This window comes from Polyodon spathula, chromosome 18, assembly GCF_017654505.1.
Source record: "Polyodon spathula isolate WHYD16114869_AA chromosome 18, ASM1765450v1, whole genome shotgun sequence".
Classification (NCBI taxonomy): Eukaryota; Metazoa; Chordata; class Actinopteri; order Acipenseriformes; family Polyodontidae; genus Polyodon; species Polyodon spathula.
In genome coordinates, this window is record NC_054551.1 from 5956670 (window position 1) to 6093928 (window position 137259).

Sequence of the window (137259 nt, forward strand, 5' to 3'; positions counted from 1 at the left end):
CAAGTATCATCAAATTTGGATGAGAAGTTCTTCATATTAAACTAACATACAGTCATACATATTAAAATCAACAGGAGTTAAATAAGGCAGGTAGATTGGAAGGAAGGTATGCATTAACTTTTCCCATGGTTACACTATGCATTTACCACAGTTTACCATGTTTTTTTTAATATGCCTTACCATATCTTACTGTACTTTACAAATCCTGCCTATGATTTACCACATTTCACTGGGCTTTATTTACACTTTGCTGTGATTTTACAGTAGGACAGTTTTATAAGGGTTGTATTATCAAATGAAAAGAAGCCCTCCTGGAAATGAACAGATGACATTGCCGTTATTATTATTATTATTATAATTATAATATTATATTGAGCAGTTAACGTTTCAGTTCAGAGTTTCCAACCACCCTCTGTCTTACAGGGGCGCTGCGCACTATCTTGGTGCACCTAAGTTTTCATTTCGACTCTTATGCTACGCAGGCGAGAACCAAGATCATCTAGGATCCTCCTCCCTATCAATAGTATGTCTCTGTTCATCTCGTTTTTGATTTGGTAGCGTTCTGGGGGTTACCACATCACTTAACATAATGTGTTTTGTTTCGGTCGCATGGTGTAATAATGGATGTCATCGTTATGTTCTCGGTCAGTGATTGGTGGGATCATATGTATTTTGGTGGTTTGTTTGTGGTTTTGGTTATTGGGTGTTTGTGTTTGTGGTTTTTGTTATATAGTTGGTATGGGTTGTTTGTTAGGTGTTAGCGTGCTCAGTATGATTTTTTGGCCGATCTTCTATTACCATCCACCACCCGTATTATTATTATTATTATTATTATTATTATTATTATTATTATTATTATTATTATTTTAACAGAGACAAAAAAATCACAAGCAACAAAAAGTATGATAGAGCGAGGTCAATGCAGTCGTGTCAAAAGGTGGTGGCGACAGATACCCAGTGATGACCCACAGTGGTAGTCTGAGAGAGCTGCTGTTCATTGTCTGGTGTCTCCACCTCACGTCTCATTTCTCTGGGGTGTTTCTACAGGAGCAGTGCAAAACTAGAATCTGCAGCCACCCTGGTGTAGTGAATATAGGTAGTACAGGCAGGTACCTTATTAAACATGTATCAATAAGGTCAAGTGCTTAGGGAGCTAAAAACAAACAAACCAGTTACCTACACAATCTTTAGATCATATAAAAATGTGTGTGTGTGTGTGTGTATGTATATATATATATATATATATATATAGAGAGAGAGAGAGAGAGAGAGAGAGAGAGAGAGAGAGAGATAGATAGATATCTTAACAACCAAACAACCAACAAACAAAAGAGCAATTACAATATTCCAAAGAGCATTTCAAATTGATAATAAAAAGTAGCACCCTCCAGGTCAAATTAGCCCCTTGAGGTGACTTCTTTGATGCCAAGGTTATCAAAATCAGCCTGCCTCTTGGTCCTTAGTGCTCCTGCACAGCCTGGACCTTAAGTCTCAATGTATTTTGCATCAACCGTGTGGCTTTCCCTGATTGAGTATGGAGTCCAGGCTAAAATTTGTAGCACTGCAACGCATACTGGCACCAGGCACACCAAATAAAACATGACATCATGAAGCTCCTGCAAAGAACTGAAAGACAAGAATAGAATAGAAAATAGTCACATTTTCAGTTTTTTTTACAATGATAGTGAGATATCATTTCAAAGAGTTTTCTGCAGTCTTTATTTTGTATTGCTGATAATGTGCAAATTACTGTACAGCAATGACAGTACAGTTGAAGAAATATGATGCAGTATACCTGATATGCCACTAGAGGGCAGAGTCAACCACTTTTTAACACAGGATGCTCTTAGACATTTGTTTTGTCTCAGTGACACGTTGTCAGATTGACTGTGGAGGTCAGACTTATCTCTCAAGCCAAGATTGGTGTAAACAAGCCTATTGTTCAAGATTGTAAAATGAATAACTGGTGAGTAGAGCATCCCTGAAAGTCATTGCATTAGAGGCCCTGTAATGAATAACTAAAGGGTCTAACATAGCTGCTCATGACTGTATTAGTGGGGTCTATGGGCCAAGCAGATAATTGCCTATAACAATCTTCTGTACTAAGATAGACCCCTGACATCAGATGTCATCGTCACACATTGAACACTTGCAAGATCTGAGAGGTGACATCAACATTCACCCTTTGACTGAGATATGTCTCTTCAAAGATAAAAAATAAATAATAACAATTGCTTTTGTAATTAAAAATATACACTCTACAACAGTGACAGATGTTGTTCCATTAATTTGTGTTTGAGAGACACAGCTGGGTGCTGAATTATACAGGAGGCTGTGACACTGCACAGGATGTGATATCACAGGCACAGATGCAACTCTCTAGGATGTCTGCCATGGTCTGTCAGCTTGGAGTCAAACAATGTTTTGGAAAATCATTCATCAACTTGCAATTTATGTACACAAGAACCAGCTTAATGGGGTAAACCAGAATATGGTGAAAAAAAAAAAAAAAAACGAACAAAAAAAGACGATAGCTTCATTTGAGTGACTTGTTCATAAAGTTTCTGCACAGACTATATTAAGACCTGCAGTTTGAAAACCCTCCATATTAGTACGTCTCCTTTATCAGCCCAGGGCTAATTAGCAAACATTAAAAACGTTCAAAGGTAACATCATTGCATCATTTTATTGCTCTAAAGGCTCCACATCTAGGCAAAGAGGACTGTCTCTGCTGACGGAAACATTCTAATTCAGGACAAAAGTCTTACCCTTGATCAGAAACGACAGCAATGTCCTCCAGTTTCTCATAGCCAACCTGGTTCAGTATACTGACCACGAGCATAGGAGCCAGGGACTGGGCAGGCTTGGTGAAGAGGGCATTGGTGCCAAACACCATTGAGGACAGCGGGGTGCTGCAGAATAAAAAAAAAGAAAGAACTTGATAAAAGGCTGTGGGCTCTAACGATAGCTGGTCCAAATTAAGATGGGTTTCTGGTGTTGAAGTCGCACTGTTTCTGTAATGAACCCACACTGGCTTTGGAGGGTGTTCTGTGAGAGGGAAAGGGTAGAGTAATAGACAAAGAACAAGAACACTTACCTGCGTTTGTGCTTGTAAAGGTCAGCATCAATTATGTCAGCCAAAGGCAAATTAAACAGGCTAAATGAAGCCTGGATCAGCACCCTAAAAGAAAAATCACACAACATACGATGAGTCCCAGCTACAAATGAGCTGCTGTGGACCAGCACTCGAGATTCATAATGTTTTAGTTTTTTTTTATCACAGTAATAAACAAAATGATTATGCAGTGTTTAGTGCTGTTCCTTTACAATAATAACTATCCTGTCTTACATACAAGTATAGTGACGTCACTCACATGTTTCCAGTGAGAAATAATGCCAGGATGTAGTAGTGGTGAGGCCCCAGAAAGAACATGATGGCTGCAGCCCCAGCTTCCACGTAGAAGGTGAGCATGATGACTCTGTAGTATCCCAGAGTCCTCAGCAGGTTCTGGCTGCTCAGAACCAGGAGCTGGAACAGATAAAGAAGAACATTGGGCTCTATCTACTATTCCTAATGGAAAGGTATGGGTTTCCCAAAGCTCCACTCAATGTCAATGGGATTTAAGCCCCTCTAATTCTGTTTAATTCACAGGGCAATGAAATAACCAACTGAGAGTTAACATTTTGTACAAGAAATTATAAGAGTTCACTATAAGAAATCATTTGAGTGGTTTGTGTTTCAATTTTACTATACTCATCTGTTATTTACCATGCTGTTCTGACTGAACAAAGACCTGTTACATTATATGGTACCTGCGGGCAGATGAATCCAGCTCCATACATGATGCTCTTGACAAGGGAAGGAAGGACGTTCTGGGGGATGAGATGCTCTGCAAAGATCATGGTGAAGTTGTTGCAGAAGGTCAGGAGGAAGACCTGGAAGAAGTTCATGGTGACAAAGATCATAAAGTCCTTCTGGGTCAAGATCTGCTTGGTCATGCAGAGCACCGAAGACAATGACAGGGCTGCCCCGTCTCCCTGTCCCGCCTCGTCTCTCTGTCCCGCCTCGTCTCCCTGTCCCTCCTCGCTGTTGCCCTTTGACCCCAGGCGGTCGTACGGGCTCATGCTATGGAACCCCGTGTAGAGCATGCAGGCACAAGCCAGCAGAGCCACTAGCACTGTGAAGCTCTGGAAGTAGACGAAATTCTCCATGTTTTCTGACACCAGTCCGCAGAACAAGACACTGGAGGAGCCGATCATAGAGGCCACCTGGCTGTACTTGATGAGTTTCAGTCTGGTCTCATGATGGGTAGAGATTTCCGCAAAGAGAGAGCACTGGGCCAGCAAAACGAAGGTCAGCATGCCATCGAAGGCACACAGGGCCACGATGAGGTGCACTCCGCTCAGCCAGTCACCTGCCTCGTACGATCTCCACGGAAACCAAGCAAGCAGGAAGGTCAGTGCATAAAACGGAGCCCCATAAAGAATAGACAGCCTCCGTTTGGAACAGCAGGGGACTCTGGAGTTGTCCTGAATATATCCAAATAAGGGATCGTTCACTGCATTCCAGATCATGTAGACAACCTAGCAATAGGAAGAGCATGGAGAGAGATGTGCTCCAATTACTAGGAAAGCTGAACATTCTCTTGTAATATTATTTTGCATTCAGTGTGTTTGTTGGTGGTAAAATGTTGCTATGGCAATTTCTTTGATCTGGATTTGACAGTAGGTCAGCTGATTTTCTAATTACTGTATGTCAAGGAACTTAACTGGGAAAAGAAAAAGTAATTATAAACTTACTCTATTGAGAACTACTGAAAAAATAAAGTGGAATTGTATTGGTTTCCTAGGCATGCATTAACCAGCTACTAACAATCAGTGAATAATCAGTCTGCAACCGTATTCTTTGTTTGCTGCAGCTTCTTAGCCTTCACCTTGCACATTCAAATGGGACTCCAGGCCTCGTCATGTGAAGACAAGATGCTACCCTTAGCGAGCTTCTCACATCCCATGGGGGAAACAAACGAACATCATCGGTTGCAGTAAAATTCAAAACAATTATATTTAATAATCCAGAATATTATATCTGAGAGCATTATATCTGTTCTTTAGATTCACTTAAATTGGGAGTTATCGTTTCTGTACTACTAGAGTGGTGTGAAGTTTTGAGTGGACTGTATTTTTCCTAGAGCTGAATAGATAGGTGCAGTGAACTAGCACTCTTTATCTGGGTGCAATTTATTTGCAGTATCTAGTATTTCACCATGCAACATCACCAAACTTTAACACGTGTAATGTAAAAACAAAACAAAAACAAAAAATAAACAAACATGCATACTTGTGATTGGTGAAAAGCTCCCTCGGAGATCTTGTACTTGTTCAAAAACAGCTTGACATAGTAAAAGCTGAAAATGCTGTTCATCATCCCAGCGCCCAGCGTGGTCATGGCATAGGCCAGGGCATTGTGGTGGATTCCGAACATGCTGTCAGCAGCAGGACTGGGGCTTTATGCAGTCTATTCTCAAGTCTGGATCTCATGGACTGCAGAAATCTGTCTTCCAGAGCCACACAAATGGAGGGAAGAGAAAGTGTTAAAAAAAATATTCTGAGATCACTCATAAAGATTTTTTTATACCATTTTGCTTTTGGAAGAAAAAAAAGCATCTATCTAACTATGACTGTAAAATATTCTAACTGTGAATATTTATGGATGAAGCCTTTACAAAGATATTGTATGATTTAGAGCAATGAAGCTAGTGTTACTGAACGGGCTGTGAGGTTTTAAGACATTTTTTCCCAAGCTTTCTGATTAGTAGTAGCTTTCTGTGTAGTCCAGTGATTAAAGAAAATAACTTGTAATCAGGAGGTGCATGGTTCAAATCCCTACTCACTCACTGACTCGCTGTGTGACTTTGAGCAATTCACTTAAAGGGTACATAAGGACCTTTTTATTTTATTATGTTACATGTTCCCTGCTCACTGGTAAATCAGTCTCTGTTACATATTTGAGCAGGAGGGTGATGGGAAATGTAGTTCTGAAAGGTCCATGTGGGTACATGGGAGGCCATCTTGAGGTAGGGAATGCAATTTAAAAGTTTAAAAAAAATTAAAAAATCATTCATAGGTCACAGCATGCCCTAATGTATACGTTTGCATCATAACAGAGACATCTGTGGAGTCAAATCAAAGAAACAAAAACATTACATTAAATACTATAAATATATTAGCATTTCCACCCCCATTTCTTCTACTCAGTATGGTTCCACCCTACTATCACACACCTTCAACACACGTCCTGGTAAGAGGAGGGGAAACGCACCCAAATCTACAACGTTCTATAGTGCGTCACATTTAAGCATTTTACAGACTGTCTTAACCTAGTTCTTTGTTTGTGGCATTCTATTTTCACACCGTGACTATACTCCTCCACACATTTTGATTAGACACCTGCTAACTTTGGCTCTCTGCCCAGACACCAAGATACGAGAGCCTGCAAATGTCTAGTTTTTTTTTAGAGAGACAGGAAAATTGCAGAATCTTGCTTAGCTAGTTACATGTGCTTTCAAAATATGAAAATATAAAAAAAAAACATACAAACAGGAACATTTTTACATAGAAGTAAAGAAACTTATAACCAAATACGTAATTAATGCTTTAAGAAGAATGCCATCTCCTACAGTACCCTTAAGCCTCTTTGTACTCCGTCTTTCAGGTGAGACGTTGCTGTAAGTGACTCTGCAGCTGATGCATAGTTCACACACACACACACACACTAGTGTCTGTAAGTCATCTTGGATAAAGGCATCTTCTAAATAAACAAATAATAATAAAAAAGCAGGAAACTAGGGAAAGTAATGTGTTTCAAACCCTACAGTCTGTTCAGTAACACTTTTTAGAGTACTGATGAAATGACCTACCAGTTAATTTCTCCTGAACCAGCAGCTTTTTCAAAGTCCGGTGTTTGGGTTCTTATGTTGCGCACTGAGAGAGTGACCACAAAGCCAGTAAAGTTGAATTCCAGGAGCCAGGATGCAGAAGTTCCTTGTTGTGAACGAGCTAGCACATCTCAATGGATCCTCTCCTGCTAAAATACACAAATAAATACATACATTAATTTAGCAAAAAGAAATGCCATTCCTTGTAATGCAATCAAGAAGACCAGGATGTCCATTTCTATACAGCACAAAAAAAGCTCTTGCAGTCGGAAGCTGCAAAGCCTCATTCTGCGAGTAAGACTCTTTTCCTTGCCTGTTTTGCAATGTTCAGAATAAACTTGGTGATCTGTGCAATCGAAATAACCTCAAGTAGTGGTGTGAAATACAGTATCATAAATGCAATTGAGCTGTATCATTTCTTGTTGTCGTTTATGAGCTGGAACAAGGAAGAGCTGTGTTGGTTCTCAAACAAGATCTACCAGTTTGTAATTTCCATTGTTGTAAAAACACACCTACAGCCGACATATGTGCCATATGCTGAAGACGCAACCACTTGCCTTATCAAATCTTAGCAATGGTTATGCCAAAGCAGTGTTTAGATAGGGTGCTCTGCAAAGACAATTTATTTCTGCAGGAAGTGACAATGGTGGCTCAGTCCTTAATTACAACAAAAGTGGTTGAAAATACAAGAATGAAGGACAAATAAATGCGTAACTGAACTGGAGTCAACCAATCATAATTACAATGACGATTACTCAGGGGTGCCAATGTTCAACTAAAATTACAATTAGAATGATGAATTGACCCCAGGTCTGTTCAGCAGACAGAGCCCAAGAAGCGCAGGGGTGTTAACCCCATCGTGAAGGGCAAGTCCCAGCCATGGCCAATAATACTGCCCTGGGTAAATCCTTTCTAACAGCCCCTAGCTCACCAGTGCGAATGAGAACATGTTCAAAGTTGATCCTAACGGTTAAATTATTGCAACTTCTAGATCAATTATCTGAATTGTTCATATGAATGGAAGAATATTAACATGCTGGATATTGATCGCCCATGTGAAATGTAAAAATGAACAAGGAAAGACTTGAAGAAGCACATTTCACTGGCTTTTTTAAATCATACCTGTACAAAAAAAAACCATCTCACGTGTAACATTAGTTTAGACTAATGCAAGTCAGTATTACATCTTCAAATGAAGCAATGCAACTCTTTGAACATGACCAGTTAAAAGCTGGTACTGTAACTTAACAGAAATGACACATTATGCTTTGTTTTTCAAATACAACCCTATTGTATTTATGAACTTGGATCCTACAAAAAATACATAGTTTATTGCATTTTTGTAAAAGATTGTACAATATTGACTAAAAGTCATCAATAGCAAAATAAACGTGAAATAATGCATTGCTACCTATTCAAACGCTCTTACATTACGATTCCTGTTTTAAAATGACAACAATTCAGCACTACGGATTTGAGACAAACCAGCTTTTTTTTTATAACAATATGCCTCCTTGTTTTTGTCTCATATATCTGCAAAGCTCCTCCCGCTCGATAATGGGTGTAGGTGAACGATAGACTCCTCCCATGACCTGCGAGGATTGGATAAAGGGGCAGAGTTCAGCGCCTTCGTTAAAACCGTCGAGAGACCGATTAGCTGTCAATCTAAATACGTCACAAACCGGTTGACACATTAGCGCTCAGATTCGCCTTGTAAAGAAATTTACATAATGCTGTGAGTGCCACGTTGCTGCAGCCTGTGCGTTCGCATTATTAGGATTTCACGCCCAGTTTCTCACTGGGGCCAGTGCATGATTGTCTGAGCAGAGGGGTGGCGAGGGAGGAGAAGATAGGAGAACCAAAGGGACTCTATTAACAGCTTAAAAACAAATCATCATGCCTCAGGCCAGTAGAATATAACATTAGCCTCATTTCGCCAAGACCCAGAGAGGGGGAAAAAATGCTCACCGATATGATGGTAGAAGAGGAATTTGAAATAAGAGAGGACGAACCGTGGTATGATCATCAGGACCTGGAGCATGGTAAGCGGTTTAAAGTGATGCTGGTGGTGTGTGAATGAATGCTGCTCGGGTGTCGCCCATGGCTACTGACTGGAGAGCATCTCACATTACTTGCACGAAACAGCTCAGCAGCCCGTTACATAGAAAGACAGTGATATTAAATGTTTTAGTTGTAATACTATATAATATTATTACAGGTAAATTACATTTCTAGATTTGTTTAGCATGTTCTAGTATTATTTTTTAATGACATTAGTGTAAATTATTGTGCCGCACACAGCTATTGAAGTTAATAGTACAGAGAAACAAAACTCCCTTCAAATAAATAATAATTGGTAAACCTTAGTAAGCGGATCGAAGGCGTATTTTGGTGCCGTCTTCGTTGTTTTAGGAGTTTGCAAGTCATAAATGATCAACATACTATTTAGGACAAACGTGAAAATGTTAATTCTGTTAATTGTCGAAATTACCCTTGATTGAATCGAATCGTGTGCTTAGTATTGATGCCTTTTTTTGTTGAGTAACTTTGGCCAAATTTGTTGCTTCGATGGATTGTTTTTGCACTTTTTTTTCCCTATTTCCCTATAAAAGGTTTCAAAACTAGACAACTCCTAGTGTTACTGCACTTTAAATAGAGAGTATACATTTTTAGTAAACTTTGCACTGGAACGAAAGCTTGGCAAAACGATCCTGTTGCTTTGTGTTCCCGCTACTGTTCACTATTAAGGCTGATGTTGACTAGTCCGCATATTCAAAATTCACATTGACGCAAATGTCTTGCACTATGGGTTTTATTAAATGGTGTTGTTTGTGGTATTGCTATGGTTCATGGTATTTGTCTAAAATAAGTTTTCTCTCGAAAGGATGTGTGGCAATCCTCAGCTAAAAGGATGTGGCATTCAGGCTATGGGGTTTGCAGACAGACGCGCTAGTAGTTTTCTTTTTTTTGTAAATTGCAGTGAAGCAGGAGTTGTTTTTATACCCTGTCGGGATAAGCCGGTGCAGTTTATATTATTATTATTATTATTATTATTATTTTTAAAGAGCATTTTACAATACTATGGATTCCACCTGGATAGCATACAGCAAGCACACACTTTTACTATATATGCATTATTGTATTAATTTTGCTTCAAAATTATAAGGCTGGTGCAAATGATCAAACAGCAATCTCTTAAAATGAGAAAGTGATACTGTGCAAAACACTGCTACTGCAGGACAGCTGATCTGAGTTCTGTGGGTACTTGTATTCCAGTCTGAGGGGGCAGCACAAGCTTTCCTTACAATAGTACCTCTCACTGTTAGTATTATGAAATATTAAGGAATAAACACAATTAAACTGGAGCTGACTATTTAGGTACAGGCAGTTTATTGTTGACCTTTTAAAAAGGATCTGGTTCCAGTGAAAACTCTAGGGACCAGTCAGTTATAAACCACAAAGACCAAATCCATTGCTGCAGAAATGTTTGATGTTGTGAAATATCTCCCATCTCAATCTAAGACTAGACTTTGCTTGTCATTCTTTTTGCATCCCATCTCAGACAGGAAGCCAGCAACACGGCGTGGTTCCATGGTTGTTGGAGGTAATTTCTTCAGGCTATAGGTCAAATCTCGTGTAAAACCTTTGAGCTTTAGTGAGTCTGCTGGATTGAAAGGATCTAAGTCCTCTCTGGCAGTAGACTGCTCTTATCAGTAATTAAAGACAGTTAACTGTTAAGCAGGATAAAAGAATACAGTACAGTTTTGGTCAAGTCTGTAGATATTGGGCTAATATAGTGGTCCTCTTTATAAGGCAGCTTTTTATACTGTGGAACAGGTTATATTTGACACTAACACTTGTTATAAGGTGGAACACAAACAGCACAGTCATTTAATTATGGCACTCAACTACAGCTTTATAAAGGGGAGCACTGTATAGTAGCAGTGGTGTTCTGATGATAGGAGCAAGAGAGCTCTATTCAATTCTGTCACTTGCAATTAATTAGTTTCAGCTTGAGACTATAAATATAATTGCAAATTGAAATCCACATTAGTATTTGTGATGTAGATTTCCTTTTACATTCCAGTAGTAGAGGTTCTGGAGCAGCTGTGATTTCAGGTAAGCAAGCAGCCACTGGAAGGTCTCCTAAAATAAACAGTATTAAGAGTCACAGTAGGGTTCTATTGGTTTAGATGGTTGACACCTGGATGTTTTGGGTGACCTAAAGCAGCTCGGTAGAGCTCCCAGCTGCTTCTGCAATGTAAACAGTGTTGTGATGGGATCCCCTGTCAAGGCTGGCCTGAGGCGGAGGCAGGTTCTCATCAAAAATTTGTTTTGGGAATTTGGAATGCACCGATTCCTCTTGTGATCGTACAGGTACTTTACTACCATCAAGCCCATGATCATGTGCATGGGCACGCTTTGAACTTGTCTGCTGCTGTCATGTTTGTCTCAGTTTTTGATGTGTATTTCGGTATTCTCTGATTATGAATGCGTAGCACAGCAGTGGTATATTGTGTTGTGTGAACAATCAGCAGTTGTGTTTCCGACTCGTGCAACTACATTTTGTGTATTTTTAGTTGGCTTGTTTCCTTTTTGATGAAGCGTTTTCACATTCTAATCATTGTAAAAGATTATAGATATGAACTGCCTTTAAGGCTGTCGCTACCTTTTTAAGCATATTTACAATAACTTGAATTAGTTTAACTTTACTGAAGAATGCTGGCAACTTGCTTACAGAGCAACAGATACTGTACTAGGCACCACCCTATTATAATTGTTTAATGCCAAGATCATGGATCAATTAAGATAGTCTGGCTTACATTCTGTTTCACGTGGTGTGGCATAAGCTGGCTCACCATAATAAAGGTAAAAGCTTCTATAAGCCATTTGCTTTTGCCAAGACCTGCTAAAGTCCAATTAAAGGAGGTGAACAGCATTCATTAGAAAAATATGTTGAAGAATAAAGACTAGCTCGACCTACCTTAGCAGTGCTTTGCAAGGCTGCCTCCGTTGTTTTACTTCCATATTCTTGTAAATGTTATAGGATTATTTTATGATGGGGTCAGCAAAATGCATATATACAGAATATGTCAAACTTTAATTTGTAATAATTTATTCAGAAATGGTCACCCAGTGGTGCTGGGACTTGGAATGAACATTAGTATGCTGTCCAAATAAATCATGAAGTTTACAAACCTGTCCCAGGAAGCTGTGGTGAGTGGGGGTTACAAGGAAGTTGTCTACCTGTAAATAAACTCCCTCAAGTGTATTTTTCATTAATCCTGTATTTTCACTGAAAGCTCTGGGGATTGTAGTTTCATGTTAATTCAGCTGACAGGGCAAATCCCTGATTAACAAGTTGGTGGTGTTTTTACCACAGTGCTCATGCACGTTGCTGGGCTGTTCTGAATGGAACAGTGTTTTCCACAGCAAGCCCCTTCACATGTTCAGCAGTAGGAAGAGGCAAGGCTTCAATGGCATGAATACTGTGGGCTTCTTTCATGACTTCTTGAAACTGTACAACAATTATTCTAACATTCTCCACTCAAACAGCCTTTGATATCTGAGTGATCCATTTCACCCCCCAGATATATTACATTTCTTAACATGAGAGGGCAAGTCTTCTAGTAGGACAAAAAGCCGTGCTGCCTTGGAAAACTCTGGATTAGTTGCATATTAGTGCAGTAACCAGTAAAAAGCAAGACAGGCGGTGATCAGAAACTGTATATTTTGCATGACAGTGTATTGTTTTTAATGTGAGATATAAAGGCTAGCCTTTTTAATGAGAAACATATCTTGGATAATGTTCAGCATAGAATGTTTTTAACATAAATGGTCCACCGATTATTGCATTTTTTGGGGGGGTGTGTCCTAGGTGAAATACTGCTGATTCAGAGGGAAAGGGAATGGTATCTCTGGTGCTTCATTTGTTTTTCATTGATTTTGAAAACAGCCTTCTGTACCTCCTGCTACAGTACACCTCTCCTGCCACGTCAATAGTTCTGAAACAAAGTGAATTCTTCTCAAGTGGCATCCCTTTGGCAATGTTTGATAATATTGTATTGTTTGTTGTAGATTTGCATCTGGCTGCCGAGCTCGGAAAAACTCTGTTGGACCGAAACAGAGAGTTGGAGGAGGGGCTTCAGCAAATGTACTCAACCAATCAGGAGCAGCTGCAGGAAATCGAGGTAACGAATGGTTCAGTTCTATGTCGATTTTAATTATACATACTATAATATCAGGCTATGTATATAATTATACATGCTGTAATGTAAAGCTATGTGTTTAATTATACATACTGTAATGCATGGCTATGTGTTAATGCACATGTAAATTTATTTCTTGGCTACTTTGACACACCATGACAAAGGGAATATAATCTTCTTAAACTGGAGTTCATGACTCCAGTCTTGCTTTTGACTTTCCTTATATCTTTGTTAATACAGTCATGCCCTTACAGCCTGTCACCTGCAGCTCCTTGTGTCAGGCCATAGCTGCTATATTCAGTCTTAATCTTCTTAGTCTGTGTGTGCTGCAGATTGAGGTCTTGTTTTGATGCCTACACTGTACACTGCTGCAGTGTATTGTGCACTGTAATCAGCACTCTTGTCCACAGCTATAACTACTCTGGGGTTGAGCTAAAAATGCCGGCTGTCCCTTTTATAGTCACTTTCGTCACCCGTCACAGGAAATCTGGTTAAGAAAGCACTGACTGTGCCTTTCAGCGTGATGGAGAATCTGAACCCAGGAAGTCATCGATTTGCTCTTTTTCGTTAAGCTCCACAGGTCTGCAACTGAACTAGGAAATCTCTACCTATTGCACCTTGCAGATGAGCATCCTCTTTGAATGCTAACTTTTTAAATAACCCACGAGGTCAGATTTTCTGCAATTCACAAAGCAGATGTTTCTATTGGCCTGTTGAGGCTGGGTGCTTGGCAGGTCTCATTATTCCTGATGCAGCACTCAGAAGCTAATATGTGCTGTATTCATGAAGGTAATTTATGCACAATACTGCTGAGATGCAACGTCTTATTCATGGAAATGCCCTTGGATAGTGAAGGCTTTGTATTGGAATAAATCCGGAGGGAATTTATCCAGGCTTGAATATTTTTTTGACCTGCTGTTAAGATCTCATTAAAACTCGCTTCAGAGAATAAAAATAAAATGTCAGAAGATGAAACGCAATTGCAAACTATGTGGGGCACTTTTGAATTCGTGATTCTGAAGCCACTATTTCAACAGTTTACAAGCAGAATCATGTGGTTGTAAAAAAAAAAAAAAAAAAAAAAAACAAAAAAAAGCACCTCCTTATTAAGCCCGCAGCACTACTTGTTTTGTACAGTATTGTGGTCTTTTTCTGGGATTAAAGAGAATTGAGCATGTATACCAGTGTTACCAGTAACACACGCATGCTAGCAAACAGTAATTTCATACTCCCACCTGTTCTCCTTACTGTTTGACAGTGTTAATGACTGTAATCCACATTACAGGAATGCGGTGCTGCTTTTGCAGTGGTTTTGTGGCTCAGGGTTCCGTTGTGCTAATTTGATTGACTGTCTGAGGATAAATCTAAACCCTTAATTCAGTGATTTCATTTGATCATCCCTTGAACTGGTGGGATCGTTGGATTTAATGTGCTTCCTTCCTTCTGAATGTAGCATCAACGTGAACAGTGATTGGCACAGTCTGAGTGAGCATCCAATTCATTCTTATTTGTTCTGCCGTTGTTGTCAATACGTTAATAATGTGTTCGTTTATTAGAGGCAAAAATAAAACTCTTGCTTTATGTATTCGATTTTAGCATTGGAATTGGGAATTGATTTTAAAAAGGAATTGGAATTGACCCCAACCCTGGACCTAAGGCCTCTGTACAGTGTTTGGACAAACACTTTGCTTGAAATGTTTTAAAATTCGATTTGAACCCTTCTTGGCATTAGTACAGGGCTACTGAATGGGAGCACACAGCAATTAAACAGGCCAGACCACATGATGTTTGATAGACTCTGCACGTTCCCAGGTGTTTCAATAGAAATAATTATTTTGATGTGTATTTGTATAAAAACCTACAGTACTTGTCAGTGTACTAGTGTCAGGTGTTCTGGTACAGTGTGCACACAAATATAACTCTAGTCACCCAAGCCTGTCTCTTGCATAACAAGATATATTTGTACAGAAACATAACTGTGTTGTTGAATGTTTAGCATTGCTGAAGTTCATTGAATCAAAGCATTATTATCATTTTACTGCTGATAATACAGCAGCAATGGTGAATGCCCGGTTTTGCTTTGTTTGATAAACAGGATCATTTGTGGAGCAAGCATGAAGCCATTTGAGCTTACTATAGAAGCATTGCAGCTTGTAGAAATCTTGATGGATTGTGGTATTGTTCCAGTTTTTGCAGTTTGCATTCTACGGCAGTAATGCAGCAGAAATTCCTCAGTTAATAGATTACGTTGATGTTCATAGCTATCTTGACTATTTTTCCACACTGATGCTTGATAAGGTGCTGTAACTGCATGACCTCTGTACTTGTGCACTCTGAGATGGAGATAACCAGCCTGAAAGATTAGCAAGTTCAGGTGAGCTGTTTAGAGGTGGCCAGCCATGCGCTTGGTTCATGAGCGGGATTTGTAAATAAGTACACACATCGGATCCCAAACTCCCTCTTTCAGTAGCTGTAAAGCACAAGGCAGATGCTGTAGCAGTATATTGGCACTTGAAGCTGCCTGTTCCACTTGACTCCCAGCCTGGGAACGAATCAGGGTCCCAAGAGTGGTCCAGTGTCCTCTTCCTAACTAAAAAACTGATGAACTGCTTCCAGTGTTTGTGGAGCGATCAAATAAAAAGGAAAGGCTACAATGGTGGCAGATTGCTGTTTGAAATGAGAAATGAAAGCATTAGTAAATTGATGTGCTGTTTTTTTTTTTTTTTTTTTTTTTGGGTCAGTTGTCTTAATTGTTTGTCTTTGTGCTGTTTTGAATACATTCCATTTTTTCCTTTTATCCCTGAAATCTCTTCCTCCTGAATGATCTCGGCACTCGGCTTCACAGCAGTTCCTACTGACAGAGAGGACTGTTACTATAACAGTGCTCCTGTTCAGAGTACAGTACACAGAAATTGACTAATGAAGAGTTAACGCTGCTTGCCTCTGAAGAAACAACCGCCAGCATTCTAGCTGTGCTTGAGATAACCTTCAAAATCCCAAGATCTGTCATCTCTCAGCGGGGCTGGGAAACTGCAGGTTCATCAGAACTAGGTCACAGGGAGCTAAATCAGCGCTCCTTCCTTGTCCCTGTGCACCGCAGTGTGAAGCCTGCCTTTGTGTAGCACCTGGCTGGGAGAAGGCTGTAGACATAGAGGAATGTTTAACTGTGGGCCTCTGTAAACAGCTACATGCAGCATTTGTAGGTGCAGTGGATATTTTAATATTCTCTAGACAGTTGACACAAGTGTTGGTTTGCATGCAAAAACTTGAATATGATTTTGCTTGCCTTGAGTTACTTGAACAAACCCATTTAATACAGTGGTTACAGCACTACAGGAATGCAAGAGTGCAAGAAGGGTGATGCTGAGGACATGAACCCAGCTCAAACTCCAGGAGAATGAGCCCTCATTGACAGCAGGATTACTAAATGCTGTGTAAATGACCAAAATATTTGTCATTTTAAATATGAGATGGGTTTTATGTACAATTATATATGGTTTTCTCCATATCAGTATTTGCCATGCTTTAGGTGTCAGAACCATTTGGCTTTATATAGTGAATGCAGCCTTCCTCCCTGGGTCACTCATTTCTCTCTCTCTCTCTCTCTGTGCAGCACCTCACCAAGCAGGTGGATCTTCTGCGGCAGATGAATGAGCAGCATGCCAAGGTCTATGAGCAGCTGGATGTCACGGCAAGAGAGCTGGAGCTGGCCAATCAGAAGCTGGTTCTGGACAACCGGGCATCCCAGCAGAAGACCACCGAGTGAGTGGAGGGGTTAGGGGGCTGTCAGAAACCTGCGGGGTATTTCCTGTTGGACAAAGAATGCTTATCATCATCATCACCGTGACCATTATTATTTAAATTGAATTCATGCATCACAAAGCGCTGATTACCCAAGATGTAATTTAGTTTTGAAGATATTTCAAAAGCCTATGTATAGCTGCTATTTCTGCTCAGTTAATATTTTGACCAGAATTAGATATCACAAAGTAATAAAATATAATAGTCTGGTACACTGGCTAAGCAGACATGATAAGACTGCAACCCAACACGTAAAGTTGGAGGAATCCCAGAGTTTCAAAGTTCCGTATTCCGAAGACGCTGTTTAGAATCCTAGAGACGTGCTTATAGAATACAATGTGCTCTCCTCACTCAGCAATCCGCACAGTAGAGCAGGAGCAGGAGGTGGAGGTCACAAGTAATTCTCTTTCCCAGACTGAGATTCCAGGACAGCCTGTATTCACAATCAGGGCTGGATGAGACCGCAGACTCACAGCTCACGGCTGCATTATCAAACCCATACAGCCCTGTAATCAGGGGAGTGCCCTTGTGTGGAGTCAATAGATGAATCACTTGATCTATTGTAATCAGCACAGCAAATCTACTCAAGCAGAGCGTCTGAGCAGAGCACTGTAACATAGTAGTAGACAACAGCAAATGTGAACAGGCAATTTTGTAGCAAGACATCTGGCAGGTGTAATTCTTCCCCATGTTATTAATGTATGAGAAACATAGTTCACGTTATCTGTCAGATGAAGCGATTTGAGAAAAGCAGTGGTTTGTGCCGTTCAGATCAGGGCCCTTCCCGGCTCTTCAAGAGTGGCTGTGTCACACCTGCTCTCCCCTTCCCTTTCCCAGGCTGCTGGAGACGATCGAGGGGCTGCAGGCCCAGGTGGATGAGCTGCAGCGGCAGGTGCAGGAGATCAAGCGGCCGGGCCGGGGGTGCAGTCTGAAGAAGGACCTGGCTGAGCAGCGGCACTCCAGCACTGCCCAGAGTGTGTCCTGCCTCAAGGAGCTGTATGACCTGCGCAAGTCAGTACAGCCTTTAACACATTCAGTGCCATTGTCCTCATTTGAGGACAAGCTACTTTGTATTTTTTTTTAGCATTTTAACTGACCTGTACCTGTTGTTTAAATGTACTCTTTAAATATATTGTTATGAACATTTGCTGTAATTTTGTTAACCGCAAAGGTTAAGGGTAAGTGTAACTTAATTCAGCAAATCTAGCCCTTCAGATGATTTTATGACACCTTCATATAAAATAAGGAACTGAAGCTCCATTTTCTGTGTGTTGAGCTTCATAGCCGCCTGCATCACGTTTCACTGGCCTGCTTACGGGCACGCCTAACTTGAAACCTCAAATGGGACACAGCAATTTGTAGCCAAAACTGAGTTTTGGCATTTTTTTTCTGAGAAATTGATTTTTTGAATGTATCAAATTACATAAATCCAGTTTGTGTTCTGAAAATGTATTTAGTACTTTGAATGGGTTAACACCTACATCTGCTATACCACTGCTCAGCCCAGTTCAACACTGTGATTGACTCCCTGGAGTAACAACCAAGCCCTTAAAAACATTTACACAACATTATCCTTTCCAAAGTTTTGCACAAGATGTGGTTTCCCTTTTTTAGTTCCATTTCTTTTCGAAATGTACTCCAGTGTAAACTTCCACGCTTTGTAAGTGCCTGCTATGATCTGCTGCAGGAGATTCACCTCCCTGACTATCTACCAGGACGCTGGCATTGTACATTACCCAGAACAGCATAGCTCAGCCCCCAAGCAGAGGACTTGCAGTAGTAACCACTGATCCATGAGCCACTGCAGTGGATTTACCTGTCTGTCTGCCAGCACGATGACCTGTCTCAGCTGTTTTAGTGGAGTTCAAACTGGCTGTACTCCTCCAGGGTCAATGAACACTTGCCTAGGCATCTACCTGTCAACTGATCCACTCAAACATGTTTATATACAGTGTAGAATTTTGTTCAGACTAAATATTCTAGTTACCTGTGAGAAGCTGGGTTTTGGCTATAAACTTGCGTGGATAAAAGCAACAATTTAATGAAAATACAGTATTTCACTTTGTTTTCTTGTATTTTAGTTTTTGCGACTATCCTTAGTGAAAATAGCAATTGCCTTGCAGCTGTAAATAATTGCCTTCACCAGTGTGGGTTGGGTAGCTGTAAGACATGTTTTTACTAGACGAATACGTTTTATAGGCAGAACATTATAATTAGTTAAGTACAGCTTGTAAGTAGTTAATGAACAGATAAGAAAAATGTTTTGTTAAATAGGTTTAGCTTGACTAGTGGTTGTTAAGTACTGTGAAAAACACAATGGCAGGGTCAGGTAGTTGTGGCTTTTTGTCACATCCTGCTTTTTTTGATGTCTGGTTTCTTAAATAGGAAGCACAGTGCATAACCTGTGTAACTGTATTACTTTACGTTCATTACAGAGAATAGTATGTACAAAAATACAAAAAAATGAAGTAGCCAATCAAATGTTTCTATTTTTATTTGGCCTCTTTGTTATTTTAATGTTGTCGATTCTCAAGCTGGGAAGCAGACCAGTAGTGTTCATTTGTCAATTGCTCCTTAAGCATCTTTTGACAAGCTCATTTTAGTGGACCAGGGTTGGGGTCAATTCTTGTTTTTTTTTCAATTAAAATTCCTTTTTAAAACCAATTTTCAGTTCCCATTCCCTTTTTAATCGATTCAAACACCAATTAGCAGTAATTCTGCAAAATGGCAACAAATTACTTCAATTGAAGTCACAGTCTGTTCAGCTGCTTTCATTGAAGCTGATTTAACTGTCACAACAGTGATGCCTGTGAAATAATACTAATTCCTTCGAGGAACTGGATTTGGGAATTCAAAGGGAATTGGAAATGGAACTGGAATTGACCCCAACCCTGTAATGAACTTACACTTCCTTATAGGAAATGAAGAGTAGCAACCCAGAACGAGAAAGGAAGTGTGACTTCTCAGTATTAAGCTGCTGATCCTGTTGTGATGAAGACTGAGGTTGTAATGAGAGGAGGAGCCACAGTACATGTAGTTGTGCTTGTACAGTAATATTTTTAGAATTTTGTAGAGTACACGAGCCATCTTTCACAGTGGTGTTTTGTTTTTTTATTATTATTAATTTCATTTACCAGTGGGAACGGTTTTAACCCTAAGGCTGCTGACTTCCTTTTTCTTTCACCGTTCCTAGGCACTTTGTATATGATCATGTGTTTGCTGAGAAGATCACCTCTGAGTCCAGCGAGCTGAGCCAGGCAGAGGAGGAGAATGCTGCCCTCAAGAGGACGGTGGCGGTTCTGCAGGGCCAGCTGAGCGCGGAGCGGGGGAAGCGGGTGTCCGCGGAGCAGGAGGTGGAGCTAATCTCCCTGGAGAACGGAGACCTGGAGCAGCGCATCGCTGAGCTGTCCTCCTGCCAGGCCCGGGTGCAAGAACTGGAGAGTAATGTGGACGAGCTGCGGCAGATGTGCAAGTCCGACTCTGCCTTTGTGAGCCGGGTGGAGAAGCTGGTGCCCGAGTCCTTCCTGATCTCCTTCCGGGAGTCCCTGCTGGAGCGGGAGATGGGGGAGGAAGGGAAAGAGAACGTGGTCCCGGAAATCGACAAGCGGCCGCTGAAACGCAGCAGCAGCGAGACAAACCTGAAGTGTGCCAGCGAGGAGGAGATCCGCAAAGGGCACGAACAGACCTGCATCCGCCGCTCCGAGTCGGTCAAACAGAGGGGCATCTCCCTCCTGAACGAGGTGGACGCCCAGTACAGCGCCCTTCAGGTGAAGTACGAGGAACTGCTTCGCAAGTGTCAGGTGAACGACAGAGACGGCCACAGCAAGGCCGTGCAGACTTCCCAGCGCTACTCCCGAAGCAGCATCGCCTTTGCCCTGCCCTCGCCCAGCGGCTGCCAGGGGGAATCGCCCAGCGACAGCCTTCCCTGGAGCCAGCCCCTCAGCCCAGACAGCCAGCAGCCTGAATACAAAGCCCTTTTCAGGGAAATCTTCACCTGCATCAAGAAAACGAAAGAGGACATCAGCGAGCACCAGCGAGAGAAGAATAAGCCAGTCTCCTCTTCACAAACCCAGTGAGACTAGATAGACGAGGCAAAAGCCTTAGTTCCCATTGTGGTTGAGCTTCGAGACAGGGTAGCAGTATTGTAGTAGGTTTGTCCATCCGGTATAAAGATGGTCAGGCCAGTTGTGGGATAAAACACAATGTGTTTTGATTTTCGTTTTTGTTCTGAAAACACAATGCAGTTTGTACAGCATCATTGAAGGGGTTCATACAGCTGGATTTCTTCAATCCAAAAAGCTGTATTTGCACCTCCCTCAACCAGCACGGATAGTCAGAAAGCCATACACCCTTTTTGTAAAACTACTTGGCATTCCGTGACTGACTGGTTTTCCTCTTTGCTTAGGTTTTATTTGTGGCGTATTGTATATTTCACTTTCTTTCTACGTACAGATGAGACGAAATTCAGGATACCCCAACATCCTGAACTGATTTATTGTTTTTCCTACTTGTTTACTTTGCTAGTTTGTTATTTAATAACAGAGTTTAATTCTAGTCAATAACATTTTGAGATTGGCAAATGACTACTGATAAGCATATTGTTAAAAAAAAAAAAAAAAAAAAAAATCATACATGGTTGTTTTAATGTATTATTATTATTTTTTGCATTTCATTGCCCGTAGCTGGGATTAGTCTAATAATGGTGCTGCCATCCATAGTGTCATCATAGAAGTACCAAATAGAAAGAAACAAAAGATGAATATAATTGATATTTCATTTTGCAATTTCAGCAAAGCATAATTGCAATTATCTTTCAGTGTTTGTTATTTAGTACTTATTTAAAGCACTTTAAGAGTAGAGGATGGCATAATTAAAACTCATGCCAGCACTGCTGTTAATGCTTTTGTAAATAACTTTCTGGAAGTTGATTAGTCCAACTGTCCAGCCAGACTGTCTTAATCCTTTTGTCTTCTACTCCTTGTAGTGTGTCGTCCTTCTAGAACAGTTCGTTACATAATCTATTTCTACTTAAAACATTTTTCAAAAACTCATTGACACTTGCTGCTCCAGAACATTATACTACAAGGGTTCATTTGTTTTATGTTTTGTTTGCATGCTCTGAACTTCATAGCAGAGCTGGGCATGTTTCATAAACACAGCAGGCTGCTTGAGTTCCAGTACCGCCAGCCTTGTACACATGTCACTTTAGCTGAGATTCAGTATTGATAGCTCCTTGTCCTGTAGTGAGATAATGTTTGTTAGATTTATTTTCAAATACTGTGCTTGAACTCTTTCTTTTTTTTTTTTTTTTTTTTTTTTTTTTTTTTTTTGATGTCTTCATGTTGTGGACTGGATTTACTAAGATGTAAAATGTTCAGCGGACAAAAAAATATATAAGTGGATGAAATGTAACGTTGAGGAAGGATTGTGTGGAGAGGAAACATAGAGTTTGTGAAAGAAAGGATGTTGGGGAGAAAGATACAGTGAAGAGATGAGTTTGGGGTAAAAGTAACTTTGTACTTTGTAACTTTTAAACATTGTATTAAAGTCGGGTGCATGGATTCGCTAGAACATGTTTGTAAGCTGTAGATAATATACATGATGTGTATGGACATGCCTATACTGTAATTGTGTACGTTTTTGTAGCAGGTTATCTGGAAACTGATCTCCACATGCTGGCTGGGTAGAAACTAACATCTAAGTAAGACTGTGCTCTGTCTTCATTACAGCCATGAAATCCTTTTCATGTCTATTGTTGAGAACTAAAAGATCTGTTGCTAAATTAGCCTTACAGTGTTGGTCCCACCTGCATTGCAGTAGTTACATATTTGTATATATGTAGTCAGATGTGTGTGAATGTGGTGTATTAATGTCGCACTTAAAATTGCACCCACACATGACAATTTAAATAGGCAGCTTTTTTCTTTTTTGGTTGCTAATTGAGGTACAGCAGTATTCAGTATTCTCATCGCTAGTGTTTTATGAGGAAAGCTATGTAAATGTCGCTGTGCTGCCTGCCAACGCTTCTTGCGCACATTGCTGTGATGAGCTATGTCTTGGTGTGAATGTGGTCTGTTTACGATTTGCCCAGACAGTGTTGGTGTGGGCAAAACTAGGTGATTACTTAAATTCTCCTGTGTTGTTTTTGAAGTTCATGTATTAACTACAGCCATTACTGTTTGTCTTATTTGGGCAATAGAGTCCGAGTCCTTGGATCAACAGTGTTGGTTGTTGTCTCTGTGTTAATAATACTCCAGTTAATAATAGCCCTCATGTACCCCCCCCTTTGTCCTGATGCAAACTATGTGGGACACTTTTGAATTCATGATTCATGGTTCTATGTATCAGGACAAAGTGCTTCCTGAAGATGCTGCTCACAAAGTCCCTGAGCTCCTGGGTGGGGGCGGCATGGGCGCGCAGTAGGGAAGGACTGAAGGAAAAGGCCCAAGGTGACAAAGGTTAAATAGCCTTTAACAATTCTGCCTCACTCTCCATTGTAGTTTCCGATCTGTTCAGGAAATGTATCAAATTTTATAATCACTCAGGTAACTAAGTCGTCTGCCTGCCTTGTGGCCAGTCCCCCTGGACAGCCCTACTCCTTTGCCTCTTTCCATCCAGTGGTTTCTGTTGAACTGCCAACATGGTCAACTTCTTATAATTTATTCATGATGACGCCATCTTGCTGTGTAACGACAGCATATCAAAGTGCGACTTTGTTCTCCAACGTAGTGCTGTCTGGGTTGTCAATGTCGTCATCCAGTGATAAGATGGGGGTAGTCATATATAAATGGGAATGCCCAGAAGCCCATGGAACACTTGCCAGCATTCCAGCAACTAATGAAGTAATTGTCACCAGTAGTTCAAGCCACAAATTCTTTGACCAATTTGGTTTGTATAAAAATGTCCCCAATAGTGTTGCCTGAAAACTTGCCTTGTGTTACAGTACATGGGCTTGAAGATAGACTGTGGTCAGTAAAACCGCTACTGAACTTGAATAGTCGATTGTATTATTGTGAAATAAAAACATTTTTTTTTTTTTAATAGAGATACACTTTATGGATTAAGGTTTATTAGATATTTGTTTAGTAATTTAAGTACAAGTTATTCAGAAATTTAGTTTTTTTTACTTTGTCTATGTATGTTAACTTTTTTTTAAAGTGGCTTAATGGTGTTTTTATCTGTACAGTTGATTTCTTCAATGACTGTACAAGCATGTGACGAGGACTCCAAAGTAACTACTTCAAGCTTTAAGGTTAATGTATCGACACCAGTATGTTCACAACATCGAACATGTAAAACCAATAAAGTTACTTGTGCAAGTGTTGTGTTCATCTGTTTGTTTCTCAACTGAACTAGAGAAGTGTTGCAACATTACACAATTACAAGATGTCAAGATTAACCGAAATACTAATAAAGCATTAATCTCGGCTTCTTTTAAAAACACTGCAAAAAAAAAAAAAAAAATACCAGGAGATGGCATGCAAATTAGCAGTTGAAAAAAAAAGTTGAATAATCATAACATAGCCATTTAGTCATCAAGTCAACAATGTCACCTTAGCCTCCTTGCTAAAATGAGGTCACCTGGAGTTCCAGTTGTACTGGGAAACTGACAACAATCACTCCCAGTATAAAGCTGTGCAGGAGCCAAGGCTGCCCATTTCTGCTAATTTAACTTGGCTTCTGCTGGACAGTGCTCATCCAGAGGCTTTGATTCAACAGATCTGCGCTGACTGAACTGGACTGCAGTTTGCAGTGGTATTGAAGCATTAACTGAGCAGGGTGTGCAACACAGAACTCTTAGATAAGACTGCAGCAATCTAGACTTCCTCTAGCAAGTGGTAGAGTGTAACACCAACCATTGTAATTGCTTGCTAACCCCTCCAACAAAAATATATACTATATATGGTGGTTGTGTATACACACACACACATACAAAAAAAAAATACTGCTGTTTTGAAAAGGATGGCAACTGGATTGAAAACCACCAAACGTATTTGTAACTGGCGAACTTCCAATCTTCAACCAGCACCTTTCTCTTTACAGAAGAGTGCTCCCACAAAGATGGGACTGAACACTAACAGGTTGAACTGCAGGTTCCATAGTTTTCAATTGTATTCACCTCCTATATTTGTTTAGTTTACTTAACCCTGTAAATTCCCAAGCATTTATTTATTTTTTTTTCAAATGAGAAAAGCTGCTTTATTTATTGTAACTAGATTCTATTTCCTGTACAAAACACTTTTCCTTTTCCTGTCCGGTAACATAATGCTCTGCAGGCAATTCTGGCTTGTGAGGCTGGATTTAAAAAAATAGTAAAGGGGTGGCTAAGCATTGCATCAGATTTGATACAGATGTGATAAATGGGCATTGCATGGTTAAACGTTTGTTTGAAATGACAAGTCAGTCTCCGGGTAAGACCAATTCATGTGTCGTATATATATATATATAATATATATATATATATATATATACAGATGGATATATATGATATAAATTGCATGGTTTAAACATGTTGTGTTTGAAAGGATTGGTACAGTCTCTGGAATAAGTACACAGCATATAACAGCAAGGTTTTCTGAGAAACCTGCATGTCACATTTCTGCCACAATCGAAGCGTTCTATTTAATTAAGTGCTGTCAGTCAGCTAGTGTAAAAACCTCTCTCTCTCTGCTGGATTCACAGGAAGCACATCAGAGAAGATATTACTTGGGGGGGGTAGTTATGCACAACACAACATAGAAAAGGTGACAACCCCACTCTATTGGGACCTCACAACATGCAAACAAATACAGAGATTTTAAAATAAGGGGATAGAATGGGGCGGTATTACTAAAACCAGTATATAATAAAATAACTACAATCTGTCACATTACACCAAGACAAAAAAAAAAAAAAAAAACACAATTCAAAAGTATTCCAAACACAAGAAAATACCAGATTCCAAATCGTCAATTTTTTTTTTTTTATTCATCTTATAGTTAATAGAAACCAAGCATAAGAAAATTCAAATATTACCTTTACTTTCAAAACGCCTGCAACGTCGCTGCACGCAAGGAACCAGTAGATTATCATGAATCCTTTCCAGTTCAAATGGACCTGCTTTACAGTAGCAAGAGAGCCATAGAGAGTATTTTGCAAGCTGCTTATACTGATATATAGTAACTGGGTCAATTCAAAGGTTGTGTGGAAATCTAATAAAGCTTTTCTTCATAGATTAGGACCCCTTAAAGAAGATGGCAGCAGTTCTAATACATAGGGGGTATATTTTATTTACTGTATTTTGTTCCGTTAAAAGGCAACTGTTTTTTCAGCTGGGTATTTATTTCACAGACCTATGATAAAAAGCAAACTTGTTCATATTTCTCATATTTTCTCCAATTGTGTTATTGTCATCACATGCTTGGAAAGACAGCATGCAGTCAACCATTCTTGCTAGTACGTGCACTTAGAGTACGTGAAGTTGTGACAGATTTACATTTTGAAGTGAAAGGATTGAAACTGGGGGCAACGTTGGATTTAAATCACAATTCACTGGAACAGCAAATGGAATTCATGAAGACAACTGATTCAATATGATGGAGGGACTTTTTGCAAAGTGTTACTCACAAAAAAAAAACGTAAGCACCACTGTTTAAACAAGAAACAAACATTTTTTCACTTGCATTGTTTTCGCATATTGACTACAAAATAGTCCCAAAAAGACATTCGTTGAGGTCAAAATATTCAGGCCAGTACAACAATGTTGGCAGCATTTTTGATAACCATTGTGCAACATCTCCTCCCCAAAATTAACCAACTTCTCCTGTTACAAAGCATCTGCATTCTGTTTTTGTTGTATTTTTACAACAATTGTCCAACGTATCAACATCACACAGTATAGTACATCCAAAATTATAATCGTTAACCCAACGATTTGGGGAAATTATCAGAGCTGAAGATATCAGTAGCAGCTCCTAAGAAATATCTATTATGATAAATGCTTAACAGCTAAACTTGTTTGTTTGTTAAAAGTGTAAATTAAAAGGCTAGGATTGTGAGATAGCATCCCGGTTATTCTGTGATTATTTTCAAATGTTTGGATTAATTTGGTCTTCTGCATGGCTATACAATTTTACACTTTTATTAATTTCCACTTTCACTTTTTTTTGTCTCCCTTTGTCTAAAAAACTGTTTCTTCTTTAAAAACAAAAACAAAATATGTTAAGGATACACCCCAAAATCAAGCCAATCTCCGACTACAAACGCTCATCAGCGCACAGTTATTTATATATATTATCTTTATCTTCATTCTTTGCCATGGTTTCCTAAGGATCAAATCCGCACAGCATGCTTGCGGATGGAAGCCTGGTTTCCCGTCTGGCTCCATGTGACCTCAATAAATTAAACAATGGAAAAGGTCTGAACAGATTGATGACTGGCACCATTATCCCCCAATCCTTGCCCTGCTGCTCTGGTCCGAGGGCAACGACTGGTCCAAGTCCTATCGAACCCTCCCACTGTGCTGTGGAGGAGGTGAATGCTGACCCTGCTCTCTGGTCTAGTGTCATGACTGGACTGTGCCTTTGAGATACCACATCCCACCGTGGCTCACACAGCACTCCTGAGAGGAGACACAAAGGACAAGACAATCAGCAAGACATTTAGCTGTCATTAGACTAGACCTGTGGGCACTTCCATACAATGAGAGTCCCACATGAAGCAGACATTACTTCAAAACATAGAAAAACTATATGGTATCTAGCATCACACTAGGTGAAAGAATGTTAAATAACGTAACTTTAGTTGAATCTAGGCAATACAAGTATAACGGACCAAGTCATGCAAATTAAAATATTTCTTTAACCTAGTATGGGAGCAGATATGTTATGTATTGAAAATGTGTCGTTCAAAACTGTACACAGTGAGCAATAGGTGTTATATATCGCTTGCTACTACCCCTTTTAAATCAAAATATATTGTTGAATAAGCAAGTTAAACACTTTTCATAGGAAGATTGTTCAAGCACTCCTTCTCCAGATGCAACACCCTATATTTAATTTGAGCAGTCCAGAGGCCTTTTCTTTTCACATGCAGTTGTCTCATGCTGTGTTTTTACAGTTTTACAGCAAGGTTACCTTGTTAGGTGATTACAAGCCCACAAATCGCACCCTGGCTGCAAGACAGTATAGTGATGTGGGATTGAGCACACCCTGCAATTTAAAATATATCCCATGGAAAGCAATACCTTGCAGTGCAGTGAGGGACCGTACCTTGAGCAACCTGTCTAAATCCGTTTTTGTGACGTTGTCCCCGAACTCCTGGTTGAGTTTCCCCTGGATGAGGTTCTGGCGGACGCAGTAGTTCTTGATGAAGATCTCCAGCAGTATCTGTCGATGCTAAAACAGCGAGCACACAAATCAGACTCTGCTGAACTGAAAACCCAGCTTGGGAAATATGAACGCATCAGAGAGTTACTACTTTTAAATAGGTTATTGATCATTGAGTACTTGACTAGAAACACAGCTTACATTAAAGAAACCTGAGAACTCAGCGCTCCCCCCTGCAGCACACCCGGCAGCTGGAACCCAACAGCAATGCACAGAGAGCTGGTCACCTCTTTCTTACCTGGTCAAACGAGTCTCCCATTTCCCACAAGGCAAAAACCTTCTGTTCATCTGCTGCTGCAGAGCCCTGGGGAGGGAACTGAACAGAGATGAGCTGGGTTAATGGGCTGCTAATAATGACTTACAATTCAGTTACAGACCAAAAAAAAAAAAACACACATTTGTACTGCTCTCACCGCAACGTTTTCAAAATCAGCACAATGGGAAATTGTGACACTTACACTAGTTACTGCTCACAGTTCTACAATCTGTAAAAACTGATTCTAAGGTTCTCTTACACATGCACCACATGTCAGATTCAGAGCTTTAATTATTATTTTTTTAATCAATTTAAAATGCAATCTGAGGAGAGGGGTTTAAAGCTAGTGGAATGTTCAGTCCTTAATTACCTTTTTATCCTAATTAAGTCCGGTTTACGTATGGAGCTCAGATCCATACATACAAACGTACAGTATTCACGATCCCATGCTCTGTGTGAAAACACAGGGGATCAAACTCTATTCAGGCAGCACAGGTCTCTGGGGTCAATGTGCATCTCAGCCTCAGCACACAGAGGAGAGCTGCCATCATCATCAATAATTCACCTGTTCAGAACTCACAGCAAGGAAACCAGCGATGGCGGGAGGGAGAGAGCTAACATTACAGAACACAGCGTGCAGCCAGAGCCATCCATAACTTTACACACACAGCCATCAGATATCAAACAGCGCCACACTAAATAGAATAAAGGGGGAACATGCATGCTCTTTAGACTGACAGCAGTCCACATATAAAAGACATAGAACACAGCACAAAGAGAAGCGGAATAGAATATCCACATACATTAAAAAGGGTGTCACTTTTCATTTAACAATAGACAAAGTTCCCTTGCATTACCTACACCTCCACCAAAGGAAGAGCAAAATGAAGTTTCTGCTCTAACCTCTGGCCCACTCTGCCATTTGCCTTTGTCCTTTTTTTCTAATCAGCCTGGGGAAATTGGCTTTGTGATTCAAGTGAGCAATCTGAGCAGGTAAACAAGGACATAGCACTACAGCTCAGTTACTACAACCTGCAGAGTCCAAAGACAGAGGAGCCTTTGTTCAGAGAATTCATGCAAATGCCCTTCTCATGGAAAACTACTGAAAGCACTCCTGCTTTGGTGACCACAACATTCTGGGATTTCATGGCTGATCAGCAGGGAATCCTTTGGCCCCATCACTAAAGCTCCTGTGTCTGGATCCATCCAGTTATAAGCTGTACCTGGATTTGCAACGATGATGCAGTACTGCAAGTAGTCTGTGTGAGTACACACAGTAACAGAAGTAAAATCCTTTTTGGCTGTGCTGTAGTGATTGAAGACCCTTATAGGGTGTTGCAGCAGCCACAAACATGCTTGTGGATACCTAGGTTAAAAAGGTCAGATTTTACGCCTGCTGAAAATCATGTGGGTCGTCTGTGGCTCTGCAGATTGATCACAAACTGCCCCAAATATAAATGTTTTATAAGAACCGAGCTATCAATTATGCACATTCACGTTTTAATAAGATATTATGAAATATTAAGTGCTGCTACTATTGTGACTGACTCTGCTCCTTCCTTTTGTGCAAGATAAGGAAAGTGCACAATGTATTACCCACAACTATTAAACTCAATCGTGCTAGTTACAGAAATACTAAAAGACACTTGAGAAAGACTGGCCAAAATGCAACTGAATTTTACTTTCTTTTAGCACTGTATACTAAAATTATAAGACTAATAACAAAATGACATGTAAGCAGACAGAAAGGCACAGCTTCCGAGTCAGTATTCCAGCACACGGGTATAACAGGACAGCCTCAACACTGTCATGTTAAAAAAACAAATGAATCCTCCAGGATTGAAGGAGCCAGCCCCTTAACAAGCAGCTGCTGGCTCATTTAATATCAATGTGAAGAATGAATTCACTGCCCAGCAGCAAGCTTCCTGATCGAACGATTGAGGGGGAGGGGGGGAGAGAGAGAGAGAGAGTGAGAGAGAGAGAGAGAGAGAGAGAGAGACATGCACAATACAGAACAAAGAGCAGGCAGGCCAGGGGAAGGGAGGGTCAAAGGGATGGGAAGAAAAAATAGAGAAGCAGCAGCAAGAGGAATACAGTGAAGGTGAATAAGAGTGTTTCTATACCATGGAGTAAATTACAAAGGTACATTAAAATGTGATTATCTTGCAGATTCACACATACATTATGTTAGTATTTTATGATGTATAACCAAGAGTACACAAAAGGTGGTACTAGCTGAAGTGTCTGTCTATTTGACTTGGTTTCTTATAGTTCTACCTTAGAATTCTGATGGAGCGATTTTACAAAATAAATAAATAAAAACATAAAAAATGTTAAAAACAAAAATAACCTATTGTCCTTCTGCCTAGGTAAATACACTCATAAACCATATAACTGCAACCCTTCAATCATGAAAAGCTGCTTTGATTAAAGGAGCACTCACAGGCACCAGGATCTGTTTGCACTTGGAGTCGAGGACGGCCTCTTGCAGCAGCCGGTCTGAGATGCCGCTGAAGAGGCTGTGTCCGGGGGGCAAGCTGGCCAGGTGCAGGTTGAAGAGCCTCTTGAGTTCGCTGAGCGTCAGGACAAAGTGCTTCCTGAAGATGCTGCTCACAAAGTCCCTGAGCTCCTGGGTGGGGGCGGCATTGGCGCGCAGGGGGCAGTGCCCGTTCACAGAGTCCCACGAGCTGTCGTTCGAGTGCAGGCTGTTGACAGCCCCTTTGTGCCCTGTGGACAAGGGCTCCTCCCCATCACTCAGGGGCTCCTGTTTGACCCGCACTGCCCCCAGGTCCTGGCTCTGTGCCCTGTGCCTCTGCTGCAGCTGCCTCTCCAGCACGCTGTAGTTCTCACGCACCTTCTCCCTCGCCGTGGTCACAAGCTGCTCTCCGCTCACCACCAAGCCTGCGCCAGCACAACAAGTCAGTTAGCCAGGCATTTACAACAGCAACTGTTAACTCGCAGAGACAGACATGCTTTTAAAATGGAGGAGGCTGCAGAGTTATATGAAGAATAAAGAGTATTACTAATGTGGCAAACTGCAAGATCTTAACTGATGTCATTATCTAATATTCAGGATTTGTGAAAAACAACCCTGGTGGGTTCAGGCCTCTAGTCGGTAGAAGGATCTGCAGTGCAGTCAATTCTCTCACCAAACTACACACACACACAATTCAAAAAGCTTTGGGGCCAAACATTCTCTACATGCATGTTAAAAGGTTAATGAGCACACTGTGTTGGGCTCTTATTTTCTTACCTGGTTGAGGATTCTGTTTCTTTGGCATCATGTCCTCTTTGGAGAGCTTGAAAACGTTCTCTAACCTTCAAAACAAGAAAGGAAAGTGCTGCAGCCAGTGGCAAACGTGCAAATCCATCATAAAGGGATGTATTGACAATCTCATCGATAATATTAACCCTTAGCAGTCCATTTATTCAGCGTTTGTCAGGCGCGTCAGGACCAATTTATTTTCACACACTCTGTTTATTTTACACACGCTGTTAAAAAAAAAATAAAATAAAAATTCAGAGTAAAACAGGTTTAACCATTTGCGGTCTTATGTTGGACCAGGTCCAAAATTAAAATTTTACCTTTCCAGTCTGATGTCGGACCCTGTCTGACATCATCAAAAAGACATAAAGCACAGGTCTCTAGTCGTGTTTTCTCCGGAAAAAGCAGAGAAAATCTTTCAATGGCCGAGTGAGACCGATAGGAGCCAACCCTTGTTCGCTGTAATTTTCACATACCTGTTTATAGATGGGCATACTGCATGTGGAAGCAGCTATCTCCTTTGTTTGTGTCTGTGTTATCTCTGTGCTCAGATAGCCACCCCTTTTTTTTGGCTTCATTTGGCTCCTATTGGTCATATTCGGCCATTGAAAGGTTTTTCTTGGCTTTTTCTACAAAAAAAGACTACTAGAGACCTGTGCTTTACGTCTTTTTGATGATGTCGGACAGACTGGGAAGGAAAAATTTAAATTTTGGACCTGGTCCGACATAGGACTGCAAAGGGTTAAATCAGCATAGTCTGCCACTGCACAAATACAACACGGTTCATGTTTGAACCCTTAAACACCAGGGCTGGAACAAAACGGGTTATTGATTACAAAAGCAATTACAGCACAGTTATACTCATTTATAATAAACTAATATTCAGTGCACAACCAACTGGCATAAGCTCTGCAATTCCAGGCTGGCATGTGTCTCGTTTCACCCAGCGGTTGAGGGTTGGTGTCCGTGCCTCAGCAGTGCTGCACTCACTTGGCCTGGATCCCCATCCAGAGCATGTGCTGCCGCTGGGCCACGTCGGGGTGCCTCTTGATAAACTCGCCATCATGGGGCAGAAGGAACTCCCAGCCGCGGTTAACACGGGTCACAGCCATCTGCTCCATGAAGTCCTTCACGTCCTCGGGGGGCAGCTGGGCAAGCAGAACAGCAGCAATCAGGTGATGCAAGTAAAACATGAGGAGAGTTTAAAAAGGAGGCCAAGCCCAGTTACAAAGGATTATGCAACAGCCTGCTTAAGCCAATCAGACTTAAGGTATTTAATTCTACTATACGCGTTGCTTTCACATACTGCGTACATGATCGTAAAATGCTCATGAATTATTAGCTGATTCCATTCAGGCCAATAATATTGGAAGCTGAAAGATTACTTTACGCAAATAAGACATATTTCAAAGCACATGACCGATGAGGAAACGTCATTCTTGTAATACCTGCTCACATGTGCCACAGTAATCCACCTAATCTGTCTCTATGCCAGTGCAATTCCATATGATTACCTATCACAAATAGTAGTGCTGTTCGCATCCTGTACCCAAAGGTTAATTATCCAGACCCGGTCAGACTGCATTACACAAGCCCACTGGCTCGGTACCACTCTTGCAACCGCCTGCAATTTATGTTGCTTGCAGCTGTGGCATACATCAGTGGTGTTTTAAAGATATTTTCAGCCACATACCTTAACAACGGCAGCCACAGCTTTCCTCTCCACCCATCGTTCCTGCGTGAACTTCCACATCTGAGCAGACAGTACATTAGGGGTGTTACTAGGTCTGACAACATACTTCTCAAAATACTTTTCATCATTTACAAATCTAGAAAAGGTGCGATTACATTGTGAAAATGTAACATACACGGGGTGGAAATAAGACTCCTATTGCACAGCAGTTTCACACAGGTCTTACTACGAGCTTGATCAGCCCCAGTGTATAGGTAACAAGCTCAGGCGTGTCAAACCGCTATACAATGGGAGTCCCATTTCTAACCCTACATACACTCACACATTATCTACCCACCCTCCCCTCCCCCAACATAAAAGCAGTAGGACAAGGCTTCTATAAATAGTCAAAAAGTAGGTTAAGCTTGAAGCGTTCAGTTATAGGTGAAAATAACACATAGAAATGAGTGAAATCCTTCCATTTCCACCAGATAGTGTCCTTGGAAGAGCGCCTTCTTATTCTCACTCTCACACTCACCACATAGTCCCTCCCCCGGCACAGAACTTCGGCTGGCACGCCGCTGTGGGGACTGCAGCTGTCTTTTGGGTACAGGACATCGCTGTGGAAAAAACACAGGCTGGGATTGGGAGGTGCAAACCACAAGAGAATATACCCTGCAAAAACTGTGAGGATGCATGAGCACAAGACATGTGGCACATGCATGCAAAAAAGAATATTATACACCTGGCAGAAAAAAATATTTTGTGATTATTTTCTTTTGGGGGAAAAAAATAATTTGGTTGCCTAAAAACCAGGTAAAGGCAGCATAGAAAATTAAGCTAACTGTTGCAACAACAGGAGGGATATTATGCTGCATATGTAAAAAAAATAAAAATAAATGCACTTTGCAAATAAGAATAGCCTTTTTAAATATACACTAATATTTGAAAAGGTGTTACTCTTTGCTAAACACTACTGTTTCAGACCAACAATGCAAGTTTGTAGATTTACCTAAAGCTTCATTTAGAACAGTCAAATCTGTTTATTCAGTTTTATTTCACCCCTCGATTTCCTCCCAATTTGGAATGCCCAATTATTCAACCTAGTTCACCACTGCAACCCCCACTAGCCAGCCGCGTTTTTTTTGTACTTCTGTACTACTGCAAGCCAGCCATGAAGCCAATACAGAACTACAGCGACAGAGCTACAGCGACAGAGGAACACACAGTTCTGAACTGCACACAGGCAGGACTGCAGATGCCCAGCCAGGCACAGGGTTCGCAGGTGTGCGGTAAGCCAAGGGCACCCCAGCCGATCTAAACCCCCCACACCTGGGCAATGCTTCGCCAATTGCGCGCCGCCCCCTGGGAACTCCCGGCCATGGTCGGCAGTGGCACAGGCTGGATTTGAACTGCTGATCTCTAGCTATAAGCTATAAGGCGCATTTCTTGCACTCCAGGCGGAGCGCCTTTACTGGATGCACCACTTGGGAGCTTCATGCATACTTTATGAGTCAGGTAGTTGGCTCTTTATACAGTGATGTGTGTTTCCTCTTCCTTCAGTATCAGTCACTTTGAGGCTTACCTCTTAATGACCCAATTTCCCTGGACCAGCATCGCCACCTGCTGTATGCAGCGCAGCACTGCAGTGGAGTCTGTCCCAGGACTCAGGAAACCCATAAGGTTAGCAAATGGCATCACTTTCACTAACAGGGAGAAACAAAACACTTTTTCAGCATTTCAGCCAAGCTACAGTTTAGTTTGTCTGGGAATTAGGCTTTCACACTGGGTCTGCACTTGGTACGGTAAGTTTGGTGTGAATTGTGAACACGTACAAAACTGTATCAGCGTGCTTAGCAAGTTAAAAGCAGAGTAACGTATCAGGTTATGTGTTAGTACCATTCAAAAATAAAATAAACAATATTATGGATTATTTGTTTAATCATCCTGATTATGTGTATGCCATATGTTTAAATGGTAACAGCTGAGCTATTTTTTTTTTAAATCAAGCTTTTGTACTTAACATTTTTGACTAGATGAAAATAATGAGTTATCATCTGCACTAAATTCACCTGATGCTTAATTTTTTGTGTTATTTTACGTACAGTTACTTTTGGCTTCAGAGTTGCTCTGCGTCAGTAAATTAAAGCAAAAACATAAATAAAAAAAACTCCCCCTTTATTTACTCTGTGTAAATCTGATAATCCTAAACTATATGGACAGTGAGAGAAATTGAAGCTCTGGTAGAAAACCCCCAAATCTTACTGAACTGAACAAAACACCAAAATAATAAAATATATCCAGTCTTCTCTCAAACTACTTTGTTTAATGCCAACATTAGGAGAACCGTGCAGAATTGCGTAAACCGCACTCCCCTACTATAGGGATTCAACAAATATATTAATTAAATTAGCAAAGTGCTCCCCCAGTGCTTTCTTCCACAGCAATATGTAAGAATCAAGCATGCTATATTAACCGGAGCAACACATCAATAGCTTCCATCTTTCAATATGCCTTGCAGGACACTGTAAACATCCAGTTCACACGCCATAGAAATGAACCGAGTTCACTCGAAAACAGCACTGTGAGCACAAACAAACAAACTCCTGAAATAAACAGAAAGGGACCAAAAAAAATTATTTTTTTTTTTAGCTTGCATCCAAACAAACTCGGAAAAGCGAGAACAAAGATCACACACATTTATTCAAGCTCCTTGCAGGTTATATACAAAATAAACACTTTAACCATAATGTTGTACAAGAGAGACACTGCAGCTGCCCTACCGTTCTTCATAAGTGTCCTCACTTGGTCCCCGAGCGGCAAGTTCCTGAGCTGAGCCATGGACAGAACGTTGCTGGGACACTCTGGCTTTGCACTGAAACACAATGGGAGGGCGGGACAGATATATAGTCATACATGAACTAGATACCTTTATTCAATGCACAGCTACGTACGCTTAACTGTACAAGCAGTAATTACAATATTTCACATTATGTTATACTCTTGTAAGTTATCAATATTGATAGTACGCATAGTAAGGCATGCGGTTGCTTCTGAAGCGAGGATAATGAAATTCCTAAACTGGACACTTACACTTCACCTTCAACAGGCGGAGGCATTAGCATGGCCAGGTACTCACTGCAATAGAGATGCAATTCAGATCAGTTTATAAGACCACTTTTCATTCTCAAAGCAAGCTGCAATATTTTGCCATTGTTTTATTGTTATAAATCTCAGCACGGTTCCTCCCTGCCCAAACTGTTCCTAGTAGAGAGGTCACTATCTCACAGGTGCACTCCAATGCTAACATTATTGTAATTTTAAACAGCTACTTAAATGTCAAGCTACCTAGTACAAAATATAATCTAAAAAACACACTGATTTATAATAGCATTACTATTCTCCTTAGCTATTATTACCTGCTGACATTTCCCTTGTCTTTTGTTGAATGCCCTTGCTGTTGTCGGTTATCTGGCAGTTAAGGGATGCTACCTCGGACATCGAAGCTCAGTGAATTGAAAGGTATAAGGTTATTGAGATTAGCGAGCCTCTTCATGCTAACATTAGCTCTCTGGGTATGTACCAACCTGGGTGACTTGACAAGCTCAGTGTTCTCAGCCATGCCTGTGAACTGGCAGAACAGATACTGGCGCTCATGTTCCGAGCGGCTGTCCTGTAGAAGGGGGGGTGGGTGATGGGCAAACATTAGGGTCTGGCAGCTATCTACAGAGCTATATACAAAGAAAAACAAACACACATGTCTGAAAGTGCTGAGAATTTGGTGTGCACAAGTTTACAAAACCTCTACTGTGAGACATAAAACTCATTTATATACTGTAACGTGAACTCCATCTTCGGTTAGACAACCCAAAACAAAACAAGCTTCTAGACTAACTTTGTAGCGGGTTATAAAATGCAACCTGTTTTCTTCCCTGCTGGAGTACAATGCTCTTTCTGCACAAAAGTACACCACCGTTTGTGAACAGCAGCCAGTATGCATGAAAATAAGACTCCTATTGCATAGCAGTTTCTCCCAATCCAGGTTTTACTACGGAATTGATTAGCCAAATGTGTACAGGTAACAAGCTCAAGTGTGTCTTATTACACGTAGTAAAACCAGGAATGGATCAAACTGCTATCCAATGGGAGTCTTATTTCCGCCCCTGAGCATTCTTACCTTGAGTCCGTAGTAGTGTAGATGAACCCAGGGCTCCTCCGCATGCTTTTTCTGTAGGAACTCGTAGGACTGGATTCGCCGCTGCCGCGCCTGCTCCGACTCTGGACGAGAGAAACGAACCTGCAAAAAAACAGCCAAGACTGCCAACACACACCACAGAGCTCCTGATCCAAATCAATGTAATCACAATTACAGCAGAATACTGAACCAAAAGATTTACAGTGGCTTGCAAAAGCAATGACCCCCCCCCACCCCTTGGCATTTTTACTATTTTGTTGCCTTACAACCTGGAATTAAAATGGATTTTTATTTGGATGTCATGTAATGGACATACACAAAATAGTCCAAATTGGTGAAGTGAAATGAAAAAAATAACTTGTTTCAAAAAATTCTAAAAAATAAATAACGGAAAAGTGATGCGTGCATATGTATTCAACCCCTTTGCTATTAAGCCTCAAAATAAGATCTGGTGCAACCAATTATCTTCAGAAGTCACATAATTAGTTAAATAAAGTCCACCTGTGTGCACTCTAAGTGTCACATGATCTGTCACATGATCTCAGTATATATACACCTGTTCTGAAAGGCCCCAGAGTCTGCAACACCACTAAACAAGGGGCACCAACAAGCAAGCGGCACCATGAAGACCAAGGAGCTCTCCAAACAGGTCAGGGACAAAGTTGTGGAGAAGTACAGATCAGGGTTGGGTTATAAAAAAATATCAGAAACTTTGAACATCCCACGGAGCAGCATTAAAGCCATTATTAAAAAATGGAAAGAATATTGCACCACAACAAACCTGGCAAGAGAGGGCCACCCACCAAAACTCATGGACCAGGCAAGGAGGGCATTAATCAGAGAGGCAACAAAGAGACCAAAGGTAACCCTGAAGGAGCTGCAAAGCTCCACAGCGGAGATTGGAATATCTGTCCATAGGACCACTTTAAGCCGTACACTCCACAGAGCTGGGCTTTACGGAAGAGTGGCCAGAAAAAAGCCATTGCTTAAAGAAAAAAATAAGCAAACACGTTTGGTGTTCACCAAAAGGCACGTGGGAGACTCCTCAAACATATGGAAGAAGGTACTCTGGTCAGATGAGACTAAAATTGAGCTTTTTGGCCATCAAGGAAAACGTATGTCTGGCGCAAATCCAACACCTCTCATCACCCCGAGAACACCATCCCCACAGTGAAGCATGGTGGTGGCAGCATCATGCTGTGGGGATGTTTTTCATCGGCAGGGACTGGGAAACTGGTCAGAATTGAAGGAATGATGGATGGCACTAAATACAGGGAAATTCTTGAGGGAAACCTGTTTCAGTCTTCCAGAGATTTGAGACTGGGACGGAGGTCCACCTTCCAGCAGGACAATGACCCTAAGAATACTGCTAAAGCAACACTCGACTGATTTAAGGGGAAGCATTTAAATGTCTTGGAATGGCCTAGTCAAAGCCCAGACCTCAATCCAATTGAGAATCTGTGGTATGACTTAAAGATTGCTGTACACCAGCGGAACCCATCCAACTTGAAGGGGCTGGAGCAGTTTTGCCCTGAAGAATGGGCAAAAATCCCAGTGGCTAGATGTGCCAAGCTTATAGATACATACCCCAAGAGACTTGCAGCTGTAATTGCTGCAAAAGGTGGCTCTACAAAGTATTGACGTTGGGGGGGTGAATACTTATGCACGCTCAAGTTTTCTGTTTCTCTGTCTTATTTCTTGTTTGTTTCACAATAAAAAATATTTTGAATCTTCAAAGTGGTAGGCATGTTGTGTAAATCAAATGATACAAACCCCCAAAAAATCCATTTTAATTCCAGGTTGTAAGGCAACAAAATAGGAAAAATGCCAAGGGGGGGGCAATACTTTCGCAAGCCACTGTATGTCGTTCTATGTATTATTTTAAATAGTAGTTCCAATTAAAGTCAGTTTGCTTATTTAAGTAAATTTTAACTTGTGTAGGGCACTCACAGTGATCTGCTTCACATCCTCCTCCACCTCGTCTTGAGAGGAGTCCCCATCTGAAAAGAGAAATGCCAGCCCGTGAAATTAAATAAACCACAAGAACTGAAGTCAAAAATTCAAATCAATGCACATAACACAGATTTACACAATATGACACTCACAGACCACACCTGTGACACTGGACTGTACCTTCATTGGCAGCCTCTCGCTCCCGATGTTTAGAATCTGCCTTGTCCAGGTAGGAGAAACTAGGTCTTAGCTGGAGAATGCCATGTAGTGGTGTTAAGTGGAGTTCACCTGAACAGTTTAAACATTTTAATTACAACGTTCCAGGACAAATACAAAACATTCTGCAGACCCTGCATTTCAATGTCTATGAATACCCTGAAAAGCCTTTACTACAGGCAGTCTGTGCTAAACTCGAATGCCTTTGAAAAGGGGGAGCTTTGGCTTTGTCTAATAGCTACAAAATAAGTTACTTATCAACTGTGTATTCATTATCCATCGACAGAAAAAGAAAAATGCCTGCGCTTAACCTTTCCTGAAGACAGCAGCAGCATAGCGAGATGTGTTTGTGGTTGCCTGGGTGGAGGAGAAGGTCTGCTTGTCCATAAGCTTCCTGGAAACAAAGAAACAATTTGCAACGGGAGAGAGAATCAACTCAGATAAGGAGGAAAGAAGAGGTTTGGGTTTGCTTTACTGGGTCAACAGTGGAACGAATCAAACTTAAGTGAAGGGTCTGAATAGCACCAATCACAAACAGTAAGGTCTGTAAATCTTCTTACGTGGAATATGTATTGCTCTCCTCTGTGGTGGTTCCATCGACGTTGAGGGCTATTTGCTCTCCTTTACTGCGGCAGTAGTTCGGGCTCATGGAGTCTATGGCCATCTCCACTTCAACCTGCAGAGCGCGCAATACCATAACAAATGCACTGTGATATGGCAGGGTATTGCTCATATTATCACACAATGCAATGATGGCCTGAACATTATACATGTTATATGAAGAGTGACGCACTCGCTGTTTCTCTCTTCAGTGGTTGCAGGGATGCAGTTGTACCTTTATTTACAGGAGTTGCAAACACAACTTAGGCATTGCATTTGCAAGTCACTCCAAAGTGCACAGCTATCTAGTTGGTCCAACAGAACCTTAAGCTCCACTGCTGAGTGTAGACTTACCTTTTGCTGTTTGGGTTTGATTTTTGCTGATAAATGAGTGACATCATCATAGGTCATAGCAGCTGGGCGTATCGGGTACTGGGAAAGCAAACAAGGGGTTAAAGACAGGCTGCCTTCTCAACTGAGATGATGTACTACGCAAATAATTAGAACATTTACAAGAAAATCTCAATTTATTCATGCTTAGCTTGCCTTACAAAGTTCATGAATTGCTCTGAAACTGCTTACCTGAAATAAATACAGTTTGTCTGCAAGGCTTTTGGCCAGGTATACATCAATCTAAAATATAATAATAATAATAATCAGATACTGAGAATTTACAGAATTGTTTTCAGATTACTTATCATACTTATGTAAATGTTCTTTATACGATATATATATAATATATATATATATATATATATATATATATAGAGAGAGAGAGAGAGAGAGAGAGAGAGAGAGAGAGAGAGAGAGAGAGGAGATAGTAGTGTGCAGGGAGAGGATTAATTCCTCCTTGCTGGAAAAATAAAACATGTGCAAATGCACATTTGCTAAAATTAATTGGTTTTGTTAATTGTTAATTATCACCTGCACCTGGCTATCATTGTAAATTAGAGCCAGGTGCAGGGTATTTAAAGAAAGCGGCCAGTCTGTTCTGGACTGCTGCTGTGTGGACAGCCCGCTTGAGAGTGTGCACAAGTGTATGGAAAAGAAAGGTACTGAGTGTAGCCTTCTGAAAAAGTTATTTGTAAGAACGGTGTGGTTTTTGTGTTGGCAGGTAAGCCGCTTAGCTGTCCTGTTGTTAGTTAGGTTCCGGTTTGTTTAGTTAGTCCTCCTATAGAGCTAGGTTTTTGTTTTCTGTTTAGTTTATTTTGCTGTATTAAATCTTAGCGTGCAAGCGCTTTCAAGAAACCTCCCTCTCTGGGTCAGTACTTTAAAAGAGCAAAACTCATTTTCAATATTTTATATATATACATATATATGAACGAGTAACCTTAGTTTTATTGACAGGAGACACTGAGGATGTAGTTTATCTTGGCTAATTTGTCTGATAAACTACAGTTGATGTTACATGCTGTAGTGGATCAAAGGCTAAAACTATTTTCCAACTTCAGTGTGTGTATAAAGGCTGCGAGATAACAGTGCAGTGTGCTGTACCTCTTGTATGACTGGGTCGTCATCCTCACTGGCCATCGCAGAATGGCGACCGGGTCCCGGCACAGCTGAACCTTGAGCAGACTCCGCGTCTGGAAAAGTAAGAGACAAGTATACTGTACCATTCTGGCATCTATACGTATCCTAGACCAATAAAGCAGCAGATGCTGTAGTGCCAAAAACTTAAGATTGTAATACAATATATTGTAAAATGTTGTGTGACCAATCTGGTGCAATACTACCATTGCTCATGATCTCAGCAGGTCTCAAAGACATTAGTAAGACTGGCACTGGTAAATGCACAGATGGGCTGTGGTGTTGGGTGGCAAGTAGGAATCAAGCACGATGTCTAAACCAGAACTGTCAACTAATAAAACCAGATATGCATTCTTACTCATCCTCCCGTATATGGAAAAAGAAGGTTAAAATACCATGCTCCGTCTAATCAAATCCATCTGTGTGCAACCTCTTCCCGTGTAAATTGCATCAATTAACTAGATTTGATGGTTTCCATTAAACTGGAGACATCTAAGGGCTACTAGGGCTGCTCCAAAACACCCTGCATTTAGTCGGGGGTTTACTTCAGAAACAACCCTAAAAGGGCCCAGGGTTTAGGGTTGTTTATAAAGAACATCGTACTGTCTAAATCTGCTCACAGAAAAATTATTTGTACAGCATGCATATAATAGATTGATTACGGTACTATGCAAGGTTCTCATAAGCTTTCACAGCTAGCGGCGGAATGCAGTACTGCTTACTGTTCGCTTAGTTTATTCATTGCTAATAACAAACATAGGAATTATTTCCAACCTGGTGAATGGGTGTCAAGCAAGCGGAAATAGGCGTACCGATCTATGCGTAATTCGCTTCAGAAAAAACTTTGACACTCGTGGAAAAACACAGGTCCTACTAAAATACACCATATACGATTACTAAAATACTAGCATGATGTAAAAGGGCTGCAACCGACATTAATTATACCCACATTGCAGGGGTTGTATTCACATTTCAATGGAAGTAGATAAGCAATTACTGTATTTTAATGGTATTACATGCACTAAAAAGTTAGTTAATCGGTGACAACTTCTACAGTCGACACTCGTGGCTTCATGTGAATACGTGTACAGTGTAGGCATGGGCACGGAAGCTCGCTGCAATACCACCTCAGTAAATTATGCCAGTTTTATCATACTTTTACGAATAAATAAAATGTGAAATGAAGGCCTCGTGTAATTAAAAAAAAAAAAAAAAAAAAGTTTTACACGCAATAAAATGACTGCCTTTGTAATAAAAACAAGCGTTTAGCTCACCCGCAGCAATAACCGAAGAGTGGCGTTTGGTGCAACTTGATTGATTCTTTATCCCTGTTATCTTCTCTCCGGTCTGTGAGGATTCAATCTCAGTCAGCTGCCATGTTGCTGTTTCATAGACACGGGCGAGGAGCTGCGCTGTAGTCTGTTCCCACAATGCTATTGGAAGCCCGATGTCACGGCAGCTACAAAACCACGCATTCTAATGAGACTTTTCCTGCCAGTAGGAGGCAGTAAGTCAGCGCTAATTTCAAGGCGAATGAAACGTGGAAACAGAATAAAGCCGCAACGAATGTGAGAGAAAGCTGTACGAAAAATACATCCTGGCAGCGGTGGGATTCGAACCCACGCCTCCGAAGAGACTGGAGCCTTAATCCAGCGCCTTAGACCGCTCGGCCACGCTACCATGCTTGTACACCTAAAGAAAATGATGTATAACTTTGAAAGGAGCCCTTTCTCGAGCTTTAAAAAAAAAATACATGAAAAATACCCGGTTGAACCAGACGACACTGAGAGCTCTACTTGTCTTTTTTTGCTCATGAAACAAATGCATATATATATATATATATATATATATATATATAGATAGTGTGTGTGTGTGTGTAATCTATTCCTATTTTTCCTATTTTCCTGAAGGACTTCAAAGTCGTTTCCGCAACAGATGTACTACATAAGCATTGCCCACTAGGGGTCCCCTGGGACAATACGAGCACTGGCCTTGAGCACGTGTATTAAAACCCAGTATAGATAAACACGCATCTCTGACCTGGAAACTGCATTATTATTTTAATATTATATAATAATAATAATTATTATAATAATATTAATAATACTCCCATTTGATTAGTAGTTGCTGCAGAAGACCCTTCTCAGTGAATGTATCCTGGATCCAAAATGCAGAGTAGGGATCCTCGACCCGACCGAAACGAATTTTACTTACACAGCTGTTTCTGCAGGACTTTCCTCAGGGCTAATGAAGTTGACACCACTATTAACTATGCACACAATGTTCCGTGTAATGAGCGAGGGAAGCTCAAACCGATTAATGCTTTGATGGATCACACCATGCTTTCGTTAATGTGATGCTCTCGCTTGAACACACTACTGTATGAAATGTTAATGCACAGCAATGCAATGAAAATACATGCAAAACAAGGTCCGGAGGCTGTATCTCAATTTGCACACAACACATGAATTTATTTCACCAGGAGATTTACCCATTGAGACCGAAGCCTCATCTAAAAAGGTTTACCAGAATACCGGAAAACAAATAACAAGACAATTGGTTTCTGGTTATACAAAGTGTGAGAATCAAATACAATAGGAGGTCCTGTTTAGGAACAGGTCTAAGAAAAAAAAAAAAAAAAATATATATATATATATATATATATAATTTCTTTTCTTTGAGAAATACTTCACCTTTTATTTGTGCAGTTCTAGTTAGTACTCAGTCTTTTCTTTGCATTTGCGAAGTGTATCTGAAAATATCTGTAACAAGCTTTAATTTTGACGTGCAATTTGGAAACCAGACCTTCACCTTCAGAGATGCTAGGCAGGTACACAGTTTAAACGGTACACATAGCCTAAGATTCCTAAACAAACAGCTTTAGATTATTAAATCAAACACAATTTAGCTATACAGTGTATTCCAAGTACAATTTTTTTTTTTTTTTTTTACAGTTTTTGTTTCTTAAACTATTTCAGCAAACTACCATACAAATTTATTTAAATAAGGTTAAAAAGCAATACATTTTTTTTATAAACATTTATGTATTTTTTTTTTTTTTTAAAGGCCACTTTTTTAACAATATGATACAATTCCAAAAATGTCTTTTTTGTTCTATCTTTAAGCTAAACATATTTTTTACTACTGAATGTGATTTTGAGAAGTGTGCAAAAAAAAATCAAAGAAATTCCTATAGCAATGGCAAGACAAGGATACTGCCTAATCTACAAAATATCCATTCACTATTACAGTAGAATAGCCAACCTGATGGATTATCAAGACATCCTGGGATCCCCCAACACAAGAAAAAAACAATGTTCACTGCTGTGTTCCAAATCTCCATGAATAATGCTACATTGAAGATCTCCTTGCCAATATAAAAAAGACACACTCCCCATAAAATACACTTTTTTTTTTTTTGATTTTGCTCTGGATAAACATATAAAAAGACAGAGACGACCACCAGAGCGTACAGAACATTGACACAAACACAGAAAGGTACATTTGGTTTGTAAACAGTTCGGCAGTCTGGTTGGAGTCCTGTTCTGGGACAGCTGCCCAGTGACGCAGTGACTGCGTGGGGCTGGGTGTGCAGCTCACTCCTCCATCAAGCTCCATGCCTCCTCTGCCTTCATGTAGTACTGGTTTGCCAGCCTGCCCTTCAAGGCCTCCATCGCTGCGTCGGCTGCCTCTGTGAACAGATTGCCTGGAAAAATAAAAGATGAACACGCCCTGTCAATGAAATACAGGGCACTCCTGCCCGGCTGAAGCAACTCCCAACCATGAAAAATGCAGTTAATGTGGAACAAAAGCTTATTACAAATGAGCCAAGATACAGCTCAGACAATCAGGCGGAATTACTGAGATTATCTGAAGCACAAGAACTCCTCTTCACCATCATTTATCTGGTTTAATTATTTTTTCTATAATAGTTTGCTACGCTCAAGTCAAAAGAGGTTATAGAAAGTTAAAAAGTTCTGCAAGGGAAGACAGCATTCAGCACACTAGGTTTTGCTTGCAGCACTATTGTTTGGAATGTACTGTACTGCAGTGTGATGAAACAGGCCCTTTTAATTCACGTAAACCAGGTGCGACTCTCCAAGAAGCTTCTCTCTCTTCTTTCTTCAGTTTTGTTTGTTACCTGCTTTCTGGGGGTCTGGCTCCAGGCCGAAGCCTCCCTCCATGTACATCTCGGCCTCTCTAGCCAGGAGGAGGTAGCGGGGCTCGTCCTGCATTCCATCATACTCTCCGCCCTCATCGTAATCCGTCATGTTGAGCGCCATGTCGTACCAGCGCACCGCCTCCTTCCAGTCCCGGCTCCTGCAGACAGATAACAACCATCAAGCTGAGAACTTCTTTACTCAGTCAAAAAAGTTATGCTTTTTTACACCTCTGTGCACATTTTTTTTTTTTTTTAAATCGCCACATGGCGAATTGTTAACTTCAGGACTGATGCAACCAGGAAAAACAACCAAGCTTACTTGACATCCCACCAGGAGCACTGGAAGTAAAGAAAGAGGTTTAAAGCTACACATTTGAAGGGAGTTGCCCTGCACTCAGAAGCACACAGTGGTCCTCTCGTGTGCCTGCTCACCTGTCAGGAGGCAGGGTGACTCCAGAGTCGAATGCTCGGGACACAAAGATCATGGATGGACGGTCCCCAGCTTCAGCAGCCTGCAACAAGTAGGTGAACCCTTTCTTTCGGTTCTCTTCGGTATCCTTCACACAAAACAAAAATTCAGAATACAGTAAAATAAATAAAAATCCCTTTGGCTTCTTATGTTTGGTTTAAATTGTACTACAACTTTTTGCAGGAATGAGTGACAAATTTTCAATTATGATGATGTCATAGTAAGTATGGTAAAAACAGTAAAAATCCCACACCTATTACCAATTTACCAGTCCTTAATCATTAAATATAAGGGAGTGAATGCAATAGTTTATTGACCCTGAAATGTGGACAGTGGCTGGCATTTGCAGTGTTAACAGTGAAGTCCCTCAACAAGGCCAGTGAAAAAGGTTGAATAACAAGTCTGTTTACATCTGTGATTACCAGCCTGTCCTCTTCAGCTTGTTTAGCAAATACTTTTGAATGGCAGCTATTCACAGCTGCCATGCATCAATTACTGTAGCTCACCCAATGAAACCTGAGGAGAAGCAGATCAGGTTTCAGCTTGAACCCTGAGCTACACAACCATTTACACATGTACTGATTTGTATTAACGAGGATGAGCACTATTGAGGCCAAAGAATCTCTCCAAAGAAATCCTCTCCATTGGCGTTTATGCCACAGGTAACACTTTCTGCAATTACGGCCTTATTTCACGACACAAAAATATCAGAAATGGAACTTAAAGCAAAGTGCTCTCCTCTGCCCCAGCTGACCTCCAGGGCAATGTCTGTGAGGATGTGGTGGGGCATCTGGAAGTACATGAGGCCCAGGGCGACAATGGCCTCCAGCTCCCCACACATCGCAGCATGCTCCAGGTGAAAGACGGCAGAGTCCTGGTCCCACGCCTGGTCCTTCTCACAGAACCGCCCCCCCTCGTGGTACCGCACCATGGCCAGGTGGACCTGCGGACACACGCGCACAGGTCAGTGTGTACACTCAGCACACAGAGGTTTGTAAAAGATTGCATTTACCGGTGGACATATGAATAAAAAATACAAATTCTGTGGTGTGCCATTGCTTTCTGCTTAAAAACATAGAGACTGAAGTAAATAGAACCCATCCAATCTATTTATTTATGGAAGTGTCTGTGCTGTACACTATGTAAACAACTTTTCATAACTGAAAATATTACAGATTTATCAGGCAGAACTTTGCTGTTTCTCTGTTTCTGGTCATCTGGAACTATTAGTAAGTTATCAGTGCTTTTTATTTAGAAACTCAATGTTGGGAAACACTTTAAATGCATATCTCACAATACTACGGAGCTCCTAATTTAAGTTATTGAGGTATTTGTTTGAAGCTCTGTAACATTCAAGTTTTGTTTTATTCTTCGAAAAAAAAAAGTGCAGCGGTAAATGGTTTGTGAATATCGTCTAGTAAAGGGTTAAAGAATTCCCCTGCATTGTAATGCGTGGTGTTGGAGCTCACCTTCCCCAGGTTGGATCTGCCAATCTTCTTCTCCTTCACCAGAGCGTTGAGTCTCTCCACCTCGACAGCGACACACGAGGGCCGGTGAACGTGCGAGCGAGACGAGTGGTACACATTCCACCTCTCCTCAGTCAGCTGAACAGTTGGGGGTTGGGGGCGGGGACAAAGACACGACTATGAAAACAAAGTCAAGCCTTCCACTACAGCAAAACCACAACCAGCCTTCCACTACAGCAAAACAACAAGCCACAGAGCTGACCCACAGTTGTGTCATGCAAAATATCCATGCAGATTAGGCCTTATCAGTTGTTGATCAGGTTAGTAGTTTCTTGTCTGGATCAGGTTCAGGAAAATGCAATACATACCCTCCCCCAGAAATCGTTATTATCATTCATACTGTGTATAGGATGTGACTGTATACTCATATAGGATATTGCCGTTGAGATTTACAATTGGTAAGAAAACTGTAAATGTATGTAAATAGCACAAAGAGATTTCTGCAGTGTATGGTAATGAAAAAAAAACTGGAGTAAAAAATGGGTTGTACAAAAGTTTGAAAAGTAGAGAAAACAGAACAACGGTTAGAGAGTCACAAGAGGGTGCAGGTGCACATGCAAAAATCACCATCTTGATCAGGGGGCTGTTTATAGGATTAAAGGAGGAGGGTTTGAAGGCGATAGCCACTCTTTGCTGGTTAGGAGAGAAAATAGGGAAAGGAGGAGTAGATTAACAGACAATGCGGCTATCTAGGGTTCACCTGTAACCCACATGAGGTGTAGTAGATGACAGATGGTAGACAGGGGTAGGGTTGAGAGGGTTGAATGGGTTTTGAATGGTTTGATATTTACCCGTTGAACACTGTCCTCATCCGATTCATAGCACCTTCTGCTGTTTAGTGAGCTGGCCTATACAATAATGCAAGCAACATTGAAGCACAATTTAGAAAACAGCCGGCATGCTCACAATTCTGCTCTAAGACCTTAACACTATTACACTTCAAAAATCCTGCATGTCTATGAAAGGTGTTAATGTATAAGGCCAACACACAGGCAAACATAAGGGAGGCACCTGACCCCAATCAGCAATAAAACAAACCTCTGAGTTGTTACCACCAAGCCCCTTCAAGTTTGTTAACTCTGCATAAAAACAATAGCACTCAATCCTTGCCTCCAAGCCCCCTTCTAAAGCATGCCAATAACATTAGTGAGTTATGTACTGTGTGTTTCTTCCTTCCCGGAGGAGCAGTGTAACAGGGATTGCTCTGAGCTGCTCTGTGTGCATGTTTAGTACCTACCATGCTTATTTTAGCAGGGAAGGCTCCCATGAAATACTTGGATACACTTCTTTAAAGCAAATGACTTTTAAAGGTGAACTGAACATTAGCTGAATGGACTGCTCTGTTGCCAGTATAGCGACGTGGCATGCACTGAGCGCCAAACCCCCCTTGCTAGTCTGAAGCAGCTGCAGCAATTGGATAAATTCCCAGACAACTCCCCTCTCCCTCAAACCTACAAAGCATTTTGTTTTCCCGTCTGTGAGAAGATTTATGAGGACGTGTTAGAGACAGAATATCCATGAGTTTTGTGCTGAATCAATACATAGCCTGCGAGACTCAGTGTTTACAGAAAAAGATAAAGAAACTGGGTCCCAACAGATACCAACATAAACAATTTCCTTAGTGTTCACCACTTGGCCAGGGTACAATAGTTTTATTTCTCTATTCCAACACCCTCAGAGTTATGTTACAAAATAGGGATGGGATGGTAAAAAATGTGCACAGTATGATAAAAAAAAAAAATACTTACTTATACTACAAGAGTACTAAGATCTATTATTTGCTAAAAATGACATGGTTCTGTAGTTTGTTAAAACATATATAATTAAATACATAAATACTTTGTTTAGCTGATGGTAAATAGAACTGGGAAATGATCGGTCTTATTGCTTAAAACACAAACATGTACCACAGGTTATTATTTAAAAGCAGAGATGAGTTGCTTATTTTTTCAAACGGATAAATAAAATATGTACAGCAAAAAAAAAAAAAAAAAAAAAAAAAAAGTATTTTAATATTAAAATGTGTTATTGGACACGTCACGACATTGATCAAGCTTCCAATGATTTATTACACATGTGGAGTGTAAAGAAGTGGAGTGTGGAAAGAAAAAAAAACAAAACATTTCTTCACTTACCTAAGAAAATTAGAATACAGTTATAACTTGTTTAAACAAAACTATGTTGATAATAAGTGCAGCAGTCGCAGGTCTGTGCTAATTTTAATTGAGACCTTGGTCGTGTTCTTATAGCGCTGATTTCCGCAGTTCTGCACAGTGCTGCACAGAATCTCGGAGATGCGCTGTACACGTCACTCAACACCCAAGGGAATCTGTGCAGATTCTGCATAGCCCAGCGCAGCTTTGAAATGTTACTGCGGGAGGCTGCGGCTGTGAACCAAAGGGACGATGCAAAGATCACGAGTGACCTGCTAATCGAAATGCAAATAACCACTAAAACTACTGCTGCCACCTTGTTAGAGGAGGAAAACACACTTTTATCATTATACAATGAAGCTGTGAACAGCCTTGTCACTGCTATATTAAATAAATAAATCAATCAATTATTTAAACAAACATAATGTACTAAATCCATGATAATTGATGTACCATTTTACAATAAAGTTAATGCTAATCAATTACATTAAACTGACTGTTGATAATCCCCACAAATGTAAATATAGTGTGTTGAAAATGTGTGCTATGCTGCAAGGTTTGGAGAAGGCATTTCTCTAAAAGCTGCGTGTGACGTCAGAAAGACAGCAGCCAAGAGCAGCCGGCACAGCAAGCTCTGGGTAACAGAATGCAGCAATTGAAATGTGCATTCTGTGTCGTTGACCATTTCCTTCAAAACCATTATCAAAATACAGTATCAGTTCACAAAAAGATCTCTCAGACACTTTGCTAAGGCTGCAAGTACCATCGCTTGATTTAGAAGAAGCGTGTTTTGCAGTTGAAAAATGCGTTAACCGTTGTATAAAGGAGTTACGATAATTGCGGTGTAGCGTAAAAGGAACAGTATTAATACCGTAATGTACCTAAACCGCGGTAAACCGAAAAACCGGCATACCAACCCATCCCTACTACAAAACAGTGTGGATGCGCTGGAATTCAGACATAAACTATATTCAGACACAACACAAATAGTGGTAATGCTCACTGAAGTGCGCTTTCTCAGTGTCAAGGACACTTACAGGCACACTAACACTCAAGCGTTGTCTCTGTATAAAAGGCCGGTTTTGTGTTTTCAGTGAACGCAGCAGTAGAAGTGGAGTTTTACCCTGTCTCTATGTTCCACGTCATCCCCCTCACTTCGTCTCTCACTGGGGTAGCCACTGTCCCCACCATCTGAGTCCTGGGAGGGTGAGAGAAAGGAGGGAGTTTAATTACAACTTTATCAAATTTAATAATAATAATAATAATAATATAATAATAATAATAATAATAATAATAATAATAATATTTAACATCTGCTGGCATCATATGACATTTAATGAGATTGTATTTCAGTGTAATGTTTATTACTGTGTTAACTAGTTACATTTTGATTTATGCATTACCTTAGACAGCCTGTTTATTTATTTAGTATTTTTTATGTGCATGCTTGTCGCACTTGGAAAGCAGCACATTCTCACATTTAGAACAAGCTATAACTTGCACCAGTTCTTACAATCCAGTTCTGAAATCTAGTAATACTGCACTTAGCACAAGTGATAAAACAGGGACCAATGCTCAGTTCGGTCAAGCCACTTAAAACAACCAGTTTCATCACACCTGGAGATCAGCTCGCTAGTTATATGTAAAAATTGAATTGTGCTATACAGTCTGATAGGCAGACTCCCTAACTTTAGTACAGATCAGCTTACCCTGTGTTCATGAATGTTATTAACAGCTTCGAAAGCTCCGCTATCGACATCACTTAACAGAGACCAGCCTGAAAGACAGAAATGAAAGAAGTGATTATTTAATAAGGCAATTTTTACTGAGGTGCTGCTACACTGACACTGAGGAAGTTCAATAATTCACAGTGCTCAGTCTGCAGTGTTTTTTTATTTGATGAGTGTGCGACTCACCCAGAGGCGATTTCCCATAGGATTCTAGGTAGTGGCCTGCAGGGGAGCAGGGGGGGGAGTCGAAGAGCCCGTCACTCATGTCATCATTGAAGGAGGACTCAGAGAGGCGGGAGAGCAGTGGGGGGAGGCGGCCTGTGGAGATGGTGCGCACACGAGGGCTGCCGCACTTCTCCTCACAGCCACGAAGCACTGTCTTTGCCGATTCCTGAAGAGAGAATACCACACTCAGTATACCGGTCTGCTACCCATGGGACACGGTGAGGGTATGTCCTCAACTCACCAGGAGCTTATTGGTGCAGTCCAGGGCAGCTTTTTCCTTGGGGGAAATATCGAATGGCGTGAGGCCCATGCTTTTGCAAATCTTGTTGCAGAGGTGGGAGTGGAAAAATAGTGCCATTCCTCGTATACCTGCAGTACAGAGAGACAGTCAACCAGACACACTATATATTAAACACTGTTCAACTTAAAGAGTACGCAGCAGGGTTCCAAAAAATAGAGCGTTACACATCCCCAAGTGTTACTACAACTGTTTTTCTTTTCATTGGTAACATCTGGACAACTTTTTACACTTGCAGCTTTATAGTCTGTTTCAAAGCTCTTTTCAAAATGTCCGCTCTAGTGCACCGACAGTGTAAGGATTATTGCCCACATTGTCAAATAGGTAAAACAGCAATAATGATCCATGATGTGGTACGGAACAGAAAAGCCAGTGTACTAGAGAGGCCACTTTAAAAGAGCTTTGAAACAGACTGTATAAGTGTAAAAAGTTATCAGGATGGTTACAGGTACATTATTTAAACAGTTGTATCAACACCTGGGGACGTGTAACGCTATAAATTTTTCGGAACCCCGCTATTTACTCTTTGACTGCAAACCCCACAATGATATGGCTTCAATGCATTTCTTTTCTTACAAAACATTTATCATGTTGTGCATAAAAGGTATTGTAATGGCCTTTTAATTGGACTGTACACTTAAACAAATGTTAAAACCAGACCACTGCCTGTCCTGCCTTGGCAGTTTCAATAACATCAAAGTCGATAACCGTATGTGATTAACCCTCTCTATGAACCCTATGCAGTGGGATTGTTTTCTTTTTCATTTGATGATTACTAACACATTTCAAGAGACATCAAAAACAGTCGTTCAAAGAGGCTACTGAACATCTTTTAAGGATTGTAATCATCATGCTGTAACTGCTACAATAATCCAGGGCAGGCTGGGAGATTTACCCAGGTTTCCATCTCCAAAGTCGGTGCCACAGTCTGTGTGGATCTGGGGGTCAGTGTAGAGGTCACCCACCCCCTGGATATCCACTACGATCAGCTGGTGAGCCGAGCGCTCGAACGAGAAGTGGCTGAACGCCTGTCGTAATAAATAAAAACCCAGTTTGAACCCTGCACCTTTAAACAATTCAAATACTCATTACCATGTTATGAATGAAAAGGTCCATGAACTGAAAGAATGACCTGTGGAGTGAGGCGGATGTTATCGTCGCGCACAAAGCCCGAGTTGGAGTTGTATTTGATGTACTTCCCCTCAATGTAATGCTCCAGGTGGAACAGAGGCTTGCCTGGACGGTTCTTCATCTCCACAATACACATCTGCATGATGTCAACCTACAGGGACAGACAGGACACTTCCAGCACCACAAACACAGTGTCCCTACTCAGAAATCCTGGACTGGGAGGAATACACACAAACTTCAAGCACCAGAACCAAAAGGGAGATGAAATTTTTCCTGGAAGCTGCTGAAGCAACTAGGTTTAAGCAATTAACCCTTTAATGAAATCAACAAAAATGAAACTCATTACCACGGTGCTTGCAAAATATGTCAGTTTTTGTGTTCCTTACACGTGCAGTGGCACACAAGTTTTTTTTTTTCTCAGTTTTTTAATTTTTGCCAAAAGGTGTATACTTAGGGCAGAGCATATAGAAAACATTTTACTACCCGCCTATGGAGCAAACATTGCATTTGTTTTGAGCTAACAAACAAGAGACCCACACATGAACTGTCAGCACAGTAAAACGTCATGCCCTGCACACATCCTACATGGATGAAGGCATCCTGAGCCATTCTAATAAAAAAATGTAAAAAAAGTCTTAACACCACACTAGTGATGTCGAAAAGTGACCATATACTTGTACTTTGACCCATTCGACTCCGAGACCATCACTTTCAATTCAAACACAAAATATCTCGTTTCAGTCACTCAACAACACCCACAGTACAGAAATTTCATTAATGAACAACAAAACGAGAATACGTTAAAACGAAAAAGATGTAAAGCAGTACGTTTGTATCTCAGAGAAAAGCATAACGACATAGAACGTCTGTACAGCACTGAAACACTAAGTTTAAAAAGAAATGCACTGTACTGCTGAACCTGGTCTCCTTTAATATTAGCATCACAAGGGTCACCATGTATTATAAAAAATAATAGATGGGCCTCATCAGTGAGTTACAGGGAAACAATTCCATCTCGGGTTTCTGTGACAGTTTATAAATTACCTGACCTTTGGCCTTGTAATTTATGACATCACAGAAACCCTAGATGGAGTTATTTTCCTGTAACTCACTGAAGCCCTTCTATATATATATATATATATATTATATATATAACTGAGATGTGAGCCTCAACAGAAAGACTTGTTACTTGATTCTTATCTAAAATTCATAATACCCTGGTTAAATATCAGCCTGATATATTTGCACAGCCTACAATATGTCAGACGTTCTTGAATTACAAATTGCTGACCTGAAATTAAACCGAAAGTTCCCCTCCAGATTGCACGCCCCCAGTTGAAGTGCAGTGAATTGTTAGTCTACAGCGGGGCTCAGCTAGCCTTTGCTTTAATATATAAAACAAGAAAAAAGCAGGATACACTGAATTTGGCTCAGTGCTTAAAACAACTATTCGGCAGCACCTCCTCCCTTTTTCTTTAAGCCACAGTTCACAGGGAGATTTTTTTTAAATGAAGAATTGCTAAAGCCTGTACCCCAGTTTGCAGTCGTGTCACGTTGCCTTGCTGGTGGGGCTGCGTTATCCATGGAAGTTTAGATCATAGTTAAGCCTGGTACTCCTAAAAGCCTTTTTGAAAATTAAACAGGAGGAGGGGCTATGGAGGCACAGTGGCTGCCTTTCAGCTATTTTTAGAAGCATGGTTTACATCATTCCTGTGTTCACATTTTACGTTGCTGTAATACTGTAAGACCTCACGTCACATAAACTCAACATATCGGCTCGGTTTTATGAGTTTAATGTAACACACTTCTCGTTTACATTAAACTGTTACCCCACTAGCTGTCACTTATGTAGGGGGAGGTACACATCTTATCCACACAAGCAAACAGTGGCACACCGTGTACAAACAGCAGAAGTATTTTCACTGAAATCTCATTATGCCTGAGAAGCAACCATGTGTTACAGTGCTCCTCCATAACATAGTCCAGGAGCCACGATTAAAACATAGCACTCAATACTGAATAGATATTTAAAAGACCTGAGGGGGTAAACATGTACTACAAAAGGCCACTGAATTTCAGCTACACCTGACCCTTCTTTCAACTGACAAACCAGGTGGGGCAATGTTGTGAAAGCAAACAAAGACAGCAGGCTTCCCTACACCCTGGACTGAGAGTCACTGTGCAAGAGGGGCAGGGATTATTGTTCACTTAACCAATTAACAACAAGGCTGATAGCTCTGCATTTTACAACAAGACTAAAACGTATGTTTACACTCACGCAGCAAGCTGAATGAGTCTTTAAAGAATTCTCTCTCTCTCTCGTGCTCTCTCTCTCTCTTGTGCTCTCTCACACCTGCTTGGGGGGCTTGTGCCGGTTGTATTCCTCTCCCCAGAGCTTGGCTTCCATCTGCAGCCTCACATCCTCAAAGTACACGTCTCTGTCCACCGGCATCAGGTACCGCTTAGCCACATAGTTTGAGGCGGACTTCCAGTTGTGGCTGTGTGAGAAATTGGACAGCTTTTTCCTGAAAAATGAAAAAAAAAAAGTATCAAACACTACCATGTGAACATTTCACTAAAATAGAGTACAGCCAAATTTGCAAATGCAGCCAGCAAGCGACGTGCTTGACTCCAGTTTTGTCATTAAAATTTTAACCGAGGGCCATGAATTAAATAAATTTCTGTTCAGATTATTAGAAAAAGTCTTGTCAAGGCTAATATCGTGCACAGCATAAGTTAAAAAAAAAAAACACATTTCTCAAAATCACCTGCACACCTGTAAACACCCTCTAATTAGATTCTGTTCCATTTGAAGCTCTGTGATATGTTACGCTTGGCCAGTGAGAAGAGATACAGTGGGATTATAAAGCTTTGGGTTTTGTATGCAAGACCTCTTCGAGCAAGGTGTGAATTAGGATTTTTAAACCAGCTCCTTCAAGAGTAAACTTGCATTGGTTGGCAGTAATATGTTTTTATTTTTATATTATATATTTAATAGTGATGATCAGTTCAAATATTAAGGAAAGAAAAAACAAAACCACAAACTTACGTTCTGTAGCATTCCCTCATAGCTCCCCGGCCAAACGGCTGAAATTAAAAAAGAAAACATGAATCCATCAGCTTTCAACGGGCGATAAAAAACAGTGTGCGAGGGTATGACCTCACCTGCGATGCCATCTTGATGAAAACTTCATCCTCCACCCACTGTCCAGTGACAGCGTTGTACCTGAATACAAAACATACCCATTACCAAGCCAGCATGCCAAACATCTCCTCCTCAGTGTTGAATAAACCAGTGAGCTATGGGGATAAAAGGGATCTTCATGTTTGTGAAATACTGACCTAGGGAACGCATGAAATAAACATTCAAGAAATGACAGCTTTGCTAGAGGACAGACTCTTCCCAGTCATTAGCACGTCTGTATTTTGTTACTCTGTCTTCCAGGACAGTGGATGCAATCCAAGTACATGCTACGTGCTTGCTGAATTCTACCAGGGGAACACGCTGTGCTCTAGGAAATGTGTAACTGAATAACGACTGCTGTACAGAAACACTTTCATAGAGGTTAACAAAGGAAGCCATACTGTAGATAGGCCTAAACAAAGTATTTAAAACAATATAGCATGTTTGTTTTGTTAGTTTAATATTTAACTAGGTTAAGTAACCAAGAGAAAAGAATATATACCAAAGTACAACTACAGGGGTATACGAGTTTGTGTTTACAAAACGGTTTCAGTTTGCAAAAGATTGCACAGTTTTGATGCAAAAAAAAGAGACATGAACGTACTGTGTTTCAGTAAAAATATCAGATTAATTACTTTAACTGAGAAAATACTGAGAGTAATACATTGACTGGTGTGCCTATTTAGATTTCTGTAGTACATACAACACACAGAATTTAAATTACAAAGTTTGTGTATTGAGTCTAAAATAAGGTCAGACTACCAATTAATCTCTCTCTGGTATGTGGCCCAGCGCTAGATGTCACAAGAGGCTGTAATATTAGACTGCAGGATAGACGTACTGTACCTATAGCGAGTGCAAGGCTCCTTTTCAATTTCCTCCAAGTGGAATTCTGCCCATGGGTCTGGCATCGCCTTGGCTTTCCTGATGGCATTCTTCCAGGCGGTCTGTTAAGGGTACAGAATATCACATAACATTGAGTGCAGAATCGGACGGGAGACCCATCCCATGTAAGTACAAACAACTGAGGGAGCTGGCCAATGGGGACTGTGGCATTGCCTCAGCACTGAGGTCAATCAAACATGTGCTCTTGAAATGCCCCGAGACATAAGAGACAGTTCTCCGGATCCCTTTTTAGAAACAATGCAATACAGTCAAATCCTTCTTTTGCAACCACCTAGGAGTAAAATGGTCTCATACAATTAAAAGGGACCAATACAGAGTCTTAATAGTGGATTTGCCTATTTATTGAGCTGGTCAAAAGAGGAGAAGCGTAATAACATTGTTTACAGCAGCATTGCTCTTAAACACTACTCTGTATACTAGTTCAAACAACTGGAATATATTACAGACCACATACAAGACTAAACAATAATAAAAGCCTTGATTATATCTTCTATACTGTGTACTGTCCTGTAGGGTAATCAGAGTTATTCTTACACCAACCATAGAAAAATTGTAGGATACACTATGCAAAGCAAGCTGTCCCTTTGGCTGTAGATCAGCTTTCGGACGATTTAAAACACCCATGAGGATTTAATATTTAATACATTTATTTTATATATATATATATCATATATATATATATATATATATATATATATATATATATATATATATATATATATATAGTGGGAATGACAGTGCTTTATGCAAACCTTATCAAACGTTTTCCACAACATGCCGCCAGCCATGCCAGTGGAGCACATGACCACACTGACAGCATACTGAGCCAGTCTATATATAGACAGCAATATTTACTTTCAAATGCAAACTGTCTATCACACACCCCCTGGGCCAACCAGCCAAAAATAGTCATGCATTTGGTTTGGGTTTAGTTCACTGCAGTGAAAATGTTATAAAAAGGGCTTTACTTTCTAACACTTTCTAGTCTTATGCATGGCTTATTGAATACAGTACTGTTCTAGTAAAGACTACACATTGTATGGCGTGAAATCTGCAGAAAGCATGGAATGAAAACCAGTGCACATGGAAAAAGACTCAGCAACTCGACTGGAAGAAGGGTTGCTTTTAAATCTAAACTCATCCGACTGAGCCCCCCCCACCCTCACACCCACGCCAGGGGGAATCATTTGCGTATGCCTCATGCATCTGTTGCCTTCTTTGTTGCTTCAGTGAATGTAATGCGACCAGCAGATGGACAGACAAGACTGGGCTGGGCTGAAGGCAACACCAGAAAAACAACACAGAAATCTCAGTGGTGAAGTGCAGTATCAGAGAGTAACACAGTAATGCTAAAAAAACAAACAACACTGCAGGCCCATGACACCTGGCAGGAGGGAGGGGGTGCTAGACAACAGGCAACAGGTGCACTGCAGCCACTGCCTGGAATTAACTGTTGAATATGGTAATTATTCACAGAGTCCAGAATTACTACAGAATTACTGCGTCCAGTGGCTATTGCACAACATCTGTATAGCAACACATACACTGTATAAACTGCTTCTAGATGTTGCAGGAACCAACAGTTACAAATGAAAGGGTTAGAGGAAGAAATTGTTGAATGTAGAAATGAGTATATTAGCTTAAGGCAAGTGATTTGGAAAGAGGAATCTCAAATTCAGTAACTGACAACCTACCCGACCTCGTTCAGATAACGTGTAAAAACTGACGGCTTCATGCTCTTTTGTTGTAAAGGTGTAAAGGACAAAACAGTAGCATACCTCAAAGCGGTGCACAGTAGAAGTTTAAGTGCAGTATTTAGGCCCCATTGCAAAAAACTGTGAGCTTGCACCTAAGTGGAATTAAAGACTATTATTAAAAACTAACTACTTCTACTAGAGTTAACAACTAGAATTGTTAATTAAAAAAAAAAAACCCTGTAACTCACTTTAAGTAAGAAACATATGCATTTAGCAGAGGAGTAGAGTTACTAAGATCCCTTTTAGAAACGTAATAAAAAGTATACAGCTTCAACATTTCACAAAGCGCACGACACACTGTGGTCAGAGAGCATTGCACCCAAGGAAACCTCTCTCTTATTTTGTACTTCTCTTTCTCAGCAGGATTCTGCAGAGGATCCTGAGTGAACTGGGAAATACTGCAAGGCGCTGTACCGTTCTCAATCTCTTTTGTTGTCAGAAATCACGCTGAGGCTTTTCAGCTCACAATGAGTCCTGTGTTACAGACGCCTTTGTTTCATTAGATCTGTTTAAGAAGTCCAAACTAGCCTAATTCAGCCAGCCCCACTAAGTGGTCAGCTTGTTCCTGTAGCCAGTAAAAGGGGCAGGTGTGGCCACTGCATTAGCTAACTAGCTATGACCTCGGTTTCAGAGGTCATGTGTGGTTGGGTGTTTCATTAGCAATGCAGGCTCTCCATCCCAGACAGGCCCCCATCATGCATTTGAAGCCAGAGATATATTTAGGTATTTAAACCATTTCCATTATGTTATTTATTTATAGGGTCTCGCGAGTAACCATTGGTAAATGGGGTTCAAGTCTCTGTACGCTAGCCATCAACTGACATGCTTCTTGTGGTTTATAAAAAAACAAAACACAAAAACAAACCTATCAGATCAAATCTACACCATTTCTCCCAGAGTGGATGACCCCAGTGCTGTTATTGTAATTGTGGCATTGGTAGCATCTGGTCTTGCCCTTTTAGCACAGAGCCCAAGAGCCACCCATTCCAAGCCTCTCTGGCAACTTCAGTAATTCCTTTAAAGGCAATTGTTTTCTTTTTAGTTTGTAATGTGACCCTGCTGCCTTTATCTGTAAGAAGTGTAGCTCAAGAATGCCACAAAAGTTGCCTGTTTTCCTTGTGGTTTTGGGCATATGTTCCCCAGAGGTATCTCTGTCCCAGAGCCTTCATTTCTAATAATAAAATCATCTACCATCTCAACTAGTGAATAACTTATTTATAAGTACTTCGCAGCTTCATATTCAGGGGTTGTGTGGTTCTTTATTAGAAAATTAAATTTAAACAGTGCCTCTTAAACTAGGCCATTGGCAGCAGACAAACAAAACTCTGGCAGGTTTGGAGCAATATAGCATGTGGACCTAAAGAAAAGCAAAATAATTTTAAGAGACTAAAGGCTGGTTCACACTGGGCATATGATTCAGACGGGCGCTACGAACGGATGCAGGCTGTACATCACACTGAGCAATCTTCTCCCTCCGTTAGTTCATTCTGATTGGTTTAAAAAAGACAACACTCTTCTGGAGTCGTGCATACAGCTGCATTCAACTTATACACCGTAGAACCGCAGCGATCTTTTTTATAAACAGCTGATCCAAAAAAATACATATATTGTGTGATTGACAGCAAATGCCATCATTCAGTTTCATGTTAATTTGCTCAGACTTTGTTGAGCTGACCCCCTCATTTAACCACCCTGCTTTCTGTAAACACTGTATGTAGAGATACAAATCAAACACTGCTGAGAGACACACATCAAACACTGCTGAGAGACACACATCAAACACTGCTGAGAGACACACATCAAACACTGCTGAGAGAGACACATCAAACACTGCTGAGAGACACACATCAAACACTGCTGAGAGACACACATCAAACACTGCTGAGAGACACACATCAAACACTGCTGAGAGACACACATCAAACACTGCTGAGAGACACACATCAAACACTGCTGAGAGACACACATCAAACACTGCTGAGAGACACACATCAAACACTGCTGAGAGACACACATCAAACACTGCTGAGAGACACACATCAAACACTGCTGAGAGACACACATCAAACACTGCTGAGAGACACACATCAAACACTGCTGAGAGACACACATCAAACACTGCTGAGAGACACACAACAAACACTGCTGAGAGACACACATCAAACACTGCTGAGAGACACACATCAAACACTGCTGAGAGACACACATCAAACACTGCTGAGAGACACACATCAAACACTGCTGAGAGATACACATCAAACACTGCTGAGAGACATACATCAAACACTGCTGAGAGACACACATCAAACACTGCTGAGAGACACACATCAAACACTGCTGAGAGACACACATCAAACACTGCTGAGAGACACACATCAAACACTGCTGAGAGACACACATCAAACACTGCTGAGAGACACACATCAAACACTGCTGAGAGACACACAACAAACACTGCTGAGAGACACACATCAAACACTGCTGAGAGACACACATCAAACACTGCTGAGAGACACACATCAAACACTGCTGAGAGAGACACATCAAACACTGCTGAGAGACACACATCAAACACTGCTGAGAGACACACATCAAACACTGCTGAGAGAGACACATCAAACACTGCTGAGAGACACACATCAAACACTGCTGAGAGACACACATCAAACACTGCTGAGAGACACACATCAAACACTGCTGAGAGACACACATCAAACACTGCTGACAGAGACACACCAAACACTGCTGAGAGACACACATCAAACACTGCTGAGAGAGACACATCAAACACTGATGAGAGAGACACATCAAACACTGCTGAGAGACATACATCAAACACTGCTGAGAGAGACACATCAAACACTTCTGAGAGAGACACATCAAACACGGTTTAAATTCCTGTGTTGTTATTTATCTGTTTATTTATGGTACCAAACATGCATAATTATTGGTCTTTAGACATGCTCCGCTACATATACACAAGTATAATTTATTTCAAATAATAAAAGGTAAATTGTATCTTACTTGTAAAATTCTAAAGGAAAGAGAAAGGCGCGTGATTGGTTGAACGCGAGTGACGTCACCAACTTGACGCCGAGAAGCTGAAATCTACCTACTCGCCCGCAGGGTCTACGATTTGAACGCATGGTGTTGCATTTGTCTGAATCGCTTGCCCAGTGTGAACCAGCCTTAAATTCCAGGTTGTAGTTTGTCTTAAGGCACAGCCCCACCTTATCAGAAACTTAATACAGCAGTTCTTTTGTCTAGTATGCTGTATATTTTCCCAGTTGATGAAGCACCTCGACTGTGGCGAGACAATATTACCATTAGTATTGAATTGTTTAAAAGTATATTATTCAATTGAAAAATTTAATCTAGATGCAGTAATGTCCACAGCGATGTCCATAGCAAGTTGCACATCTGTATAACTGTGTTGACCGTGGCTTGCTCTCACAGGACTGGTGTCCAGGCCAGGGTCCTCAGGCACTTACCTTGACGTTGAAGCTGGTCTGAGTGGGGGTGCTGGAGGAGTACTGCTCGTTGTGAATGAGGTTCTTCAGGTAGTTGCAGATTTCGCTCGCCTTGTTGTAGACGGGGTCGTCTGTGATGGGACAGATGTAATAGTCTTCCTCGTCGATGTCTGGGTCATCCAGCGAACCTCCCTGCTTCGTCCCACCACTGTCCACACCGTCCATACTGAACATGAGGTCTTCGTCTGCCATGGCTGCTGTGGGCTACAGTTATTACTGCAGACTGGATCAGTAGAGTGTATCTGTAAATAAGAGAGGACAAACAATTGAACTCAGAACACCAGCCCTTAGAAAAAAAAAAAAAAAAAACAACTGATATGTTATACAGTAAAGAGCCTATATGGTACATTCTACAGTGCAAGTCCAGGGATGGAAATAAGATTCCCATTCCATAACAGCTTGATCCACTCCTGGTTTAATGACACACCTGAACATGTTATTACCTATACACTGGGGCTAATCAATCTTGTATTAAAACCTGGAATGGGTGAAACTGCTATGCAACAGGAGTCTTATTCCCGTCCCTTAAGTCTGTAGGATAACGTAGCAGGGAGGCTACTGGCTTTGATCAATTGGTTGTCAAGCTAACACAAGTAAGCAAAATGAGTTTCTTTAGGGTCATACTCTACCACTAACAGCAGCCCTGAGTTATTGCACATTGCTGCATGCTGGGTGCTCCTTACAGTAATTAAACAGTAAGTAGGGTCAGGGTTGACTTATGTAAAATAAATTAAAAGTCAGGTATAGGGTTCTCCCCAGGAATTCTGTACAGCTGGGCAGCAGAACATTATAGCCGGGAGCACTTTTAACAGTAAAATAAACTTGCCTTACTTTAAATATATAATACAACAAAGAATTTGAATAATGTGTTGTCTTTCGTTGACTATATTGGTTGCTCTTTTTTATGTTCTACATTTTCTTTTTTATTACTGTGTTTTTTATTCTGGTAGATTGCCCTGCTTATTTAGGCACTCTACGATTTGTTAGGGGAAAGATAACGTGCACCCCAGTGGAGTCAAAAAAAAACCCTTTCTATTGGATAAAAACAACCTGTAACCTTTCACTTCCTTTTTAGCTTAATCATAGAGCTTATTGCTTCGTTTAATTTTTTTTTCTATAAATGCTTTCGTGTTCTAAATTTTTTAGAAAGCAACACATTTAATGGAAAGTAAATTTGAAAATTTTAAACACAACAGTACTCATCATCACGTTGCTCGATCCCGCAGGGTAATAATCCAGCACCTCTGCAGTTAAACAGGTGTATGCCAGCTGACACGTGTTGAGCTGATATCCCATCACACCTTTCGTCTTCAAGGCGTCCAGTCTCTATATATGAACCCCCAATATCTCCCACAGGCACCTCAGTACATATTGTTACGACTATCACAACAAAAGGAATACGCTTTTTTTGTTGTTGTTTGTTTTTGGTGCATATGTATATTATGTACTACATATCACCTTGCTTTACAATAATACAAAAAAAACTGGACAATGATAATACCCAAAAATAATCGTAATAATTTTTTAATAAAGTAGCCGGCGCAAATATAGTATTAGGCGGTGGATTGCGCCAATCGACGGCTTATTTTGTCCCCCTGCATTCATTGTCACTATTTCTGCTTTGAAAATAATTATATATATTCTAGATATAATATATAATATATATATATATATACTATATAAGCGATTTATGATCATTTTAGCCTCTCGAAGTGTACAACACAGAAAACCCGCCCCATTCAACTCTCTGATTGGCTAAATGGTGTGTCAATCCACGTTTCCAAGATTTTTTTTTTTTTTCAGCCAGCAAGATCAACTGATCTAGTCTGCTAGAAGCGCAATCAATCCTTGTTGTTAAAGCCACAGCAGCACCTGCAAGACGGGTGGATCGGGTTTTTTCAGCTGCCGGGCTGAAAAGGCCTGGGGAGAACCCTGAGGTACAGTACTATCATTAATTTCACTATACCACAGCCCTGCAGGTCACAGCACTGACTGTACACTCAGATTCCTAGGCAGTAAAACATAGATTAATGGAGTGCCAGTGGTAGTGTAGACATAATGGGATCAGCATGGCCAGGTAGAAAACTGCAGTGTTGAGCAGTGTGCATGAAAAGGACAGACCAATAAATTTAATACTGAGTAGTGACCTAGGCAGAACATGGTGAGGGGTGGCATGCTCTTCTGGTCAGAGAATGCATAAGAGGCATCTGCCACCATCACCTCCAATCTACTGAAGAGCAGAACTGAACAGTCCGATTGACTCTAAAAAGCACACAACAGAATCTGTGTTTATCACACTGGGATCGATTCATCTGATGACCACCAAGTGTGCTTTGGAACAAATTTGAAGAAGCTCTGATCAGTACTGTCAACTGACAGGGAAGGAAGAACACAACAGAGTAAAAATAAAACAAACTTTTCCAGTGCATGCAATTCACAGTATTTCATACGGTTTGCTTTTTTATAATTAACCCTTTAAAACACTATATTAAAGGTCGTTCAAAGTGCACAGTGAACGCACAAAGAAATTTTAAGGATCCATCTTGTATTTGATACTCAACGAAGCATACACTGTTTCCTTGTATTCTACATGGATATAACACCCATAAAACTTTGGTGCCAGTTGAAAATATCTTTAATCACATGAAATTAGCAGAGATTAATATTCAACCCTTTCAGTGTGAGAGGTCACAGTGTGTTATCAGTCAGCTGTGGGAGTGTGGTTTCTTGTTAAATAACAGGAAGTGCTTTAACATTTTGGCAAAATATAGACCTGTTGATGTGTCTCCTTATAATTGTATAACCAGCACGCACTAAATAAGACCAATGGCTTCATTTTAATGAACACAGTATCAAGCAAGGCACAACAAACACCAATCTCCCACATGAACACACGTTCTGCTGTTTACTCTTTGCATCCAGTTACTTTACACAGGTAAATCCTGTAGGGCAAATCCTGTAGGGCTGTTGACAAACTGGACTATTCCTGTTGAGTGAAGTTAAATTGCCTGACAGCAAACAGAGGTATACTGTTCACAAAGCTTTATGGATTGAAGGTTAACAGTTAACAATAGATTCGCTCACTTCGTTTCAAAATGTGCTTCAATGCAGAATTGTAACATTTCAATAGATTGTGCAATGCTATTTATTTTTTTAAAAATCTGCCGTTATTTAAATTGAATATACCACGTGACTCCACGGCTGTAATAAATGTGGTCTTTCAAAGATTAAATACGACACAGTAACCGTTTACTAATATTTTATTTTAAACAGTGTATATTTGGCATGTTAATACATGTTGTGCCGTACACCGTGGAATCAAATGACAGGTATTCAAAAATCAAAACAACATTGACAGAATGTCACGCAGCATGCAGACTAGCGCTGTCTAAGTATGCAACTATACACCTTTACGTTTTGTTGTCTTTCAAGTTTTTCTATAAAAAAGAAGAAAAACAGCTGCCAAGCCTTTAAAAATCCATATTTTACCTCAAAAATATAGGCGCACGTACCGGTTTATTGAAAATAATTATGGAACTGGAGGTTATCACTTTGCAAAAGAAAATAAATACGCTAAAAAAAAAAAAAAAAGGTCAGTTGCATTTCAAAACTTGCATGAAAAGAGAACAATTCAGCCATGCTTCTGTTCATGCACAGAACAAGAAAAGACCATTCAAACCTCCAACAAAGGCTCGATAAAATACATTGAAATCAGCAAAAATTGATAAAACAAAAACAAAAGCAAACAAAATTAAAAAAAAAAAAAACATTCCTACCTTTGGAGACGGTGGTAAATGATCTGTCAACATAAAGCTGGGTGTTGGGAGATCGTCTTCCTTCCCAGATTGGTTTGCCAACACTGACCCGTTTCTGACTGCCCAAAATAAGAGATGGTGCTGGAGGGGGGAGTAAACCGGGATGGGCGGCAAGGAGTTTAGTGGCGCTGTACTGGGATCAGGTTTCTAATGTTCCCTGAATGAAGAACCATGCAATGCACGTACACACTAAAGCAAGCACGCATGTGTTGTGGTGCGGTATGCAAAACAACGACACATATACACTGTGCTGCTATGTGAATATAGATGCGTGGTAATTCACGCCTCCTCCTGGCCGGTAAATATAGTGGACCCTTAAATAGAGTTGGTTAACTAGAATAAATGCGCGTGCTGTGTATATTCGTTGCATATTATTACTGTGGTGTTTTTTCCACCACGTATATGTTTTACTTTGTATAGTTCTGTATTAATAAAAAGTCTGTATGGTTTCAGTTGGTTTTTAAAATTATATTGTATACTCCTAGTAATACTTACTGTTCTAGCAGCCAACGAAAACCTCCTGTTGGCTGACATTAAATTACTAGCCAAGATGCAAAATAAAAATATATTTTAAATCGTTTTAAAAACCGTTAAATTGACGGTCTATGGAGAGCTTAACGATTGTTTCGAAAGCAAATTAAATTCGCAGCCACGTGGTAACTTAAAAATAGTAACTGTATTGCCTGGTCGCTTTTGTTTCTTTTGCCGGATTGCTGATGGCGGCGTTATTCCATGGTTTAGATTTGTTTCTTCCAAAATAAGAAAACATTTATAACGGTTAGTGTTGTTTTCTTTTCACCAAGGTAGCGTGGCCGAGTGGTCTAAGGCGCTGGATTTAGGCTCCAGTCATTTCGATGGCGTGGGTTCGAATCCCACCGCTGCCAAAGGTTGTTTTTCAAATCATGTGTTTATTTAAAATAAACGATTTAACGTACTATGTATATATATATATATATATATATATATATAACTTTTTTTGTTTGGTTTGTTTTTACAATTTCAGGATGACGCACTGACACCTGAAAGGTATTTTAGGATTTGCGTATTTGTCTTTAATGGTCATGCAAAACACTTAATCGGTGATCAGAAATCGATGAGCCAAGTTAAACAAACGGCTGTTCAATTTATGCAAACCATGTACTTATTTCATATGTTAGTTGCAATTAGTTGCACAACTGCACTGTGTGTCCTAAATGACAACCCCACACTTAATGATGTAATAACTTTTATTAAGAATTTGAATTGTATTTATTACTGGTAAATAAACACCTGGTTGTACATCCCAATAATTATCCGTTAACCTTCCTAGTTTATATTTGTATTAAATGGGTAATCCTGCTCTTAACCTGCCCAATTTTAACAGTGACATTTACATTAAGCAGCTGAGGAAAAATACTCAAAATACTTGTGTCATAATGGGACCTGCAAAAACAGCTAACTTGTCAGTACAGTGAATAAAAGATCTTAAAAAATGTCAATGCAAATTTTGAGCAGTTCCCAAGATGAAGCCATCAATTTCTCACCAGACAGAAACAATTAGGGGAGTTCCTTAAAAACAATCACAAAGTTACAAAACTAAAGAGTTTACCACGGACCACAGATTCATTCTTGATGATCCATGTTCTAACACCTGCTTTCTTACATAACAAAGTGCAGTTTCCTTTATGCCAGATTGATCTCCTAAGTAATACAATACATTGTGTATGCTAATAATAAACCACTGAGAGGTTAAAGCAAATGCCCATGTAGCATGTTCTGAATAATCGCACAACCACTGTCAACATTGCTTTTCATTTTTACCAAACAGGCAAATCCTAGCTGTGTTACTTGCAGAGTGCTCTACCTCTCTTCTTTATGTCCAGCACATCGAATGAGCTTCATGCCAATCAAACTGTTTTTTTTATATAGTCACACTTTATTGTCAGCAGAGAAATATGATTAAGCTGATAATTGATTCCTAACCTTACTGAAATAGTAATCCAATATAAAACATGGTAATCACTAGCCCCACTTTACGTTTTCCACACATTGCTATGATGTGTACATCACTGGGTATGGTTCTGAGTACCATGTCCCAAGTTATAAATAAAACCATCCTTATTAAACAAATGCTTTCTCTATGTAACACGTCCTATTATTACATTCATAATGTAACCTATTTATATGAATTGCATACCTGCATAAACTTTTGAGATATATTCTACTGTATTGGGGCTTTTTTTTATTGTTGCCGTATTAAACAATTTTATTTTTATTTTTTAAACTACACAACTACAGCAAAGCAATATAATAAACTGACCAGCAGTTAAACATGTTAAATAATCTATTTAGAATAATAATGCATATATTATTTGCTCAACCACTGGTAAGATGCATTTAAATACAGAGTATATATATATAGACAGTGTGTGTGACCGTACGTTTTTTTCAAATGTATAAGACACACTATATATATTTTTGGATATATATATATATCTATATTATATGCTCTAGACTTCTCTCTCGAGAGAGAGAGAGAGAGAGAGAGAGAGAGAGAGAGAGAGAGAGAGAGAGAGAGAGAGAGAGAGATAGATAGATAGATAGATAGATAACAAGTAGTTGTTTTATTCTGATTTGAACAAAAACAATCATTTCTAAATTATAAATGCATACATTGTGCTTATGCTATACTGTATAACAGCAAATATGCACAGCTGTTCATAGCTTATAAGGGTTAACGGATGGCTGAAATAAATTACTGAAGTTAGCTGCATATATGTCAAACACACTATATGTACTATGTTGCTGCTGCAACATTATATCAAATATGCTATACTATCGGTTCCATATAGGCAGAACAGCACTGAAAAACAAAAAGACCAAAAAGCCCTCAAATGAAGGGCTGGTAGTTAATGACCAGTTTCATTTGATGTCTTTAGGATTGACAAGTCATCCCAAAAGCAGGACAGGAACAGTAAGGCCAGCAAGCTCCCGATGATCAGCGTGGCTTTCAGGCAGACTGAAAAGCAGCTTTGCTCGTCCACTCTGGATTTCATGTAGTAATCCACCGAATCTGTGAAGCTGTACTGCTTTGGACAGAACCCCAGCTGCCTGCGAGCTTTGTCTATCTTGAAGGTGTGAGTGACAGCAATGTTCCTCACCTGGAAGAGACCGAAAAGGAAACATACAGTACACGCATATAACCACAAGGGGGCAGCCCTTCTATTTTCAAGATCTTGACTTGCAAGTAAAATCAAGTGAATGGAACGTTAAACCCAATGACTGTCACCTCTCATTTTTCCATTAGCCTAAAGGAATGCAACTCAATCCTGCTCAACAGGACTTATTTTAAAGGTATTTGTAACTGCTGCGTTTTGATTGGCCGAGCCACATGACATGATTTATAAATCTAGTAATAATGGGCGGGTCTAATTGTCAAAAAACTAAATGCTTGGAAATGAATGAGGAAGAATTGAGAAGTTATTCGGCCAACTTCTGAATACATTTTAGAAGCATGCTCTACAGATCTATACGTGTGTTTAATATGGTTTGGTAGGCTTTAGCGGGTACTGTGTCATTGTGCTACAGTTTGAAGGTGGGTTTGGCTTTGCTGAATTGAGTGCCATAAATTATTTAAACACCATTCATTTTGAAGCCATTCCACTAGACTGACCCCTTTAACTCAATGTCTTGAGTTTCTTATTATCAATTCATGAAGAAGTTACTGCCTATCAAAAAAATGAACATGTTTTTTAAAACTTGAAGGACACAGAGAGTGAGTTTGATAACAGTGCTTGAAGCTGATGTGACAAAAAAAAAAAACTGTGTGGCATATTAATAACCTTGTGTTAACTGATCAGGTAGAAGCGAAAGGATAGCCATGCGTTTGAGGATCTGTTTCAGTAGAGTTGACTCAAGTTTTCTTTTCTAGACTGACCAGCCAACGGCGTTGAAAGGGAATTGCAGTAAGATGCTTATTCTTACCTCATTCCTGGTTAACAAGAGTGGGATTTCAATGACCGGCCTAAGTGCCACATGAAGACACTCCAATAGAATGGCTGAAAAGTAATACAAAACAGCGAAGTGCTTCTTTAGCATCTAAACTACAGTATTTAAATAGCACCCACACATTGCACTGTACGTACAGTATGCTTTCCTAAGTAGTTCATCTTCAATCTGTTAGCATACATTCAAAATCTGAAACGCTAGGATTGAACAACATTAGCTGGATCAGCTATCATAAAAAAAAAAAAAAATTCTATTCAGTGGTTAGATTTAGGATGTTTTTTTAGGCTTGTGAATTGTGCAAACTTGAAAAAAAGGTGCAGAGGATGTACTGTAAAATGGTTATTATCAAATACATTACAAGATCATTTCATTTTTAATACCGAAATATACTTATATAGAGCAGCAATTACTGTACATAATAATCTAGTGCTACAAAACCAAACAAAGCAAAAAGCATCCAGGCTGTTTACCTGCTGTGTAAACTAGTGAGACAGGTAGATGAATCAGTGGTCGACTGTGTCCCAGCTTCTCAAACTAATAGGAATTAAACAAACACGAATGAAACTGCATGCTGAAATACAGCATGGCAAGCTCACACCACAGAGAATGTTACGTCATGAGCAATAAAAAAGCCAGAATGACTATCATGAAACTCAAGCCAGCGCTGGTGGGAACAGACAGTTCAGCCGAGTGACACCAGCTGTGTTTTAAAAAGTGAAAGCCTCACTGAATCGGAAGGGCACCAGAAGCACTGGAACCCTGGTGAGATTTTCCAAGCAGGGATCCAAAATGTTATTTTAAATATAATTTCTGTCAGATGATTATAATGCGATTAGAATTAAGCTCTTTATTTCACGTGCACAGACATACAGTACAAACGGACAGCAATACAGCCACTTACCAGAGGGGTCAGCCATTCAAACAGATTGACAGACTGCCCGTCATTGATGTAATAAATCTGTCCGCTCTGTAAAGAACAGGCTGGTTAAAAGGCTGACAGGGAGCTATTTTTTAAATAAGGGATTTTTTAATAGGAGCATGTTACAGTAAATATAGGGGATGTGATATGACCAACGTACATCTGATATGGTGTTGTACACTAATTTGTTGTGTAAATGGATATGATTAGATTATACTGTTTCTGAAAATGAGAAGACCAGTCAGCAATGTCATATCTAAGAAGTATAAATACATCTACAACTCCTCCAATCAGCACCTGTTTATCGCCTCTCAGTAATCTGTCACTAAATTTTCTATTATAAAATAGACCTGTGGCACATGTTTTCTGTTTGAGACTCCACTTACTGCAATGTACCCCTTGCCTGCAGTGAGAGCCTCCGCTGCCAGCAAGTGAGCCTGGACCAGATTGTCGATGTGAACCCAGTTCATCTTGGCATGCCGGTTTCCAAAGCTAAAGCTGAAGAGCCTCCTCTCGATATTCACCTGCAGAAGCAAGAAGAAACATTTACAAAGCAGACCCAAGGGGCTCTCCGTGGGGTTTACAGTGCTTGCTTTGCTAAGACAGGCTTACATGCCATCGCCTCATTTAAAAAAAAATAGTAATTTCAAAAATGATATGCTGGGCTGTATTCATCAAGCATTAGAATGCAGATAAATGCGAATGACTGCAATGCTGCTGCTTTACGGATGCAACCCCGGATCACAAGTTATCAGCAGGGCTTTAGTTTCATCCCCGGTGTAAATGTGATAATACCATTTTTTTTTTTCACCTCCCACAGTGTTCCTCTCTCTTTAGGAGATCCTCTTGTTTCTCCATGTCAGCTCTTTCTGAAAGTTGTGAGTCTGCATGCTCCCCCATCAACAATACCTGCACTCCAGGGGCTTAATCCACAAACAACATAGTCCCCGTTGAATTTAGCTCAGATTTTGCAACTCTAAGAAATGTTGCTGCCATAAAACTTTTCAGCCAGGAGCAGACACATTTCCAGTTTGAAATGTATAGCACAATAATTAAAAGAATTAAAAGGTAGGTCAGCCTTGTGAAAAATAATTAGGCGCTAGTTTTTAAGCTTGATAATCTTATATATAAAAGCATTATTATTGAGGTTAATCTCTGCTGACAAGTGTGAACTGGGGGGTACTATACAGCTGCTTGTGTGTAATAAGCAATTACCTTGAATTAGGTCAAGCAAGTTTCTGATATTAATCTATAAGAGCCTCTTAAGAGCTTGCCCTACAGTAACATCTTTCATTGAACCAGGTTTACCTGCAAGATAATGAGCTGTTAACAAGTAATGAGATATTCTGGCATAGTTAATTAATATTTCAGCTATTTTGGTGCATAGTGTTGATTAAAAATTGCATTATCCGATTTCCTAAAATGATCTCCTATGGCAATCCATACAGTACCTGCGCTGCTGTACATATCTATATTGACACTTCTAAAGGTCCCTGGTGACAAGCTGATTCTGCCATTTTGGTGCACAGAAGGAGCAGATTAAGACTTAGAGGGCCTTATCTTCAAAGTGTTTCCTTCATTCATTAATGAACTCCATTTTTTTAATTTTTAAAGGAGACATGGTAAGGTTGCAAAATGAAAAACTAAACATCTTGAGTGTGCTTGAGAGAATTTAAAATATAGAACACAGTTTGGTTCTAGCTTTGTAAAAATTAACAGCTGGGTTACCACAAAAGAAAAACAGATGTCAATTAAAGACTTGAGTAATGGTTTGCAAATTTGACCCAGTGTATTAAACCAATTAGCCCTACCATATGAAACAGGGGATACCGACAACCCTTTTCTCTGTGCCAACATTTTGTTGCTAGGCAAATCAACTGAATGAAAGAAGTTGAGCACTGCATTACATTTCTGTATTACAGATTTCCCTGTGGCTGTAACAGTGCATAAAGGTATTTATGCCCTGCTAGTGATCTGCCACAAACACCCTGCCTCATTCTGATCCCCAGGACTCCCTCTATTAACCGTGAATAAGTCTTATTTTCTGTTACGGAGACTGTTGGATATCAATGCCTGAACAATTCCTTCAGCTTTAATAACTTACAGCAACTCGCTGTAAGTGTCTTCGCTCTTCAGGCCCGTAAATACCTGGGGGTCGAAGGACACAGGTCCGCAGTGTCATACCACCTGGGAAGGGAAAGGCAACACAGACAGCGCATAGTTAGGCAAAGGCTAATGAAATAATGTCTAACAACATAAGAAAAAAAACATACTGAACAATGTTCAGTGGCAAAGTACAGTAATGTACTATACATGTAAATGATTGTCACAAACTCAATTAAATATTCCAATTTGCTCTCTCCCTGTTCATGCAACCATCACATTAAGGGCTGACATCTGCACATATAGATTTTCCCCACTGTTGTGAATGTGCACACTGGTGTCAAGTTGATATACTGCAGGGTTTCATTATATTGTCTAGAGCTAAATATAAACCATTGTCACAGGGTCCTGTTGTATTGAATTGCCATTCAGGCTCTGTTGTGTTCCACTGGCAAGTGTTACCTCTCAGTCTTGGGCTGGGTTAAGTGTTCAGAAGTATAAATGACCCGTTCGCAGTGGAAATCCGAGGAATGCGATAATGAATTATTCCTGCCCACCATATCAGATGTCTACGGCGAGGTCTTTAATTCACAAACTCGGGTGCCAGCAAAGATCAAGGCAGCCCACCTACCCTTCAATGGAGTCCCATTAGCTGCTAGCACCATTTGGTCAGCAATGGCTTTGGTCTTGGAGTATTGATCTACATGCTACAAGAAACATAGAGAATGTTGTGCAGTAAACTCGATGTACAGTGTAAAGCACAGGGTGTTTTTTTTTTTTTTGTTTGTTTTTTTAAAGCAAACATAATTAAGTCTTTAAGCGGATTACAAATATCACCAAAATAATAATTTGGATTAAGACTGTAATCCCGCCTGTCTGTAAAAGATGGCAAGTTTTGAATAGTTTAGCTACTGCTTGCATTGCAATTGTGTTAGAAAAAGACAGTACGAAAGCCCCAGTAAAAATACCTTTGAACAGCTTTCCGAAGATAGAAAGCTCATACTATCATTAATAATATTCGTTTTGCTATCTATTAAAAAGGTATTATGAAAAGGCATACCTTGTCCAGAGGTACATACGGCACTGTTTCCTCGTCCCCTTGTTCAATAGGACTTCCTCCAAACACTACGTTCACAGTACTTGTGTAGATCAATCTAGTAATATTTCTCTGTTTGCACACTGCAGGGATGCAAAGAGGTTCAGAACAGAATAATATATGGCCAAGAATACACTACTCTCACACAATTTATTTATTTATTTATTTTTTTGCACATACAGTGCCGTGAAAAGATATTTCCCCCCTGTCGGATTGTCTGCATTTTTGTACATTTTTCACATTGAATTAGGTCAGAACTTTTTGTGGGTTGTAGTAGTATATAGAGGGAGTCTAAGAGAAAAAATGACACAAATGAAATGGTGTGCAAGTTAACCAAACATGCAATCTTCAGGTATGAAAAAGTTATTGCCCCCTAGTTAACTCAACCAAATTAAAGGAATAATTAGGGTCAGATGTTCGAATACTTTGGTTAAAAATCACTCCTGATTTGGGCCAGCCCTGCCCAATTTAAATCTGACTAACTTTGGCCCTTACCATCAGAGTGAAGTTGTCAACACACAGGTTCTAGGTTAAATTCCTGAAGACCTCCGGAAAAAAAGTTGTTGATGCCTATCAATCTGGAAAGGGTTACAAAGTCATGTCTAAGGCTCTGGGGCTCCACCAAAACCACAGTCAGAGCCATATTGTCCAAATGGAGAAGGTTTGGGACAGTAGTGAATCTTCCCAGGAGTGGCCATCCTGGCAAAATCTCTCCAAGAGCAAGGCGCAAAATCAGCCATTAAGTCACAAAGAACCTTAGAACAACATCCAGGGATCTGCAGGCCTCTCTCGCCTCGGCTAAGGTCAGTGTTCATGACTCCACCATCAAAATGTGTTTCACTGCAATTCAGAAACCACTGCTCACTAAGAAGAACATGAATGCTCGTCTCAAGTTTGCCAAAAAGCACCTGGGTGATTCACAAGAGTTCTGGAACAATGTTACATGGACAGATGAGTCAGAAGTGGAACTTTTTGGCCAACATGGGCCCCACTATGTCTGGCAAAAACCAAACAATGCATTCCACAGTAAGAACCTCATACCAACGGTCAAGCATGGTGGTGGTAGTGTCATGATTTGGGGATGCTTTGCTTCATCAGGACCTGGGCGACTTGCCATCATTGAAGGAACCATGAATTCTGCTCTGTATCAAAGAATTCTACGGGAGAATGTCAGGCCATCCGTTCGTGAGCTGATGCTGAAGCGCAGCTGGGTCATGCAGCAAGACAATGATCCGAAACACACAAGCAAGTCTACATCAGAATGGTTGAGAATAAGAAATTTAGTTTTGGAATAGCCTAGTCAAAGTCCAGACCTCAACCCCATTGAGATGTTGTGGCAGGACCTGAAACTAGCAGTTTATGCTCAAAAACACACAAATGTCACTGGGTTGAAGCAGTTCTGCATGAAGGAGTGGGCCAAAATTCCTCTAAGGGGAGACTAAGGGGGCGATTACTTTTTCACACGGGAGCATTTATTAATAACTTTCTTTAATAAATACATTAAATAAGTCTCAAAATGTTGTGTTATTTGTTCACTTAGGGTCCCTTTTATCTAATATTAGATTTTGGTTGAAGATCTGATAACATTCAGTTTCAAAAATATAAAAAAATGGAGAAAATCAGAAAGGGGCAAATGCTTTTTCACAGCACTGTACCTCTGTATGTACATGAAGATTACAAGGACATTTTTATTTCAATATAGCATTCAATTTCCACGACAACATGGAATATAATAATATTTTCTGCACTGAACATAAAACAACAACATTTGTTCGCGTTAGTACTATTGAATGCAAGATTTAAAGACATACCGACTGTGCTCTGAGTGCTCTACCACCTATGCTTATACTGGGGTGCATTGGCAAATGATAATCACACTACCAAAAAGCAGTTTTAAAAGTATTAGATGGCGATTGCTGTGTTTTACTGTTGACAGAGATATTTTCACTCCAACAAAACTGCTGGGGATTAACTTTGTTACGACCCCTGCTTATATATAGAATATATTAAAGGGTAGTGATCTGTACGGATTTAGATAGGTACTGCACACGTTCATTTCCATTATAGATTAGTCTTCTGTGAAGTACTAGGCAGGGAGATTAGTCACAGTATGGGCCTGATATACGAGTTAGTGTGAGCTGCAAAGGGATCACAAAACTTCATACCTCTAATTACATTGTTAGTCCCACCAACATTCACAGATTCAATCTGCGCTTTCTTAAGCTGCAAAACAAAACATAGTAAATTAGACATATAACAGTGTTTACTATTCTCCTTAAATAGCAAAACAATGAGACGCATAGCTGTCTTTGTATTTCCTATTATAGATTACAGTCCGACTTTAACACTAAATATGGATGGAGCTGCACTGTCAATCAAGAGCATGGCTGTCCACCACGTGATGCTTTGGTGGTCAGCAGAACACTAGGAATTGATGAGATGGTATTTTGGACTGTTGCGTAACTTGATCTTTTAAAAGATCTGGGAAAAAAAAAAAAACCCAAAAAACAAAAACATGAACTAACCTGCTCCGGCCCTGACATGCCATATGAAGCGACGTGGAAAACACAGCCTACCCCGTCACAGACTTTATAAAGTGCACCATAATCCCGTATGTCACTCTGAGATCAAAGAGATATTGAAACAATCTGAAGTGACAGTTTCAGGATCAAATAATACATTATACTGTCATTGTTGCATCTATAAAATGATTGCGTCCATTCAGAAACAGATCCAAAGCAGAATTATGTAATAGGGCTCCCCCTGTGATGTTACAATATTCCTTACAAGGCAAATCTTCGTTGATGAACGGTGTAACTTGTATTTCTACAATTAACTTTAGAAATTAACTTCTAGAATCATTAGATCCCACTGACAGAATCACAGCATTATAATATATTCATATGCATATGTTAGCCTCTTTCTTGTTAATTACACTACCTGCAGAAACACAGCTCCTTCTGGGATATCCCATTTAGGTTTGTGCAAATCCAAGAGGATAACCGAAATGCCACACCTCACCAAGGCGCACCCCAGACTGTGACCAAAGTAGCCTCCTCCCCCGGTCACCAGCGCTGTCACAGTCCTCGTCCCGTTGAAAATGCCGACGCACCTGTTGCCGGTGCAGGCTGAAGCTTTCCCCCGGCGTGGCACCAGTCCACTGAAGCGGTGCTTTGTGGAGGTGGGGGACTTTGCTTCCTTCGTGCAGGGATGCCCATTCCCTTGTATCCTGCAAACGCTCCCGTTCGGCTGTGCCATGTATGAACTCGCAAACCGCTCCACCTGACAGACTGTTCCGTTTTGTTTCATGCTGCACAATTCCATTCAGTTTAGGCTTCCAATACACGTTTCTGTGAAGTTATAACAAGCGAAAAAGTTATATTTAATAATATATGTATGCAGTACTGAGGCTTGTATATACCAGTACAATGTCGTCAGGCTAGTACGACGTCGGGAGCACAACAGCCTATATGATAGAGGTAGCGTTTGTATAACGTTGCTCACACTACTTGGTCGTATTACCTGTCTTATTTCACCGACACTAATTTACTTCGCATATAAAAACTACAGGAGGACACAGTCATTCCCTCATTGAACTTTGGGAAACACGGCTTCCCTAAATAATTTATGCTATGTATTTAAGACAGACAATTACAGCGACAGAGGGAAGATGTGTGAGTAGTATCTTTGATATGGTTTCTTATTTTTTGTATTAGTATGTATTGATATCGTTATTAGCCTATTGTGTAATGTTTATTCTTTCTTCATACTGTAGACTCTTAGAACACTTTGAGATACGGTGGTATGAAAGGCGCTATATAAATAAATACAATCGTTATTAATTTGTACTTCTTGTAGTAGTAGGCCTATCTTTAAGCTAGCTCTGGTAGTAAAATGTTTCTCCTAACACAACCCACAATTCCACTCAATAATTAGGCTCATTATATTTTGTTTTTTTAAATGCGTCCCATGTGTTCTAACATATTTCATAATGATTTAGTTAAATATTAAATAACTTTTTAGTGACAATTTTGTGTTTATGGTGTGGTTCCAAGCGTGTACATTACATGGGAATACATAGCATTACACATACAGCGTACATTATATAGACAATGTGGTGTTAGGTCACTTAAACCTATAGTCATATGACTAATGATTAAGCAAATGTGATTTTCAAAACCATTCAAAAGACATTCCTTGTGTTGCTTGGTTCAAGTATTCTCAGACATGGCTAGCCTACCTGCCGTATTGAAACACAGGTTACAGGTGATAACTGTCTGAAAGACCTATCCTATTTGAACTTACGATCTCGCATATAGAACCGAGCCCGTGGTCCAGTTTTCAAAATTTCAGTAGACGTGTACCACAGCTATTTGGTACAGCAATAGAAAGGTACACTGCAAACTTCTCGTTTGAAGTGATTATTTGATGTACTGCTACTTTTCAGTCAGTGATCTCAAGAGGCTTCATTGTGTACTTACACTAATCTGTGCAGTCAGCAGTGGCTTAGCATCATTAGCATTTAGGTAATCTGTAAAACTGTAATGCCACTAACTATCGTTACAGTTTATAAACAGATTTTAAAAAATGTAATACTACTGATAAACCCAATTAGAGGACAGCAATAACTGAACTTTACTGCTAAATAAATTATATTTTGAAACACGTGTGGGTGTCCGATACATTTATTACTGGGTAGGCAATTTAATGTGTGTATGATTCTTTTCAACCTTTTTTTTATAAGTGCATACGGCACTGTAGTCTATGTGTCTTGACCTTTCCCCCATACAGTTCACATAAACAGTTTTTAAAATGTTCTAAAAATGATGTTAAAACAATGAAATTCATTATCATGAAAAAGAAAAACAGCAGAATGTTGGTAATTTGCAAGAGACCTATTTAAATACGAAACCTGCGTCACAACAGTGTCCAGCATCACCTGGGCATTGAGCACAGCTCCAAAGGCACATTCACACCCACGCCCACAAACACATGTAACAGAAAACACGCCAAAAGCGCTTTATTAGCCAGTTCTGGTTATAAATCATTTAGAACTTCGATGATAACCACGAAAAGTTTATTTAGTTGTGCATTTGATAGCTTTTTAAAAGTAGTTTTTAGGTTAATTCTGATAATTTTATATCTGCTAACAGTAATTAATTTATTTTCTTTTTTATTTTATACGTATTCCTTTTTATTCATTCATGCTGAATTTATACACAACCTTGACATGTCTAAAGGATTTATATATAATAAAATAGCAAGCATTCTTGTTAAGACTGTCTATATAGTCCTAGTTAGTTTCGACTACATTTCACATTTGACAAACAAATAAAAAGAAACATACCTGTCTGCCAAGAATCTTTTGGAAATGTAGATGGTAATTAAGTGATGAAGTGAGTAACGCTTTCTTCTGTGTGAAGTACCGTTGTGAAGCTGGCCTACAGGTTTCTGATGTGCCCTGTCAATCTGCTTTACCTGAGTGCTGTTCTCTTGTTGAACCTCTTACCGTAATTATTTATCTACAAGCGCACCTCCTTTCCCATACCTACCTACCTTACTGTTCCATTAGTACCATCACCAGCTATTACCTCAATAGTTTCAAATTCTGTCAAAAATCCTGTTATGCAACGCGGACATAAGGTATTCAAAATAAATATCCAGTACTTAATTTACCTGTAATTCAATTATTTAATTTGAATTATGGTTTTGTGAAATGCAACATTCAAAATGTAAATAATCTAATAGTAATGGTGCTTGCAAAGCTTTGTATGCATTGTAAATCCTATCCAAACATGAGGTTGAGAATCAGATAATACACATTTTCTTGGGAGTGGTGGTGTGTGGCAAAGTGGTTGATAGTGTGCAGGTGCAGGTGATCAATGAACAGGCAGACAATTATAATCCAGGTTCAAAGTTTGTTTAATTATATTTTTGTGTCCAGTCCCTGACAGCAAAATAAACAGTAAACAATAATGATGTTAAGTAATACAGCAGCATGTATTACTTAATTTATAATCCCCAGGTTTGCCTTGCAAATAAGTCCAGTTTTTATTATACACCCACACAAAACACAAAACACATACACAAGTCTGTTAGTGCGTTATTTAGTGCTAGTGGTGCAAATACAGTTATTTGTGATACAGTGCAGTGCTGTTCAGGGTTTGTGCTGGCCTCTGGTGACAGCTGCACAACGTATTAGCTGTCTAGTGATACCAAGCAACAAACAGACAGAACAAACACTCACGATACGGCTACACAAAACACAGGTCCTTCCGGGTCACTTTTCATAAACCAAAACGAAGGAACAGATAACATTGATTCGACCCCTATTCATACCGTCACTTATGACCCCTTGGTAAACGATTGTAACCGCTCCTCCAATCCGCAGCTGCCACATCATTTCCCTTCCAGGTCAGTGAGTTAGTGTACCAAAGCTCCGTCTCTTTTCTAAATGACCGGCTTCCTTTTAACCCTCGGAACAAAGTGTCAGGCCAAGTAGTCCAGAGTACGCTGTTCCTGTTACTTAGCACCCGCACAGGTCAGGAGGGTAATTGACCACCTAGAATCAATGTCTAACTGTCACATGCTTAGTCATGCTTTGTTCTGCTTTTTTTTCCATAGTATTTATTATAGTTATATAATGTGTCTTAACTGGTATCATTACCACTGGTTCAAAAACACTCACAGTACTGCTGTGTGCAAACAAACACAGGTAAAAAGGTAATATTCTTACCTACGTGTCAGTCAAGGTGTTTTGGGTTCTGTCTTCCTCCTGTTTATTAAATCCTTCCAGCTCATTTTTAAAGAAAGTATATAAATGAAATTATTATGGTAAATTAATATGGCTAGTGTTCCAGTGTGGGCTGGCTCTTTGACCTGTTGTGGGACAAATATTAGCTGGTATCATACAGCACTCTATAGATATTCTATATATACCGTACATTACGGGCTTTAGTTCTTCAGCTTATTATGCTTCTAGATATGAAGAAAAAAAACATGTTGTACTGTACAATACTGCATCAGGGATGACAGCAAGACCAACCTGCCTTGATCCAGATTCAGCCTAATACAGACCACTAAGACCTAACTCACAGACCCTGATTAACACTAATCTTGGACTACCTAATGTTCCCTTAGATAAGGCGGTCCAAGACTTGTGCTAATCACTGTGTGAAAACCAGCTATATATCAACAACATTTAAAGTCATAATACATTCGGTTTATTATCCCATAATATGTGTCCTTAATCATCATAATGTTTGGCATGTTTAATAACATTAACATATTTTACCTCTGGGTCAGTGTAAAAATGACTACATGGGTTGTGCAGCAATAATCCTGACCCCCCACCCCCCTCCCTTCTGAAACAGGTTAGCCAGATGGCTCTGTGTAAATACCCTAATAGTTCAGTAACTCTTGTTCACCTGTTTATTTTGAATTGTCAGAGCCAACACATATATTTGGATAATCTTTTAAAAAGCTTAACTAAGGACCCACATCTTCATCGGTAAATCCATCAGTCAGCATCCTGTGTGCTACCAAATGTCCGTCCAATTTTCTGTGGCAGTGATAACAACGGCTGACCGTCTGAGACGCCAGCTTCTTCAAAAACTCATTCACAGTGCTGTGAAGAAGGAGAGCAGGACCACGTGCGCCAGGTAAATAAATAAGTAAACGCTCATTCACAAACGAAAGCTCAGAGATGATCAGTTTCCAGCCCAAGACACAGACCGCATGCTCTGTTCACAAAATGATTTAATCCCACACACTGAAATCACTTGTGATACATTGTTATAAAGTGGTAGACAGTTTAATATATTATTTTTTCATTGTTTTATTGTTATGTTTTAATTCTGAATATATACGGTAGACAAATGAAGATATTTTGTAAAATTTCTTATAGAATTTCAGACGGCTCATTTCCCTTCTTCATCCAGCCCCATGCTTAGCGAAATGCTTAGAATACCAGCTGCAAATCAAAAGCAATCTATCCCCTCCAACAGGAGCTGTGCCAGTACTGGACAGGCATTGTATGTCTCTATCGCTCCTCTTTGGAGTTCATGGGCTTTTTCAATATGGCATGCACTACAATTTGCTTCCCTTGCATCATCTCCTGTGTTTCCTTCAGAATGAAGTTGCAGCTGGTATCTGGTTTCCCATCGGTGAACAGGTAGAAGCCCTGAGCATCCGTCAACTGAAAGGCGGATTGTGAAAAAAAACAGAACAATAACAGACATGGCCCAGCACCTGTACTTTAAGCTCTAGCAGCTTCTATCTCAGTTAGGTGAGACCACCAGCATTTCAATACTAACTCAGCAAAACAGTTCACTTTGCTAGGAAGCCAGTGCAGGTGCTGCAATTGGCTTTGACCATCGACACCTACTGAACCGCCCTGTGACAGTCTTCCTCTATGGCATCCACAAGCCTGTCCTTCCACACCTGCACGCTGTCTGATAAGCTAAGTAGGTTGAAGCTGTGAACAGAAGTAAACAGTCTATCACACGACAGGAGCTGTTGGGTTCAAGTCCAAGGTCAACTTTTGTGTAAACCCAAACGAATTGTCTAAAGGTGGCTTTCACTTACACTGTACTGGACAAAAGCACATTGCATACCACTAATACACTGCAAGAGGAACACGCTAGACAAGCCTCAAGCCTATTTGATTATAGAAATGTACTGAATACGATATATGGAGCCTTCAGTAAATTGCTACTGTGCTGGGTGCAATGCAACACAGGATTAAAAAGATCTCCCTGCAGAATATGGTAAAATAAAGACAGCAAAAGTTGTATAGAGAATGTTTTTCCATAACTAACTCCTTCTAGCCCCTTTCACACTGGCACTCCTACCCGGGTCCGGACCTGGGTCCTGGCTAACCGGGTCACAATCTTGCGTAGTGTGAAACCATGTACCTGGTCGGACCTGGGTTAACTCGGGTCAGAATGCGAGACAAAATGCTTGACAGCCGTTCGCGAGCAGACACAATAACAAACAGCCACGCCTGCGTGAAAGTTTCACCTCCGCAAGGAATGTTTCTGTTTATTCTGTTTAGCCATATTTTTGTTGCTCGAGACACGGCATGATTCCGATTTCAACAGGGATAAAGAACCATTTTCTCTAATCAACATTAGAGAATCAGCAGACAGTTCAATCCAGGGAAGCTTGGATGGAAGCGTCTGTAACAAGTTGCTTCCGGGGCACTGATACGCACATTGTTGTCTGTCACCCTGCTCAACCCTGCTTTATTAAAAGCAGTGTGAAATTGCGTACCAAATCCACATGACACCAGGTCCTGCCCGGGTAGGTTCTGACCCAGGTAGATCAGTGTGAAAGGGGCTTAGGATTCTTGTGACTGGGACAGAAATCCCTGCCGGTACATTAGATTTTCTGGAACTATATGTTATTTGTAACATTTCAATATATACAGCAACTTCAGCACCCACCTTACAGTGTTCTTATGTAGCTGTTCCCATATCAGGGAAGTCAGTTCCTTTTTAACATCTGATAGGTAAGGATCCATGGAGCTTGAAGTATCCAGAAGAATACAGACACCCTTTTCTAGTACTGCTCCAAACAAGCATCTATGTCTATGTAGGAAGAAACATAAATATATGGCAATTACTTTAGAACAATTGTCGGCCTGAATGGAAAATCATAGCATTTAGTTCTTGTACAGAGTTTGAATTAAAACAGTGACATCTAGTGTTTGCAATTTGAATGTTAAGAACATCCTGATATTTTGAGGGTACTGATTGTGTCTGTGAGACTCCTATAGTCTCCTATCCTCCCATAGACCTTGCAGATAGCAATCTGATATGCTATTGATTTTATACACATTTTTAAATGAGAGATGAATATATCCCAAGATACTGAGATTCTGAAGAGACCACTAATCTGAACAGCATCCTAGCCCCAAAATAAATCCAGGTAAACTAACCCATTTCAGCAGTCCAGAATGCAAATGCAGATGTGACCCACAACCAGAAAGATAAATGAACATTAAACTGATAAGCAGTGCGCTATCATTGCAGACTATAATAATCACATCTAACACACTGCAATGTTCTGGTCGTCTCTTGAAGATGCTCTAATGGCAAGGGAAATGAACATGACATCATGAAGTGAAATCCATTGCCCTCATTGCCATACGTGACAGATTTGTACTAAAAGATTTATGCAGATCTTTTATTCAAAGCCGTGTACATTTTACAGGCTGGGAAGTGGATGACATTACCAGATCTCATTTGGGCAAATTTAAATTACATGGATCTTGATTGAAACATATACTGTAATTTAAAATACGCATCTGCCTTTTTAGAGCCTTTGCAGCTTAATATTAGCTATTATGTGACAGAATGGCAGATGCTATGAATTTTTCTTTGCTTTAAAACACTCTTCTCCTTCTTCAGTCACTAGAAGCAGTAATTTAATTTTAAGAGACGTCAGTGCAAGGCTCCTGGGAAACCTAACCATATTCTGTATAAAATCTATCGGCTCATATGAAGGCAGTGATGTCTATTAAATTGATTTAAACCGTGATAGCTGGGCTTCGCAGTGCTCTCTCTCAAACCTCATGAGATTATATTTCTTAGACAGTAAGACACCAGCTGTATTAAATTGTGTTGAGAGACAGATCAACCAGACAGCAGCCACTGTATCCTTTGTACGTAGTGGTGAATCACTCTCTCTGCCTGATCAATGTATTCCTTCAGTTCAGGGGGCTAAAACTGCAAGTGCTTCTTGTTTAGGAGCACAATGCACAGTGTACACTGAAAACACGTCCTAATGGTTTTGCATAAACTCAACGGGACATGCACACCTCATTATGTGTACTTGTCACATGCTTTTGGTAACATTCTAATCCAGAACACAGATGCAAATCTGGGCATGAAAACATATATAACAATGATCAGCACATATAAAATGTAATTCTCCCACCCATGCTGTTCCCTTCTTCTGTATAAAACACAGACTGAGAGACTTTGTTTTCACTCGGGCTCCAGCTCTGTATTGGTTGTGCTGCAATAAACCGCAGGACTATAACTTTATTAATGTAAAAGACCCATTGACTTTCAGATCTGTGTTCCACAATATATTTAGTCATCTACATTCAACATGTAGAACCTGATAGATAAATGACTGCATGTAAATATTCTAGAATTCAATGGGAAAGTTGTTATGCAGCGTGGAATGTGTGCAGTGACTTCAGCACTGCTTGGACGCCAGCTCAAAGCTCTGGAAAGTGGACGGTCTACCAAGGAGTCTTCTTTAAACCAGAAAGGATTTATTACCACTTTGTACAATAATAACAGAACACACACATCATTTAGTAGAGAACTCAACTTAATTTACATGGAAGATGCAGAACCTTTCATAAGGCTTACAGCAAAGTGGCACAAAATTATATATTTTGATGATGTTAAACGTCATCAACGTTTTTTGTCAGGTTTACAACATTTCTTGGTGGTATTTGATGACAAATTTTCTTTTTACATACAATAAATTGTGTCTTTCTAAATGACTATTATTAATAATAATGAATTGTTATTAGAGTATTTTGAACTAAATCTTTTATGTTTCTGGGTGGCTGACAACAGATTTCTTAAGGAAAGCCTAGTCTTGTCATCTTTGTTGGTCAGATAGAACCGCAATCGCGAGAAGGCAAGGAAGGAACACCATTTTACTTTCTGGGCCCAGGCAGCATCAATGACCTTCTCCTGCCTGAGTTTAAATATTCATGAAAATAAAAATGTGGATTATTCACAAGGAAAAATAGTGCAAGGGTTTGAAACGCCCCCTCTCATCATCTATTGTATTTGCCTGAACAGCAGCATAATCATGCATATTGCACTGATAATTAAAATGTTCAGCAATAACATATTTTCATGCTGCATAAAACCTAAACAACCTCGACAGAAGAGCCTGGGGGGATTTATTTTCTATAACTTTGTGCTTTCATTAAACCAAAAGCTTTGTCCTTTCTATAGGTCAACCCCAGTAATGACATGGCTAATACTTATTTGAACTTTTTGTATACGTGTGCCTTAGGGTTCCAGGTATTGCCTCCTGAGATCCTATACCTCTAGTGTCCTCTAGTGGTCAGAAAAAAAGTAATTGGGGGAATTTCTACTTTACTGGGGGTTGCTGCTTAGATCAACCCCTATTCTCCTATTCATCCCAGTATAAAGCTAAACCAAAATAAAATACAGCCTCTTTAAATAAAAGGACAATCACAAAGGGCAGTTAGCCCCTCTGGGTCCTTGGAAGTGTCGAATAAACATAATCTGCACCACTTTTTGTGATTAGTTTTGCAACATTTACAGCTGTATTTACTGTATCTGGGTTTTTCATTTGCATTGGTTTAAACTACAGCTCATACCACAACAAGCAATAATAATCATACCATAGAATGTCTCTAGTGCACTTTCTTTGTTAACACTATTATGCAGTACATATTCCAGAGTCTATCTAGCACGTCAAAATTCAAATGAAAAGCGCCTCTAACCACCCCGGCCAGCGTGAGTGCTGTGGGTTTCGATGCAGACAGTTTCAAAGGGCTGCGCTTCTCTCTCTTAAGCTCCTCTTTCTGGCTCTCTTCATTTTCACGGTCGTCATCCTGCTGCTTATTGTTAGACCTCTGCTTAAGAGACTCTACCAGCATGGCACACTGCACAAGGTAGACAGAGTTATATCCAACAGGTGTTAACAGTCAACAGAGCTACTGAAGGAGTGCAAATACGGAATCTGCAGTATTATTGCCCTGCGTATTTGTGTAATGGGCCATAATGAAATACATTTAAAAAATAAACTCACCTTCTGAGAGCAACTGACTGCTTTTTTCATTTCCACCATTATGCTGTTAATGTCATCACTTTCTGTCAACGCTATTGAAAGAAACCCATATGCCCACAATATGTTTTGCACACATCATTCCTTTCCATCTGCACAGAATGGAACTACGTTGGTTTCTTACTGGTCTCCTTAAACCAGTGGAAGCGGCCAGTGCCGCTGGCCGCCAGGTCCCTGAGCGAGGTGGTGGTGTCGCTGGGCGTAGTGAAGTGGGCAGGGGTGGAGCCCTGCAGGTCAAACTCATCCAGACTGAAGAGATAGAAGTGCAGCCGCAGGTCTCAGCCCCCGCAACGCTCAGCCATGTGGCTACTCACTATGGCCTGAAACAGAGACACCTTAGCATCAGCCCTCCAGATTGATTAAAACACAGCCTTTACACACGCTGTCCTGATCTGGCACTCCACTGGTGAACAGGTAAATCCCCTGACAGTCACTGTTCATCCAGTAGGTCCACCTCTAGGGCGTGTTTATAGGCACACATCAAATTACGACTCCCTTCACACTGCAAACTCTGAACCCTTCTAGAAACAGACATTAATACAGTGCTCTCCAGTTATCACTACGCATTTCATAAACAATTATAAAAAAATAGCTAACATGCAGATGGGAACTGGAAAAATCTTTAACCACTAATGCTGTGAGCGAATTACATTGTTACACAATTAATATCTGTAAACTGCTATTCATCCTCTTTAGAAGTCTCTGCTTCAATCATTTTCTATTCGCTGTACTGATGTTCTAGAATGAGTCTTGGGTACTAATTACACTTACTTCCAGGCATCTTGCAGGTTTTCTGGAGTTGGGGGAACCATTTCCATGTTCCAGGGTTTCATTTCTGAGCCATATCTGTCAAAAATGGCAAAATCTCAATGTTTACTAAAGAAGTTTTAGAATTAACAAAACTTAAAAAGCCCATAAACTATTGCACATATAAGTTATGTTTGCACCTCTTTTGGTTGGTCACATGTCGATGTATGTATTTGGCCATAAGAAAACAGTGCAGAAGACACTGTTAGTTATACAGCATTTATTTTTTGACATATATCGAGAAGTTGTGCCAGTTCAATATTTTAAAAGAATAAAGTACCTTCATGTTTATATGATCCCTGCTTACTTACTAACACGATATGAGGTGCTGTAACAAAACCTCTTAAATAACATTCGTTGCAAGCACAGTTTAGATATTCTACATAGATTTAATTTATCTACTCGTAATTCTGAATAACATAGCTGTTTTTTGTTGTTGTTTTTTTTTTTTTAAATCCAAATCATTATTGAACTGCTGATTAAATGTTCTGGTAAGCAGAGCTAAGAACAGATTGTTCCAAGCTAGGAATAGATCATTAGCAGAAAAAAAAAAAAAAAATCTGTATATTTATTTCTATTGCAAAATCTATTATAGCAGGTGCGCGCATGTGAGAATATACACGCATGTGCAGAAGACACATCAAACAAAAGTTTTTAAAAAATCGCAACTTATGTGCAAATCTATGAACAAAACCAGCAGAAAATAATCTTGTGAAAAAGCATTATTTGGCACATAGGTGCACATGCTCATACATGTGATAATACAGCAGCGGAGTAAGGCATCAGGGGTCTGGAGTAATACATTCTAATAACAGATGGTTCTACTGCGGGTCCCAAACCTACGCTATGATGATGAAGCACTCCTTATTGGTCATCTCCTGCCCTAGAAGCAGCTGCAGGGAATGGATCATGTACATGGAGGTAGTCACCAACACCAGTATTATCACCTTGGAGAGAGAGATGGGGGTGTGTGTGATATACAAGGGGCTAATTACCATCTATGAGTCTTATCAAAGGAATAGGTGGGCAGGAATTACAACAAATGTTGGACTCTTCGTATACTTCTGTTACTGCCTAATTAATGTAGGGCAGAACGGAGCCAGGAGAGTGGCCTTGAGTGTTTAAAACTTGTAATCATTAGGCTGAAGTCTGCGCGACCTTATCGAAGGGCAGAGCAATGACACTAACAAGGGGGCTGCATCTGTTAACATCTTCACACTGTTACCTGAACCTTGTTAACAGAGCTGCTCAGACTTATTTATTATTTTTGTTTTTCAAGTGTTTTTTTTCCCCCGTCACGCTCCCTAATCTAGTCCACCTGTTAATTTATTTAAATGTTAATATTTTTTTTGAAATCCCACACTGGGAAATAATACATTTAGTCGCATATACGCCCACACTACACTCTTAATAAGAGAGTTAAAATGAAACATAGAAAAGATGAATAATGTCATACCTTTATGGTTTTCTGGGAAAGGGTTGTGTTATAATGGGGAGTCAACTTGCTGTGGAGGGTTTTCACACCCTATAATTGTGGGGGCAAAACAGTATGGGGACAAACTCTACTTGCTTCTAATCACAGACAGTTCCCCATATCTGCCTACTACCTCTGGTAAGCCACTCAACTCCCCTGTCATACATCTTCACAGTATGACCGAGCTGTTTCTGTAACAAGTACAAGAAAACGATAATCACATAGGCAAAGTTGTTATTAATCATAATTTGCTACTATTTCAGCACTAATGGATGTTTAGCATGTTTAATTGCCAGAGGAAGGTCATTTCTTAATGTGGGCAAAATGACCCCCTTTTCATCTCTAAATATTATGCAAATGCTGATATATAAAGCTCCTTTAACATGTAATCATGTGCCACTCAAACTGCACATAGCTTTCTATTGACATGAAAAACAACAATTAGAATGCATGTCTTTTAAATCAAATCTGGTGCACTAGCGACACTGTACACAAACACACTGTCACTTGGTATGAATGGTCAAAAAAACCCTCACTGTGTGCCCTCAGCGTATACAGGACGTGCTCAGGGTGGTGTGCACATAGAGGCCTGCCCATTCATTTCTGGCTAATCACGTGGGCTGTAAATGTTCTGGAACAAAATGGGGACCATTGGAACATTTTTCAGAATGGTACAATGAAACAAAAAGTTTCCCAGCATAGCTGAGCAACAGTAAGTGGCTTTTCTCTCATTTAAAGAAGGAAGGGCTTCTGTCCTCCATGCTAAAAACAAACATTAGGATTCAATTGGAAGTCAAAAGAGAAGAAAAATGCAAAATCATTTTGTTTTCACTTGTACCTCGTGTAGAGTAGAACACAGCCTTTCAGAGAGTAGACACAAACTCCACTACCAGGGAGAAGGCATTGGGGGTGAGTACCTGATTCAGGCTGAGCCACTTTGCTGTATATATAAATGCAGTGTTAATATTATATAGAAGGATTCCATACATCATTCGTTTAAAAAAAAAAAAAACTATTTTTAGGGATAGAGGGATTAAACACAGTCGTGTTTTCATTTAGTAGTTGACTATAACCCCCTTCCCAGAAGCTCAGTAATTACAATCATGGTTCGGATAACAAGTCAAAATTTGCCAACTAATTAAACACTTCATTAAGGCACTAGTTTGTCACTACCTATTCCTACTGTAGTAATCACACCTCCTTAATATGCCAACGTTATATAAGCAGACACAATTCCTACCCGAGTAGTTCAAAAAATGAGTAAACTCTACAAAGGCAGCACAACTCAATAAACAGGAATGAGCTGGGAAATATGTGTATAGCAGCTGCTGTCCAATGTATCTGCAGCACAATGTCTGCCATGCTTTGCAAAAAATGCATGAAGATCCTACAGTGCAAGATACGATGATTTATTATTAATTTTTCCCAAAATCTATTAAGATTAAATTGGAGTACCATTTAGCCCTTTGCTCTTAATCCAGTCTACAGAAAGTTTTAGGTAGGAAGTTTGGCATTAGGAGGTCGGTCGGTCATGATTAGAAGGTCTTGGGAGAACACGAGTAGATGGTAACTTTGCCACTTCAGCAGTAATTTGTAAAACAGTACACCAAAAAGCCTTTATAAATGAAAAACTAGATTATCTCTAATAGTCTTATATCATTCAAAATGTTATGGAGGATGCCAAAGAATGTGTCTTGCATAAGTCTTGAGAGTTAGTGGCTAATGTTTTCAGCATAACAAGCTGTGCTTCACACATTTAACTGCATTAACAAGAACATGTTGTTCTTTTGAGCATCAAGCACAAAAAAAAAAAATGACAAAAGTGACAATTTGGTTTGTCGACATCCTGATTTTTTTTCTCATGCACAGGCTTTCAGTGTATTATGTTAACCTTGTGTAGAATTATTTCCGTTACCTCTTGTATAATACTGTTAAGTGCGTCCCCCCATCATCCCCTGATGCATTCCTTTTATCTTGTTCAGCAGATCCACCGCTCTCCAGGACTCTCTCCACAAGAGGTGAACATCACAGCTTCTGTAAGTCGGACCCTGAGTCACCAAGAGATGGATAAATAATATAGCGTTAAATATCGGGCTGACCTTTTAACTGTGCTCAATCTGACATGCAAGCAAGGGGTTGCATAGACAGCACTAGAGACTAAGAGCCTCTGTTAATAGCCCAAAGCAGGAAGAGCATCAGAAGATCCTGTACACACACTAGTCACCCACCTGCCACACTTATCTAGAGGTCATTAGATCAGCCTCTATACTAATGTACCAACATTAGAATATAGATTGTAATCGAATACATTCTATACGCTTAATTTAATATACATGTATTGTATTTTTAGGACAAGCAAATAATGAGAGTGAGGTATTTTTTGACTAAATCCCACCATCACCCATAGATGCTTGTCACAATGATTAAATGTCATTAACTTCACTATTATTGTGAACAACAATGTCAATGTTTGAATGAAGGCCTCTGAACCAGTAAACAATGGCATTTCAAGCACCCACAAGGCATCACGTACAATGGAAGCCTTTAATTCCACACCACTGAACACAACATCTATTTTGTAATGGCATGTGGCAAAGGAACTACAGGCTGGTTACTTACGAGGCAGAATCCCAGGACTCAACGCTCCTGCTGTCCAGCAAGCGAGAAAGCATGTTTAGTCGTGGGATTATAAAAGTCTGTTTGAGCATTTTGGGCACTCTTAAAAATCTCTTCCTGTTTTTTAGTTACAGTAATATACTTGCAGATCTCAATGGAGACAATATGACACTGGAGCTGTACAAACTGTCTTTGAAATACTTCATGTACTTACTAACTCACTTACATTCATGCATATTTACTTCCTTCCTTACATACAAACATACTTATGTACATATGGATAATTAAAAGTATTACTTCAAATAACAGATGTGTAACTATTTACTGTTCATTGGTCAGTACATTTTATATTTTAATAAACACTGTATATAGAAAAACACAGCCTAACAAAGGCTATTATTGATACTGTCCACTGAAGCGAATATTTAACCAGTTATTACAGAAACCTTTTTGCTGGCCCAAATCATAGATTAGAAACAGGAAAAGTCAGGCAGGAATAATAGAGAATCCAGTTATAATGCTCAGCTCAGACTGCCCTCTGTATTTCCCTTGTGACTGAGTGCTATGTTTCTGCCAGACCTTTTACTTTGCTTCACTGCTCAGTGAAGAGAATCATATTACCAGCGTCCCAGGATGATAACTAGTGAGTTCGGCTCCTTCACTGCAAGCATTTTATTCACTGCGTGCAGCACATTACAGCCTCCACTGGGCTGCAGCTCCTGAACCCACTGCCTGGCTTCATGTTGGCTAAAACAGAACAAAAGCATGAGAACTGATTTTATTAGTTTAGTTTTTGCCTCTAACATTATTATAGCAGATAAGCACCATACAACCAGTCTTCGGATTTCATTAATACACTGTTAAGAGGCACTGGAGGGTGTTGGTAACCTCCAGAAGCACATGTGATAAGATATGCATGTTAAACAGTCTGTGCATATGCTTCATAATCTGGTTTGAAATTTGTAGATTATCATAATGGTCTTTTATCTGATTGAATTTTTAGTCAGCTCCGGCGCTCTTCAGGGAGGCAAAACCGGCAAGGGTTGTTTCTCCTCATCATGCTACAGCGGACCCTGCTGGCCAGATGCCTGGTGAGGTCAGGCAGACACCTGCAGGGCTGGTCTTTGTCCTCCAGAGGTCACTCTTGAGTTCCTGGGTGTAAAATTGGCTTGGTTGTGGGATTGGAGGGAGCCCACTGAACTTCCAGTTCTCCTGAACATACCTGGACATTTTAAATTGGAAAGAATCATTTTTTGAGAATGTTCACGCCTTTGAGTGTTCTCCACAGTGGTGAGTAATCAGTGCTGAAGGACCTCAAGTAAAGCTGCTTCTTGTAACACAACTGTTCATCTGGCAGATACTGGCAAGACATCAACGAACATGATTCGAGGAGGCGCACAATCCTAATGCTGCTATTGCTTAGTGTAACAGACTATGTGATGATATGAGGTTAACCGGTAGAAAAAACCTAGGAAAATGTTTTTAATCAATTACAAAGAGGCTTCTTTGAAAATCGTGTGGTCGTCCGGCTCCACTGTTAGCATCAGAAGCACCAATAGCAAGTCCCACTCTGGTCCCTTTAACCAGCCCAAACATCTGCAAATAAACAAGCACTCGCTACTGACATAAAATGCAGTGTGGTGTGGAAAAACACCAAGTAAAGCATTAGAAATGACCTGGCAGGTGTTGTTTTTTTAAATGGGTAAACAAAACTTTGGATTCAAAAGTTTCAGATTCACTAAAGTAAGCTGGCAATCATGATAGATACCCCTTTAATATGCAAAATGTACACTGTTAGCCTGGAATGGTTTGTTTATGTGACAATTCCAGTGCATTGCTGAACAAACATCCACCTGCCTTACTCCAGCATGCAGCACATGGTATCTTTGCAATCAATCATTATTTATCACGTATTTAAACACACAGAACACAGCATCAAGTACATCAAATATATTTAAAAAAAATCAACAATACAAAACCACTCTATAGAAAACAATTAAAGAAAAACAAACAGTAAATCATAATAATAAGAAGATCTGACAAGCAGCTTACATCTTTGAAAATGAGAATGCATGATCAAAGGCTGCTTTCATACATAGGCTAAATACAAAGGGATTTGTTTAGGAAAACATATGCAAATGAAAGTCTAAGATTCTTTGCAAGTGATTTTTTCTTTTTTACATACACACACACAATATAATATATATATATATATATATATATATATATATATATATATATATATATATATATATATATATATATATATATAGTAAGGTAGCAGGCAGGTAGTTCTCTGCTTAAAAAAAGAGGGCGTATGCACGTTTTGTTTAATTTCATTGTATTTGTTAATTGTGTTATTGTTTATTGTTTAATTATCGCCCGCACCTGGTAAATATTGCAAATTAGTGCCAGGTGCGGAGGTTTAAAAAGGGTGCAGTCAGTCTGGTCGGGGCGGCTACAGAGTGAAGAGTCTGGTTGTGTGTGCAATCGTAAAAGTAGGTGGTGTGAAAGCTTATGTGTGATTTGTGTTTTGGCAAAAAAATTTTGGGTTTATTAAAAAAAAAAAAAAAATGCAAACCAAAAATGCTTTTTGCAAGCAACATACGAAAGAAATCAGAGTCGTTGTATCCTGAGTCTGACAGTGGTAATTGTGCATGCTGCGCTTATTCTTTAAATAATTTATATAAAATACGCAATGCAAATATTTTTAAATAGCATGTTTACACAGATAACCATGAAATAAACTAAAATAAAAGAGGATAGATGGTGTCTCGCTTTGTTTCAATTTGGCAAATATGTCAACACTACTCTGTTTTAAAGATCGTCATCTCCAGTACAATTATTCAGAGAAAGTGGATTAGTAACTAAATCTACTATGGTGTTTCCATTGTCTGGTGAAATTAAAAAATACATAGAGAGAGAATTAAATTCTAAATACTGAAATGTATTCTTTTTCTCAATAACAGTCGGCAAAATTCAGTGTTTACCCGGTATATAAACACCCCGCCTCTGCTCACGAATGATTGGACAGCTGTCATATATTTTACTTTCCCATTGGCTACTCACTCGCCATTAATTTTCCTGCAGAATTCCGAGAACGGCCTCTGCTTGCTTATGGCTGGACAGCTGCGTAAAATCTGGCAGATATGTGAGTCTCCTATTGGTTATACTTAGTCAGTAACTGCAACTGAAACAGACACAGTTTATGTCCCACCCAGCTAACTTATGATTGGGCTACCACAGAGACAATGCAGATATTCAGTTGGTTTATCTTACCGCAGAAGCCCTACAAGCACAGCGTAAGCGAACAGCACTGCCAATAGACAGCTGTGACGCTTTTGTTGGAAAACGTGTTTAAAGCATTATTTATTTAGCCAGGCTACGACCCGCTAGAAAAGTGTTCACCACCCATAATTTAAGAACAGCTGGTACAGGCACCACTTTGAGGACCACTGCCTTATAGCCTGGAATTAAATGGGGAAAAAAAGCATTTTATCTACATATCCTACCCCACAACTTCCAAGTGAAAAAAATATTCTAGAAAGGTATAGCAAATTAATTAAAAATAAAAACTGAAATAGGTTGGTTGGATAAGTGTCCACCCCCCTTGTAATGGCAATACTAAATTAGCTCAGGTGTAACCAATTGCCTTCAAAAATCACTCACTAAGTGGTCTCCACCTGTGTTAAATTGTAGTGATTCACATGATTTCAGGATAAATTCAGCAGTTCCTGTAGGTTCCCTCTGCTGGGTAGTGCTTTTCAAAGCAAAGACTCAACCATGAGCACCAAGGCGCTTTCAAAAGAACTCCGGGACAAAGTTGTTGACCACCAGGACCCTGCCTATATCAGGCCGTCCCTCCAAACTGGATGACTGAGTAAGAAGGAGACTGATCAGAAAGGCTACCAAGAGGCCAATGGAAACTTTACAAGAGCTACAGGCTTTTATGGCCAAGACTGGTCAAAGCGTGTATGTGACAACAAAATCCCAAGCACTCCACAAATCTGGTCTGTATGGTAGGGTGGCAAGAAGGAAGCCATTACTCAAGAAAGCCTCCTTGAATCCCGTTTGATGTATGCAAAAAAACGCCAGGAAATTCTGTAGCCATGTGGCAAAAAGTTTTGAGGTCTGACAAAACTGAAATGGAACTTTTTGGCCTAAATGCAAAGCACTATGTTTGGCGCAAACCCAACACAGCGCATCACCCAAAGAACACCATCCCTACTGTGAAGCATGGTGATGGCAGCATCATGTTATGAGGATGTTTCTCATCGGCAGGGACAGGGACACATGTCAGGATAGAAGGGAAAATGAATGAAGCAAAGTACAGAGAAGTCCTTGAAGAAAACCTGCTGCCCTCTGCAAGAAAGCTAAAACCTTTCAGCATGTCAATGACCCAAAGCACACAGCCAAAGTTACATTGGAGTAGCTAAGGGACAAAAAGGTAAGTGTCCTTGAGTGACCCAGTCAAGCCCCAACCTAAATCCAATCAAAAATCTGTGGCATGACTTGAAGATTGCTGTCCATCAACATTCCCCAAGGAACTTGACAGAGCTTGAACAGTTTTGTAAAGAAGAATGGTCAAATAGTTGGTAGAGACCTATCCCAACAGACTCACAGCTGTAATTGCTGCCAAAGGTGCTTCCACCAAATATTAACTCAGGGGGGTGGAGACTTATCCAATTATGATCTTTCAGTTTTGTATTTTTAATATATAATTTTTTTCTCAATAAAAACTTTTTTTTCCCTTAACAGTGTGGAGTATGGTGTGTGTGTGTGTGTATCTATCTGTATCTATCTATATATATTACATACACACATACATATATATATATATATATATATATATATATATATATATATATATATATATATATATATATATATATATATATATACAGTTTCTTTCAATAATGCTTTAAATTAAACCCCTTTAGACATTAAATTTATTCTTTTAAAATATTTAATGACAAACAAAATGTAATGTAGACATTATTTTATTGAGCTGAATATAGTTGCATAGTTTTCATTTCTGTCATTATCATGCCTGTGCGAGTCTTGGAGACATGGCCTTTCTGCTTCTTTTAATGACTGTGATATTCTTGGCTTTGCGAAGTACAGGGAGACAGGAGAAAGCAAAGTGGTTGGCAGCCAGTCAGGGCTTCACTATTACTGTCCCTGGAACCTGCACCATGCTGCAATATGCCGCAGAAAAGTCTTGCCTCTGTCTTCAGTGCAATAAGCAAATCTGGCCTCTCAGCTTTTAATCAAACTGAGGTGAACTAAAAGCATTAATGAACATGCGTTTCTTCATTATTTTTTTGCCAGTGAATTCAGGGATTATCAAATAAAAGAGCTTAATTGATTCATAACTGCTGTTTCTTTAGATATTTCTTTTGGATAGCCTTTGCTTTGCTACATAATTTATATTTTACAGTTACAGCATTTCTGGAAGTTTTAACTGATTCACAGGACACAGGGGAAAAGGGTTTAGGAAAAACCTCTTCATTTAGTGTCCTCTTCTACATACAAGTTTCCTGGAGGTTACAAAGAGTGTATCACTGTAAGCTGAATTTATAGAACAGCATTTTATATGGGGAAAAATACCAAATGTGTTTCAAGCAAAATAAAATAAAACACCTTCCTGCTCCTTTCCATGAGCTACCTTATCCTCTGGCAATAAAGTTCAAGGATTGTGCAGTTCATTCAGTAAATAATAAACTTGAAAAATCACAAGAATCACTGGTAAAAACAAAGAACAGCAACACGCAATTCATCTTTGGGAAGTGTTTTCTGTTTTCCACATGAGCCCTACACCTGTTTCTACGCGACACCTGGGGAAATTAAGTGGGTTCAGAACCCAGGATACAAAAATAACAAGAACAATAATTGAACTCTTCCACTTTTTAGATGTAATCCATTACAACTGTTTTATACCCCTGGTTCATAGATATGACTTGTAGCTCCATAGTAGGATAAAGCAATTTACATCAATAAACATTCAAAAAAAGCCTGGGAACAAAACTATGAGGATGAGAGAGACCGTTGTTATCCTATGATAAAGAGAGGTAAGAAAATGTAATGTAATGTATTTGAAAACTTGGTCATTGATTTAAAATCGGCATACAAACAGTGGTTTGCTTCCTGCACTTGATATACTGGTACAGACAAAGCTATCAAACTGGACTATCATACTGGAAGTATCTGGTGTGGATGGTCTTATTCAATTCAGTCACAGGCAGACTGTACTGTGTAACTATAAATGCTTTGGTATTCACTCATAAAGTCTTGATTCAATGCGTTAACCGTATCAGCACTGAACTCCATTTCTTTCCTCATACAGTCTCCTGTAAACAATAAAATAAGAGACATGATACTTATTACAATACCTTCAGCTCCCAGAGGATGAAAACAAAGCCCAACAATATAATTATGATAAGCCATGCCAACACAATTGCTTGAAGTGTGATTGTTTGCCAGCCTATGCTACAAGACAGTATTGACACGGTGCACTTGCATCCCAGTACAATCATATGAACCAGAGGAAAATGAATACTGGGATATCACATTGTGTTGGATTGTATGTGTCATCTTTCCTTTATTATAAAACGGTTGTTTGCATTCTTTCTCCCAAAAAAGGTACTCTTGGGTAAGTTTTTACCGTGCAATCTTTCTTCTATCGTGAACAGGTGGAATGGCGTTACCAGTGCAGAGCCCCTTGTTATTTTGATCTGACCTAGTCATAAAAAACAGTGAAATATTGAGGGCAGTAAATTAACAAAGAGTCATTATAGGAGGCGATGTGGTCGAGTGACTAAAGAAAAGGGGCTTGTAACCAGGAGGTCCCCAGTTCAAATGCCAGCTCAGCCACTGACTCATTGCATGACTCTGAGCAAGTCACTTGTGCTCTGTCTTTTGGGTAAGACGTTGTTGTAAGTGACTCTGCAGCTGATGCATAGTTCACACACCCTAGTCTCTGTAAGTTGCCTTGGATAAAGGCATCTGCTAAATAAACTAATCATGCCTTGGACTGTGTTTTAAACAGCACATGTTTTGTGAATAGGGCCCATTGTTCACTTCGAGGAACTTTACATAACTTTTATATAAAAGATTTATATAACCCTTTGAATAATGGGAACACGTCACTGAACGCTTACATAAGGACCCTGCCTTGGCTGAGGAGGTGTGTGATTGACAACTTCATGGAATCCAAGCTGTTGTTCCCTAGCCACTATTCTGAGCTCTGGCTGTCACCAGCGCTCATGTTCTGGCCTTGGATTCTCTAGACAGCCAAAGAAAACAAGATGCTGTAATGATCAATGCCTTTCCTGAAGGTTAGAGTTCACCCTGTAAACTCAGTCACACTCTATATATAACGTCTTTCTCCTACTCGGGCACAGCGATTTCAGCTACAAAAGAAAGCCTATCTATCTGAACTGACAATAGAATGCTGCCTGCTGTAACCTAGCAACAAAGTAATTAGATGTGAGCTGTGAAAAACTGTTCCAGGGAAATATGAATTTAAATGCAATAAGATAAGAGTGAATGTGGTGCAATTATTATTGCTTATTATTATACATATTCCTCCATAATAGCTTTGTTGTTTATTGGAGTAATTAGTATTTTTCTAAAAATGTCTTTTCACAGATTTATTGGATTTGAAAGGGAATATTCTTATTAGGGAACAACAATAAACAAACTACTAATACTATGTCCAATAATAATAATTAAACTAATATGGGTAGATGACCTCCCTACACTGTAATGACACGGTCGTACTGTAAAGCATTACCTTCAGATCTCATGTTTGATTGACGTGCGTCACCAGCAGGCTGCTGTCTGGCTCCAGGGTCGAGACGGTGTCATCCTGCCACAAGGGCTTGCTTCTCACATCAACTCCTGCAGAATCTGGGTCTGACCTGGAAAGGGTACAAGAGCATGAATACAAAAACAACAAAAGGCCTGAAAATGTACAATCTGTATCTCCTGCTAACCTGCAAAGGATTTCATAACAAGAGGCTGAAATTAAAACACATACACACTGCAGGGGGAGTAAGTAAAAGGGAAATGCTTCAGAACCACTTGTTAAGGAAAGTCATCTATGTATACCCGACAGTCTAAACTGCATTTCTTTCTGATGCTGGGATTTACATAATCTAATTTTGCTTGACACAACTGCCAAATTCAATCAGCATTGAAATTGGTCCTGTAATTACGAGACTCCAAAAAGGTGTTCCAACATATGCAAGGTTAACATCAGGCCATCACAAAAGTGGCTGCTGTATTTGTATGACTCCAGACATTGGAAGATACATTCACAGCCACTCAATTGGGCGAGGGGAGGGGGGGTTGCAATTTCAATCAAAATCAACATTCTACTGTGTGCTACTCAGGTGGGATGTGAATGCTGATGTGCACCACTGTATATCTACAGTACTTACGTTTCTGTTGCACATAACTGCTCATTGTCAAGAACCATTCTAGCGTTGCGTGCCTGCTCATTGTGGACACTGCTGTCGACTATTTGCTATTCAAACTGGAGAGAAGAACCATGAAGAAGGAAAAACGAGAGCAGGTTATTGATTTCCTCCTGTGTAATGAATATGTATCGATTTATAAAGACTAATGGCAACCCGACAGAGATCTGTCAGCTCAATACCAAGGCAGCTCCTTATTCAGCAGCCAGACGGTTAGAAAACAGGCTGGAGAAGATTCAGACTGTAAATTGTATAAGGCTTTAAAGTTCTTTAAACAATGGCTATGACATGGAAAAAAAAGGAAATCCTGGAGGGTGCATTGAATAGTTTTAAACTAGGTAAAGTCCCTCATCCATGACTGATGCATGGCACACAGGGCTAGTATTTGTTCAGCACACCATTGGTCCAGCAGCGCCATTATTGCAGTTTCTATAATATGGTTAAAACCCCAAAATATAGTAAGGCATTGTTTAAACATGGCAAGCGATAGGCAGGCATGCTCAATCCATGGCAAATCAAAGGGAGGCATTGTGAAAACAAAGTAGTACTGTAATGCAATTTCACAGACATGCTGGCATCGCCAGATTTGAATAGTAGCGTTCACTGATTATGTGATTATAGTCTATGAAATATCAGGTGATAGCTCTGGCCAGAAATGACTGTCAGGCTGCTGGGGGTCAGCAGGCTCCAAGGGGATATGGCACACATTCACCCTTTCTGTTCTACTGGGACTGCTTGGTTTTTAAAATATGCAATTGCTACTAACTATTAAGTGCACAACAAGACACTAACAGCTTCCCAGTATTGCATCATAGTTGAAAGGTCACAAAGGCAGCTTTGAGAAACAATTGGGGGATTGTGTAATTCAGGCCATTCCAGAACCCCACTGGGGAGGACCCAGATGAGACTTTCTTTGTGTGCAAATACCAGTCAATTAGAGGCACAATATTAAGGGTAATGCTGGGCATACTGTGATTTATGGAAAATGGATTATTACTGTGATACAACCTCTGGGTGACTGTTAGCTTTGCTGTGCACTGATCACAATGGTAACCCAATGTTTCAAACTCTGATTACCATTCTAGAACAATGTCAGATTGTAGTGTTTTTTAGACTTTTGGTTCAGTGAAAAATGTGCACAATTGTTTATTGCACTTTTTGTCTGACAGCAAAATGCATAATTGCAGCAAATAGATGAGTTAAAGGCTCCAAGGAGCATTGCACTGACGCAAACACTCTGTAAACGGGCACTTAATGTACTGTATCTGCAGCACCTTTCTAACCCACTGGAACTGCTTTCCTGTTAATGGGTCACGACTGGCAGCATGATGGAAAACACCGTTGACACAAAACTGCAGTGTCAGCACAACAACATTCGATTTTTTGTTTTGTAGAAAGACCGTATGAAATATAATACACTGTAAAACAATACTTCCTGGACTGACAAAAAGTGCATGTACAGCAACACACACAGCAGCTCAATATGACTATAACTACCAGTATTGATAGTCCTTAATTGTTGTTATTCAAAAAAAAAAAAAAAAAAAGGTGCTAAAAATTATTATAAAGGAATACATTTTTTTTAAATTGTTTTATAATGCAATACATTTAACCAAACTTACCGAGGTTATTGCCAGAACTTTCTCCTTTTGCACGTTACTTGTAAAACAGCAAAACTTGTTTTCTGGGCAAGCAACAGTACAAATGTAAATCAAATACCATTTTGAAAATTCTGATTCGCAATGGTACTGCCTGCGTTAATAACAAGTACTGCGATTGCCTCATTAATGCCTGTTTGCCCTGTCTGTTGTCACGTTGTGGTAAACTAAAATATACCAGCATGTTTTGCAAAACAAAAACGGTACCATTAATGTTTTGATGTAGTTTAAGTAAATGTGTTTCATTATTTGTGCGTGTTTTTTTTATAGTCTAAGCTCTAGAATAGTTTAACGATATGTTCTAATGGCTACTGCTATTAACAATGGTCCATATTTTTGTTCATGAAAGGGTTTTTTTTTAAAGAGATGTTCACAAAGCAAAGCTGGAGACAAACAGCGGACAATGTTTAGTTGCACGTTATTTAAAAGTTTATTTTTTTCAGCGTGTGCCTCCAGGTGCTGCTGGTAAATCACGTTACTGGCACTTAGAAATCAAGTGCCAGTAAGTGCCAATAAATTATCTTTAAGTCTCAACACAGCAACAAATGGATTCTGTTAATAATAATAACCAATAATAAATAAAACATAATCAATGCAGTTGGATGCTGCTGCTGTTCCTGGGGATTGAGCACAATCCAATGGTGACTGGAGAGTCACTGTAGGAGGGTGCTGCTGGTGTCATCTGTCAGTGTTAATTCAGCAAGACAGCCACTGCAGAACCCCCAACCACCACCACCACCATCACTGTAGCAGGAGAGAGAGAACCAATATCATTGTGTCAGAGCCCTTGACAAGATGCAAAAGGGCTGGGGCAAAGATGGAAAAAGACGTCTTAAAATATATTTTTTAATTGCATTTGCTAATCTTGTTTTTATTTCACTTAAGGCAATCATTGATTGCATTACAGGTTTCTTCGACCCAACGTACAGCCCATGCACTCAAACTGATATTAAAAGGCCACCATTCCCTATTGATTTTGTGTTGTTATTACAGTCACAGCAGAGAGAAACAACACAAGAAATATCAGCTAAGGCCTGTGTGACAGGCTTACAGAATGATGCTGTCATTTATATCAGCCTTCCAAACAATTAGAGTAGCAATGATAAAAACTAAAATTGTTTAATTAAATTAATGATCATGATGGGAATAATCTCATTTATATCACCCAGATATAAATGCAACACTATACAATTATACATGATTAAGATCCTTCAAGGTTTGTGGGTTGTAGGTTTTAATCAAAGTATTGTGTAATGTGTGTGTGTAATTATAGTTACAAATTTATATATATATATATATATATATATATATATATATATATATATATATATATATATATATATATATATATATATATATATACACACACACACACACACACACACACACACACACAGTGGCTTGCAAAAGTATTCAGACCCCTGACCAATTCTCTCATATTACTGAATTACAAATGGTACATTGAAATTTCAGCCAGGTAAATACAGTGATCTGTTAAGACTGTGTAGAAAAGTAATGACACACACCAAGATCATTTTTGTGTATTAGTATTGCTACTACACATGCACTATTATCTATAAAATAATGTTATTTTTCATTTTAAATGTTGATTTGCTATTCAACATCTAAAAGAAAATAAACCACACAACCTTAACGTGTATCTTTCCTTACCATGGAGACAGTTCATAATACTCAATTATGGGGTGCCACGTGTTAAAAAAAAAAAAAAAAAGCGTTAATATTTTAGCATCTCTTTTTTTTCCAGAATTAATTTAAATCTTGTATTTTTTCCCCCAGATTTATAATTGTTGTGAAAATAAATATATTGTTTTAAATGTGTACATTCAGATATAATTTAGAAATCTAGTTACAAGATTTAACATTTAGCTAAATGTTTAACTGGCCCCCTAAATCTGGGGTCTGTATGCAAATGAGCTCCGCCCGCTTTGTGCATTCCTGTGATTCAATCAAAGCGCGTGAAAGCTAAATATTAAATCCTGTTAAGAGATTTAAGATTTAGTTAAATATGTGCTAAATGTTAAATCTTGTAAATTATATCTGAATGTACACATTTAAAAAATATTCTTATTTTCACAACAGCTAGAAGTCTGGGGAAAAAAATACCAGATCTGGAAAAAAATATTTATTTATATATTTTACACATGGCATCTCATAAATAACAACCACTATGCAATAAAGTACTTAGCGTAGACACTAATGCTAGATTTAGCAAGAGTAGTGAACAATATAAAAAAAAGTGTACAAAGATGAGGTACTGTGGTATTCCAAAATGCAGGGAACATCATAAACGCACGCTTCTGTATTCTTTGCTTTTCACCTTTTCTTTTTGTTAAATGCACCTGCATTTAGGGATATTTAAGACCAATCTGCAAGCAATGTACAGTTTCCTGGTAAAATTCCTTCAAAATTAAACCTTCACCTCTGGGACAGTACTTGAATTCAGGGATTCAAACACATGTATTTAAACAAAGGAGTCTTTCAGTCATTTTAGTAGACGATTTATTTTGGTAAAGTTGCTCAATAACAAAAATACAGGTGAAGAAAAATTATGTTCATTTTGTACAGTTATATTATTAAGTTCAGTTTCAAAATAACAGCTTTAAAAATGTCACAACCAATAGAAAACATCAATAATACAGCCTGGAATAGTATACAGGCCATGCCACAAAACCATACTATTCCTGACATGTGGTTATATAATAACTAGTTCATATTTCTTGTAAGAAATGCCAATCATTTAAATAAATCGATATCCTTCACTTCTACGCTTCATATTGTATTTTGAAGGACCATCGCATTTTAACTGAGTTGCTGGTATCTTACAAAGGTGGTCACTGGATAGAAGATCAGGTAAGACTGTAAGCTCAGGGAATAAACTACACTTTCATTGTCTAAAATGAATCCAGTAAATGTAGCATCCAACTACAAATGTTGAAATCATTTAATTCATATATATATATATTTTTCTTTTTTAAATGCAGCCAGCTACAAATTTTCAAGGTATAACTGGTTAATTTGCTGATCCTGTTCATATGCAAAGACTGGTATGATCCCTGCCTCCCCAAAATGAATCACCAATCTCAATACAAAGGGAACAGAGTGAAGTGTGTTCAATTTCAATCATAGCACACAAACCCAAGACATATATGGCACATCCATTTGCAACTTTAACTGTTTGTTGCCCCTTTCCTCATCCAGGATAAATACTGCAGGAGTCAATACTGTCAACTGTTTTTGTAAGCAGTTCTACGAAACAAACGCTGCAGTCAAAGAAACGCCACTGATTAAGAAAACAATTGTGAAGTCTTCGTTTCTAAAACGTGTTTATCAAAAGAAAATACACACTTTTTTTTGGCAGCAGTGGCAGCAATTTGGTTGAAAATGTTGCACGTAAGATTCAGTCAACAGCCAGTAGCATTGACTAGGAAAACGAAACCTGAAAAGTTAAATGATGCAAAGGTATGCCAGGTTAATTTAAAATTTTTCTGCAATGGATGGAGATAACCCAGGAGGCCACATGCTTCGACTCCACAGATTCAGGATGTCTTTGCTTGATAACCTGCCAAGAAATGTGATCTCTGCAAAGTTAACACTAACAATAGTACACTTGGTTCTTTGAAGTGGGTTTTGTAAGAAACAGCTGTATCGTGAAAAAATGAAAGACACAGAAACCAGGACGGTTTTAGCAAAAGCTGCTTTGAGGTTTATATGACCTTTTAAAATGATGGTTGCCAATTTCCACAAAGTTATTCCTTTATTAAAAAAAAAAAAATGGTGTTGTATTTTTTTCATACACACATTATATCAAGCATCAAAAGAAAATTATCACTATTATAGCATTAGTTTGGGAAAAAATAAGGTATATAAATGGACATTATAAATGATGGACATTGACAAAATGGTTTTGGTTTCTTTTTGATCATCCTTGACCATGACATGCTTGAGTGATTGGATGGACACTGGATATGGAGTGATTTCAGCTGTTGAATTGCAAGCTTGAATAAAAGCTATAAAGCAAAACCCCAATATGCCACGTTTGTCAAGAAAGCAGCGCCTTCGTGCAATCGGCATGCAGGAGGCTGGACTAGGGCAACGTACTGTGGCTCACCTTCTTGGGTGCTCACAGGCAGCAATTTCAAACCTGGCAAGATGGTATAACCAGACACACTCAGTCAATGACAGGCCTCAAACTGGGAGACCAGGAGTCGCACCTGTCCAAGATTGATAGATCATTTTACAGCATCTTCGTGATGTCAACTGTTAATCAGCCCAAGTGATAAGTTTCTTTTGATGCTCAGTGTGTGTGTATATATGTAAACATTGATAATCAAAGAATATATAACACAGATCAACACGTTTGTGTCGAACCAGTCGGAGCAAAGCAGTCTGTAGTGTTATGCTGTTGACAACATCTTTTTTTCTCTTTGTTTTCATGCTGACTGATCTTTTAATGCTTTTTTGCAAAACTGGATGACAAATAAATGTTTCGCTTATGTTGCAGTGACACACTTCTTTCTGCAAGGGGAACACCAATTCAAAAGGTAAGAGGCATGATTGCACCACACAACACAGAGTTATGTACAAGCTAAAAGACATTAGATTCTGGGCATACCTTGCCTTAAACAGTTACATAAACGATCAAGCATGATGTTCCATAACAAAACTGTTACGGTTTCTTACGTACAAAGGGCAACAACTAACCACAAAATTGTTAGCAGATGGTCTTAAATGTTTGGCATTTGTTCCTGAATTTACAAGTTAGGAGTTTAATTTTCCTGGGATTGTGTACAACAAAATTTGATCCAAGGAATGAGCATTTAAACAAAATATCCAGATTTGAACCAGAAATAAATTATTTGTGTACTGAAATAATAAATAGCTAAATATTTGATATTAAGAGAGACATATACTGTATACAATGGAACAGGCATTTCGACTTGTAGAAATTCAAAAGGTAGCTAGTAACAGTATTTGGTCTATCAGATCCTGAAACAATTTTGGACATATTCACTTTGGGAAAAGCCAACATGGCATTTAAGATATTAAGTTCTCTGCAATGCTAACAATGCTATACTATCGCCTTTAAAATGTTGAAGCAAATTAAGATATCTGGTCTCAAAGGTTAATCTTATAAAAGGTACATTAATACAACAATAAATTCCTACAAAATAATTAAAAAAAAAAAAAAAAAAAAAAAAAAAAAAAAGGGGCTTCTACATTCACTATTTTGGTTGTTTTTTGGTGTGCGTTTTCAGTGGATGTATTTTTTGTGTGCAGATATAAAATTTGAGTTCTGAAAAATTAGGTTGAAAATATTAAAATATTACCCAAAACACCAGGTCTGGCTCAAACTATGCATTACATCCCATTCCACCAGCATTTCCAGATTGCAGAAACTTGTCTGTTCATTACTATGCTGCCCTTTCTACATTTTTTTTGACCACTAAAAACACAAAAGCCACCTTGTAATAAATAAGTGTGTAATTTGCAAGCAGCTTGGAAACACTGGATGAACATAAAGGAGATTCTATTATATACGGGCAGCCAAGTATATTTCCAAAAACCAATAAAAACCAGTAACAGTATCCTTCAATATTTCAGGTATTAAGATTAAATAAAAAATTAAGACAAACATACAGGTTCCAAAAAACAAACTCCCAATTATTTTTTTTTTTAACTGAAAAAAAAAAAAAAAAAAAAAAAAAAAAAAAAAAAAAGTCATTGCACTTAATGTAAATATATAAAAAAGAAAAGCTGTGACAAACTGTTTGGAGAAAACGTAATTTCTTTTCAATTGCAGATGCATACCATATTTCTTGTCCCACTTTTGTAAAGGTTCGGCGATTACATTGTGCTATACATCTACGCATAGGGCATGCTTACACAGTCGGCAGCAGAATTTAGCAAGTTAGAAGCCTGTACAGTACTTGCTTATTGGTTATAATCCAGTAATAATGATATTACGAACCAAAAATATATATTAAAATAAACCGTCATTATTAATGGTAGCTCCTGGCACTGTTAGGAAAACGCTTTCCCGAAGTGCGGTGATCTATGCCAATGAAAACAATGAAGGCTTGCACGTTTGCCAAGTTGTATTCAGTCTAGCTGAACAGCCTGCAAACACAGTGGGCTACAGCAACAAGAAACACACAGCCCTGTTTCTTCAGGTACAGAGAGATCAGATGGGATTTAGGCTGCAGTACCTGTTCTATGTTAATTTTCTGGCTATTTCAGCTTGTTTAATGCAATGTTTGTTTTGAAATATCCCCTCAAAGTAGATACTATTTGTGATTTAAATATAATACCATATTATTATTGAGGGTGCTGTATAACTTTCCTCCAGCCTTCAGAAAAAGTACATTGCAACGTACAGAATTTAGACAGGTGTTGTCTGTTGTCGTTGCTGCTCTGTAGCAAAGAAAATCAGGCTGAATTTGAAAACTACTTTTTAAAATTTGGAAAACACAGAACAGAATACACATCTGCATGTTTTGAGTGGCAGAAATTTGTAGGATTAATCGAGTGCTTGGTTGGGTCTGACGGCGGTCCATTCCTGGAATTTTCCCTCATCTTTTTGTTCCATAACATTTATAATATATTAGAAGGTCAACACCAGAAACGAGGCCATTTATTATAACTTCCCAGTGGGCTTTTCCAAGCAAATAAAGGTTAGTGGGTTAATAACTTTTTTTTTTTTTTTTTTTTTTTTTTTTTTAAATAGCCAATTTGTAACTGGATGCAGCTAGAACATACAGAGGCACCAAAGGGGTCAAGATGTTCAGACATAATGGCATCAGCTTCATATTTCTGGAGCAAACATTAAAATGACAAAATCGCTCTTCATATACAAATAAGTTGTCGTACAGAGGATATTTTACTTGAACCTAAAATTGCACAGAGGAAGGGTATCAGATTGTGGGGTACCTGCTGTTAAGAGTTTGTGGCTACTACAAAGAATGAGGTAACATCAACATCTTCGGAATAATGGCTTTTCTACGCAAGGCCTATTATGTTTGCACATGCCAAAATGCATACCCTAGCAAAGCAACCAGAATATTTCTAGTATTGTATGTATATACAACATAAGATGTATCCAACCATTAAAAAAAAAAAAAAAAATGATGAAATGATTTTTCACAGCACGCTAACCTTCTCAAGAATGAGGCCAGCCCCACTCAGGCTTGTCCTGCAATCCTCTGGCCTAGCACAGTTTTCTTTTGTTTCGTTTTTAAATACTTTTGCATTTTGAAAGTCCACTGTTCATAAAGGAATAATAATAAAAAAAACAAAACAACAACAATAATCGTCACTAAACAGCAACAGGTACAGTAAAGGGCAACGTTTTTCTCGAGTGAAACAGTCTTTCCAAACAGTTTAGTGTCACAGTGCAGACGCAGCTGCTTCAGTGGGTTCAGATGCTGCCATCCTGCTGTTAGTTTGTGGAAAAGGCTCTTTAATTCTCCATTCAAAGTGCACAGTGAGAACAAGTTTTAAAAAAAAAAAAAAAAAAAATCTCTTTGCGCAGATAGCTTATTATTAGTCCCTTTTATTTATTTATTTATTTTTCTTCAAGTACCCAACTGCAGGATGCAATTTGTTTTGACGTCAAGTTCACAAAGGGGAAGGAGGATTGCAGGATGTCAGCCAGGCAAGCAGACTTTCCCAGCAAACAGTAGCCCCACTATTGTGAAGAATATGGATAAGACAAACAGTACATATGAAGACCCAACTACAGTGTTGTTTGGTAACTTATATGGCTGTCCTCCCACTTCATTGATGTAAAATCCTATTGGAAATATAAGGGCTGCCATGCAGAAGAGGATCACTGTGAAGAGAGGGGAAAAAAAACAGGATTTAGGAGACATTAAGCACATTATTCTCAGTACGAGCAGTGATTGTCCCTGGAGCTTGGGTATCTGCATGGTTATTTATTACAGTTCAGTCTTCTTATCCGTGTGAAAAACACAGACTCCACAGGAGGTGCATGTAACCTGCTACAAGAGTTGAGATTTTACAGGAGAAAATTTAAAATCACACGTTTCCCCAGTCACCTAATGTTATATGCTTTAGTTTGTAAATAAAATAAGAATCTATAAAAGGTACAAAAAAATCATAATTGTTAACATGAATGTTGTTGCACAACTCTGGCTTATTAAAAAAGCTTCTACAAGTAGCATACTAGCATTCTGTTAATTAAAGACCCTTTTCGATGCAGCATTTTCCTGTGTTATATTAAGGTTCCTTTTATAATTTATTGCCTAATGAAACTACACTAGAAGCCAAATAGCAATAGCCTTATATCAGATAGAGCCTAATAACATAGTGTCTCACAAAGAGGGCACACTGTAATTGGTTTTGTTAGTCATCGAGCTAAATGCATCTTTGCTTACAGCAAGAGCCACCTACCCTTCTCTGATAAAAAAAAAAAAAAAAAAAAAACAACTATCCAACAAGCAGCAGTAAAAGAAAACCACGACTTGACATCTCACGCATGCACTTGTAGGTTTAGTGGTTGATGTAGTAGCTCATTATTTTTATTTTTTTATCTCAAGAGCAACTACAATAGACACAAACTCTTGGTGTATTTCTATCTGGGAAACCAATTAAACATGCAACTAGACAAGAGACCGGCCTCCAGAAAAAAAGTGAAGAGAGCAAAGAGTGGGGCTAAAAAAAGACTGATCAATCGACCTAAAACAAGGTCACGTGCAGAAACAGCCGCCATTTACCACTAAAACTGGTGCACCAACGTTAAGAAAATCAAACTGTTTGTGTAGATCTGCCACTGTTTAGACCAACTGAGCAGACCCCAGTAAGTCCAGTGGTTTAGACAGGACGGTGAGAGCAGGTCTGGCAGACAATTTGGTCTCATGGTTAGAGGTGACACTGGCATGCCAACCAGTCTACTGCAATCTAGAAGTCGGTGGCAGTGCAGCCTTGATAAGAGTGGACAGACTAGACTTTCAAATCCCAGCTCTAACACTTAAAAGCATCATGCCTGCTGGGTAATCTGTTCATCTTCCACATCATCCAGCTGCAAAAGGAATCACAGTTCAAGTCTTTAAAAACTGACGAGCGTTAATTATTCAGGCAAAGCTCTCAGCCTTTGTCAATGTGAACTACTATAGACTTTGGGCTAGTGCGTTTCTACTTATCAGCTGTCACGATACATACAGGACAAACAAATATACAGCAGCACAATCAACCACAAATACACAGCAAGTGTGGATTCCGCAGACTGTTCTATTGCGATCTCAACTTAAACTTATCCTATCAAAAATAAAGGTACTGCATATGTAAAAAATAAAATAAAAAATAATAATAATAATAATAATTACATTGTGTGTGTTTAAGAAATTTCAAACTGTAATTGTAAGACTTGAGGGTTTTTTGTTTGTTTGTTTTTTAATTTATAATCTCCAATTATTGTTACCCCCAAATTTCTCCCAATTTGGAATGTCCAATTATTATAATTTTTCTCTCGACGATTCCCCATACAGCTCAGGGACCGGGCGCTCCATGGTCGCCCTCCAATCCCACGAGCCAATCGACATCTTTTTAACCCAGGAATTCGAGAGCAGATTTCTGTGGCGTGATATGCATGGCTAATCAGATTTATTTTTTTCTTCTGCAGAAGAATAATTTTTGCTCACTGAAAGACTAGGATATCAAGTTTCCTACCAAAATAAAAGCCTGACAAAACAGCACCCAGTAATAATATGGCTTGGCGACATACCCCCCCCCCCAAAAAACAACAAAAAAACACCTTGTCTAATGCCTATAGTCTAGTATCTGTTAAACTGGAATCTTGAGAGCATTTATATCTTACTTTAATGTAGAATCCCAATTACTCAGATTTTCTCAACCAACTTTGATCCTAAAAGTCCTTCCCACAGGCAGGTGTATATTTAAAAAAAAAAAACAAAAAAAACAATTTGGATTCCATTCCTTTATCAAGATATTTTAAAACAAGCAAGATAACCACTTCTAAATAACTGAAGGGAAAACAGATGGCCATAGATATTTGCAAATGTGCCAGCAGTTCGTTGGCTCGGCAGTCGGCTGTCAGGCTAGCACGGCTTGTCATACAAGCTGAACCTGTTAAGAAGGAATGTTGTGGCAATCCTGACACAACGTGATGACAAACCTTTTACAGGCGTGCACTATAACTCGACTATCAGGAATTTTAAATTACTCAGGCGTCTAATTTCATCCCAGCAACTGCGTACATGCAGGACAAACCAACAACAGTAAGGACTCAGCTCACTGAAACACTATTATTATTTTTCTTTTGTTAAACAAGTCTGCCGATGTTCAAGTACGAGCCAATTTTGGCTAGACTCCAAAGCTAAAATGCTAGCTGGAAATACAAACTGTGAAAGACAAGGGTGTGTTTCAGTAGTTTAAAAAAGTACCTGTAGCACAACTGTTTATTATGTACAATGACTGTACCTTTGTCTTACAACCACCACTACCAGCGTTATATATATATATATATATATATATATATAAATTTAGTAAAAAAAATCACAAATTATTTTATTATTTTCTCCCAGTTTGGCATATCCAATTATTTTTAAGCTCAGCTCACCACTACTACCTCCGCGCTGACTCGGAAGAGGCGAAGACAAACACATGGCATCCTCTGAAGCGTGTTCCGTCAGCCGACTGCATTTTTTCATACTGCAGACTCATCGTGCAGCCACCTTAGAGCTACAGTGTCGGAAGACAACGCAGCTCTAGGCAGCTTAGAGGCAAGCCCACAGGCTTGCGCCCCGGGTGCCGCCCGGATAATTGTGCTATACCCCCTGGGGCCTCCCGTCTAAGGTAGACAATAGAATAACCTGGACTCAAGGTCAGAAGTATTTAGTTCTTTCTGAAAAGGGGTCAACTGCTACAAATAATCAAACAAATAAAAAAGTAACAGCTTTAGACAGTAAAGAACACTGCAGTGTTTGTATTTTAAAAGAGATTTAGGAATCGTTGGCTGGTGTATATTTTTTGTGACCAGCAGACCTCCTGCACAGTACACACCAGGTCCTGTCACAAAAGCATTTGCATTTTAACAAAGCACCAGGTGATCCTCCATTATGCTCCTCAAACCCGCTGGCTTGGTTGCAGATTTAAGTGGTCTGGCTAGCCCACCAAGGTATCCAGACAGCAACGAATATTATTGTCTGGTCCTGCTGAGGTGCCATATGTTGCAGCACACAGAGCTGCAGTTCTGTGGCCTCATGGCACCTGGAACAGGCATAAGAAACCTGTTCAGTAGCCTGCGTATCACTCCTGTGGACAGTGAGGTCTTGTCATCATGGCACAAAGCCCCCTTTCATACACCATGGCCGTTGGCCATGCAACCTCTTCCCACCACCTGTTTAAAAACCTGCAAATCTGCTACAATTTCACTGAAAAAATACCTCTTATTAGAACTGTTCCTCAAAAATAAACATATTTCTATATTTATATATGAATGACAAGGTTGTTGAATGTAAAAGTGGAATGCCAAGTAGAGTGTTATCCTGAATGTATTTTTGCTTTAGTTATGATATTTGAAACTGTATACTTTTTGCCACTAAGCCTACATCTAAGAAAGTGTTTCTTGTTACCTAGACAGCTACTGCATGGTGCATGCTATTTTTAAGCTTAAAAAGTACAAGACGTACAGACATCAGTCACTAGTTTAATCAAAATGAATAAAAAAAAAAAAAGTTGTTGCTTCATTCCCTTAGTGCATGCCCTACTTAATGATTCCACCACCCACCCCCACAAGAAGACAATACAAATAAAAAAAAAATATGGCACAAATGGTGACAATCATAAAGCTTTAAGGGAACCTGAACAACTTCCATCTGTCACTCATGCCAGCTATTATATCACAATGCAGGGATACTGTAACGTCTCATCTGGATGTGTAAAGCGGGAGGTTTTACCTCCTTTTATCGGACTTATCACTCATGAAGTATACAGACATAAAGAAAACAATCACTCACAGTACTGGTTTTGTCCCCAGTATCTGAATTGGGCTGCTACAGGCATATTCTTTTTTAATTTTTTTTTTTTTTTTTTTTTTTTAAATGTGTGTTTTGTCTTTGGAAACTCATATCCAGTCTCACATTACGGTTATTCAATACAGAAGATCTATTGTAGAATAGTCTCTATTATGTGAAATCCTTGTATGTACTGTACGGGCACCATTCCAGGCTATTTTGAGAGGATCCATTTACAAAGAAAGGTCAATACTTAAAAAAATGTTTTTTTTCAATGGATTTGATTTACGTTTATGTTAGCTGCCTCTAGACAAATTTGGCTTATTTGGGTTATATATATTACAGCAGTTGAACGTAGGTTACATCGGCTACAAATCAGATGATACGAGTTACCTTGTTAAAGTGCAACAGTTTACATGTGCCCCCTATAAATGTGCAGGTTTTCTTTATTTTAAAAATTAAGGAAAAAAAAAAGTCAATTGACACTAAAACAGACCAAAGCATTCAGCACAACAAACGCAATCCGTCAGCAATAATTAACTATCGCAATAGTAATTTTTTTTTACTGAAAAAAGGACAAGACACCATGTTTCAATTAATTGTAAATACAAAAGTATAACAAAAGAAAGACAAATAATTATTCAGGTAAGGCCAAATTACATTAATATCATCTAACCTTTTCTTTAAAATGGACAGAAGCAAGGCATCAACTGCATACAGTACATTTACCCACTGTCCTTTAATTAGTGTCATTTATTTTTATATACAGCTAAACAGTTACATACTAAACTGTGAAGTCAGTCTAGCAGCTGTTATGTGAACCAATATGGCACTTACTTCCAGTGAATGCTATCCAACGGGCATATTTTGTGGCTTCCCTTCGCCAATGTGAAGCCACGAGCAAGCCACATGTGACAGTCAATGATATGATCCCCATGATGATAAAAAAAAGTGTTGTGACCCATTCTGGGGGAAGCCGGGGCGGGATGCACGTCCGGTCACGTCCGTGGAGAGTCTGACACTGACGAACCAGGCCCACAGTGAGTGCACCTGGAATCACAAGAGAATAAAAAGGCGTGATTGTATTGTCTTTATAATTATGATTTCATATAACTAGCTCACACCCACACCCTGGCAGGTGTTACAACATGCCATTTACTAACTGTACACAAAACCAAAAATTAGACAGAGGCACAATTTACCAACAACAAACAGGTTATGTTTCTGTTCTTAAACACAAGGACAGTTTGGGAACAAGAAAAGGCCACTGGGCCCATCAAGGCTTGTCTTGTTAGCACACCATTGTTCCCTACTCGGGGGGACGACTAATTTAAAAGCACAGAATCTAGTCTTATTTTAAATGAAACTAGTATTTGAAGTTTTATGTTTGTTCTTGATTGTAAAAAGTAAAAATATGGATTGAGAAACGTTGCTAGTATGTAACATTAGCATGAGCAGCTGCAGCACAATGTGTGGTACATTATTAACTGTACTATATTTGGCCCTTGCAGGTCCAATGATTAATACTTGATGATTCATACTGAATCCTAGGTGGGTGTAACAAAAGGCTTTCGAATCTCATTAAGAGTGCTCCCTCGCAATTGATGTAATCCAACACCTACAATCAACTGGGGTGAGTTTTCACTATACACTGATATACTATACATTTTACTGATGACTAGGAAAATCAAATAAGCAAACTCAACCACCTTGCTTATTATATAAAGAGGGACAGAAACCTGGTTGGACAGGCTTTCGTTCTCAGTACCACCAATCTTTGACAGATCCAGACAACACGTGAGATTTGGGGGGAAAAAAATAAAACAAAACAAAGTCAGATCGAAGTCACCCTCCGGGCAGTCAGGGAGAGGCAGTCAGCCAGGTGGATTATTTCAAGCATGCAAACATACAGCAACTGCCTGACATAATCCTCTGAAGACTGAGCAGATTAGGTTTGTCAGTTGTTTTTGTTTCTTTTTTAAATTTGATTTACAAGTTATTTGGACAATGAGATTACATAACGAGCCTGTGTGTGTTTTTTTACCTTCCTGACATTAAAACAAGGACACTTCAGCATTTCTCTTTTTAGGAATTCCATAACATTTAAAATGTTTTTAAAAACCTGTTAAGCACAGAGTAACAGGCAGACTTAACACATTTTTAGCAATGCAGTACTATTTCAGGCACCACTTAATGTTCTTTATTACAAAAACAAGTCATTAAACATATTCTTCCTTTGCACCCATGTAAAAATCCACACATGTATTAAAACTTTTGTTTTTAATGATGAAAATGCATTCACTGTATTGTCCCAGTATCTCAAATGGAAATTAAAACTGTCGAACAACATGTTGCTTACCGGTAACCAAAAAACATACACCTGGTAGATACATCTGGTGCGACAGTAGCCCTTATAAATAATATGCAGAGATGGAAATAGGTCTTGTATTGCATAGCAGTTTCACCTGTTCCAGGTTTTATTATGTGCATGATTAGCAACAGTGTATAGGTAACAAGCTTGGGTGTGTGCGATTAAAACCAGAAATTGATCAAATCACTATGCAATGGGAGTCTTATTTCCATCCCTGCTATGTAACTAAGAAAATACTGTAAAAACATATTTACTATTAAGCTATAAAATGGTGGCCTGTGGTAATGCTAATGTTACATTTCCTACAGGCTGGCAGATTTATTCATCCCTGTTCCAAAAGATTTACCTCAAATTCTCTTATGTAACCTTTAACTACTGTAGTTACACTAACACCAGCCTACAGCCAAACGTACAATATGTACATTGAACGGACTGTATGCTGAATCGCAAATAACTGTCGTACAGTTCTTAGTAATAGCATTTAATTCCTCTACCAAGGACAGTAGCTCACACTGCCCGATACCTCAAAGATCACAGTTGTTTGAAACAAGCAGCAGGATGCAAAAACAATGCCTACATACAGAAACCACAGCACTGTACATCTTAAAATATAACACCTTGCCTTTCAAAGACCACCCTGGACACTGCAACACCTCAGTATCAGTGTTGCACTGGACTGTCATCACCCCACACTGTTTACACTCTACCCTCATTATGTTAGTGCTGACCACGCTGCAACAGACGCTCACAAAAGCACCCCTGAAACTGGACTGCATTACCTTGGATACCGCAGTGCAGGATTAGTGTTAATATGTGTGAAACTAAGAATTAGTTTACTTATTTAACACTCTTTAAAACATCTTTGGTTTACCCTACTTGTGGATCTTGGACAGTGGAAAGTAATATCTCACTTGACCTACAGTGGAACCAAAACGAGAATGGTACAGTACAGGAATGGAAATATAACACTCCCATTGCATAGCAACGTGATCCATTCCTGGTTTTACTAGGAGTTTAATAACATACACCTGATCTTGTTACCTATACACTGTGGCTAATCAAGCATATAGTATGCTGCTTGAAAGGTTCTTACAAGCATTGGCACAAATTTAAATTTAGGAAAAAGGCAACAGAAGTTTTCAACGTAAAATATATTGGGTTTGAAAATTGCATAGCAGCATACATCTATAAAATAGTCATAGCTAATGAACAAACAAGACTTTTTTTATTAATCCTTAATTTGCAGAATAAACACATAGATTGAATATAGCCGAACACCCTACTCCTGCACCACAAACTACTTTTTTCTTTTAATGAAAGAAAGAACAAACCTTCTGCTGTGACCCAGATCTTTCATACAGGAAGCTGCTCACCCCACCATTCCATAAGCCAGACTTCTTATAAACAATCAAACAAGTGTGTGTGTGTGTGTGTAATGTAAAATATTCAGCATGGAGAATGTGTGGCTGAAGTGCAGCTCAGGAAAAAGTGCTAAATGAAGCAAGAGGGCAAAGTTTAATGCTAATACCATGACTCACTTTTTCCACAACATTAAATTTTGTTAGGAACTAAAATGCCACATTGTAGAAAACGGTTTGTTTTGCACAACTGGGAATTCTGTGGTGTTGTGTGTGCAAGTACTCATCAGTTATTCAGTGAAATGATTGCAATTAGTTTTAGATGTTCTGTTCGTGCCGACACTGTTTAATCTTGCTGGACAGGTTCTTTGCTTTTCCTTATAAACAAGGTAGCCTGTATTGATTTATCTTTTGCAGTTCATTGCACAGGTTTGATGGATGTGAAAAAAAAAAAGTCTTAAGCAAATGGATCAGAGAATCATGGGAGAAGTCAAAGTTCAAACAATCAGAGAAAAAAGCAAACTCAAGAATATCTACCAAACACCCCCCCTTGATACGAAAGCAGGACGATCCTTTAAACAATCTGATGTTCTGGTCACAGTTCACCTCTTGCCCTTATCAAGAGCACCTCTTCATATTAAACATTGAGATCACTTGCCTGATTTTCAAAAACAGCCTCTCTGCCTGTGGTTTGAGTTAGTTTAACAGAAACAGGGACGTTTTCTGTAGGTCAAATTAAAAATATCTGGGGAAGCCTTATAGCAGCTATAATGGCTTTCATTGTAGAATTACCTAAACTAGTGTTAAGATTGTTAGAATTCTGAAACCACTGTCTCCAGATACACGTTTACTGTACAGTGTTTTAACCACTTAAGGTACACAAGGAACTGAGCGGTTTCTTCTTAAAATACAAGGAAACCGACAATTCGGATGACGAGATAGAACAAGTCGGTACATTTTAAATCTGTTTTGTGCACATCACTGCAAAAACAAGAAAGTTGACATCATTTTTATTTCTGCGATCCATATGTCCCTTAAGGGTTAATCTGTATATAAAATAAAAAAAACGTGAAAAGTCACTTGTTACTGCTTGCAGCCCTCAGACCCTGTAAAGTACAGGAAGCGATTCTGTGCCTTACGGTTGTGTACAGACTACAGTAGATGTTTTCACAAACTACTGCTTGCTGTACTACTGTAAAATTATACGTGTGAGAAATTAAGGTAAAACAATAATCACCATTTAGAGAAGGTCATTTCAGCTTCTTACCACCTGCATCTGGAGTAGATAAAGTTGCAATTAAAACAGCAGAAAATGGCAGCTCTGTAACTAAGGCTGTTGTAAGCAGGTCACAGAGAAGGAAGCAAGCCTCACACAAACCTTGCTGTAATGCTATCAACCTGGGAGCTTTGACTTGGCACTTTCATTTGGCACTTTTTGGCACAAACAGCTTGGTCCCTAGAATAGAATGCCTTTGCTGTTAAAGGCAAATCCTGTTTACTCTGCTCATTTGTCATAAGCCAAACCAGTCAATAAACTTTCCTGTTTGCAGTAAAGGGGTGAATTCAAAACATTTTCAAGACACAGCATTCATTCACTAAACTATAGTACAGTACCCTACACGCAACAGATTTATCTGTTTACACAAAGTTTAAATATTTTAATATAATCAGATGTTTACAAGTATGTTTATTTGCAACACTGCAATGTGGATCCATCTAACTGGATGGCATAACATACAACAACTAATTAAGTAAGCTTATCGCATTTCCTCTGGCTCAAGGGTGGAGTATATTTTAACTGGCGATGGTTGTGAAGAAAAAAATTCTGGCTTCTGTCAAAAACAGGGTGTTGTGTAAAAGTGACTGGGCAACTGAGGGCTGCAAGGTTTCATAATAAACAAACCTATGTGAAAATCCAAAGGAAGTTTGATTTGATAACAGCCTGCACCCTAATCCTAAATAAACATCCCTTGGACTTACAAAGTATTTTGTTTGTGCAGTATCCTGTCATGTACAAAACAGGTTAAAGAATGCACCTCTGGCCAGGAACCGTTCGTCATCAGCTTCCCATATTGATAAAAACCTAGATGTATTGCTTTGAACAGTGCTGTGTGTTCTTGACACATCACAGTACCAACTCAGGTCAGTCATGACGTCTCCGCGGTGGAAACAGGATGAGGCTTTTCTGGTGCCATGCCATGCCAACGCTGCTGGCCCGTTGTCATTCGGATGTGTAGCGAAGCAGGTCATCAACAACAAATGATTCATTTTTTACATCATCTTTAAAAAAAAAAAAAAAAAGATTGTATTAAAGATTTTAAATGCATGAGCAAGTACTTTAAATTCATGGCAAGGAACACTGGACCAACAAATACAGTACTGTAGCGTCGTATTTAGATTATAAAAGTGACATTAGCAGATATAGAAGTTTTTTTTTTTTTTTTTTTTTTTTAACAATTGTGTCCCATAGTGAATTCTAGGTTTTAAAATAGTCTAGTCTCTACCCCACATAAACAGGAGGCTAGTTGTGTGTGTGGTACTAATGCACCTTTTCACCAGCTGCGTGTCCAATACCAAGATTAAAGAGATCACACTGTTTACACCCAGGGCTGTTTACCGGCTGTACAACTAATTGCTATGTGATGGAGAAGATTGTACAACAGCCAAAACATTTAGACTCTCTTAGGAGGAAAAAAAAAAAAAAAAAGTGTTCAGGGTTTAATAGAGGCTAATGTCTGAATTTTACAAATATTTCCCAATACCAGTCAGTCCCCTGCTGCTCAAGTTCAACAGAATACCTACATTACAACAAGCAGGCATGCTATCATGCATTCTGCAAAGTCTTGGGTGGAGCTGTGCTCTAGACCTCACAAACTGCACTGCAAGATAAAGGCTTTAGGAAAATTAACTGAAAGCCAAAGCAAATTAGCATGCCTAATTTGCAAAAATCATTTGTTGGGGTGGTGTAAGAAGTGATAGTGGCAGGCGCTGCTCAGTTGCAAGGACAGTTTTGGCATAACGATTGCATTATCTTCTCTTCTGCAGTTCTTTTATTGTTCACTATTAACAAATCCATTTGATCGACTTTAGAAAAGTCTAGTTTAAATACAAGCACCGTAATGCAGTATTATCTGCGCTTTCTACTGCAAATCAGCTGTTTATCATTGTCTATTAAAACCACGTCGTCACAGGGCTTCAAGACAACTACAGCTATGGCCAAAACGTTTGCATCACCTACAGAATTAACTAATTTTTCAGCTTAAGTCGAATGAAACCTGATGAAAAAATAGGTTCCGTTTAAAACTTAATGTACATAATGTAACAATTTTTTGTTCCGTTCCTGGGTAGTAAGTGTTATTTCCTAATTGCTTATGCCTCAAAAGTATAGAAAATGGCTATTATTCCCCACAAACTTTGCTTTTGTGACCAGGACAGTGATATTTCAAAATATCACTGTATTTACAGTATAATCGTAAATCTCGAAAAACTACTCACTTCTAAATCTTTTGTAGTCATTTTTGTATTACTTTAGTATAAATACATGTTAATTTGGATTCATATGTTGTTTTTTTCTGACTGTGAACGAAAAGACATACATTTGCCCGTTTTCCCATTGGAAATAGTGATCTTTTGAAATATCACTGTCCTGGTCACAAAAGCAAAGTTTGTGGGGAATAATAGCCATTTTCTATACTTTTGAGGCATAAGCAATTAGGAAATAACACTTACTACCCAGAAAATTGTTACACTGTTATAGGTGATGCAAAACATCTGACCAGAGCTGTACTGTACACAAAGCACAGTGTACATTACAAACATAAATACTGTACAGCCATTCATTCTTTGAATTGGCCAAAATCTGATCTCAAACATGTGCATGTTTTTTCCCCAAAAGAAATGAAAGTACACTGGCCCAAATCAGAAAACAAGTTCCCAGCATACTCAGTTTGCTGGGAGCATTTCTGTGAACTACCGCATAGTACAGCAAAGAATACAAAACATGGACAAAATACGGTCGTGAGAGAAGTTACCAAGGAAAAACTACAGTCATAAATCATAAGACTGACAATTCTCACACTTCTTATTTCTTTATAAACGCGGTTTAATCATAACACACCTCTTGGGCAAAAGGTTTAAACTCATCTGAACAGTTTACGTAAGGAGGATTACCTTGTGGAACAAAAGTGTTCCACAGTAACTGCTGCTTGTTCCCAATTAGCTCCCTGGTTACCTGACAATTAGGAAATGTCAATTAAACATTCTTCCCTAATAACTCCCATGTGCATCACTTTCTCTAACAAACAAAAGCATGCATCAAGTAAAAGATCAGCTTAGTAAAACTGACTGGACTCGTTTAAATGTTCCACAGATACAATCAACTCATTTTTGACCTACTAAACATTTTAAACCACCAGTCAAACAGTAGACTACATTTACTTTAAAATATAAGCATGCACTATATAAAGTTAAATCTGGACAATGAGGGCCTTCAGCAAGAGGGGTCATCATTTTAAAAAGACAAATGAGTGCATTACGCTAATCAGACAATGTAAAGTAAGTGTGTGGGAATTTATTACATGACTAATGTGGGGGTAAAGAAGCCTCCTGCAACATGACTCAATGGAGAGGATTATACCACATGCTCCTTTAGAAGTATCATTTTAGTCAACATTATCTCAACACCGCATGGATTTATTCTCGATTCTTTTGAGCACACGTTCCCAACTTTAATAGCTTCGCAGGGATGTCAGGATAATGCTAAAACAAAATCAAAAGTACGCTATATTTAGATTTCTCGTTTGCTCGCTGTCATGCAAAGTAGCTTGTTCATACAGTTACACGGTGCTGTTGAAATATGGACAGCTATTCTGGTACTTAACCTTTCCTCTTGTGGTTTCATCCTCTCCATCTGCAAACGATGTCTAACTTTGCAGGGCTAACCTGTAAACTGATATCCTTGTATAACTTCAGGGCACCAAGTTCAGGGAGCTTTTTATAGTTATGATTCATTTGATCTTAGAAAACGCTGCAGAGTTACAGTAGAGCTGGGGGTTCCAGACATTCTTGGATTAAGACCCCCCCCCCCCCCCCCCCCAAAATTGATTTTGATACCTTAAGCGAGAGAACATGTTTGTGTGACAACCTCTCATTAAAACAACATTTGCCTAAATGTAAAACAAAGTTGTTGTTGTTTTACTAATACGTGTTGTTTACTAATAAAGAGCAAAGTACACCTGCAGAGATGTCATGAGCACATTTTATAAGATTTCAGAAATAAGATAAAATAAAATAAAGCTGAATAAATAGCAAACCTGGTATGGTTTAATACAATACTGCCCAGTGCACTTCTGGATGAAGTTCTGTTTATACTACCTTATCATAGCCCCACCGAACTCAAAATACATGTTGTGACATGAAGAACTCATTGAAGTAAGCTGATTTATATCCAAAGGTGTCAGTAACCAATTGACCTTTTCATCAGGCCTGGGGAAGCTGGCTGGATACAAAGCTGACTATGACCAAGAAGAGAAAGGTTACTGACCTGGTGTTTGCCAGTAAAGCAGTGGTCCCCAGCCAATGGCTGGTAGATTCCAGATGTGCTTCCCATAGAAACTGCAACCTCTCCCCTACTGAGGACGATCTTGAACTGCTTGTTTGCAGAAGCATGAAGGTAACAAAGTGAATGCTAGGCTGATTCAATAGTGTGCCAGGTTTTGCATAGTATCACATTGCTAGTCAAAGAAATATTCTACACTTACAGCAGAAGTGAAACATTTAGATTTTAGTATTTTTTTAACAGTAAAGCCCCCATTATTAAAACAACCCCCAGATTATGAGTTACTATTAAAAGAAAACAAGTTGTACAGTATTTTTATACAGATAGTAAATCAGACTAATATTAAAAGTTTAAACGTTTGTCACTGACATTTAGCTGCTTTTAGGATTTCTAAATTCAGCAGTGCCGAGTGCCTAATGGCCATGGATATTTACTGTGGCAGTTTGAGAATCCCTTCAGGAAGGATTGTCCATCTCTTTCCACCTCACCTGATGTGGAACTAGTGATTAATGTGCTGAAAAGCTTTTGGTTTCCTGGCAATTGCATATGCATTGAAACAGAATCTCAAAACATCATTTAACCCCCAGATGACCCTAAAGGCTGATAGCTGGAACAACCAAATTTATAAAAGTTGGTCAAGGAAAACAAAATGGGAGTGGTTTGGCTTGCACACCAGACAATAAAAAAAGTGTGTCACATCCCAATCATAACCTTGTGAGTGTTACGAAGTCTAACTGTGTAATCTGTGGCTAAGACATTGTTTAGTGGTTGTGACCATTATCTATCTTCTCAAAACAAGCACAGTTTAATTTTAGTGCAAACGTACAGTCAACAAAAAGTACCACGTGACTCAACACCATTAAACCAGTGGTTTCTTAATCTGCTGGAAAAAGTACTGCAAAAAAAATAAGACATGAAACTTGAAACTTGATTTTTACAATGTTGCCAACATTGTATTTATGCCAACACACATTCAGGTAACCTGCTGAGGTTTTGTCAACAACGACATTTACACAAATTAAACACAGTTAAGTTGCAACCATCATAATCCATCCAGAGGCTTGGCCACAGTCTCAGCACTGGTGCATTCTGGTACTTGGTGGATAAATTGTTTTGTTTTCTTTATTTTCATTCTACTGAATTTCTTTCTTAGATTTTCCACCACCAAACGGAACATGTTGTAAATAGGAAACAGTACCCACCCCCCGAAGTGCATTAAACAAGGTCAGCAGTCCCAAGTAAATATTCAATTTAATTAAGACTGTCAAGAGTTCATCCAAGATCAATGGAAAGACCTTACCTCAGTAGTTTAACAGTTCAAAGCACCTTTGAAGATTCAATAATTACAAAGGTTCGGAGAAGCATGCCTCCCTCCCTCCCAGAGTGTTAATCTTTAATCAGAGTAAATACTGAACCTCCCGAAGGAAAGACGACCACACCGTGTGCAGTGCATCTTCAGGATTGACCGTCTGACTTATTTGAAACAATTCCTCATAAATCAACAGTTATACATTAAAAGATTGAAAGTATTGAATTGAAAGTAACGGCTATTTGAGTGATTTATGCAAAATCTAATGAAACAGGCCACTAATTGTTTACAGAAACGTTTAATTGGCCATGAACGCTTTCCAAAAAGGTATAAAGTTGTGCAGTTTATAAAATCACAACAGGAATACAGTGTTCATGAGGTCACATTATACTGTAGCTTTTATAATGTATGTTTTGGTTTATTTCAAGTATCCAAGTAAATCCTAAATAACAAATAAAAAAAAAAAAACATAGAAATCACAGATATCCTGTTATAATCCATTAACAAAATCATTTGTGACAAGGAAAGGCATGACGAATGCCCGCAGCATTTCAAACTATTTCAGTACAGGTCTAATTTTTCACAATCAACCACTCGACCTTGCAGACTTTCATATTAAATTACTTTCAAACTTGTTCTCACGACATTCCCTGAATCCTACAACCTTGAGCTAAAATTAGACAAAGGCATCCTATCCAAATAGAAACATTTCATATCCAACGGCAGATTAGTTTATCAGATTAAAGACTTGTCGATTTGTTTAGTGTTTGTTTTTTGACCACTGTGTTGTTTATTATTATCATTAATGGATGACAAAGTAAGTTGGCCACTTATGCATGCGAAAACCACAAGTGTTAATACACCCTGTGTAAATCACTGTCTAGTGCAATATTAATAGCAAGGAAAAATATACAGTACTTAAAGAATTTTCAGAACAGGGAAAGCTATTTCTTCTGTATGAGAGGTTGAAACAATAAAAGTGTATTCTGCTCCTTATTACACACACTATTTAATTTCCAACAGCTGTTCTGTTGTCATTCAAGATAAGCAAACCAAGAGTTAGAAATGGACTAAGCGCTAATCTAGTGACCCAGCTCTAAGTAAAGTCAAAAAGGGAAGAACTGCAGGTGGCAGAGAGGGAGAATCAGTGCTTAAAATATGATAGATACCAACAGTGTCTCTGTAGGAAGCAATTTACCCAGGTGAATTAATTTGTATATACTGTAGTGTACACAGAACAACGCATTCACACTTTCCACTTCACTAACATCTTGTTTTGTTTTCTTTAATTCAGTAGTGTGGACATGTCTAACGCAGTACTGGACTGAAAGATTGTGTAAATAAATAACCTTCCAGGAAAAATCACTAAAGCCTTACCAGCTCCATTAAATTAATGTCAAAATGCTCAATCATTCTGTTCTCTAAAATACACGATGCCTCTCAATTCATTCCATGCCCACAGCACCAAAAAACCTTCACCTTGTAATAAATTAAATTTACTCTGAATTTAAAGGACGGCAGCTGATTCTCCACCCCCCCCCCCCCCAAAACTTGATATCGGGTTATATACAAGTCTTGTACATTAGTTTTACTTCATAAAATCTTATGAATATTCCTCTAGCACCAATAAGCACTTTACTACTCTGAGTATCGACTAGACACACTAAACTTGCCTACTCATCTCAGTCTGGACCATATAAAAGGCTTGTGTATTTCAATATAAGGAAATTGTATCGTAAACAGGGAACAATGCCTTTTAAGAAGTTTACTGCTCCTTACTTATCAGCAGCAAGCCAAATCTGACAGTGTTCTATCAAAAAAAACAGCACACGTTGACACCGAAATACTTCACTGATAATTCACTAATTCTACTGCCGTTAAAGGCAATGGGGCTTATCCGCATACATGGCTTACCTTTGAATAATAAGACTGTATCTCAGTTTTTTTCAATATTGCATACAGTAGCTGTACCTGCTAAAAAGAATATAAATGAGTAAAAAATAAAAAAACACACACCCTGTCATGAATGCTACACATTCATTATATTTTTCAATCCTGTTACTTGAGAATTAAGCAGCTTAATGCCTTTCCCCTTTTTTTAATCTATAAAGCCACACTAACTTCTGTAAGCAGCATTTACTTAAAACAAATGTTCCTGTTCCACAGTACTGTCTCATTCACCATTTGATTGAATTATTCTTCTAAAAGAAAAAATAAATGAAACCCTATATGTAACTGCAAAGAACAAAGTTTAAATCAACTGAAACCGATTGTATTTACACAAACACACACCTGCAGTATATTAGTATGTTAATACATACAGCATTTAATATAAAATCAAGCCTGTGTTTAACAATTTGTATTTACTAATCTTTAAATTATCCTGGACAGAGACTCCAGGTTCTCTTTTTAGATCAGGAAGAAACATAGCCACCGTCGCTGCTTACTTGAATAGCTGCAGGATTCTTTTTTTTTTTTTTATTCAACTTGGAACACTTATTTGCTTTGATGTTAAAATGTCATGGTTATAATGGGAAAGTAATTTAGCTCCTTGGTTAGATACTTCTGAATTTCACCTGCTCTGTTTAACCCTGTGGTTATAAAAATGTCAAGAATGATTCATGGTGAGAGAACTGTACACACATGGGGACTGAAAGTCAAGAGGCAAAGGCGAGAAGAGATTCAAGAAAAACAACAGAACTGCTAACTGTAAGCACAGATAGGTTGGTAAATGTAACATTATTTGGCATGCAAAAGCAGTGACATGCAAACTGCAATATATTGATAAGTTACCCTTAAAAAGAAGGGTAAAATACTCACACAAATAGCACTATCAAAGGCTGGGTTCTTCCAGAGAACCCAACGGCTGCAACAAACAAAAAAACAGCCCACTAAACTGACTGGCAGGAGCAGAGATTCTTCTTCCACAATGACCTGTGATACTGCCTAGAGGGTTCAGGAGGGATGGAATTCATTCAGACAAAAACTGCAACTTGAGCCATCCACCTTCTGTACCCACTAATTGAGTACTTGGAAAATATGCTTTAAGCTAGTCTCTCTGATAAACGAGAAAATGAGGCACACCTTCACAGCTAAAAAGGGAAAAGATGGGTTTTACGTTAAATGTCTGAACACTTGATAGACATGCAGAAACCTTAATGCACAGGCCATCTGAGAGAATAAACAATGGCTCTGCTCTCCGACGAACCCATTTAGTGCTACTGGAAGCTCTGTTGTAAATGCAATTAACTCTTTACAACGCACGCTCTGAAAGATTTCAAACACAGTGTTAGGATTGGACAAAGGAAAGCTTCCCATCAGCACTAACATAAACCCTTTCTTAAACATCTGACAGCTTTTCTTCATTGACTGTGCATCATGAACCCCTGCAAGTTCAACTCATACATTAAGTAACACTTACACCTCTAAACATGCAAATAACCTGCGTAGGACTCAATCAATTTTGTTAGAGCATATAAAACACTTCTTACAGCTCCCAGAAAATGATCAATTTCCTGCAGATTAATGAAGGTACTGTATTTGCTTTCAGTCAGCTATTTGCTTAACAACATTAACTGCGCTGTTTGGCCTACACACTTGCAAAAAAACAATACTTTGAACAAAGGGCGCATGCAACTACCCAAGACATTATTTTAAATCAAGGCATTTACAGTTAGAGAAGTTAAACAGAGAGGTTTTCATTTTAATTAAGGCAAGTATAAACCCAAGCCAATTTCATCTTAAAAGTTATGCTCTGGTGATAAGATCTAAAACAGACTCAAGTGTTTTAGGCAGCAAGGGTTATAAAAGCATTGCACAGCCCTTTCTATACATAAAATCCCACTGCATTGCCAAGCACTGCCTTTTTACATTACAGGCATTTAGGGTAGGCCCGGTGAATTAATTATCTCCCCCTCAATGTGAAACTTGTACTTAAAGGTATTTAAGTGATGACTATCTTGTAATTTAGACCTAAAAAGTACAGTAGTTCATCACAACGTCTAGCCAACAGTTTTACAACCAGAAACCCTAGGAGACAGGAAACCAAGTTAGGAGTTTAAAACTTAAATAATCACATGTGTCGCAAAACCAAACGTTAACAACTGACTTTAAATTACAGGAAGAATATAATTTTGTTTAAAAAAAAAAATCATTACTTCCACCTAATGGATAGCCTTTTTTTCTTGAGTCCATTATTCTAATTTAAGAAATTGGGAGAATTAAGTTAGCAGACTTAATTATTCACACATGGTGAACAGTAGGAAAAGTAACTCATCCCTCTGTGGATAATCTGAGGTCTTCATTAATTATTTCATATTGGGCATCTACTGTAAGGGGTTGATTTGATTAACTTATACTGGGCTGTATAAGCCACAACTGGTTTGTCTTTTGAGTATTTTACAGCACTTGGGAAACTTGATTGTGATTATCTTGACAATTGTCTTATACTGTAAAATGTTTTTTTTTTAAAAAAAAGTCAAATGTGAATTCCCAGCAGGCTAAAGGTTTATAAATAAATAAATAAAAACATATTGAACCCATAATATTGTAAAAGCAAGTCATCACGCAGCTATGGCAAATATTAGCTATTCCTTTAAGGAGACACAGATTTGCTTGACTGAAACTGCAGAAAATGTTAACAGTACACATGTACTGAATAGCACCACAGCCTGGTAACCACTTTCTGAAAAGGCTTGGCTCACACGCTCCATGTGTGGTTCTCTATGAGAGAATGCAGACCCACAAGTCCCCAGCTGCCCCTGGATGTAAAAATGTCACCTGACCCTAATCAGACAACTGCAGTGAGACATTACCACTATCTTTAAATTCTCAATGCTTTGACCTCCCACTGAAGTTGCATTTCTAAAGCAAAATGAAACATGGTAAGCTAAATGTATTATTTAATGCTTTCAGCAATACTCCCATAACCATACCAATCAATAAAGCTACTGCATCTCACCGACTAATGATGCATCCTTATCGATTGGGTGGGAGTATAAAGAACTGAAACAGTCTAATTATAAGACATTTTTCAATGACCACCTTGTTACTATTGAAAATAAAGGTAGACAGCTGGCTATTGCCAGGTCTACAGTACCTCTGAAAAGCACTACAGATTAACAGAAAAGAACTGTGCTGAATAGAAAAGCCAACAGATGCATGTTTACATACCATGTGAAACGGTCTGATGATCCATACATCATTATAATCTAGTTTCGTATCTGATTTGCGCTGTATATTATAGTGCACTCAGCGAGTATTCATGAGGGTTATGACACGTTCACAGCCAGCATCATAAAGTCGACTCAACATTAACTGATTAAATGCCAATATATTGTCCAAAACTTAAATAATTAAGCAATTGAGGCTAGCCCTTTAGAAGCTATTGAAGTAGGCAATTATTATTATTATTATTATTATTATTATTATTATTATTATTATGAAGGCAGTAGCCGTAACGTTTGTCTACATATCTTAAATGAAGTCCTGCTAATGCATTTCTAAATGCTAGCTATGGAAGAATGTCCCATCTCAATTTTGCAAAATCAGCCTTCATTTTTACACAGGCGCTTCACTTCCCAGATACTTGAGGCTAGGAAGGGAAGCGTCCCTAGTCTCGGTATATACCCACGAATAATATGGTGCGTTCACGGAGATCATCCTGTGCAGAATCTGACCAATTTAGCCAATGGTCGCGTTCAAATTGGTCAGATTCTGCACAGAATGATCTCCGTGAACGCACCCATTACTCTGCTACAGATTTCGTTTTTTTTTTTTTCGATTTCAGATTAGACTAACTCGTCGTATGGTGCATTTGTACAGCTAAGCCTTCGTTTGCTTAACTTTGCAATGTTTAGTATTTAGTTACAGTCGGCTAGGACCAACAATCTGCACTCGCTAAACAGTGCTACAGCTAACATGCAAAATAAAAGGTCGAACATGCTATCACGTTTTTTAGCGAGGTGTTCAATAACAAGCTAATCAAAAAGCTGCTTGGCCATTTCTTTAAAAAAAAAAATAATAATCCCCCCCCCCCCCATTTCGACTGGCTCTAGTATAGTACAATATTTATTTATTTTTAAAATAAGATTAAAAATAATAATAGTTACCTATTTGCGTTTAAGTGGTTGTATATTGTAAAAACAACCACGTCACTTTTACAGAAGCACTTACATATGCTATGTGTTTATAAACATGCTTGAGAGACAATGACCAAAACAAACAAACACAACATGGAAAAAATGGGGACGAAAGTGATCTTCATCAATAGAATCTACATCAACCCCGTCCTTTTTAATATTAACGAGTAGTAATGTTTTGAAACTTACCTGGTTACAGATAAATATAAAATATATAAATATATTTTGTAGTACGAAAAAAAAAAAAGAAGCGGTGGTGCTGTCCTTACCTGCAGATTCCCCCGTGTTGATCCAGTCCGGATTTGCAATGCTGGCGATGGCGAATATATCAGCAGCCAGGAACAGACATCCTGAAATGATAGTCAGTTTATCCATATCTCAGCCAAAGCAGCGCGGCTTTAAACGAGGCGGGGGAGAAACAAACTAGCAATAATATTGATAACCAGGGGGGGGGGGTTCCCTTTCTTTTTTTTTTTTTTTTTTTAATCTACCACGACCTCCCCCCCAATTTGGCAATCTCCCTCATTTCACATATACACTGCCGCAACCAGAGCCCTGCAATCCATTCAGAGGGTGAACATGCAACAACTGTGGAGTTTTGTTCACATTTCTCTCTTCTCCTCAGACGACGGCAGCACTACCGAAATCGTTATTTAACGCATGGGCCTGCAAAGACCCAAGGCTTTTCCTCTCCAGCGAGCCCACAGCAGCACCATTTAAACAGCAGTTAAAATCATAGCTCTGCGCGGCCGTCAACACCAGAGAATTCGCATATGAACACACGGGATACAAAAATGTAATCGCTAGTTATTTTTCGAACTATCCCGTTGCTATCCTTCTTGCTTGACGCTCGAATATATTTGATGGTAGCCAAAAAAAATTGGGTCGTTGTGATTGTTAATATTGTTTTATATATTTTCGGATACATGCATTTTTAATTATAATAGAATCGCCGTTACTGCTTTACGAGCTGGCCCTAGTCCAGATTGCACTCTCATGTGCCGAGCTCATTGATATCAAGCACCAGTGTTTTCTACAGACACAACAGCCCAGGCAACATTCTGTCCGGGGCACAACTGGTATCGCGAGAGCTCAGTTCGAGGAGTGGGCAATGGGCAATGGGGGAGGGATGAGAATAAATGCAGTAAAGCCTGGTTCAGAAAACGTTTCCTGAGAATGATACAAGTTAACTGTTTTTGTCCCACACTACAATGCAAGCCCCACTGCAGTGCCACACAAGGCTGTTTTATAACCTCCTAATAAACACTGGATTGAGCTACTGCTGCTCAGTAGCCTGTGCTATTTTTGCTGAACGTTTTCCTGACCAAACATGTTATTCGACAGATGATGTTTAACTATAACTATATGTTTAACTGCTCTTAGTCAAACTCGTTCTTAAATGTAATTATTTACTGCCTTCCTTATTTTGCTCATTTGAAATTGATCCCCTCCCCCCACCCCCCACTGATTTTACTGTACTTTATAAGTGCTCTTATCTATAATGTGATACTTTGCAGTGTGTTTTTTTTGTAATGTGACACTTGTATTGTGATATTTAACAACTATAAGCCGCCCTAGGGCTAAGGGGGGCTGCTTAGAAATAAATAATAATAACAATGTTAATACATTTAAAAACAGGTTGAATAAATTAATACTTGTCTTGTCAGACATTTGCTTTTTAATATACTTATTTCCGTTAAACCCAGCTTTTAGCTTTTCCATTACAGAGTCTTTCAGAGCTCTAGTATATGCACTAAATGGTTAATTTTCCTGTGTATAAAAACTGACGTTGTAGGCAGCAGAGAGCCAAACAGGTCAATCTACATTTCTCATTCTGGCAGCCTGGAGTACCATTAGCCAAGTGATTCACTCTGTAACTGTGAAAATGAGTATAGAATGAACTATATCTAAATGTTTTATATGGATGATAGTTTTTTTGTTTCAACATCAATTTGACTGGAAGAAGAACTACTTTGCAATGCCTCCAAAGCTTTCAACTGCACTGCACGACATGAAGGGTCAATGAATGAAGCCACAGCCAGAAAGGAATGTATTTCTCCTAAAAGATGGCTGCCAGCGAGTTATCATTTTAAAAAGTAACGATTCAAGAGATGTACCCTCTATTGTGTATTGGTGTCTTTAGCAACACACGACATAATTGGGGAACTATATTCTGTGCAAAAAAAAAAAAAAAAAAAAAAGGAAACCCAATTTTCAACAAGGACCGGTCTTGCTATTATGTTAAAGTCATTCCTGTGCACTTAAGTGTGAATTCCCTTCACAACATGCCCTTTTGTTAAAATGTCACACCTACACATTTGAATGGAAACGATACGATCTGCTTTCCTAATTCTCATGCCCTTGACCTGCTCAGATCAGTGTTTACAAGTCAGGAAGTGTATACAGAGTGTAAAACTTGGTTAACACTGCAACGAATGCGCAAGGCTCGTTGGAGCTAGCTGGGGGAATCTTCTTTGAGCTGTACCAGTCTTCTGGGATCAATGGAAAGTAATCATCACAACCCACACTCTAACATATCCTGCCAGGGGACTGTGCTGCTGTTGCTCTGTTACTTAAAGATAAAAACTATGGGAAAGATTGAACTAGCATTTTATTTCTAGTTTTTTTTTTTTTTTTTACCTTTCCCTTGTATGAAGCTTGCAATATCTTCTTCCTGATTTCTTCCTTGCTCACATATTATTTTTTTAATCCAGTGTCCTACTAATTATAGCTTTTAGAGAAATTCACTGAGCCAGTAGAATGATTTCTGCCTGGCCACTGCTTTCCTCTTTCTGGAATGGCACATGACCTTATTGAATTAGGCAAGCCAATCTTAAAAAATAACAGGGAGATCATTACAGCTTAGATCTCTACTTAGAGAATCTGGATTCAGCCAACAAGTTCAAATGATGTAGAATATCATTAATGACAGCACACTGGTATAGTGTGTCTATTTCAGAATTATTGTATTTCATTCATCTAAACAGGCTGCAAAACATCTGCTTATTGTACTGGGTAATCGCTGCTGTCTGTCTTTATCTAGATTCTAATGTGAATGTGGATGCAGCGGCTGCTGCTGAATATGTTGCCCTTATGAATAGCATTGTTGGGGATCATTGTGCCACAGGAAGGCATAATGAAATTCCAAAAGTCCCACCTCTAAATGAGAGCTTGTGAAAGTGTGGCAGGGGTGCAAGTGGGACCTGGAGCCACCAACCTGGATCCTCTGGGCGGCTAAAGTCACAATAAAGAAAAATACCAAAGCAATGAGGCACGCATCCCTGAGTAGCAATTATAATAGTGTTCCTTATAATGGTATAATCATATCATTGTACACAATGTGAATTTACTGATGTTAATGGATAGTTTCCATAAGAGACCATGAAACAGCTTCTTAACGCCTCATTTAAACAGACAGATTCTTAAGATGGTGGTGGTGGTGGTGGTGTGTGTGTCTGTGTGTGTGTGTGTGTGTGTGTGTGTGTGTGTGTAGTGGGGGGAGGGGTCCTGTGCTATTTATCAAATGAACAACTCACATGGCAAAACGGTATTTTGCTTCTATATGAACCATTATTCACAGGTCTTGTTAGAGGTATTGGAGACATAGAGACATCCAAGAAATTGCCACTGAGAGGCCCAGTCTGCTTGTTGGTCTGTGTACTTATCTTTTCACAACTACCGCACCACACCAATGAACTCAACTAAGTGAGTAGGCTTCACTGTTTCTTGCGGTACAGCAAAGGAATGTTAGCAAAGTGTACTGAAGCATATTAAAAATCTGAAAACACTGCAAATGCACAATATGAACAGAACATACAGAGAAAAGTATGGAATGTATATAAGTCAAGCGTTTTATCAAAACCCAAAGTGCGCATACAAAAAGGAAATCGTATGGCGTCACACCCCGCCACTGAACTTTTTAAACAATTAATCTGCAGTTGTTTATTTTTCATATAGGATGACTGCTGGACCGGTGTGTTATCCTCTTACAAACAAACGCGTTAAAAGTCATGCCGTGCATTTCACTTTGCTAACATCTATAACACACTACATGATAACTTAGGCTTTTGCTTATGGGTGACTATATGGTGCAAAAACAGGTTAAGTTAACTTTGTAAAGTGTTGCTATAATTCACAGCTCTAAGTGTGAATTTCCTTTTCCGCCCCCTTTGTTAAAATTTGAATGGAAAACAATACAATCTACCCCCCACCCCCTATTCTAATACCCCATTGTCCTGATTAGGTCAGTGTATACATTAACTCAATTCACAAAAACAGTAAAGAAGAGCAGGGGAAAACTTTGTTACGTTGCAGAAAATTCTCTCATTGCATCTCCAACAGGTGACCAAGGCGCGCACAGCTCTCCACATACGAAATAATGAAACGCAACACCTGGGTACAAGCAAGTCCCTTGAGTTTGCATAATTTCTGCAGTCAACAGACAAATTAATTGCGAAGAAGCAGTACACACACACACACACACACACACACACACACACACACACACACTGTGGCTATAGGTAGCGTATGTATTTGGGTGTTTAGGAATATCTGCATACAGTACTGTATACACAGCACCATCTCGAGGACAAATGTGGTATACACGATCATACCGATTCATCTATTTTCTATTGAATAGTTGTTTTTAGTTTATTTTTGTGTGGTGATCCGCTAGAGCCAATTCCTGAAACGCAAAAATCAGTATAATAATATGCATCATATCGAAAGTTCTGAAAAACACGCTTTTGCATTAAGCGCGAGTGGTCTGTTACGTGGTTTTGGCATTATCTAAAAAAAAAGACGTTTAAGTTCTAAAGATGAAATAAAACCGCAAGTTTTGTTTTGTTTACCTAACAATTCAACGTATCCCTTAGCCTGAATTATTTTTTCCAAACGCAACGCCGAGAAGGTTCTTGATACGGTTAACGTTTTTTTTTTTTTTTTTTTTTTGTTTCCTGAAGTACCCGTACTTGTAAAAATGAATGCCCTTGTTATTTTTGCACTGTGAATAGGAAGAAATGAAATCGATATTAAAGGATGGATTGATTTATTTAAAAGATCAAGTTATACCTGAAGGTAACAGTCCTATTTAATAAATCTGTCACAAGTTCAAACTGTATTCCATTTATTATATTATTAACAATAACAGAAGTCATTGTACATTTTCACACACGGCACGTATTAACTTGTGTTGTATCGCTTCAGTGGGCGCGCTGTAACCTTGAGCTTATTGCATTAAGATAATTTAAATGTGCAAATTAGACCATTTAAATAAAAATCACACTTGATATGAATTACAAGCTGTAGGAATACATTTACCCACTCTAACAAATTAATCACGGTGCTAAAAATGGGCAGATCAAAGATGCATGATTTACGTTTGTAAAGTTGCATTTTCACAGTAATTATAATGTACTTTTCTAAACTGCGGGAACCTCCTATAAAAGCAGCCAGGAGTTGGTCTGCCCCACTGTAACCCCGCTGGATATGAACATAAACCATACCTATATAGAAAAGATGAAAACCCCCTAAGTATTGTTTTGGGTGTGGCTATATCTCCGCATAGCGTTAAAGAAAGTCTTAGTTTGTGAAATTAGTTTGGTTAATTAATGCATTATCTTTTCACAGTTCCGAAGAGAT

General features: G+C 39.2%; 6 protein-coding genes, 1 long non-coding RNA gene and 2 other non-coding genes across 12 annotated transcripts; 2 read left to right on the forward strand and 7 right to left on the reverse strand.

Annotated features, from left to right (window-relative positions):
- Positions 1-1256: 1256 nt before the first annotated feature.
- On the reverse strand, positions 1257-7080 carry mfsd13al (major facilitator superfamily domain containing 13a-like). Of its 2 annotated transcripts, none has more exons than XM_041277198.1 (7): positions 6918-7080; positions 5339-5551; positions 3814-4584; positions 3375-3529; positions 3098-3181; positions 2769-2912; positions 1257-1626 (listed from the first exon to the last, which is right to left on the reverse strand). In XM_041277198.1, the coding sequence occupies exons 2-7, from the start codon at positions 5480-5482 to the stop codon at positions 1485-1487; spliced, it is 1440 nt and encodes a 479-aa protein (XP_041133132.1). In that variant the 5' UTR covers positions 5483-5551; positions 6918-7080; the 3' UTR covers positions 1257-1484. The 2 variants fall into 2 exon arrangements, with proteins under 2 accessions (XP_041133132.1, XP_041133131.1); XM_041277197.1 differs by having other exon boundaries at positions 5339-5555.
- Positions 7081-8682: 1602 nt separating this feature from the next.
- cdr2a (cerebellar degeneration-related protein 2a) lies at positions 8683-22240 on the forward strand. Its single transcript, XM_041277683.1, has 5 exons — positions 8683-8977; positions 13014-13126; positions 16758-16906; positions 17783-17956; positions 20139-22240. Exons 1-5 carry the CDS (start codon positions 8896-8898, stop codon positions 21019-21021), a joined length of 1401 nt encoding a protein of 466 aa, XP_041133617.1. The 5' UTR covers positions 8683-8895; the 3' UTR covers positions 21022-22240.
- A 40-nt stretch (positions 22241-22280) lies between these two features.
- polr3e (polymerase (RNA) III (DNA directed) polypeptide E) lies at positions 22281-43595 on the reverse strand. 2 transcript variants are annotated; one of them, XM_041277681.1, is made up of 21 exons: positions 43270-43590; positions 41963-42051; positions 41051-41101; positions 40823-40900; positions 40429-40544; positions 40180-40262; positions 39833-39940; positions 39650-39699; positions 37682-37801; positions 37092-37177; positions 36598-36642; positions 36288-36379; positions 35090-35210; positions 34043-34124; positions 33526-33585; positions 32823-32980; positions 31821-31885; positions 31011-31468; positions 28550-28627; positions 28195-28320; positions 27114-27545 (listed from the first exon to the last, which is right to left on the reverse strand). In XM_041277681.1, exons 2-21 carry the CDS (start codon positions 41996-41998, stop codon positions 27489-27491), a joined length of 2070 nt encoding a protein of 689 aa, XP_041133615.1. In that variant the 5' UTR covers positions 41999-42051; positions 43270-43590; the 3' UTR covers positions 27114-27488. The 2 variants fall into 2 exon arrangements, with proteins under 2 accessions (XP_041133616.1, XP_041133615.1); XM_041277682.1 differs by lacking the exons at positions 27114-27545; positions 28195-28320; positions 28550-28627 and adding an exon at positions 22281-23338 and having other exon boundaries at positions 31197-31468; positions 43270-43595.
- Positions 43594-43675, reverse strand: trnal-aag. The gene has a single exon. It is a non-coding gene; the product is annotated as a tRNA-Leu (tRNA).
- Positions 43676-44754: 1079 nt separating this feature from the next.
- LOC121330676 (eukaryotic elongation factor 2 kinase-like) lies at positions 44755-67085 on the reverse strand. 2 transcript variants are annotated; one of them, XM_041277377.1, is made up of 18 exons: positions 66843-67085; positions 63028-63308; positions 57720-57820; positions 56855-56915; positions 56739-56776; positions 56043-56214; positions 53691-53840; positions 53454-53586; positions 52502-52629; positions 52222-52426; positions 52015-52082; positions 51429-51503; positions 48944-49000; positions 48096-48230; positions 47381-47569; positions 46590-46714; positions 46137-46315; positions 44755-45701 (listed from the first exon to the last, which is right to left on the reverse strand). In XM_041277377.1, the coding sequence occupies exons 2-18, from the start codon at positions 63256-63258 to the stop codon at positions 45592-45594; spliced, it is 2157 nt and encodes a 718-aa protein (XP_041133311.1). In that variant the 5' UTR covers positions 63259-63308; positions 66843-67085; the 3' UTR covers positions 44755-45591. The 2 variants fall into 2 exon arrangements, with proteins under 2 accessions (XP_041133311.1, XP_041133312.1); XM_041277378.1 differs by lacking the exon at positions 48944-49000.
- A 598-nt stretch (positions 67086-67683) lies between these two features.
- On the forward strand, positions 67684-67765 carry trnal-uag. The gene has a single exon. It is a non-coding gene; the product is annotated as a tRNA-Leu (tRNA).
- Positions 67766-69546: 1781 nt separating this feature from the next.
- sdr42e2 (short chain dehydrogenase/reductase family 42E, member 2) lies at positions 69547-78545 on the reverse strand. The gene is made up of 11 exons (XM_041277546.1): positions 77927-78545; positions 77512-77607; positions 77152-77209; positions 74951-75069; positions 74522-74597; positions 73892-73974; positions 72174-72311; positions 71770-71835; positions 71339-71402; positions 70845-70918; positions 69547-70021 (listed from the first exon to the last, which is right to left on the reverse strand). Exons 1-11 carry the CDS (start codon positions 78308-78310, stop codon positions 69770-69772), a joined length of 1410 nt encoding a protein of 469 aa, XP_041133480.1. The 5' UTR covers positions 78311-78545; the 3' UTR covers positions 69547-69769.
- Positions 78546-86454: 7909 nt separating this feature from the next.
- On the reverse strand, positions 86455-90482 carry LOC121330765. The gene is made up of 3 exons (XR_005951889.1): positions 90102-90482; positions 88610-88684; positions 86455-88158 (listed from the first exon to the last, which is right to left on the reverse strand). It is a non-coding gene; the product is annotated as an uncharacterized LOC121330765 (long non-coding RNA).
- Positions 90483-108424: 17942 nt separating this feature from the next.
- mosmoa (modulator of smoothened a) lies at positions 108425-132705 on the reverse strand. Its single transcript, XM_041277803.1, has 3 exons — positions 131889-132705; positions 115722-115934; positions 108425-110722 (listed from the first exon to the last, which is right to left on the reverse strand). The coding sequence occupies exons 1-3, from the start codon at positions 131992-131994 to the stop codon at positions 110538-110540; spliced, it is 504 nt and encodes a 167-aa protein (XP_041133737.1). The 5' UTR covers positions 131995-132705; the 3' UTR covers positions 108425-110537.
- Between the last annotated feature and the right edge of the window lie 4554 nt (positions 132706-137259).

What these genes read in the sequence shown, in the direction of transcription:
- polr3e (XM_041277681.1), bottom strand. Translation starts at nt 41,998, where the DNA reads ATGGCCAGTGAGGATGACGACCCAGTCATACAAGAG. An exon ending in TGCTGCTGTCTTCAGGAAAG is followed by an intron (nt 39,941 to 40,179) that starts GTTAAGCGCAGG and finishes TAAACTGTTCAG; the next exon opens with GTGAACTCCACTTAACACCA. An exon ending in GCAAACAGATCCTGGTGCCT is followed by an intron (nt 28,628 to 31,010) that starts GTGAGTGCTCCT and finishes ATCTCTGTTCAG; the next exon opens with TTCCCTCCCCAGGGCTCTGC.
- mosmoa (XM_041277803.1), bottom strand. Translation starts at nt 131,994, where the DNA reads ATGGATAAACTGACTATCATTTCAGGATGTCTGTTCCTGGCTGCTGAT. An exon ending in CAACACGGGGGAATCTGCAG is followed by an intron (nt 115,935 to 131,888) that starts GTAAGGACAGCA and finishes TTGTGATTCCAG; the next exon opens with GTGCACTCACTGTGGGCCTG. An exon ending in TTGGATAGCATTCACTGGAA is followed by an intron (nt 110,723 to 115,721) that starts GTAAGTGCCATA and finishes CTCTCTTCACAG; the next exon opens with TGATCCTCTTCTGCATGGCA.
- mfsd13al (XM_041277198.1), bottom strand. Translation starts at nt 5,482, where the DNA reads ATGTTCGGAATCCACCACAATGCCCTGGCCTATGCCATGACCACGCTG. An exon ending in CTGGATTCATCTGCCCGCAG is followed by an intron (nt 3,530 to 3,813) that starts GTACCATATAAT and finishes TATCTGTTCCAG; the next exon opens with CTCCTGGTTCTGAGCAGCCA. An exon ending in CTTTACAAGCACAAACGCAG is followed by an intron (nt 2,913 to 3,097) that starts GTAAGTGTTCTT and finishes TTTATTCTGCAG; the next exon opens with CACCCCGCTGTCCTCAATGG.
- LOC121330676 (XM_041277377.1), bottom strand. Translation starts at nt 63,258, where the DNA reads ATGGCAGACGAAGACCTCATGTTCAGTATGGACGGTGTGGACAGTGGT. An exon ending in ATGAGGGAATGCTACAGAAC is followed by an intron (nt 56,215 to 56,738) that starts GTAAGTTTGTGG and finishes TTCATTTTTCAG; the next exon opens with GAAAAAGCTGTCCAATTTCT. An exon ending in ATAACATTCATGAACACAGG is followed by an intron (nt 51,504 to 52,014) that starts GTAAGCTGATCT and finishes TCACCCTCCCAG; the next exon opens with GACTCAGATGGTGGGGACAG.
- cdr2a (XM_041277683.1), top strand. Translation starts at nt 8,896, where the DNA reads ATGCTCACCGATATGATGGTAGAAGAGGAATTTGAAATAAGAGAGGAC. An exon ending in AGCAGCTGCAGGAAATCGAG is followed by an intron (nt 13,127 to 16,757) that starts GTAACGAATGGT and finishes CTCTCTGTGCAG; the next exon opens with CACCTCACCAAGCAGGTGGA. An exon ending in TCCCAGCAGAAGACCACCGA is followed by an intron (nt 16,907 to 17,782) that starts GTGAGTGGAGGG and finishes TCCCTTTCCCAG; the next exon opens with GCTGCTGGAGACGATCGAGG.
- sdr42e2 (XM_041277546.1), bottom strand. Translation starts at nt 78,310, where the DNA reads ATGGAATTGTGCAGCATGAAACAAAACGGAACAGTCTGTCAGGTGGAG. An exon ending in TTGAATGGCTGACCCCTCTG is followed by an intron (nt 71,403 to 71,769) that starts GTAAGTGGCTGT and finishes AATTCCTATTAG; the next exon opens with TTTGAGAAGCTGGGACACAG. An exon ending in CTCACTAGTTTACACAGCAG is followed by an intron (nt 70,919 to 71,338) that starts GTAAACAGCCTG and finishes ATTACTTTTCAG; the next exon opens with CCATTCTATTGGAGTGTCTT.